The sequence below is a fragment of the Juglans microcarpa x Juglans regia genome, chromosome 2S (genome assembly GCF_004785595.1).
Source record: "Juglans microcarpa x Juglans regia isolate MS1-56 chromosome 2S, Jm3101_v1.0, whole genome shotgun sequence".
NCBI classification, from domain to species: Eukaryota; Viridiplantae; Streptophyta; class Magnoliopsida; order Fagales; family Juglandaceae; genus Juglans; species Juglans microcarpa x Juglans regia.
In genome coordinates, this window is record NC_054597.1 from 34,066,425 (window position 1) to 34,178,850 (window position 112,426).

General features: G+C 36.3%; 12 protein-coding genes and 6 pseudogenes across 15 annotated transcripts; 8 read left to right on the top strand and 10 right to left on the bottom strand.

The window, feature by feature from the left end:
- Positions 1-11,845: 11,845 nt before the first annotated feature.
- Positions 11,846-13,810, bottom strand: LOC121251722 (fasciclin-like arabinogalactan protein 7). 3 transcript variants are annotated; one of them, XM_041151058.1, is made up of 2 exons: positions 13,659-13,810; positions 11,846-12,902 (listed from the first exon to the last, which is right to left on the bottom strand). In XM_041151058.1, exons 1-2 carry the CDS (start codon positions 13,778-13,780, stop codon positions 12,068-12,070), a joined length of 957 nt encoding a protein of 318 aa, XP_041006992.1. In that variant the 5' UTR covers positions 13,781-13,810; the 3' UTR covers positions 11,846-12,067. The 3 variants fall into 3 exon arrangements, with proteins under 3 accessions (XP_041006992.1, XP_041006993.1, XP_041006994.1); XM_041151059.1 differs by lacking the exon at positions 13,659-13,810 and adding an exon at positions 13,369-13,602; XM_041151060.1 differs by lacking the exon at positions 13,659-13,810 and adding an exon at positions 13,116-13,355.
- Positions 13,811-16,551: 2,741 nt separating this feature from the next.
- On the bottom strand, positions 16,552-19,088 carry LOC121253594 (annotated as a pseudogene).
- Positions 19,089-26,441: 7,353 nt separating this feature from the next.
- On the top strand, positions 26,442-27,952 carry LOC121251723 (major latex allergen Hev b 5-like). The gene is made up of 2 exons (XM_041151061.1): positions 26,442-26,592; positions 27,177-27,952. The coding sequence occupies exons 1-2, from the start codon at positions 26,578-26,580 to the stop codon at positions 27,675-27,677; spliced, it is 516 nt and encodes a 171-aa protein (XP_041006995.1). The 5' UTR covers positions 26,442-26,577; the 3' UTR covers positions 27,678-27,952.
- An 842-nt stretch (positions 27,953-28,794) lies between these two features.
- Positions 28,795-39,449, top strand: LOC121251729. Its single transcript, XM_041151066.1, has 6 exons — positions 28,795-28,944; positions 31,404-31,410; positions 31,894-31,975; positions 32,232-32,390; positions 32,640-32,809; positions 38,535-39,449. The coding sequence occupies exons 1-5, from the start codon at positions 28,859-28,861 to the stop codon at positions 32,711-32,713; spliced, it is 408 nt and encodes a 135-aa protein (XP_041007000.1). The 5' UTR covers positions 28,795-28,858; the 3' UTR covers positions 32,714-32,809; positions 38,535-39,449.
- LOC121253595 (F-box protein At3g07870-like) lies at positions 34,693-36,422 on the bottom strand. The gene is made up of 3 exons (XM_041153588.1): positions 35,945-36,422; positions 35,243-35,402; positions 34,693-34,921 (listed from the first exon to the last, which is right to left on the bottom strand). Exons 1-3 carry the CDS (start codon positions 36,420-36,422, stop codon positions 34,693-34,695), a joined length of 867 nt encoding a protein of 288 aa, XP_041009522.1.
- Positions 38,235-40,204, bottom strand: LOC121251725 (exopolygalacturonase-like). Its single transcript, XM_041151062.1, has 4 exons — positions 39,977-40,204; positions 39,565-39,873; positions 38,901-39,416; positions 38,235-38,772 (listed from the first exon to the last, which is right to left on the bottom strand). Exons 1-4 carry the CDS (start codon positions 40,085-40,087, stop codon positions 38,539-38,541), a joined length of 1,170 nt encoding a protein of 389 aa, XP_041006996.1. The 5' UTR covers positions 40,088-40,204; the 3' UTR covers positions 38,235-38,538.
- Positions 40,205-45,068: 4,864 nt separating this feature from the next.
- On the top strand, positions 45,069-46,856 carry LOC121251728 (major latex allergen Hev b 5-like). Its single transcript, XM_041151065.1, has 2 exons — positions 45,069-45,186; positions 46,449-46,856. The coding sequence occupies exons 1-2, from the start codon at positions 45,172-45,174 to the stop codon at positions 46,845-46,847; spliced, it is 414 nt and encodes a 137-aa protein (XP_041006999.1). The 5' UTR covers positions 45,069-45,171; the 3' UTR covers positions 46,848-46,856.
- A 4,425-nt stretch (positions 46,857-51,281) lies between these two features.
- LOC121251727 lies at positions 51,282-52,920 on the top strand (annotated as a pseudogene).
- A 1,550-nt stretch (positions 52,921-54,470) lies between these two features.
- LOC121251726 (exopolygalacturonase-like) lies at positions 54,471-56,222 on the bottom strand. The gene is made up of 4 exons (XM_041151063.1): positions 55,973-56,222; positions 55,559-55,867; positions 54,895-55,410; positions 54,471-54,766 (listed from the first exon to the last, which is right to left on the bottom strand). Exons 1-4 carry the CDS (start codon positions 56,081-56,083, stop codon positions 54,533-54,535), a joined length of 1,170 nt encoding a protein of 389 aa, XP_041006997.1. The 5' UTR covers positions 56,084-56,222; the 3' UTR covers positions 54,471-54,532.
- Positions 56,223-63,854: 7,632 nt separating this feature from the next.
- Positions 63,855-65,427, bottom strand: LOC121253596 (annotated as a pseudogene).
- Positions 65,428-71,930: 6,503 nt separating this feature from the next.
- Positions 71,931-73,427, top strand: LOC121253598 (annotated as a pseudogene).
- Positions 73,428-78,821: 5,394 nt separating this feature from the next.
- Positions 78,822-81,465, top strand: LOC121253599 (annotated as a pseudogene).
- Positions 81,466-82,441: 976 nt separating this feature from the next.
- LOC121251730 (cytochrome b561 and DOMON domain-containing protein At2g04850-like) lies at positions 82,442-83,910 on the top strand. The gene has a single exon (XM_041151067.1). It carries the CDS (start codon positions 82,570-82,572, stop codon positions 83,773-83,775), a length of 1,206 nt encoding a protein of 401 aa, XP_041007001.1. The 5' UTR covers positions 82,442-82,569; the 3' UTR covers positions 83,776-83,910.
- Positions 83,911-87,112: 3,202 nt separating this feature from the next.
- Positions 87,113-91,438, bottom strand: LOC121253600 (annotated as a pseudogene).
- Positions 91,439-91,607: 169 nt separating this feature from the next.
- LOC121251735 (probable serine/threonine-protein kinase WNK11) lies at positions 91,608-94,313 on the bottom strand. Its single transcript, XM_041151072.1, has 3 exons — positions 94,149-94,313; positions 92,759-93,262; positions 91,608-92,190 (listed from the first exon to the last, which is right to left on the bottom strand). Exons 2-3 carry the CDS (start codon positions 93,260-93,262, stop codon positions 91,804-91,806), a joined length of 891 nt encoding a protein of 296 aa, XP_041007006.1. The 5' UTR covers positions 94,149-94,313; the 3' UTR covers positions 91,608-91,803.
- A 2,484-nt stretch (positions 94,314-96,797) lies between these two features.
- LOC121251732 (splicing factor ESS-2 homolog) lies at positions 96,798-98,561 on the bottom strand. The gene is given in 2 exon segments (XM_041151070.1): positions 96,798-97,646; positions 97,649-98,561. Coding segments are annotated over 2 exon segments (1,536 nt in total). The 5' UTR covers positions 98,412-98,561; the 3' UTR covers positions 96,798-96,873.
- Positions 98,562-98,954: 393 nt separating this feature from the next.
- Positions 98,955-102,661, top strand: LOC121251733 (WRKY transcription factor 1). The gene is made up of 5 exons (XM_041151071.1): positions 98,955-99,196; positions 100,175-100,815; positions 100,898-101,033; positions 101,124-101,282; positions 101,911-102,661. Exons 2-5 carry the CDS (start codon positions 100,188-100,190, stop codon positions 102,431-102,433), a joined length of 1,446 nt encoding a protein of 481 aa, XP_041007005.1. The 5' UTR covers positions 98,955-99,196; positions 100,175-100,187; the 3' UTR covers positions 102,434-102,661.
- Positions 102,662-102,954: 293 nt separating this feature from the next.
- Positions 102,955-106,630, bottom strand: LOC121251731 (scarecrow-like transcription factor PAT1). 2 transcript variants are annotated; one of them, XM_041151068.1, is made up of 2 exons: positions 106,501-106,630; positions 102,955-105,009 (listed from the first exon to the last, which is right to left on the bottom strand). In XM_041151068.1, exon 2 carries the CDS (start codon positions 104,812-104,814, stop codon positions 103,171-103,173), a length of 1,644 nt encoding a protein of 547 aa, XP_041007002.1. In that variant the 5' UTR covers positions 104,815-105,009; positions 106,501-106,630; the 3' UTR covers positions 102,955-103,170. The 2 variants fall into 2 exon arrangements, with proteins under 2 accessions (XP_041007002.1, XP_041007003.1); XM_041151069.1 differs by lacking the exon at positions 106,501-106,630 and adding an exon at positions 105,243-105,913.
- Positions 106,631-112,426: the final 5,796 nt, after the last annotated feature.

A 112,426-nucleotide genomic window follows, 5' to 3' on the forward strand; every position in this document is an offset into this window, starting at 1 on the left:
ACACCAAGTAAATAAACAATAAATAAAATGCCCAAAGGTCTAAGCCAAATATCTCAAAAATGCATCATAAATTTTAAACTAAAATTAAATAAATAGTAGAGAGTGAAAAAAGCAAGCCAAATGGATGGAGATGAATGTGATAGCAATGGAGGAGGCTGGCTGGGCTGCAGCAGTTGGACCTCTGGAGGAGCTCTTCAAATGCGTGGCGCTATGTGCGTTGTTTCTTCTGAAAAAATTATATTCCGTCTTCCTAAAAAAACAAAAGTGAATAGGCCATCTTCGCTTCCTTAGGTTTTCCCTATTTACGAAAAAACCCTTCATTTTTCTTTCTTTTTTTTTTTTTCCGGTGCAGCTTACGTATGTTTCTTTTTCTTTTTTTTTTTTTTTTTTCCATGTTTGTGTTGCCTAGCATGCAAAACTCAAAGTTGCTTCCGTCTAAATTCCCAACACCAAGATGTTGGTGCCTTTTTTTACTTTTCTTTGCATTTTTTTGCCTATAAAAAAAATAAAATTAGAAAAGAAATAAAAAGAAAGAATAGAATATAAAAAATATGGTTTGCATGTGAAGGAACATTATCCAATTAAATCATAAGTTATAAAATTAAGTATAAACCATGCAATAAGTAAATTTAAATCACAACTCAGATTTTTGCATTTTAACCATTTTTCCATCTAAAACCAGTAATAATGTATTGAAATAATTCAAATATATAGGTTCTAAATGTATAAAATATGCAATAATTCAGCTCAATCAACTGGTCGTGAATGGGATAAAATATTCCAGGCTCAGATAAACCAAGCCTAGCCAATCAAATGGACCCCACTAGAGAACAACAGAAGGAGAAAGGAAGAAGAGATAAGGAGGGAACAAAGAAAAAATAGATATAAGAGGGAAAAGAATGAACAAATAGAAAAAAAAAAAAGGAGAAATAAGGAAAAGCAAATCAGACAAACAAGCGATGAGTGAAATAGATTCGATATGCCAGACATCCTTATCGTGGATGGTAAGGATAATCCACGTTAACATAGTATATTCGATATGCCAATAACTCAACTTTCAAATAGATTTTCTCCAAAAAAAAAAAATAAATAGTTCATAAAGTTTGTTTGTCGAATGTATGTTTAAACTTCTTATGCATCTATCAGAGAAGACTTTTTTATGAGAGCCGTGGTGTATTACAACTGCAAACAAGAAATCATTTATTGCATTGCCAACATCAAACTACATGAATAGTACATGCCAAACCAGTCAGACTGGTAGACGACATACTTCTCGAGAGTGATTGATCTTAAAGGGGATAAAATATCTCAGGTTAAGATAAAAAAAAGTCAAACCCATCAAATGTACTCCACTAGAAAACAATAGAAGGAAGGAGGAAGAAGAGACAAAGAGGGAACAAAGAGAAAAAAGATGTCAGAGGAAAAATAATGAAGTAATGGGAAAAGGAGAAAAATGAGAAAGGGAGAAAGCAAATCAGGTATACAATCGAGGAGTGGAATAAATTCGATATGCCAAGCATCCTTATCATAGATGGTAAGGATGATCCATGCCAGTAAAATATATTCGATATGCCAATAACTCACCTTAGAAATATATTTTCTAGAAAGAAAAATAAATAATTCATTAAACTTTTTGCCCAATATATGTTTAAACTTTTTGATGCATATATTAGAGAAGACTTTTTTATGGGAGCTGGGTCTATCGCAATTGCAAATAAGAAATCATCGATTGCAATGCAAACGCCAAAGTACATGGATAGTACATAACAAACCATTCAGAATAGTGGACAACATACTTCTTGAGTGTGACTGATCGAGAAGGGGATAAAATATCTCAGGCTCAAAAAAACCAAGTTCAGCCCATCAAATGAACCCCACTAGAGAACAACAGAAGGAGAGAGAAAGAAGAGAAACTGAGGGAACAAGGAAAAAGAAAATCTAAGAGAGAAAAGAAGGAACGGATGGAAAAAAAATGAGAAAGGGGGAAAAGCAAGTCAGGCAAATAGGCGAGGAGTAAAATAGATTCGATATATCAAACATCCTTATCATGAATAGTAAGTATAATCCACGTAAGTATAGTATATTCGATATGCCAATAACTCAACTTACAAATAGATTTTCTCTAAAGAAAAAAAAATAGTTCAATAAGTTTCTTTGCCGAATGTATGTTTGCACTTCTTGATACATCTATTAGAGAATATTTTTTTATGTGAGCTGGGTGTATTACAATTGCAAACAATAAATCATCCATTGCACTGCCAACATCAAACTACATGGACAGAACATATCAAACCATTCAAAGTGGCAGACAACATACTTCTTGAGGGTGACTGATCGTGAAGGGGATAAAATATCCCAAGCTCAGATAAACTAAGCCCAGCCCATCAAATGGACCCCACTAGAGAACCACAAAAGGAGAGAGGAAGAAGAGACAAGGAGGGAACAAGAAAAAAGAAGATGTAAGAGGGAAAAGAAGGAATGAATAAAAAAAAAAAGAAAAATGAGAAAGGGGGTAAAAAAATTCTGGCAAACAAGCGAGGAATGAAATAGATTCGATATGTCAGTCATCCTTATCATGGATGGTAAGGATGATCCACGTTAGTATAGTATATTCGATATGCCAATAACTCAACTTACAAATAGATTTTCTTTAAAGAAAAATAAATAATTCATTAAATTTTTTTGCCGAATGTATGTTTAAACTTCTTGATGCATCTATCAGAGAATATTTTTTTATGGGAGCTGGGTGTATCACAATTGCAAACAAGAAATCATCCATTGCAATGCTAACACTACATTACATGGATAGAACATACCGAACCATGCAGTGTGGTGGACAACATACTTCTTGAGGGTTACTGGTGACTCACTCAAAAATGAGTAGCACAAAGGCTATCCCAAGTGCAAGAGGGTTTCGTGTAATAATTAGGAATAAATTCCTAGATCGTCTCCTTAGGGAAAGTTACTTAAAATCAGACTCATTTAAAATGGAAAAAATATTCACTAAGAGAAAATAAAAGTTGTGGTATGTGCAATGAATGGAAGAGTGCAACGAGAATGAAAAGGGCACTAGTCCTGGACTAAATTCATATTTTTGGATTTTTGAGTGTCGAAATGAAATGTAAAAGACTAACAAATTGAAATTAACAGTCAAGGAATCAACTAAACTAAACAATCTTAATTAAAATCGAAATATGGACTGAAAATTGAAAAATCCCAAAATTAAAAGTCTAGGGTTCATCCTTGCATTTAAATCATAAATTCTCAAAATCAATCCATAACAATTGTAATGTATGTTTAATGGAAGCTTAAAGAAGCGAGAAGAATAAATAACACAAAGTAAATAAACAACAAATAAAATGCCCAAAGGTCTAAGCCAAATATCTCAAAAATGCATCATAAACTTTAAACTAAAATTAAATAAATAGTAGAGAGTGAAAAGAACAAGCCAAATGGATAGAGATGAATGTGATAGCAATGGAGGAGGCTGGCTGGGCTGCCGCTGTTGGACCCCTGGAGGAGCTCTTCAAATGCACGGCGTTGTGTGCGTTGTTTCTTCCAAAACAATTCCATCCCGTCTTCCAAAAAAATAAAAGCGAAAATGTCTTCTTTGTTTTCTTAAGTTTTCTCTCCTTACAAAAAAGCCCTTCCAATTTTTTTTTTTCGGTGCGGCTTGCGTGCGTGTGTTTCTTTCTTTTTTTTCTTTTCCATGTGTGTATTGCCCAACGTGCAAAACCCAAAGCGGCTTCCGTCCAAATTCCCAACACCAAGATATTGGTGCCTGTTTTAACATTTCTTTGTATTTTTTTGCCTATAAAAAAATAAAATTAGAAAAGAAAGAAAATAAAATAAAATAAAAGGGAAGAATAGAATATAAAAAATATGTTGTGCATGTGAAGGAACATTATCCAATTAAATCACAAGTTATAAAATTATGTATAAACTATGCAATAAAAAAATTTCAATCACAACTCAGATTTATGCATTTTAACTATTTTTTAATTTAAAACCAATAATAATCTAATGAAATAATTCAAATATATAGGTTTTAGATGTATAAAATATACAATAATTCAGCTCAATCAACTGGTCGTGAAGGGGATAAAATATCCTAGACTCAGATAAACCAAACCTAGACAATCAAATGGACCTCACTAAAGAACAATAGAAGGAGAGAGGAAGAAGGGATAAGGAGGGAACAAAGAAAAATAGATATAAGAGGAAAAAGAAGGAACAGATAAAAAAAAAAAAGAAATAAGGAAAGGCAAATCAGACAAACAAGCGAGGAGTGAAATAGATTCGATATGCCAGACATCCTTATCATGGATGGTAAGGATAATCCACGTTAGCATAATATATTCGATATGCCAACAACTCAACTTTCAAATAAATTTTCTCCAAAGAAAAATAAAAGTTCATAAAGTCTCTTTGCCGAATTTATGTTTAAACTTCTTATGCATCTATCAGAGAAGATTTTTTTATGGGAGTCGTAATTGCAAACAAGAAATCATCTATTGGATTGCCAACACCAAACTACATGGATAGTACATGCCAAACCAGTCAGATTGGTGGACGAGATATTTCTCGAGAGTGATTGATCCTAAAGGGGATAAAATATCCCAAGCTGAGATAAAAACAGTCTAGCCCATTAAATGGACTCCACTAGAAAACAACAAAAGGAGATGGAAAGGAGAGACAAAGAGGGACCAAGGAAAAAAAGATGTAAGAGGAAAAAGAATGAATAAATGAAAAATGAGAAATTGAAGAATGCAAGTCAGGAATACAAGCAAGGAGTGGAATAAATTCGATATGCCAAGCATCCTTATCATGGTAAGGATGATCCATGTCAGTAAAGTATATTCGATATTCCAATAACTCAACTTAGAAATAGATTTTCTCGAAAAAAAAATAATTCATTAAACTTTTTTGCCCAATGTAGGTATAAACTTCTTGATGTATCTATCAGAGAAGACTTTTTTTATGGGAGCTGGGTGAATTGCAATTGCAAATAAGAAATCATCCATTGCAATGCAAACGTCAAAGTACATGGACAGTACATAACAAACCATTCAGAATAGTAGATAATATACTTCTTGAGGGTGATAGATCGTGAATGAGATAAAATATCACAGGCTCAGATAAACCAAGCTCAGCCTATCAAATGGACCCCACTAGAGAACAACAGAAGGAGAGTGAAAGAAGAGACAACGATGGAACAAGAAAAAAGAAGATCTAAGAGGGAAAAAAAGGAACGGATGGAAAAAAAGAGAAAAATGAGAAAATGGGGAAAAGCAAGTCAGACAAACAAGCGAGGAGTAAAATAGATTCGATATGTCAGACATCCTTATCATAGATGGTAAGGATAATTCACGTCAGTATAGTATATTCGATATGCCAATAACTTAACTTACAAATAGATTTTCTCTAAAGAAAAAAAAAATTAATTCATTAAGTTTCATTGGCGAATGTATGTTTAATCTTCTTGATGCATCTATCAGAGAATATTTTTTTATGCGAATCGGGTGTATCAAAATTGCAAACAAAAAATTATCCATTACAATGCCAACATCAAACTACATGGACAGAACATACGAAACCACTCAAAGTGGTGGACAACATACTTCTTAAGGGTGACTGATTGTGAAAGGGATAAAATATCTCAGGCTCAGATAAATCAAGTCCAGCCCATCAAATGGACCCCACTAGAGAACAACAAAAAGAGAGAGAAAGAAGAGACAATGAGGGAACAAGGAAAACTAAAATATAAGAGGGAAAATAAGGAACAGATGGAAAAAAAAATGAGAAAGGAGGAAAAGCAAAGTCTGGCAAACACGCGAGAAGTGAAATTGATTTGATATGCTAGACATCATTATCATGGATGGTAAGGATAATCCACGTCAGCATACTATATTCGATATGCCAATAACTCAACTTACAAATAGATTTTCTCCAAAGAAAAATAAATAATTCATTAAGTTTCTTTGCTCAATGTATGTTTAAACTTCTTGATACATCTATCATATAATACTTTTTTTTATGCAAAACGTGATGTATCACAACTGCAAACAAGAAATCATCCATTGCATTACCAATACCAAACTACATGGACAGTACATACCAAACCACTCAGAGTGGTGGACGACATACTTTTTAAGGGTGACTGATCCTGAAGGAGATAAAATATCTCAAGCTCAGATAAACCAAGCTCAGCCTATCAAATGAACCCCACTAGAGAATAACAGAATTAGTGGGGAAGAAGAGACAAGGAGGGAATAAGAAAAAAAAAAAAGATGTACAAGGGAAAAGAAGGAAGGGATGGAAAAAAAAAAGGAGAAAAATGAGAAAGGGAGAAAGCAAGTATGGCATACAAGCGATGAGTGTAATTGATTCGATATGCCAGACATCCTTATCATGGATGGTAAGGATAATCTACGTCAGCATAGTATATTCGATATACCAATAACTCAACTTACAAATAGATTTTCTCCAAAGAAAAATAAATAGTTCATTATGTTTCATTGCCCAATGTATGTTTAAACTCTTTGATGCATCTATTAGAGAAGACTTTTTTTATAGGAGCCGTGGTGTATCGCAACTGCAAACAAGAAACCATCCATTGCATTGTCAACACCAAACTACATAGATAGCACATACCAGACCACTTAGAGTGGTAGACGACATACTTCTTAAGGGTGATTGTTCCTGAAGGGGATAAAATTTGTAAGACTCAGATAAACCAAGTTCAGCCCATCAAAGGGACCCCACTAGAGAACAAAAGAAGGAGAGAGAAAAAAATGACAAGGAGGGAACAAGGAAAAAGAAGATCCAAGAGGAAAAAGATGGAATGAATGGGAAAAAAGAGAAAAATGAGAAAGGGTGAAAAGCAAGTCAGACATAGAAGCGAAGAGTGGAATAGATTTGATATGCCAAACATCCTTATTATGTATAGTAAGGATGATCCACATCTGCATAGCATATTTGATATGTCAATAATTTAACTTGCAAATAGATTTTCTCCAAAAAAAAGTAAATAGTTCACTAAGTTTCTTTACCCAATGTATGTTTAAATTTCTTGATCCATTTATCAGAGAAGATTTTTTTATGGGAGCCATGGTGTATCGCAACTACAAACAAGAAATTGTTCATTGCATTGCCAATACCAAACTACATGGGTACTACATACCAAACCACTCAGAGTGGTGGACGACATATTTCTTGAGAGTGACAGATCCTGAAGGAGATAAAATATCTCAGGCTCAGATAAACCAAGCTCAACCCATCAAAGAGACTCCATTAGGGAACAATAGAAGGAAAGAGGAAGAAGAAACAATGAGAGAATAAGGAAAAAGAAGATGTAAGAGGGAAAATAATGGAATGATGGAAAAAAAACAGAGAAATTGTAGAAAGCAAGTCAGGCATATAAGAGAGAAGTGTAATAGATTTCATATGTCAGACATCATTATCATGGATGATAAGGATGAACCAAGTCAGCATAGTATATTCGATATGCCAATAACATAACTTATAAATAAATTTTCTCAAAAGATAAATAAATAGTTCATTAAGTTTTTTTGCCCAATATATGTTTAAACTTCTTGATGCATCTATCATAAAATACTTTTTTATGTGAGCCATGGAGTATCGCAACTGTAAGAAAGAAATCATCCATTGCATTGCCAATACAAAACTACATGGACCGTACATACCAAACCACTCAGAGTGTTGGGTCACATACTTCTTGAAGGTGACTGATCCTAAAGGAGATAAAAAAATCTCAGGCTCGGAGAAACCAAGCTCAGCACATCAAAGAAACCCCACTAGAGAACAACAGAATGAGAGAGGAAGAAGAGACAATGAGAGAATAAGTAAAAAAAAAAGATGTAAGAGTAAAAAGAAGGAAGTGATGGAAAAAAAAAAAGAAAAATGAGAAAGGGGAGAAAGCAAGTCAGGCACACAAGCGAGGAGTGAAATATATTCGATATGTCAGTCATCTTTATCATGGATGGTAAGCATCATCCACGTGAGCATAGTATATTCGATATTACAATAATTCAACTTGCAAATTGATTTTCTCCAAAGAAAAGTAAATAGTTCATTAAGTTTTTTTGCCGAATGTATATTTCAACTTATTGTTGCATCTATCATAGAAAACTTTTTTATAGGAGTCGTGGTGCATCGTAATTGTAAAAAAAGAAATCATCTATTGCATTGCAAATACCAAACATCATGGAATATACATACCAAAACACTCAGAGTGGAGAACGACATAGTTCTTGAGGGTGACTAATCCTGATGAGGATAAAATATCTAAGACTCAGTTAAACAAAGCCCATCCCATCAAATGGACCCCACTAGAGAACAACAGAAAGTGAGAGGAAGAAGAGACAAGGAGGGAACAAGAAAAAAGAAGAAGTAAAAGGGAAAAGAAAGAAGTGATGGAGAAAAAGAGAAAAATGAGAAAGGGTGAAAGCAAAACAAGGATACAAGCGATGAGTGCAATAGATTTGATACGTCAGACATCCTTATCATGGATAGAAATGATGATTCATGTTAGCACAGTATATTCGATTTTCTTTGCTGAATGTATGTTTAAACTTCTTGATGCATCTATCAGAGAATATTTTTTTATGCGAGCAAGAAATCATCCATTACAATGCCAACATCAAACTACATGGACAGAACATATAAAATCACTCAAAGTGGTGGACAACATACTTCTTGAGAGTGACTGATCGTGAAGGGGATAAAATATTCCAGACTCAGATAACCAAGTTCAGCCCATCAAATGGACTCCACTAGAGAACAACAAAAGGAGAGAGGAAGAAGAGACAAAGAAGGAATACGGAAAAAGAAGATGTAAGAGGGAAAAGAAGGAACATATGAAAAAAAAAATGAGAAAGGGGGAAACAAGTCTGGCAAACAAACGATGAGTGAAATAGATTCGATATGTCAGTCATCCTTATCATGAATGGTAAGGATGATCCACGTTAGCATAGTATATTCGATATGCCAATAACTCAACTTACAAATAGATTTTCTCCAAAGAAAAATATATAGTTCATTAAATTTTTTTGCTGAATGTATGTTTAAACTTCTTGATGCATCTATCAGAGAATATTTTTTTATGGGAGCTGGGTGTATCACAATTGCAAATAAGAAATCATCCATTGCAATGCCAACACTACACTACATGGATAGAACATATCGAACCACTCAGAGTGGTGGACAACATACTTCTTGAGGGTGAATGATCCTGAAGAGAATAAAATACCTCAAGATCAGAGAAACCAAGCTCAGTGCATCAAAAAAATCCCACTAGAGAACAAAAGAAGGAGAGATGAAGAAGAGACAATGAAGGAATAAGGAAAAAGAAGATGTAATAGTGAAAAGAAGGAAGAGATGGAAAAAAAAAAGTAGAAAAATAAGAAATGAGTGAAAGCAAGTCAAGCAAATGGAGAGAGGAAGAAGAGACAATGAGAGAATAAGAAGAAAGAAGATGTAAGAGGGAAACGAAGGAAGTGATGGGAAAAAAAAAAAAGAGAAAGGGTGGAAAACAAGTCAGGCATATAAGCGATGAGTGTAATAGATTCGATATGCCAGTCATGGATGATAAGGATGATCCACGTCAGCATAGTATATTCGTTATGCCAATAACTCAATTTACAAATAGATTTTCTTCAAAGAAAAATAAATAGTTCATTAAGTTTTTTTGCCCAATGTATATTTAAACTTATTGATTCATCTATTAGAGAAGTTTTTTTATGGGTGACGTGGTGTATCGCAACTGTAAACAAGAAATCATCCATTGCATTGTCAATACCAAAGTACATGGACAGTTCATACCAAACCACGTAAAATGGTGGACAACATACTTCTTGAAGGTGACTGATCCTGAAGGGGATAAAATATTTAAGGCTCAAATAAACCAAGCTCAGCCCATCAAAGGGACCCCACTACAGAACAATAGAATGAGAGAGGAAGAAAGAGATAATGAGGGAACAAGGAAAAAGAATATGTAAGAGGGAAAAGAAGGAAAAGAATGAAGGGTTGGAAAAAAAATGAGAAAGGAGGAAAAACAAGTCAGGCATACAAGTGAGTAGAGTAATAAAATTGTCATCCCTCACCACTTTCAATTTCAAGAATAAAAAAAGATCAGGCCGGATGAGAAATGAGGCTTCTTTGATTTCATCAGCTTCTTCAATCTTTCGACGAGCTCTAGAGAGAATATCTTCTCCAAAAAATAGATCTCCGACTTCCATTTTACAACAAGGATGAGAGACTACGAGAGACTTTAAAACAATCTTATTATATTGGATTTGCCCTCTAAACAACCCGTGAACGTAGGCATTATGCCGAATCACATAAATCTGTGTATTCCTCTCTCTTTTATTTTTCTTGCATTTATTTTTCATTCATTGCCATAGATGTATGTAGGGATGTTGTACAAACACACCGGATTGCCGCCAAGGGCTCCAAACCACACCGATCAAGGCCCGAAACACCACCATGGGTTGAGAATGATTCCTTTTCCTATTCCGACATGTTGTGCAATTTTTTGAAATCCCTTAATGTTCTAAGTGCTCTTATGACTACTTCCCCATAAATGAATCCCCACTTTTTTTTCTTGGTGCATTTGTACAATTGTTGAAGACAGAAAAGCTACAATTTCAACCTTAAGAGGATTATCAAATCCTCGAAAATTCATCGTGGCACCAACTTGTGCGCACATAATCTCGCCTATTAAACCACCTGTTACCATTGATCTGTCTCCCTTTTTGAAATTGTAAAAGCCACATCTCAAATTAGTTCTCAATAACTGTCATGGTAACTATTTTCAGAGGCTAAAAATGGCAACGGGCCTGCTGTCTATCGTTCTATCAAGAGGTTAAAAGCAGAATAATTTGTAAGTGTCTTCTAATATGTAACGATCGATCGAGGTGCTTTTATATATTGTTTATCTGCCAAATTCATAGTCATTAATTGCCTATTAGTTGGACCAACAGCTGGGGAAATGCATTGGCTTTTTCTTTGCCCAATACTTTTAATAATTTAATTGCCTATTGTCGTAACGCTTGAGTTGTCCACACGTTTTGGCGTTTACCATTTTTTCTTCCTTTTTTGTGGTATATAATGGGCATCTCTTCTACTTTACATTTCTCACAGCTGTTGCCTGTTGGGAATGAACCTCAACATCCCAACCACGCAACTTCAACTCTTCCATCTTCATGATCTACTTTGAGAATGCAATAATAGAAGTAGTAATTACACATTAGTAGCATATCCCCTACAGTACTACTTCCACTTTATTCCTTCCAATTATCCCAATCAAGTTGTTTGAGGTAGGGGTGTGCGGGTGAATACGAACAGCCTTAAAATTTAGCACAACCACATGATTGGCCAGAATGTTCATATTTGAAACTCAAAAAGCTTCTCACAAACAACTTGATTAACCTTGAAACCTCAGAAAAAGGGTGGAAAGTGGCATGCTTAACTTAAAATTAACTGAGTTTTGCTGCTTTCCGGCCCCCTCTTTTTCTAGTTGGACATGTCACTTTTAGAGGAAGATTGTCCTAGTCTCCTAGAGTCTTGTTGAAGTAACAACATGTTTTACAGAAGTTTGGAAAGGCCCCCAGTCAAGAAAAGAACTTCTATAGGAAATAAAAAACCGAGCACTCAGTAGGTAATTATGCGCCATCTTACAGTCATGCCCTTCAAATCTTTTTGGTAATATAGTAATACAAACAGTCAAACACCTTCCTTTTCTCAGTTTGCTTGGGATTCCTTTAAAGAAAAGGGGACAATGTATGTATTGAGATTATGCAGTACAAACTACAAAGCTCAAGCATTATGCCAAACGTATTATAACTCAAAACTCAATTCTGAGAGAATTGTGTACAACTACTGTAATATTTGAACAAACATGAGGCAATTTGAAGCATGGAACTCGCATCCTCGTACATGAATTCGATAACATATATGTTCAAAAAATGGTTTTCAATTGGGAAAAATGAAACAAATCCGGAAATATACGGTGCATATAAATGAAAAAGATTCAACAAATCCTCCCTCACAAGAAGAAGACCAGCACACCTGAAAGTGCCAAAACCAAGTGACTCCAAATTCCCCAGTTGATCATCCTGTACGAATTAGATTTCCCGGGTGCAGATGTTGGAGATGACCCCTCTCCATTTGTTCCTTCAGATGGAGTATCTGCAGCAGGGGAAATATCTGAAGATGGTGCCGGAGCCGGGGTTGGAGGTATATCGGTGCCAAAGATTGCCTCAGGAAGAAGGACCTTATCGACTTGGTAGACGGCAACAGGATCAGTGGAATGCACACTGCTGCTCACCTTGGTGTTTGTCCATCCGGAACCAATGTTCACTGTCCCAGATACATCGGAGAAATTCAAAGTGTACTGCCCACCGGCAAAGGTAGGTACAGGGCCTGATTCGCTTAGGTTCTTGAATTCAGCTAGGCTGTAGTAATGTGGCAAGCCATGGAAGAGAATGAGTGACTTGAGCTGGACTTTAGTGAGATTGGAAAGAGAAGGCTTCTTAAGAGATGAAAAGGCACCATCTTTTGGTACAAAGATTGTGATGCCTTCCTCAGTGTTGTTGGCTTGGTTTTGGAAGGTGTCTATGACTTTGGTGGACTCAAGGTAGCTGAGGAAGGTGTGGAATGGACCAGCAACAGTGAGCAAATCCGTGAGGTTTACATATTCTGGTGCTGGTGCTGGTGCTGGTGATGGAGTTGGGCTTATTGAGGGAGATTTAGCAGTTTGAGCATATGCTGATGAAGAACACAGAAGAAGCAGTGTACAAGAAACCATAAAAATCATGGGTACTTCCATGTTTTTCATTAATCTTGAGTTGATTCCTAATGAGACCGGACTCTCCAAATTCCTGCAAGAAGTAACGTAAAGGCAATCAATCAGTAAGAAAATACATCTCAGCATCTTTAGCAATTAGCTCAGACCAGGGGACCATCCATTTAAAGAACAATGTGAGTTGAAAGTTTTTCGAATCTACCCCGAGACCAGAACCTGTTTCCAAACACGCCCATTTTTACAACCCAAAACAATAAACCTCTACAAGCACCAGAAGAACACAACAAACCTCTGTAAGAACCAGAAGAACTCGGATGCATGCTTAACATCACAACTAAGCAAATTTAGATCTTGACCAACTTATCAAGAAACGTAACAGGAGAAAAGGGGTGAAGTTTAAGTAGATATGATGAACCAGACAGAAGTGATGCAACAACAGATGGCACTGAAATATGCAGAATGTGGACACATGACTTGCACGCAAACTTGATTTGTGATCCGTTTTCTCGTATGGAAACACTTCTGCAAGTGCAGTACATTACATGTTTTTTTCCTCTTTGTTTCTGAAATGTGGTTCTTTACCATATCCTTCATACACACCAAAAAAGAGTCAACAAATTTTCTGTAAAGAAGAAGAAGCCAAGCCACACAATTTACACCACCAACAACAAAGAAACAGATCTGAATCTGCTAAAAATAGAAGCCATTTAACACAAATCTATACCCTTTGATGAGAAAAGAGAAACCAAAAAGAACAATGCGTAGCCAAATCATAAAACAGTAACTTAAGAAAGGGTACACGAAACCTATAGCGAGACTACAGGACACTGACCTCACGAAGAGGAACTCAGAGAGAGAGAAAGAGAGAGAGAGAGAGAGAGAGAGGTGGGGAATGAAAATGGAATGGAGATGGCAATGCCAATGTCTTTTGAGTTTATATAAAGAAGGATTCATTATAAAGAAAAAAAAAACAGTGGTGGTGGTCCTAATAGATGTAAAGTACTAAAGGTAAAGAGTAGGTACAAGTTACGAGGGGTTGCTGTTTCTAAACCAGGTAAAAGAAGAGTAATGATTATAATATTTTATATAATATATTATATAATAATATGTTAAATAAAGAGTATTTTTATAAAATATCTTATAAAAAAATATAATTTTATAAAAATATTTTTTATTTAATATATTATTATATAATATGTTATATAAAGTGTTGTGAGTAAAACATTTTTCGTAAAAGAATACGGGCAAGTCCTTCTCAACGGAAGAGGCTATGTCGGGTGGGCTTTCAAAATCAACTCGTTTTTTAATACTTGAGAGAGTTGAATCACCAACCCTGCAATCCACCCCATAGTTTTAAAAACGATTTAGTAGGTAATGTGCACATGCTGGGTTTTGTTTATCATCTATTATAATCTACTCTGGTATGAAAAATGGATTTGTGATTGAGCACCTTTAACATGTCTTTTCTTTTATAATCTTTTCAAGTTTATGTAATGTAAAGCTTCACGTGCATATATATATATATATATATATATTTCATACAAAAAAAAAACTGTATATATGGCAGTGAGCGGGCAATACAAAAATGGATGAACACCCCTAGATGACTGGGGCGGGCAACTGAGACAATGATGACTATAAACATGTAAAATATATGCCACAATCATCAGTGTATCTACTTTCTGTACATTCTGGACCTGGCTATCCTAAACCCCACCATTCAAAGCTCATTTCAATGTCCAATCTCCCTGTTGCTGGACCCTCCCCCGTTAAATGTTTCAAAACAATCTGATTAATGAATTACTCCAATAATCACTTTCACAGCTTGTTTCTCTTTTATTTAATAACACAAGGATTTTTCGTATAAAAAAGAAAGTATTTTGACTTAGGCTAACTCAATAATAGTCACAAAGCCAAATGGACTTTGTTTTACTCTCCATTTTTCAACAAAAATGAAGATTCAGAGTTACTGTAGAAATGGACCTTAAAACTTCAAAACATGTGTGTAATTTTCCCATTTTTCACCTAAAACACCTTTTTAAAGGTATATAATCTATTTAACATTACACTAAAATAATAGGTAAGGTTTCCTGATGGGCCCACCACGAGATTTGGGCCAATTAGCATTGGCTGTCGGGTCGTGGCCCACCACTATGATACCCGATGCCAACTGTACACAATGATTCGGCCTACATGCGCACCCACCGACAAAACAATACAAATGATACGGCGTCGCTTCCCCACGCACTAGTTCATGCTACATGCTACCAAACGACGCCGTTTTTCCCATGTGTGACCCTTGGACAGTCGGACCTGCCGACAAACCAACCATTCGGGTTCAGAAGCCAGCCCACAATATTTTCAAAAGATTCGTAATAATCTTGTTATTATTATTGTTATTATTATGGATTAATTCCAAATTAATATAATAAGTTGCTTGTTTTCACACCATCAATGAGCTAAACAAAAAATAATAATAAACATTAATGGTGTGGGAGGAGATGCGTGCCGTGTGAGGTTTCATTGGAATTTGCGGTCAAATGAAGTTAAGTCTTTTAACTCATCATTTAATTTAATTAACCTTGACTTTTACAACAATATTCAAGATAATTATTAATCTTAATATGAGCTTGCATCGATCCATGCAAGCAAGTCGTTTCATTAACTTGATTAACATGAAAGTTGTTGTTACTTTCTTACAATCATGTCACTGGATCTTGTTTGGTAGTCAAGAAAGGTTAATCTGTGACATGCCACTGTACATCAAGCTTGAAACTATGAGTTAGTAAAAAGAGGTGAGAAGATGGGATGTTGTTTTCAGCTGTGGATGGCTGGTACCATTGCCCTGTCAAGCTGATTCTATACCCATTTTAATTTGGTGGGTATTATGTTGACTCATCTACCTCGTCTGTTCTATGGCTTTCTTGGGCCATATATCTATCATCTTCATTCTCCAAATTGGAGGTTGCTCTGTTAGAAAGGGAGAGCATCTTGCTTTTGCAAATGGCAAAAATCTTAAGACATGATGGAAGCAGCTTTCAATTTTAAACAATCACAAAAGACTTTGGAGTCATATCAGTTGCACCAGAATGGCAGCATTAACTTATCTTAGAAACTTGGTTACACACCATGGTGCCATTCCATGCTTATTTTAAAATCAACCACGAAATGCATCTACATCTCTTCTGTGACATACATAACTACACTTATTCTTCAACACTCCAATTCAATTTGTTTCTATGTCATAAAAGAAATAAACTTTGGCCGTACTTCAGACTGTCGACCGGCGTCATCACAGTAACACTGCTAATAACACTTTACCTATAACAGAGTGATTGGGGTGCTAGATGCTAGTTAGAAGTGTGATAGTCAGAGTTGGACCCATGTTGTCTTGAGCGACTCACTCAAGTACTCCTGTCCATGACTTTTGGTCAAGAACAGCTTGTTTTGTTCTTGATCATTCAGGCAAATGATGGGATGCCATACAGATTCCGATTTTGGAGCTCTTAATATCTCCTTTGGGGTAAATTCCAAGCCTATTCTAACCAGGCCACACTAATTCCTGTTAATGGTTTAGCATTGAACACAAATACTATTCTCATTGGTGCATCTGAGCGAGCATAGTTAAGTGATAATTTTCTCGGGTTAATTCTAATATGCCTTGAGAGGAATAGCTTCACCCACCAGCAGCAGCAGCAGAAGAAAATAAAAGCAACCAGAAAGCATAATAGAAAAGTTTTAATTCAACAGTTAAAGATTAATGGTATGCTGCTGCTCATTTTAGCAGTGGCAGCTAAAGAACTTAAGAGAAGAGAAAAAGAACTATTTTATATTTTATAAAAAAAACTAAAGCCCCAGCTCTGCTTTAAACATCTTAAATGCCCTCTATCTGGCGCTTTACAAACCTTTGTTTCTTTTCTTTTCCTTATTATCTTATATTGCTGAGGCCAATGCTTTACAAACAATAACAGATAGACAGGACCCCATTGTGCTTTTGAAGAAATGACTGACTACATCCCTGATCTAGACTTTGCAGATAATGTTAGTACAAGAAGAATATATAAAATGACAGTCTACATTCTCTATTTGTTAAAGGCAATCACCAAAGAATTCATCTCTCTCTCTCAATTGCTACAGGTAGGAACTTTTTAGTAATTAAGACTAAACTATATAAGTGATACTTTGATATATTCAGAGGGAATAATCTAAAACCAATTATAAATTCATTAAAATCAACGGAAAAATGGGATAGTTGATAAGTTCTCTGGTTAAGTAGCAGCCCATTCTTTTCGGATGTTGAATTTATAGTTGATCTCCAGGTAGCACTTGTCATCATCATCAAGAAACTGCAGAGGTGAAAAATATATGAGACTACATGGTATTTAATAATTCATAACAAAAAACGTGTTAAAAATAATTATTGCAATCTTAAGTCTAAGTTGGGCATGTGGTACTAAGGCTTGGACTAAACTTCCTCGTAGATTTTCAAGTACAATTCACATCCAATACCCAAAACATTTAAAGCAGATATATATCAGGTCCACGTCAAGAAATAAGTAAGCAAGTCAGAATGGTCAATAAAATGTTGCAAAATTGGCCTGAAAACAGTCAATTTAGTGTGAATAAACGGGTCATGTGTAACAGATATTATGATGAATTAGAGACAATGCACATAGTTCTTAGTAAGCAGGTAGGCAGGACAAATTTGATGTGTTTCCACATCATCCTTTTCTAGTAAATAGGACAAACCAGAACCTTGTATAGATACCTGATGAAAATGAAAATCCTAGTGAGCTCAATGAAACTAGGAGTTTGATGATTTGATTCGAGTGATTATCTTGCTACGGGTGGAGGAGAAACAGTAAACACAAGTCCTGCCATGGAATTGGAAGCTATATCACTTGTTCTTAGAGGAATACACTAGAGTATTCAAGAATGAACGACGAGTAAAAAATGTTAGCATTTAAGAATGATTTGAATTAAACGGTAATTATAAACATGGTTACAAGTAATTCATGAACATATATCTAAACAGGACATAATCAGATTAATGAAGATGCTGCATGTTAGGACTCATATATTCGGATTTTGTTTCTATCATATATAGCAGCTTCAACTGTCAAGTCAGATTATGAAGATTCCTCGTAATATCTCAAGAGCTGATGACTCGACCACATTCAAGATGCAGTTGATTTATCTAGCAGATGAGTAATTGAGTACATGTTTTTTTGCTGAGGGTAAAAAACAGAGCGAGTATATATTGTTTTATTTCAAGAGCACTCGTGGTTTAACTTACCTTTGATCTAGCAGAATATGATCCTTTTGCAAGAATGCCAGAAGGGGTGATCTTTTTGGCATCACATGTGCATAAGGCTCTGACTTAGGACTGAATTGTTGAGGAATACTCTCACATTGCTTGTGGATAAGGTCTTGGACATGTTTATAAGGAATGAACAATTCTTTCTTGTAGAATTGATTTTATGAGATTAGTTAGGCCCATGAATTTTTTCATGGAGCAGAGTCTGTCACAGGACAAATAGGGTCCACACTACTTATCCCGTGACAAGGATCAGGAAAAATACTAGTCTGCACGTGAGGGAGGGTGTTGAGCAATAATCTCACATTGCTTGTGGAAAAGGTTTGAGCATGTTTATAAGGAATGAGTAATCATTTCTTGTAGAACCTATTTTATGAGATGAGGTAAACTAATGAATTTTTTCGTGAATGACCTGACCATCTCCTTTGAGCTTTCCACTTGAGAGAAAACTCATCGTGAGGGAAAAAGTTCTGTTCAAGTTTGAACTTCTGGCAATTCTAAGAACACTGATAACATACCCTTGATACCAGATTTCCAAACAGTGTTGGTGTACTTAAGGCTAGATACTATGTTATTGCTCACTTGGAAGGAGAATTTCAAGCGGTATTTACTGCCTTCTTTCAATGTAAACCACAAGCCCTTTGGATTTCCATCTTCAGGTATAGGAAGAACAATGTCAGGTCTGCTAGTTGAGACGATTGACAGACTAGTGATCTTCACATCTGGGTGAAGGCTTTCTGTAATATAAGAAACATACAACAATCTTACTGTATGCAGAAGAGAAGAAGAAGATCTTTTTATCTCTCCTATAAAAGACAAGGGACAAGGACTTTTTTGGTTGATACAAAATGTACGAGTCTGTATATATGAACTATCAGTATTGTTAAGATCAATACTTCCAAGAAGCTGTTCCTTCCACCTCCTCAGGCTCTCATCATCCTGAATTCAACTCGAAAACTAAAAGCAACAACCAAACAGCATTTTATAACAATATAGTTTCTTTTTTGTTTCCTTTTGTTTTGTAACATGTAATTTCAACTAGCAGACACAAACCTTATCCTTCTCGAGCTGTTCTTTGGGAGTATACAGAGGGCCCAACTCTAATTTGCTTCCCTCATCATCTTGACTTTCCACTGTTTCTCTTTTACTGTCTTAATTCATTAGGACAACGACCCGACCCATGACCGCAAAATATTGCAACCTTTGATACAAGTAAAAACTAGATCAGTCGATGAAGATCAGAATGAAGTCACAAAATAACCATGTGGCCGTCAGTCGTAATATTATAGACGGTACGTACTAAGCCTGGGAGTCCAATTAGAATATTTGGGCTAGAGGAGTAAAGCCCAAGTGACGGACCCAGACTTAGCCACATAGTAGCAGACTTGCCATTACAATTACGTGCATTCGGTTGCATAAATCACAACTTGACCGTTAGTGTCGTTGACATGATCAAACCAAGCATATATATATATATATATATATAAAATAATTTTTTCATTTTCAAGTTAGTGTTGTTGAGATTGTGAAGCCCCGACTCCCACGTACAAAAATACGGGAATTGTGACATCAGGATGATGACAACATGGGTCACACATCCCAACGAAATGTACTCAAATGTGTGCAATATGAAAGTCGCAGCGGATCATATAAATAGGTCAACTAAGTACCAGAATTTTAAATACAAATATTCAAAACAAAGCATCTTTTAAAAAAAGTTATACAGTCATCCCAAATAAAATATATACAAGTCTCAAAACATAAACGAGTGATCCCGGACGGAGCCGAATCCTCAGGCTCACCCTCATCCTCCTCCGCATCAAAATTTGTGTTACCATAGAACGATATCGCAGGTAAGTATACCCAAATAACCACGAGATAAAAACATATTGATGCAACTAACATACATGCATATGATGAAATATGCGTCAGATCCAAAAATATCATTTTCCTAAAAAATGGATATTTCTCAACATACGCCAAAATCCCATTTTGGCCCAAAAATAATAGTCCGTCATTTTCTCAGAAAATGAATCACATAAAATCCTCTTATTCAACACATGCTATTTTCCCAGAAAACAGTTCATTAATCCATTAACCATATGCACCATGATCTCCCCTAGGGATCATCCGCACGTCCTGACTTCGTAGCGATGCCCAGTCCTGCGCCCAGCGCGTTCGTGGCCAAGCACCCACTACGCAACGAGTGATGCCTAGTTCCGCGCCCAGTGCGTTCGTGGCCAAGCATCCTCTAGCCCCCGCCAGCAGAGGGGCCACGGAGCCGACACGAGACCATCTTGTCCGATCCCGTTGTCGCCCAGCGACAACCCAGGGGACGTCACTCAGTATATTCCACTCCCGAGTAACCAGAGGAGCTCCACTGAGATAATACCCCATCTCGGCTTGGGGTCGTGATACACACGCACCCAAAATCCTTTAACACATGAAAACTCAGTTTTCATGAAACACATGAATATGAATGCATGTACATGAAAACTCAATTTCTTTTACAAACATGATTATGCATGCAATATGCCATATACATGAACAACACCATACCAACAACCAACATTTCACAATACCAACCAAACACACAACTCCGTCCACAATCCATCCGACCCCCGAACTCCTTGGACTCAGTTCGACATGTCCAACCAGATCACAATAATATAGATTAGTGCAAAAATATATTTAAATCACGATAGTTATTTGAAAAAATATTTACAGTGCTATATAATAATTTCTGAAGGATCACGGAGCTACAAGAAGTGGCAACACAACTGCAGAACAGTGCAAAATGCACTGTGGCTGTGGGTCTCAAAAACTCACTTTTGAACGGAGACAAATCAAGACCCGAAATTGATAGGGTAGGGCTTAGGGATGTCGGTGAAGCTAGTGGTGGTGGTGGTGGTTGGCCGTGGGTGGCGGCGCAAAGGGTGGTTGAAAACTAAAAATACCCAAATCGGAAATGGGGTTGGTTATACTTCACCGGTGACGGATCAGAGCTGGGGTTGGGTGGGTTAGGTTGCTAGGAGGTCGAGGATGAAGTGGTGAAGATGTGGTGGCCGGAGGTGGTGCGACGGCGGCGCTGGAGCTCATGGTGCGCCACGGCTTGCAGGGGCTCGTGGGGGCAAACGACGGCGAGAGGGAGGCTGCAACTGGAAGGAGGTGGTCGCCAGAGGGAGGGGAAGTGAACGGCAGGGGCGGTGCGGCACACGGCGGTGGCTGGGTGGAGAAGGAGAAATCGCACGGGGAAGAGGGAAGGGAGTGCGTCGCGCGGGAAGCAGAGGGGAGAAGGAAGAAAAAGAAGAAAAGGAAAGAAAAGAAGAAATAAAGAGAAGAAAGAGAAAATGAAGGAAAAGAAATGAGGTCCAGTCCTCACATCTTGGGTCACAAAAATGATCAAACGGAAACGATTTCAAAACAACAAGTACAATAAAATAATTCTAACGTATCAATTAAAATGAAAATAAATAATTAAACCCAACAATAAGCTAATTTAGAATAAAGAGAAATTTAAATGCATAACAATAAATAATATTAAGAAAACACTTCAAAATAATTTTCACAAAATTAAAAATCATAAAAATAAACTAACTAAAAATCCAACAATTTTAAAATAAGAGAATAAATTTTTGAATTAATAATAATAAATCTTTCAATAAAAATACACTAAAATACGAGGTGTCACAGAAATGATCAGCAAATTTATACTTGGAGTACTACTGGAAGATGAGGTTGTGAGTAATTCCTGTACAATTTTTTTTTTATGTATGAACTAATGAGAAAGTAAGAGATTAGAAGGGGATCATGGAAACCTTGCCATTGTCTTAGGCCAAGTGCTATTGGATCCTCCACCAAAAATAATCATCCATGGCGTTGACAAAGTGACCGTTAATTCCAAAACAAAATGGCAAAGGCCTTCGAGGTCACATTTCACAATTAACACACCCCCTACCACATATTTCCTTGTGTTATAAGATTTAACCAATGAGTCTTAAAAGTGCCAGAATTTTTCTCTTAGAGAGAGAAACTCCAACTTCTCTTTAAAAAATTTTTCCAATCCAAAACTAGCTTGAGGAAGAGGGGGAGGGGGGGGGGGGGGGTGGGGGTGGGGAAGGACTTCTCTCCTGCCCATATTTTCAGTCTTTGTTTTGTTTTGTTTTTGTGTCTTTATTTTCAGGTCTAATAAAGGAGAACACTTTCCGGTGATCCCAGTCTTAGCATAGTCTCTTCTACACTTTCCGGATGACCCCTCATTTCATCCTCTCTCTTTGACCTGAAACGTGAGGTAGTTTGGGGTAAGAGCTGGGCGAGAGGGGTGGTGGAGATGGCTGTGGTCGGTGGTTGTGCGTAGGTTTGGGAGAATGGGTTGGCCGCCTGCGTAGTGGAAGTTGGTGTTTGTGCGAGATCTGGGTGCTCGTGAAGCCGATGCTCATGGCGGTGCTTGTGGTGGGTGGCGATCGCAGAGAGGGAGCACATGCAAAGGAGAAAGCAACAGAGGGGGGGTAACAAAGGCATAGAAGGAATGCAGTAGAAGAAGAAAGAAAAAGAATAAAGAATAAAAGAAAAAAGAAGGGGGTTGGACAAAGAAAAGATGAAGCCCTAAGATCCAACTAGCAGTTTTTTATGTGTTATGTATTTTTTATGCGTTTCTTTTTGTTTTTATGTTTTTGCAGTTTTAGTTTATTTGTAGTAAATAATAAAAAGTGATAGGTTATTGGAATGATGTCTATAGCAGTAGAGTCTCATTCCCCTTATGAGAGGTCAGCTATGCGACAGTACTCCTCCTCCTTGGGAGGACAGAGGGTGCTAGTACTTCTCTTCTTTGAAAGAGAGGTTGTTTAGTTCTGTTTTTATAGAACGTTTTATTAAAGTTAAGACAATGTCTGTCACAAAAGAATTTGTGTATGAAGATACTCTAGAATAGATGCGTAATTTAGTTTATAGTCTAAAATTTTTTTATATTAATAAATTACAGTTGTAATTTCAATTTTATTAAATAAAATCAAATTTATTCTCATTAAATTAAAAAGTAAAATAAAAAAAATTCACAACCCCCACCACAGTAACCAACCCATTCATTCTCCGATCCATGATCCCTAGCTAGCCACTCTCATTAGCTCCATTATTTCCCATCATATATGAAACAACGAGATCCACTCACATCCAACAGATCAGACACTATTGCTGAGACATGCGTCCACCAGATCTATCTGCCACGTGTCATCATACTATTGGAAAATGAGACTACCAGGGACTAGGAAGATGTGAATCTCATGTGGGCTCTACTTGGGATACTAGTGGACCCTCCACCGCCCAAACCAACCCCAAAAAGCCATGTCTGCCAACTTTACAAATTAACAGAGGTGAGGTGAGGGACAGAGGGATCGAAGTGACATAACTTTTTGGGGAGGTAGCTTGTTATTTTGATTTTTGCCCCCAGTTGGGAACTAGGGCACGTGTAGATAGCACATCAATCAGGAATCCCCTAGGCTATTCCGATTATCAGGTGCCTGCCATTGTACCCAGTTTTCAACCTTTTGTATAAGTTTCTCTGTATGTTCATTGGGATCTACAATAACATTAGATTAGTGTACCTCATAAAGAGAAGAATCATGTGGTGGGAGTCCGACTCCCACCCTTCCTCGTCATCCCCTACTTGGATATGATATGTATATATATGGCATAACACAAATTAAAAAGAAAATATATATAATTTAAATGAGTGAGTGAAGTATATTCTCTTAAAAAAATAGAAACTTATATATTCGTATAACTCTAAAATTGGGCAAGCTTATTATCGAAGAAGGGTAAGGATTTAAGGTTTGTGTGTTTTTATAGATGAGATGAGATGAGTTAAGATTAAAGTTAAAAAGTTGAATAAAATATTGTTAGAATATATTTTTTATTTTAAAATTTGAAAAAGTTAAATTATTTATTTTATTTTATATTAAAAATTAAAAAAATTATAATAATTAAATAAGATAAAATAAAATATTTTATGAAAACAAATAGGCTAGAGGCATCCATGACAGTTCAACATCTTTCCACTGCCACTTTCCTAGTCATGGAATATTGCTCAATCATTCTTCGAATTAAAGACATCCATAATTTCCTAATAATACACTGTTTTTTTTCAATCTTTTTTGCTTATTTGCCAAATTCACATGATTGTGGGTTTTGTTAAGCACAACTTAATTAAACGGATTACATCTGGTTTTATGAGTGGAATTAAGTTTCGCTACAAGAAAATTTTTTATTAATGGTAAATTATTTTCTGTAAAAATAATTATTTTTTATTAAAATAAATCTATTTTTATTATAAATAATCATTTTTATTATAAATAATTTTTTATAAATATTTATCTTTCTTATAATGCATTCTCATTGCACATGTACCAGCTGCCTCCCGACCTCTTTAATTAACCCGAATGGAGTGGTAGTACTACTCAAGCGTGATGATGTTGACTTTAAGTTTAAAGCTAATTGTTAGAAATATATATTCTACAATGAAACGATAAGATCAGGTAGCTAGCTTGCTAGGCATAGATGTTAATCACACCAACTCATCATGAAGTACTTGTTCTGATTAATTTATAAGCCCAACAGATCATGAGCGTCAAAATCTGCGCGCCCTATATGTGATCCGGCCATGCATGCATGCCATCGCCACCGGCTAGCTTTATTAATGATCAGATCAAGAAAGTAAGTTCCCGGCCAGCTTACATATAAGGAGCTGGCACAATCATGTCATGATGGACCAATATATATAGAACGAACGTCGTACTGCATGCCGGCTCACTTGATAAGTTTTCTATTCGTTTCCTTAGTTTAATTAATACTCATTAATCTAGATGATTAGATCAATCATGCGTCACACATATATGCATGTTTTGACAAATTAACTCGATAATTGCTCTTATATATTATTTTTGGATTTTAATAATTTATCACTAGCTAGGTTTGATTTTTCTTTCCCAACTAATTTGCCTGATCATTTTACGTCGAAGTACTACATAATTCCGAAACTCACTTGGAGAATATATAGTGATAAAGTGAATACTTGTATGAATGGAAATGTTTTACTATATATCGTAAGGTAATTTATACTCTACACACACGATGTTTATACAATATATATATATAATACATAAAACAAGCGTCCATGATCAGAACTAGTATTGATAATAATTTCAATAACTAATTAGAACATATGATTCGTGAAAAAAAAGATAATTTCGGTATAGATCATGGGAAATTAAAAAATATGAATGATTTTTTTTAAGGCTAATAAGAAGTACCTTGTTATTGTTGGGTTTGTGAAGCCCGATTTGTCAGCTGAAAAAATACCAAATAAAAAGTTCGCTCGATAATAAGATGATAAGTTGCTCGAGCGAAACTTAAGTAGAAATTCACTCGAGCGAATGTTGAACAGAGAATAATTCTTTTGAGTGAATAATCTAAAATCTATTTTTTTAGAATTTTTACCGCATGCCTATCATGTATATGTAATTATACATGTTTTGAATGGGTCATGCATGTTGAGCAATATGAAATAGAGAGAAAAAAAGTGACTGAGAGTACAACTCTTGTGAGTGAGAGAGATATTGCTTTGCAGTGTTCCTATTTTTTTCTAACTAAATCTTCTGCAGTTCTGTAAAGGAACCGCATAAACCTTGTCATGTCATGTGATTGTGTGGTTATTTATTTTTCTTGTTGCCTGTTACTTGCTGTGGTATCATGGTCATGTGAACTTGATGGGGGTTTTTAGCAACAACAGTAAAGTTTATAAAATTTCCAAGCGTATATAATTACAGCAAACAGTGAGAGTAGAATGGCTGGTGTCACAGTTGAAGATTTTTCTTTTTTTTTTTTTTTGATAGGAACGTCACAGTTGAAGTTGATGGGGGGTAAAAGTACTAAAAAAATAAAAACGAGAGGTAATTTTTAAACTTGATTAACATGAGTGAATGATGGTCAGGTCATGATCAGGTCCCCTACATACCTAACTGCACAAAGCACAGAAGCGCACAACCAAAGGAAGATGATGACTTGCATGGAAAATGGTCTCCATTTTTGGCCCTATATACGTTCCAACCAAAAGTTTAGAAACAGGTCGATAAATTTTTTAAAAAAGAAAAAATTAGTACAACCTCATTGCCAGCCCTAACTTTTGCATTATTACCAAACATGCTAACATATTTAATTCAGTGAAATGGGGTGTCAAATCCCAAGATTCCCTGATCTCTTAATTTCTCTCTCTTATCAACTCGATCGAGTCCTCTGTCCGCCTATATAAAGCACTGTCATTGAACACCTCTCATCTCCAAGTGTTCTGATCTCTACTTCTTACACTAAACTCATCTTGCTTCTATTTATCTCTTTAATTAGTACGTACGTAGTTCAGTTTAGACTTCCCTTTGGTGTTCAAATGGCTACTGTTGTGGTAATTATTCATTTGATCAAGTTGTAGCTAAACTTTTGTTTATGAACTGATTATGGAGTCCACTATCTATGACGATAGGATCATCTCTGCAGTCATGGCGCCCTCTGCCACTAGACTAGTTCTTTTAACATTATTTGTAAAACTTTAGTTCTGTACGTTGTCATGTATGCTTTAAGCCATCTCTTTAAGGAAAATCAGTTTTGTTTTCCATGAAAAGCCATCTGAAGCTTGAGAAAAAGTGAGTATACATAGCAATCGAGACTTACAAGGCTCGTTTAGTTTTATTTACGTGAGTTCCGATCTGTTTCAACTTTCAAGGTTGATGTATAAAAAACACCCTTTTGTGGAGTACTAGTTGAGGAGCTATCTAACTTAAACTGCAACGCTAGTAGAAAGTATATGTACAAAAATCTACCTTCTTATGCTCTTTGCGATATAGGAAACTCTAATTAACAAATTTTTTATCAATCACCTTGATATTTTATTTACTACGTACTCATGTTTGCTTCAAGACTGATCAGAAGTAGCCTTGTTAATTATCAATTCCGTTTCATTAATAACTCAAATGATCGTTGGCTCCTCAGGTTGTATCAGCAAAGACAGCCCTCCCAGAGGACACGGCTCACGAGGAATCGCTACTCAAGGCTCAGGAGATCACTACCAGTGTCAAAGAAGAGGTGGTGACTGCACCACCTGCACCTGAGTCCACCCCAGAGGAGCCGAAGGGAGCAGAAGAGACTGTGGCCGTATCTGAGCCAACCGAGGCAGTTTCTGAGGCAGTCGCGGCTCCAGAACCTGAAGCCCCAGCCAACAGTGAGACAAAGGAGGTTGCAGAAGAGACCAAGGTTGTGATTGAGAAGCCAACAGTTGGGAAGACCGAAGAGGAGACCCCGAAGGAAACACAAGAGCCTGTTCCTGAGGAGACCAAAGAAGCAAGTGATTCTGGTGAGGCTCCAGCACCGGAACCAAAACCAGAAACAGAGGCTGAAGTTCCAAAGGAGGAGGTTGTTAAGGAAGAAGAGAAGCCAGTTGAAGGTGAGGAGAAAGTTGGCACAGAAGAAGCACCAGTGGAGAAGGCTGAGTAATATAATTAGGTCCAGGAACTGTGCTTTGGTTGAGATTTGTGTTATTTGTTATCTCTAGTTTGCATGTCAAAGTACTTAAGGGGGTCGGGGGTGCTGTTGGGGTTCTAGTTTAGTAGTGTTTAATAACGATGATCATGGAGAAAGCTGGAATCAGGGTATGGGACCTAAATTTATATGGAAATTATGGCGCACAAGATCCAACAAATCTCCACTTACCATATGGCAGTGGAGATTTGTGAACCATTATTATTATAATATTAGTACTTCGTTCGTATGATAATTTCTCCACAATATGACTGCTCATGTGGCATTTGCTCCAAGCACGAAATCTACAGTACTGATTGGAATATCTGCCTGGCCGGGGAGAGTATTTCGCCGACTCGAATTTATAACATCTGACTGTGATATCATTTGTCAAACTGTCAACTATCAATTCACTTAAAATCAATGTTAAGAAAATGAAATCAAGTCTTTTATGATATTCGGCGATACATCTCTTGTTACTTTTTTAAGAATGAGCAAGCATAATTGTGAAGTGTATAAATATAGTAATATCGTTTTAAAAAATAATAATGTTTAGTATTAAAAAATTAATTTTTTTATATAAATTATTTATTTATTTATTTATTTTTAAATAATTACACGATACTTACACACCTACAATTATAACTATAAATTCTTTTTAAAAATAACTCTAAAGAGTCATATTTTAGGCATAACTTAGAGGCTCATTAGTCGCTTGTATAATCTGTAAGGCCCGGCCCGGCCCGGCCCAGCCAGTTCAATCCTGAGTGTGACACCGAAATTCTTAATTCAAGACAAATGCAGCCCACATCAATACGCCAGAGTGATATCAGATATGACGCCTTTATTCCTATATATGAATCAATGCAAATTGCAAACCACTGAACCAGTGAGTTAAATGTGGCTAAAATTTCTCTTCATTTTTTCTTTTAAATCAATATTTTATTTTTTATATTTGACATTTTTATAGTTTCATTTTTTTCCTCTTTCTTCAACTGTGATTGCAACCATTCCAACTGCTTCAACGTTTCATTTTTCTGGCAAAACCAAAATGGCCTCAGTAATGTTCGCACAATCATCAATAACAAAGAGGCAGAGATGAAGTATATGTAGTAGCTGTTCCTCTAAGGGCCACAAATGGACCAGCCCAGTTGCTTATGTCTGCTGCCTACTCTCTCAATCTCTGGGATTTACAGCATTTTATGGTTCTCATCAAACCCTCCTCCCACTTCCTTCTTCTCAGGTTCTTTCCTCTCCAATTTCCACCCTGGTTTTATTCACTTCTTCTTGATGCGGTGCTGAAAGTGAGAAAAAAAAAAAATCTTCCCTTGGCTATCTTAGCATTTCATTACTCGGGACTTTGTTTGATGGATATGTTATTGTCTAAGTTCAAATTTCCTTTTGAGAAATAGGAATTGAGTCGCTCTGAGTCTCTCCTATTCAATCCTGGTATGAGTTTCGGATATATTTTCTGTTTTGGTTTGTTTTTGTAGATTTTGCTTGTGATGGCACTCCCTTTGTGTGGGAGTGCATAATTTGAAATAATACTCATACTCAATATTGCAAAGATTGATTCTTTAGTTTCTTTATACTTTTCCAGCATTAAGGAATTTTCCTTTTCTTTTCTTTTTCCATGGTATGATCATATCCATGTTCTCATATGTCGTGGAAATTATTATAAAGAGCTTATACTAAGACGCATCACTCATTTATTTTAAGCACTCCTATCCTTAATATACCTTGGAAAAAGCTTGCTCCGTGCTGTATGTGGTGCCCCCAATCCCCCTTATATAAATACACAGGGATTGAGACACCAGGATGGTGACAACACGGTCACACATCCCAACGAAGTACCAGTGTGTGTACATGCAACAGTGTACAAATAAAATAACGCAGCGGATAGTCATCTAAGTATCAGAATTTATTTACAATCAAACATCAGTAAAAATTTAAATAGCAGTTATACAGTCATCCATAAAATATATTACAATAGTTTTCAAATAAACAAACGAGTGATCCCAGATCACTCCTCAGGCGGAGCCGTCTCCTCAAGCTCGCCCTCCTCCTCCTCATCTGCATCAAAATCTGCATTACCACAAAATGATATCGCAGGTAAGTATGACCCCAAATAACAACGTAATATAAAATGCATTAAATGCAACTAACATGCGTGCACATGAAAAATATGCATTTTACTCAACTCATTATTTTCCCCGAAAATAATTATTTCAACACACGCCAAAATCTCATTTTGGCCCAAAATATCCGTAAAACATTTTCTGAGAAAATGATTTACCCAAAAATCCAACTCGCACTATTTTCTCAGAAAATAGTGCATTAATTCCATATGCACCATGCATTAATTCCATATGCACCATGGCCTCCCCTATGGACCATCCGCACGTCCTGACTTCGTAGCGGTGCTCAGTTCCATGCCCGGCGCGTACATGACCAAGCACCCACACTACGCAACGAGCGATGCCCAGTTCTGTGCCTAGCGCGTACGTGGCCAGGCATCCTCTAGTCCCCGCCAGCAGAAGGACCACGGAGTCGGCACGAGACCATCTCGTCCGATCCCATTGTCGCCCGGCAACAATCCAGGGGACGTTACTCAGTATATTCCGCTCCCGAGTAACCAGAGGAGCTCCACCGAGATAATACCCCATCTCAGCTTGGGGTCGTGTTACACACGCACCCAAAATCCATTCTCACATGAAAACCCAGTTTTCATAAACACATGAACATGAATGCAATACACGAAACCCAGTTTTCTTTACAAACATGATCATGCATGAAATAATGATATGAACATGCACCAACACTGATCCAACATCCATCCAGAACCAATCCCAACAAATCCAATCAAGACAACTCATCAACAACCAAACCAAATAAACCAAACCAACCAAACAACTCCAATCATAAATCCATCCGACCCCCGAACTCCTCGGACTCAGTCCGGCATGCCAAAAATACAGTGAAATGGGTTAGTGCAAAAATACATTTAAATTACGAAAGTTCTTTGGAGAAATACTTACAGCGCTATATAGCAATTTTCGAAGGATCACGAAGCTGCAAGAAGTGACGTCTGAGCAACGCAACAGTGCAAAATGCACTGTGGCCGTGGGTCTCAAATACCCACTTTTCAATGGGTGCAAACGAAGACCCGAGATTGATAGGGTAGGACCTAGGGAGGTCGGTGAAGCTAGTGGTGGTGAAGGTTGGCCGTGGGTGGCGGCGCAATGGGCGGTAGAAGACCAAAATACCCAAATTGGAAATGTAGATGGTGGAGCTTCACCGGTGGCGGATCGGAGCTGGGGTTGGGTCCAATGGGTTGCCAAGAGGTCGAGGATGATGTGGTGAGAAGATGGTGGCCAATGGTGGTGCAACGGCGGCGCAGCGGCGGAAAGAGTGCCGCGGCTTCAATGGGCTCATGGTGGCTAACGGTGGCGCGAATGGAGGTGAGGTTGGTGGGGTAAGGTCGCCGGCGGCTGGGGAAGCTAGGGGGCTGGGCGGTGTCGACCACCACCGATGCACGGCGGCGCTGGGTGGTGAAGAAGGAACGGACGGAAGAGAGAGGGAGAGAGTGTCGCGCGCGGAAGATGGCCAGGAGTGGAAGAAAAAAAGAAAAAGAAAAGAAAGAAAAAGGAGAAAAGAAAAAGGAGAAAAGAAAAAAGAGAAAAGGAAAAAAATGTAGCGAAGAAATGAGGTCCAATCCTCATAACTTGGGTCACGAAAATGATCCAATGGAAACGATTTCAAAATCACAAGTTAAATAAAATAATTTAAACGTAATGGTAAAGTGAAATTAAAATAATTAAATCTCACAGTAATTAATTAAATATGAAAATAAATTTAAATGCATAACAATAAATAAATATTAAGAAAGCACATAAAAAATAATTTTCATCAAATTAAAATCATAGAAATAAACTCATTAAAAATCCAACCAATTTTAAAATAAGAGAATAAATTTTTAAAATAAATAAAAATAATCCTTTAGTAAAAATACACTAAAATGCGGGGTGTTACACTGTATAAGTTGGATGTTTAGAGGCATGAACTGAGACGTTAACTTCATTCTGTGTTAGGAATTCATATAGCGACCTATAGAAAGTGTGACTTCGCTGTGTTAAATCTTTTTGCATTATAGCATTGAAAAAGTTCTAATCCGATTGATTCTCTTTTCCAGGCCTTGGTTTTTGACTTCCAACCTCAAGACCCTGAAAATATATACGTGGCTCTTGATGTTATATCCGGTAGAGCAGTACCAGGTTAGGCCAAAATCATACCATAACTTTCATGCCTGAATAGTTCTGCTTGCCGTGCTGATGTATGAATATTGAATCTCATTAGAATGTCGAGTTTCCGTAACATTCATGATGCAAATTGCAATATCTAAAATGGTGTAGAACACTTAGACCTGTCTAATACGTGTGGCTAGAAGCCAGTAACAACTGTTTGATCCAACAATTTGACATAGGTTTTTCATAAACTGAATGCTAGACTTAATATGTCCTTTTCTGTTAGGAATTATTCTTATGAGAAAGTTGAAAAATCTACCAACAAGGAAATGCTGGTATGTTGGATCTTTGCCAATGGATGCGGTAGATATAGCATGTAATTTCAACAAAAGCTGGGAAACTGATTTGAGGGTCGGTCAACATGACTGTCGAGATTATACCAATGGTAATAGCATATCTGTTGTCCTACTTTTGTGTGTGTTTGTGTGTGCGTACTCTTATGCAAAGGGCAATCAAGAAGAATTTAGTGTCTGCAAAAGTGTCAGCCATGCTTTTTTTATTTGTTGTTATTTGTTCTTTTGCATAGTAGAATGCCATTAACGTTTTGGTGGAGTTTAGATGATTCATCCAGATCTTACCTCTCAATATTTTTCAATTCTACCATTCCTTTAATTACTTTTTGTCAACTTGGAAGGATTGGTCGAGTACCTCACTGGCCAAAAAGATGTCTTGGAGTGCTTGAGAAGCAGCACTAGTGGTCTGGGGTAACCAATCAACTCGCGAGGCTATTTTACAACAAACAATGTTCTATCATTTTCTTCAAGGGTGTATACCGATCAATGATATACCATGTTCTTTCACAAGGTATATTCAGTCTCTCATTTCTAACTACTATTTGTGTGCACGTGTGTGTTGCTTTGGGGAGTGACCACCATATGATGCCATACAATGGGTATATGTAGACTACAATTGATGCCTTAAAATGGATGTGTTAAAAAGCAGGATACTTAAGACACAGCAATGACTATTTTATAATCCGCTGAGGGGAAAAATGTTATATTTGAGGAAAAAAGGGACCCTCCCAAACTAGGGGAGACTGTATTTGACTAGAATGTATGGGAGATGGTAGATACTAAAATGAAATCTTGGGAGAGAAGACTGAAGATGTTGGCGTGGATGAACATGAGCAAAGGTCGTTGAAGGCTAATGCATCCAAAACTATATATTATAATAAATAATTTGGATTTCAAATCTACGACTTAACTCTTCATGGGGCATCAAATGCCACATTCAGATGTTCATAATCACATACATTATAGGTATTGGTGATAGATATTGCAAATAAACAGAGAAAAAAAAATCCTGCACATTGCAGTAAGAAAGCAAACTCGCAGGGGAAGAAGCATCTACTTTGCCTTTTTAGAATTTCAAGCATCAATGGAGGTGTCAATCCAGTTAAGGTTACCCACATGTACAACTGCTTGAAACCGCTTGGTATTTTCTGAAACATAATGTCTTTATTTTCCACTTTTTTTTTTTTTTTAAATTTTCCTCCTCCTGTAAATAGAGCTTCATTACCTGAAAACAGAGTACAACATAGTTCATCCTAAGTACATGACATATTACAGCCGAGATGAATTGACATTAGAGACTGGTGGGTCTTTGCCACTATGAAAGTCTAGGAGGCAAGGGGAATAGAAATGAGGGGTATGCATCCATAAAGGTTATTGGAAGCTGCCCATTGCGCAATAGAATGCACTCATCGATTCATATCTCGATAGATTTTCCTAGCTTGCCAGCTTTGAAACTTGCTCAGGAGTTGCCTTATATCCTTTATTAGGGGCTGAAAAGTCCAGATTGCTGTAGTTTTGGGATCATTCACTGCTTGTATAGTGATTAATAAGTCCCCTGCAATTACAACCTTTCCAATGCTTCTTTCCGTTGCTTCCTTGACTCCTATAAGCAGTGCTGTGGCTTCTCCTTGATTAAGGTCTTGAAAGTTTTGATAGTGCCATTAACAAAACTGCTAACACAAGGTTGGGTGTCTTCATGGACCATCTTGTTTCTAAGAAACCATATGCTATCCATGGCTATGATAGCAAAGATTTGGAAATGATGCTCATCACTAGTGGAGATATTTAGACTCCTAGAATGGGTGATTATACATTATAGCCAGTCTTTTATGTCCTTACTTGCAAAGTTAGTGATATCAATTGGCTAAGGGGATTGTCTCCAAAGAATTCTTGAGAAGGGGCAGATGAAGAAAAGATGGCTTTGAGATTCTTCCTCAATTTTGCATATAGGGAATTTAATGTCCTCTTCACTCAACGGGATAAACCTTTTCAGGTTATTCTTGGTGGAAATGATGTTGTGACTTACTTTTCCAATAGAAGAATTTGAGTCTATCCTGGATTCGAATTTTGCAAAGTTTTTTCCAGTTAGTGAAATGGTCACTGGAGTTGGTGTGGACTTGGTTCATGGAGAGGGTTGCATATGCTGATTTGACTGAAAAGTTCCCTGAATTATTGTGCGTCCATCTGATTCTTATCTTTTTGGTGATGGTAGTCAAATTGGGCAAGAGATATTTTCCTGATCTTATTCACAGTGTCTTGATGAAAGAGGGCTTGGAGTAGGATTGTATTCCATCTTCTTGGTTCCTCCATTGTAAGTTCAAAAACAGTAAGGTCAAGGTCCTAGTGAATGGAAGTTGATTTTGGACTGGGTTGGTAGTATGGGAGAGTAGGGATCTAGGGGTCAGTCCAAACTTTAATACTCACTCCATTGTTGACCTGAAAATAGACACTGGTTTTCAGGAAATCCTTTTGCTTAAGGATCCCTTTCCAAATCCAAGAATAAGAGGGTTTATGACTGATATTTAAGAAGGAAGAATTATTCAAGTATTTCTCAGTGAGCATTCTCTTCCAAGTGTTGTCACTCTCATTGACCATCTGCCAACCTAGCTTGCTAATAAGAGCGCTGTTAAAGTCAAAAAGTCAGAAATGTTTCTAAGTCCAAGGCCACCGATTGATTTAGGTCTGTAGATGGACTTCCAATATTTAGGAGTGAAATTGTGAGTTTTTTGAGAAGATCCCCACCAGAATTTCATAAAAGAACTGTCGATGAAATGGACGACAACTTTTGGAATTGAGAGGGTGGCCATTTGGTAGGAAGGAATGGAACTTGATACTGATCTTATTAAGGTGGTCCTACCAACTTGCATCATATGAGATCAGAGCTCTGCTTTTGCACTCCATCAAGATCTTGTCGATCTTCAAGAGGCATAAAACTCGAACAAACCTTCTTTTCGAAATGTTCTTCAAAATCTCAAAATATTGGTCCTCATCCTTTTCAAGTCCCATAGGCACATAGTTTCCTATACGGAATTTCTTGTTCCAAGACTCACCCGCACCATACTTTTTCATCACCCATATCTCTAGTATCTTGTAGTTGCAATAAACTGCAGCAGAAAGACAACCTCTTAAAACCATCAAATGATATCTATGCATGTTTAAAGCAATACAATCAAGTGTTGGGATCGACCTCATGAAATTGCTCGTCTAAGTCAAACGAGATGATGCTGTACCTTGGGCTCTATCTACGTGGTTGAGTGACCCAATGAAGTCTTCCATTAATTAAGACTTGTGATGGCCGGTGAGGAAGGTGGTAGTCTACCTTTCCCTTACTTCTCCAAGTTGAGCCACCAAGAGCGTAGATTTGAACCTCTGAATTCATATTAGTGAGTCTAAGGTTGCATTTGAGTAGTGAGCTGATCTCAGATATTCTGTGAATAACAGTGAAAAAGTAATGATAAAATATTGAATAGTAGTGAATAGTAGTAAAAAGTAGTGAAAAATAGGTAAAAAATAATGATAAAATAATGAATAATTGTTATGGTGATATTGCACCCTAGAATTCTGTAACAATAGTAGGGGAGTGTTCTCACTACCCAAACGGAGCCTAAACCCACGTTGGTAGTCTCTATCTGCATTCTTATAATACACTTAATCACCTTGTATTCCTTGGTTGTGGGATGAAACCCAAATCCAAAATCCAGCTCTTGATTCAAATACTGTATGGATTTAGGGAGCACTTGGTAATTCCTGGAGAATGGATTATGTATGTAGAGTGCATCACTAAACAATGGATCAGATAAGCAGAGCAAACCGTTACATGAGCCTACAACATCAAACTCAGGCATCGTAGTAGAGAAAGGCACATGTAGGTTTTTCACCTTTTCCTTCTTGTTGATGCAAGCAGGGAGCTTGACAAAGTAAAGCTGGTTTCTGATTAGATAATTACAGCGGAAGATGAGGCATGGATTGCTCTCACCTATGCGTGTGCTGTGCATATTAACAAGATCAGGATCTTGTGCTAACATGCGCCAATCTTTGCATACAGACTTGAATTGTACTAAAAATGATACAGAAAGCCGTGAAACTATATTCAGGATCATGAGTTCGCATGGGAGACTTTCCATTCCGACTGTTGGTGGTCCTCCTTCTAGCTTGCTTCTCTTTCTTTCAAGGTCTCTTTTCCAAGTCCGAGTCCATGACAATGGTAAGACAGCCTGCAAAAAAGTCTGCAGTAAAATGGCCTTTGATAAGAGTTAATATACGAAGAAAAGGAAACCACAAGGGAAGTATGTAAGAGCCAAAGCTGAATAATTTTATTGGAAAAAGGTTAGTTTTTCCTATTCTTCGTGAAAAGGAAACAAAGTTCTTTGTCAATGAATTGGTGGCCTTGTTGTCAATGACCCGCCCGTAATCTCAAAAGTCAAAAGTGGCGTTTGTACTATTGAAAAAAGTATTACCTCATATTCCCACTTTAGGGGTTTTTAGTCAGTTTCGTATTTTGGTATATATCACTGAGAATGTTATTGTCATTAAACTTGAGGCTGGCTCTAGGATCATTTTTCTCCCAAGTTTTTTAATAGGCATTCTCTCAATAGAAACCTGAATGTCTCTTGGACCCGCTTGGGATCACTGAGAATCTGAGATCAATCGACCCTGAAAGGCTGACGACATACCTAAGATTGCTTAAAAAGTTATCCTGCACACAAGGTTGCAGCTCTGCTTGAAGGGAGTCTTTCCTAAACAAAAGGGTCTAGTGGTTCATAAGAACCTAGCATCGGGGGTTAACACGTTGGTTCTGAGACGTAGGGCACGATGGACGTTTCAATTTCCCGAAGGATAAAAATCTCTTCAACAAAAGTGTGCCCTTTTGATAAAAGGTGCAAGGAGCGAAACGACGTTCATCATGCTCCATGGAGTTGCAAAGTTGCCTTGTACCTCATGTATTACTTGAACCATTCACTTAATTGGGTACGTATAAAGAAGTTGATGATTTGTTTAAAGATTGTCATAAATTGAATGTCTGAATATTCTCAAGCCAAAACAGCAGGAGCATTGTTAGGTGGATCAAAGAAATTCATGAAGTGCGTTTACAAAGGAAAATTAAGGCATTTTTGTTTATGACTGACTAATGTGTACGTAACTTTCATTAGTTCTGTTGCATCTTCTGTTTATTTCATGTTTACGTCCTTTTTTTTTCTTCTTTTTTCTTTTTGTGTTGAACGTGAGTGAGTCACTCTTCCCGCTATCTCTGTCTCCTAATCCACAAGCCTCTCTCTTTTGTGTCAATCCACGTCTTGTCTCAGCTCCCCACTCCCCACTCCCTTCCCCCTGTTTCCCCTGTCTGGTCCTTGTGTGCTTATCATTTCACAAACATTTTAGTCTTTTTGTATAGATCTCTTGATAAACTCCACGTGTCTCTATAACTACTCATGCCTTTTAAACTAGGGAACAAATAAAATAACGACGATTACAGAGAGAAATCATTATTGAGACATGTTATGTTGGACGCTTTTTGTTAATAGAATTTTGTCGCTTCTGACATGCACTAAGTTACTTGATAGTCAATTTTCAACATACAACAAAGTTAGTTTCCTTTAATCTTCTAATCAGTATTATTAAAATAGCATCAACCCAAGAAATTCATGAAGTGCGTCTACAAAAGTTTAATCTTCTAATCTTCATTCCCATCTTTTTTTTACCTTCCCACTTTAATCCGATGCGAAGTAATTGGTAATTAGGTAGAAAAAGAAAATCATTGTTTGTGTTCCTAAGGAATTTGCATGCTGCATGTTTGACTACCTTGGAATAATATCAGTATTGAGAATTAGCTAGGTGCGTTCGATCTTGATGAAGCTTAGCGTTGATGAAGCAAGCATGTTAATTTGTTATTAAGTCCATAAGCTATGGGTTAGTGCTGTCGATCCGTTTGGTTTTAGTACTTCTTATAGTAGTTGGACATTTATTTTATATATATATATATATATATATATATGCATTTTGGTCTTCAAGGTCGGGGCTGTTGCAATATATCAGAAGTTATAACATCTTGCATGTCTCTTTACATCAACACTATCAGCTTCATCACTTCCATAACCACAATTGATCATGTATTTTACGACAAACAAACTGCATGCATGCATGCAAGATTATATATATATATATATTAACGTAGTACACAAGAAGTTTAATTAAATTATATTGTAATAATCTTATTGTGATTTATTCGGTAACTTTTGGAATTTATTTAACCGAACAAGGAGGAGGATTTTGTTTCCCACCGAGGGTTGGTTTGACATTAGTACATTGGAAAGTAGCAGGACCGTCTTTTCCTTGGTATCGGATGTCTATGTCAGTGACCTTCACATCCTGACATGGTACTGCCTTGCTGCAGATAAGCTTCACTGCCCCCCTGGTAGTAGCTGTACCTTTTATGTTCTTGAAACTGACGTTGCTAATCTTGATCTTGGAGGGGATCTAGTAGATCAAACATACACCATCAAATTAAAGTATTAGTAATATTCATAAAGTTTGAACATTAAGAAGTCAACAATTGATCAAAACGTAACTAGCTAGTAGTTTGATATAATATTGTAAGTACGTACTTGTGCTTTGCACTGGCTCCATGGGCAGTATGATTGATCTATGATGATAGGATTGTCGACATTTTTCATGAGGAGATTCTCGAAATGTAGATCAGAGGCAGTGCCAGAATATGAATTAGGCCATGTCTTGATTCTCACGCCATTTTGTGTGTTTATCATTGTGCAATCAAAAACTTTGACTCCAACCACAGGTTCTTCATTCGTGTACTTGCCAAGACTTCCGATGCTGATTCCATGGCCAGGTCCGCAAGTTACCCTTTGGACAAGTATATCCCGACTGCCATCACCAATGGAGATACAATCATCACCAGTTGCAATCTTTGTATCGAGTATTCTGATTCCAGATGATCGCCCAATATGAATTCCATCAGTGTTGGGACTATTTCCAGGTGCTATGATATTTACGCGTTGGAAGGTAACATTTTTGCAACCCAACAAATTAATGTGGAATTGTTTGCTATCCAAAGATGTTATGCCTTGAATCAGTCCGTTGCTGATGAAATCAAACCTGATATTCTGTACATGATGATCAAAGTAGATTATCATGAATAAGCGTGCGCGTACATTCTAAATTTACAGGTATATAAAAAGAAGAAAATACGTAAGGAAAAATATATTAATTGATGTTATTGAAAATGAAGTAGTACTACGTAGTAGTACTTACGATGGGAAGGTCACCGCAGTATTTAATACCGGAACACGATCGCGTTCCCCATACGCTTTTGCCTTTACCATCAAAAGTTCCACCGCCAGACAAAGTGAAGCCGTCAATGCGTAAAAAATTGACCCAACTTCCCGACTTGAAGTAACTGCGATCGCCTGGGGCTTGTACAGTTCCTTGAATCTGAAACTCGATCCTACCCTTACACGGTCCACTAAATGTTACAGCCCCCATTCTGTATATCCCTTTTGGAATCACTACTTTGCTCCTTCCCGCTGTTTGGCAGGCTCCTTGCCAAGCTTTTGTCACAGCCTAATTAATTAATTAAACACCCACAAAATTACTTATAATAATAATGAAAGTGAGATTAATGCATGCATGGAAGCAAATATATACGTAAGTACTACGTACGTACCTGGGTGATATCTCCATTCGACTTGCCACCGTACTTGCTAATATCAAAAACACCAGGTTGGGCATTGGCAACATATGCTAACAACAACAGCAGTGCTATAGTTCTTCCCATATTGATTTTCAAACCAATGATATATATTATTATTATTATTATAATTATTATATTGGTTTGAAAACACCTTTGGGAGAAAAAGATGATCGATCCTGAGTTGTTTGACGAGTACTACTTTGGTTTCAATATTTATAGGGCAACACAGAAGCTCATCACCACTAAAATCTCAAACCACCTGCTACCTAATTTTAATCTTGTTTACAAGGTCCGCATGGTTTTCCGCAATATTTACCGGCATTTTTGGGCATTTGCAAAAAGTTTTCCCAATGATTTAATTAAGCAGTTGGAATAGATTGCAGCATTTGTGGCGATTTATTTTATTTTTCGCGACGACTATAATTCACCGTAATTGATGAATTACTAGCGATGTTATGATCGCTGCAACTGAGTTTACAAAACCAATAACTCAGTTGCAGCGATTTAAAACAAATGTTGGAGAAGTATATTTCTGGCAATTTTTCCTCTTTTAGCAACAGTATTAAATCGTTGGAATTAATCTTTTCCAACGATTAACAATTGAATTGTATCTTGCAATTGCGGCTATAAAAGGTACTATTTGCGGCAAATAAAAATTGCTGACAAAGAAAATTTTTCCTGACTATTTTTGGCTTTCGTTGGAGTGGATCAAAAGTGGAGTTTTAATACCAGCAAACATCCAACGATTTATAAATCGCTGAAAAAGGTTATAGGCGGCGATTTTATTGATTTTCCCAGCAAAAATGAATCGTCGGGAAAGTTGATTCCCCTTGTAGTGCGTCAAACTACATAATTCCGAAACTCACTTGGAGAATATATAGTGATCAAGTGACTACTTATATGAATGGAAATGTTTTCCTATATATCGTAAGGTAATTTATACTACACGCACACACACATGATGTTTATACAATATATATATATATATATATATATATAATACATAAAACAAGAGTCGATGATTAGAACTAGTATTGATAATAATTTCAATAACTAATTAGAACATGTGATTTGTGCAAAAAAGATAATTTCGGTATAGATCATGGGAATTAGAAAATACGAATGATTTTTTTTAAGGCTAATAAGAAGTACCTTGTTATTGTTGGGTTTGTGGAGCCGAATTTGTGAGCTGAGAAAATGCCAGACAGAAAGTTCGCTCGATTATAGGACGATGAGTTGGTCGAGCGAAACTTAGACAAAAATTCACTCGAGCGAATGTTGAACAGAGAATAATTCGTTCGAGCGAATAATCCAAAATCTATTTTTTTAGGATTTTTGCCGCATGCCTATGTATTATATGTAATTATATATGTTTTGAATGAGTCATGCATGTTGAGCAATATGAAATAGAGAGAAAAAGTGAGTGAGAGTACAACTCCTGTGAGTGAGAGAGATATTGTATTTGTAACACCCCGCTTCCCAAAAAGGCATTTTAAAATTTTCGGGGAGTCAGTGTGCTACTACTAAACTTAAACTTAAAAGTTTTTCTTTTTAACAAAATGCTAAATGTGAAAGATTTTCATAAATAAACAAACTTCATTAAATACTGAAAATCCAAAATAAAGTCTGCGGAAGCACTTATTTTAAAAAAAATACGAAAGTCTCATATGCGTATCAAAATAATTTATTTAAACCTTAAACCATAAAACTAATCACATCATAATTTGTCTAGGCCTCTTCCTCGCCTTCCGGGGTCAAGTCCTGCCCTGCAATCTCATCATCATAAATGTCATCACCTGGGTGGTTTAAAAATATAAAAATATCCAAAAATAAGTCGAATACTCAATAAACAACACATCATGCAGTAAACATAATAAACATAAAGTTTTTTGGAAAACGTATATACTCACAAATACGTATGTAATTAACATGAACATGAATATGAACTTATCTTTCATATCATAGGCCGTTACCCACTGTTGACCCCCGTGAGTTAGGGTTAGCGAATCTAAGTAGATGTCGATTTCACCCGTGGCCGCGGATTATAGAATCCATACATAAGGAAGACATACTGGGTGCACTACCAGCATGCATGACCTGTCAATGCAATATGCCCATAATATAGGTACCGTCTTCATATCATAACATATGTTGTTACATATTTTATTATAATCATACTTGCATACTTGTCAATTCATAGATTTCAAAAGAAATCACATACATACTTGTCATATCGTATCATAGATTTCAAATGAAATCGCATTCTTTCATAAATATCGTGATACATGTTTCCTCGTATAAATTCATGACTTTTCATAGATAATTTTATGCATAACTCTCACATAAAATCATGACTTTTCATAAATAATTTTATACATAACTCTCACATAAAATCATGCATTTCATAATAATTTTATGAAATAATCTCTCACATAAAATCATGCATTTCATAAATAATTTTATGAAATAACTTTCACATAAAATCATATATTTCATAAATAATTTTATGGAATAATCTCTCAGATAAAATCATGTATGACTTTCCATAATTATTTTAATGCATAAATTGTCACATAAGATCATCAATATTCATAAACTCTCACATAAAATTATGATTTAGGTACGTAAAAATGGGATTCCAATGAAGGGCATACATACGTGTAAGGGTATGATCATGCTACTTATCTTGCAGTGCTAATCTACTATTTTCGGCACGTAATCAGTTGCCTAAAAAAATAGACACATAATTTGCATAAATTTCTAATTAAACATGTCATTTTATTTATAATCTAAAATACTGAAATAGGCTATATTTCCTAAACCTATATTCTTTCTAATACTAAAATATTCTCACCTGTTAATTCTAAATAGGCATGGGTATTTTTTGAAAAAACAACCTACTGGACATGGTCATTTTGGGAAAACAATATAAAGGGGCATTTTTGTAATCTCATCAATATCTGCCCATTCTAAACTAAAACCTAAAAGCAACTTATATGTGTTTTGCAGAGAAACAAAAGGCTCGAGAGAGAGAGAGAGAGAGAGACATGCGATACTCACCGAGAGGAAGCGGCACGATACAATGGTTAGTGGCTGCGCGCGGTGGCAACTCCGGCGAGTGGGCGACTACGCAACTGAGAGAGAGAGAGTTATGAGAGAGAGAGAGAGACGAAGAGTGAGAGAGAGTTTACGGAAGAACCAGAAAATGCTGAGAGGCTATGCATGGAGTGGGTTGGCGTGAACTTACAGAGCAAGGGTGGCAGCTTGTGGTGGCGAGAGGTGCCGGGTGCACTCTCTGCGCAGTGTGGTGAAGACTTGTAGGGAGTTGGTGCCGTGGAGTGGCTGGGTTGTGGCTCATGGTGGGGAGAAAAATCCCCTGTTTTTGATGGTGAAAATAGAGCACCCTTTCTATACCTTTCGGTGGTTGGCGCCGTTTACGTGGGCTGTCGAAAAAAACTCTATTTGCCGTGTGATAGTTGCTGCGTGTGAGAAAATTGGTGGTTCTTGGTACATTGACTTGTGTGTGGTTGTGTGTTGGCCTCGTGTTTGCTCTATGGTGAGCGTTCGTTGTGTGTTTGAAGGTGGATAAAATTGAGACTCTCTTGGTGATGGACTTGTGGGTTGTGTGGTTTCTCTGATGCTGAGGTGAAAGGCAGCAGGAGGAACGACTTGGAGGAAGAGGCTCACGGTGGATGGAGGCTGTATGCTCATGGTTGCCTTGGCCGTGCAAGTGGTATGGTTTATGTGGTAGTTCAAGGCAAGGGCAACGGTTGCTTTTTCCTGGATGTAGCCTGGAGGCTGTGCATGAAGTGGAGGGCAGCTTGCAAGGGCTTAAGGAGTTCGGCTTGCAGTTTGGGTTGGCGTGGAGGGATCAGAGTGCGACGTGGGGAAGAAGGCGTGGGTTGTTGGGTTTGGTTTCAGCTTGAGGAAGAGGCTGGTTGTTCACACCGAAAATATTGGCTTGGACTGGATGTAATAAGCCTATATATATAGACCAATGAAAACCCTAGTGAAGAAGAAGAAGAAGAGACGTACGTGTATGAGATGATTAGATTTCATGCGTGTTTGAAATTTATAGAATAAAATCTGGTAGATAGGAGTTTTATTATGAAAAAGAAATAAGAATGGTAATAGTGTTTGGACTCTAACACTCACGTGCTTGGAGTTAAAAAATAAAAAATAAAAACTAGAAAAATAAAATAATAATAATGGAGCCTTAACTCTAGGTTAAAAAAAAAAAGAAAAATTATCTGATAATTTTCATATAGGCTTTAACTCATTTATTGAGCTTAAAAAATTATCTGTTATTTATTTCTAAAAAAATAAAAAAAATAAGATCGGATTGTTACAGTATTGATCTACAGTATTCATATTTTATTTTAACTAAAATCTTCTGTATCTCTGTAAAGGAACCGCATAAACCTTGTCATGTCTTGTGATTGTGTGATTATTTATTTTTCTTGTTGCCTGTTACTTGCTGTGGCATCATGGTCATGTGAACTTGATGGGTGTTTTTAGCAACAACAGTAAAGTTTATAAAATTTCCAAGCATATATAATTACAGCAAACAGTGAGAGCAGCAAACAGTGACAGTGAATTTTTTTTTTTTTTATAGGAACGTCACAGTTGAAGTTGATGGGGGGTAAAAGTACTAAAAAAATGAAAACGAGAGGCAATTTTTAAACTTGCTTAACATGAGTGAATGATGGTCAGGTCATGATCAAGTCCCCTACATACCTAACTGCACAAAGCACAGAAGCGCACAATTATGAAAGGAAGATGATGACTTGCATGGAAAATGGTCTCCATTTTTGGCCCTTTATACGTTCCAATCAAAAGCTTTGAAACAGGTCGATAAATTTTTTAAAAAAGAAAAAAATAGTACAACCTCATTGCCAGCCCTACCTTCTGCATTATTACCAAACATGCTAACATCCTTTAATTCAGTGAAATGGGGTGTCAAATCCCAAGATTCCCTGATCTCTTAATTTCTCTCTTATCAACTCGATCGAGTCCTCTGTACGCCTATATAAAGCACTGTCATTATTGAACACCTCTCATCTCCCAGTGTTCTGATCTCTACTTCTTACACTAAACTCATCTTGCTTCTATTTATCTCTTTAATTAGTACGTACGTAGTTCAGTTTATACTTCCCTTGGGTGTTCAAATGGCTACTGTTGGGGTATTTCATTTGATGAAGTACTTGTAGCTAAACTTTTGCTTATGAACTGATTATGGAGTCCACTATCTATGACGATAGGATCATCTCTGCAGTCATGCCCTCTGCCACTAGACTAGTTCTTTTAACATTATTTGTAAAACTTTAGTTCTGTACGTTGTCATGTATGCTTTAAGCCATCTCTTTAAGGAAAATCAGCATTGTTTTCCATGAAAAGCCAACTGAAGCTTGAGAAAAAGTGAGTATACATAGTGTTATGAGGTGGCTTGAATTCTGATTGAACAGTGCAAATGTCGTAGGTTCGCTCGAGCGGAGGTTCACTCAGCTCGAGCGAAGTCAGACAGAGAGCTTCGCTCGACATTCGCTTGACATTTAGCTCGAGCGAATTCAGACAGAGAGCTTCGCTCAAGTATCGCTCGACATTCAGCTCGAGCAATATCCAAGTCAGAGAGCTTCGCTCGACACCCAGCTCGAGCGAGTTCAGGCAGAGAGCTTCGCTCGACTCTCGTACAACTGTTGGCTTGAGCGAAGTGCAGAATATCTACGTTCGCTCGACACTCGCTCGACGTTCGCTCGAGCCAATGTTCACAAAAGTGAATTCTCACTTTTCCTATAAATATCAAACGGCGCCCATTTCTCTCGATACTTCTTCAGAATTCATTTGGCTTGTTTTTGAGTGTTTTCTTGAGAGAGAAGTCTAGAGTGAGTTTGAGAGATAACTTCCTTGTGAAGTTTTGTTGTATTGATTTGTACTCCATCTCTGTTGATAGTGAAATCTTCGATACCGACCCTACCAGTGGACGTAGGCTCATTTTGAGTCGATCCACTTAATTCTTGGTGTTCTTTCTGTGTGATTGTCATCAATTTTTTTCGTTTAGTTCCGCTACTATACTTCGTGTTTGTCTTAGCTACACTTATTCCCAACACATAGCAATCGAGACTTACAAGGCTCGTTTAGTTTTATTTACGTGAGTTCCGATCCGTTTCAACTTTCAAGGTTGATGTAGAAAAAAATACCCTTTTGTGGAGTACTAGTTGAGGAGCTATCTAACTTAAACTACAACGCTAGCAGAAAGTATATGTACAAAAATCTACCTTCTTATGCTCTTTGCGACATAGGAAACTCTAATTAACAAATTTTTTATCAATCACCTTGCATATTTTATTTACTACGAACTCATGTTTGCTTCAAGACTGATCAGAAGTAGCCTTGTTAATTATCAATTCCGTTTCATTAATAACTCAAATGATCGTTGGCTCTTCAGGTTGTATCAGCAAAGACAGCCCTCCCAGAGGACACGGCTCACGAGGAATCGCTACTCAAGGCTCAGGAGATCACTACCAGTGTCAAAGAAGATGTGGTGACTGCACCACTTGCACCTGAGTCCACCCCAAAGGAGCCGAAGGGAGCAGAAGAGACCGTGGCCGTATCTGAACCAACCGAGGCAGTATCTGAGGCAGTCGTGGCTCCAGAACCTGAAGCCCCAGCCGACAGTGAGACAAAGGAGGTTGCAGAAGAGACCAAGGTTGTGATTGAGAAGCCAACAGTTGCGAAGACCGAAGAGGAGACCCCAAAGGAAACACCAGAGTCTGTTGCTGAGGAGAACAAAGAAGCAAGTGATTCTGGTGAGGCTCTAGCACCGGGACCAAAACCAGAAACATAAGCTGAAGTTCCAAAGGAGGTTGTTAAGGAAGAAGAGAAGCCAGTTGAAGGTGAGGAGAAAGTTGGCACAGAAGAAGCACCAGTGGAGAAGGCTGAGTAATATAATTAGGTCCAGGAACTGTGCTTTGGTTGAGATTTGTGTTATTTGTTATCTCTAGTTTGCATGTCAAAGTACTTAAGGGGGGTCGGGGGTGCTGTTGGGGTTCTAGTTTAGTAGTGTTTAATAACGATGATCATGGAGAAAGCTGGAATAAGGGTATGGGATAGGGGTGTGCATCCGGACCGGTTTTTTTTTGGGGTCCAGTCCGTAACCCAGAAACCCAAGTGCATTCGGGTGGTTATCCGCCCGGATTACACTCGGGCGGTTAGGAATATTCTGGATTCGGTTATGTGACCCGGTTATCCGTAACCGGGTCCTTTAAAAGAAAAAAATCGCACTTTGTACCTTTTATTCTCTTCTCGCATTGCTAGGGTTTGCACTTAGCAGTTTTATCGTCTCAACGTATTCTCAAATCCGCCTTCTCTCTCGGTCTCGAAGTCCTTTGCAAACTTGCAGCTTTCTCATCTTCATGAATCCCTTCTGGCCTTCTCTCTCAAGTCTCTGTTCTCTCTTAACTCTTTTGACCTCACCGAAACACGAAAACAGAAATTTCGAAGTACTTTGCGCATCTGGGTGAGACACGCAGAGGCTACCATTGATATTCTCTCTCTTTAAGATTTTAAGATATCTTTCTTTCTACGTAGGGATTTTTCTCAAATGTTTCTTAGAAGAACCTCAGATTTGTTTGATTTATATTATTTTTCCTTTGCTCTATAAGCTTATTTCGATACCTTATTAGTGGATCTTTTCCTTTGCTCTGTTTTTCACATGGGATTTAGTTTTCTTGCTATTACAATGGCTTTATGGCATTATGCATTTTATTTCCATCTGCTTTTGAGGGAGACTTTGAATGACCTACTTTATTCTTTTCTCATGTTTGTCAAAAGGAACTCTTTGTACTTATAGTGCCCTTATGGCCTTACCTGGTTGAGGATTGTGGTGGAGGGTTGGTATAAAAATAAAATGCATCAATATTGCACAGGAAAAAATTAGAGTATACTTGTTTAAAAAATTGAAGGATTGTGGTGGAGGATTGTGGTGGAGTGCCCTTATAGCAAGTTGTTTTTCACGATTTAAGAGAAAGTAAAAATATTTTGAAATAGACGCAAAGGAACGTATGTATAGGTTAAATTTCATGTATTTTTGTCACTGTTAAAAACATTTTTTTAGAAAATTGGGGCCCTAGAAAACTACTTTTATGTTTGAGTGTTGAAAGTAGAGCTGATGAAGACACTGAAATGAATAAACATTGTTGCTATTCTTTTTTATACGAGCGTTAATTAATAAATATCTACACCAACTTACAGCCATAATTTGACTTATCTACACCATATTTGATTTCAATCACATAGCTATGGAATGGCATGGTGCTTGCAACCATTAAAGCCCTTTTATCACTCTTTTCCCACTTTATTCTTTTATTTTGTAAGATGAAATCCAGATTATCAGTTTTGGAGCTTCACACCCTAACCCAAAGTTTAAGTTACCTTTTTGTTTTTTTATTTTTTGGTTTTTTTTTATTTTTGTGTTGCAAGCAAAATATCTTCCATGCACAACAATTTTTTTGGCTATCACATTAACTGTTGGTTTGTTTGGTAAATACTTTTATTTGTTAAGTTTGATTTTTTATTATTAATTTATTCATTTAACTTAACCTCTAGTTTTTTTTTCCTGCTCAAGGTAACCCCCTTCCTTCAACTTCAGCAACTTAAATAATTTCAACTTCAACTTAACCCTCTTCTTAAGGTTTTCTTTATTTTTGTAATAATTCATTGGAATTGATATTGATATTGTGCTTAAGAATTTTTACATATATGAAACTGCTTTGTGCATTTAATATTTGTAGCATGAGCCAGTCATGGAACATGAATCTAAGAGTGTACTAGGAGAAAGAGGAGACTTTTTCTTGGTGATATAGAGTCTATGGTGAGACAGTCCAGTATAAAGCTGCAAGACTTTTTTTTTATAGATTTATTGTTTCTAATCACTATAGTTTTTATTTTTCTATTGTAATTGATGTTGTTGGCAGCTTACGGAGAGATAGTCCAGTAGAAAATTTCTCCCCAATTTCAGATTCAAGATGTGAAGACTAATGCATTTTTATGTTTTCATTTAAATGTGTGACTCAGATTGAGATTAAATCTTCAATCTCCTTATATAACGTTGTGGTAGAAGTTTGGTGACTCGAATTTTCTATTGAGTTAATTCCTTTGTCAATCTTGTGCTAGTCATGTTATCATTTCCTTGCATGTATCAACAGAGTGACTATGTATAGGGTGACCTTGTCTCAAGTAGTAACTAATTAAATTTGATAAATCACTCAATTAGGTTCTTCTGTAGGTGCAGAGTGTTTTGAGAAACCTTTTCATTTTTGGTATCCAATTATTCCAAATAGGAACTAGAGTTGAAGTAGGCAAGGAATAAACCCCACATTTTCACGTTTTATTTGGTATGCTTTTCAATCAGTGCATGAGGGAATCTATATGTCCTTTTGCCTCTTGTTGTTGGAAAAGACTGTTTGACCTTTTTTTTTTAATTTAATTTACATAAAAAAGACTTTGTTTGACTTGTTGCCACTGAGAGAATAGAAAGAAACCTTCATATTTCATGCAGAATTTTCTATTATCTTTATTGATTATCTCCTCAAATAACTGTAAAAGAATCAGTCATCTTTTTTGCTTGGTTGCGTTTGACTGCTGTTATAGACCCAAGAACTAAAGTTGTAAGACAGTAATTATGGTAGTGTCTTTGTGAGATTTTGTTTCAAGTTTTATTCTCTTGTTCTTTTTGACTTGTTTTTAATCATTATAGTTTTCATTTTTCTGTTGTAATGGATGCTGTTGGCAGCTTATGGACACTCAGTCCAGCAGAAAATTTTCCAAAATGGTCATCACCAGATCAAGGTGAAAGAAATCAATTTTTTTTCCCCCAATTCCAGATTCAAGATGTGAAGACTAATGCATAATATAGAATCGACCAGAATGATCCATAAAATATTGAACAATGTTATTTATTTTGCATTGTTATGTATTAGTTTAATTAGTTATGATGTATTATTATTTATTTTATTTTTTGTAAATTTATGTTTTGCATTGTGATGTAACAACAATATTATCTATTTTGTATTTTTATTTATTTTGTTATTTAATTTATTTTTTTTATAAATTAATTTTAGAAAGTGTTTAAATTAGTTTTTTAAAAAATCTGGACAATTTAACCAGGATATCAGAATTTTTTTAAAAAAAGCCTTGCTATAAATTTGTTTTAGAAGTTTTAGAGTCTCCAAAAAAAAAAAAAAATTTAAAAACCAGATTAAATCTGGTTATAATCCGGATTAAATCTGGTTATAATCCAGATATCCAAGTTTTTCGATTATAACCGAAAATTTGGATTTAATCCGGTTATTCGTCCGGATTAATCTGGATGGATAACTGTCCAGTTTTTTAAATCCGAATCCGGTTATGACCGATATTTGGATCTGGATCAGATGAACATCCCTAATATGGGACCTAAATTTATATAGAAATTATGGCTCACAAGATTCAACAAATCTCCACTTACCATATGGCAGTGGGGATTTGTGAACCATTATTATTATAATATTAGTACTTCATTAATTCGTATGATAATTTGATCTCCACAATATGACTGCTCATGTGGCATTTGCTCAAAATACGAAATCTATAGTACTCATTGGAATATCTGCCTGGCTGGGGAGAGTATTTGCGGACTCAAAATATTGGCAAGCGAGAATATCTCAAATGCTCTTATTATTATTTTTTATTATTTATTACTTTTTACCTACTTTTTACTACTATTTAATATTTTATTATTATTTTTTCATTACTTTTTCACTACTATTCACAAACATTCTCAAGACTTCTCAACACTTTTCAATTTAAGAGTGAGTTATACTATAAGTATGTAATGGTTGTGCAATCGTTTTGAAAAAAAATGAGATTCATTATTAAAAAGTTAATTTTTTTATATGAATCTCGTATTTATTTATTTTTTTAAATGATTGTGTAACGTTTACACACTCATAATCATTTCCCTTTAAGAATAATCACAAAGAACTATATTTTAGGCACAACTCAAGAGGCTTGGTCGCCTATATAATCTCTAAGGCCTGGCCGGGCCGGGCCCAGCCCAGCCTGCCCGTTCAATTCTGAGTGTGACACCTAAATTCTTAATTCAAGAGGAATGCAGCCCAAGTCAATAAGCCAGAGTGATATCAGATATGACTTTATTCCTATATATGAATCAATGCAAACCACTGAACCAGTGAGTTAAATGTGGCTAAAATTTCTCTTCATTTTTTTTTTTAAAATCAATATATATATATTTTATTTTTTATATTTGACATTTTTATCGTTTAATTTTTTTCCTCTTTCTTCAACTGTGACTGCAACCATTCCAACTGCTTCAATGTTTCATTTTTCCGGCAAAACCAAAATGGCCTCAGTAATGTTCGCACAATCAGCAATAACAAGAGGCAGAGATGAAGTATATGTAGTAGCTATTCCTCTAAGGGCCACAAAAGGACCAGCCCAGTTGCTTATGTTTGCTGCCTACTCTCTCAATCTCTGGATTTACAGCATTTTATGGTTCTCGTCAAACCCTCCTCCCCACTTCCTTCTTCTCATGTTCTTTCCCCTCCAATTTCCACCCTGATTTTTTTCATTTCTTCTTGATGCGGTGGTGAAAGTGATAAAAAAAAAAAAAAATCTTCCCTTGGCTATCTTAGCATTTCATTACTCGGGACTTTGTTTGATGGATATGTTATTGTCTAAGTTCAAATTTCCTTTTGGGAAATAGGAATTGAGTCGATCTGAGTCTCTCCTATTCAATCTTGGTATGGGTTTCTGATATATTTTCTGTTTTGGTTTGTTTTTTTGGATTTTGCTTGTGATGGCGCTCCCTTTGTGTGGGAGTGCATAATTTGAAATAATACTCATACTCAATATTGCAAAGATTGATTCTTTAGTTTCTTTATACTTTTCCAACATTAAGGAATTTTCTTTTTCTTTTCTTTTTCCATGGTATGATCATATCCATGTTCTCATATGTCGTGGAAATTATTATAAAGAGCTTATACTAAGACGCGTCACTCATTTATTTTAAGCACTCCCATCCTTAATATACCTTGGAAAAAGCTTGCTCCGTGCTATATAAGTTGGATGTTTAGAGGCATGGACTGAGACGTTAACTTCATTCTATGTTAGGAATTCATATAGCAACCTATAGAAAGTGTGACTTCGCTGTGTTAAATCTTTTTGCATTATAGCATTGAAAAAGTTCTAATCCGATTGATTCTCTTTTCCAGGCCTTGGTTTTTGACTTCCAACCTCAAGATCCTGAAAATATATACGTGGCTCTTGATGTTATATCCGGTAGAGCAGTACCAGGTTAGGCCTAAATCATACCATAACTTTCATGCCTGAATAGTTCTGCTTGCCGTGCTGATGTATGAATATTGAATCTCATTAGAATGTCGAGTTTCCGTAACATTCATGATGCAAATTGCAATATCTAAAATGGTGTAGAACACTTGGACCTGTCTAATACATGTGGCTAGAAGCCACTAACAACTGTTTGATCCAACAATTTGACATAGGTTTTTCATAAACTGAATGCTAGACTTAACATGTCCTTTTTTGTTAGGAGTTATTCTTATGAGATAGTTGAAAAATCTACCAACAAGGAAATGCTGGTATGTTGGATCTTTGCCAATGGATGCAGTAGATATAGCATGTAATTTCAACAAAAGCTGGGAAACTGATTTGAGGGTTAGTCAACATGACTGTCGAGATTATACCAATGGTAATAGCATATCTGTTGTCCTACTTTTGTGTGTGTGTTTGTGTGTGCGTACTCTTATGCAAAGGGCAATCAAGAAGAATTTAGTGTCTGCAAAAGTGTCAGCCATGCTTTTTTTACTTGTTTTTATTTGTTCTTTTGCATAGTAGAATGCCATTAACATTTTGGTGGAGTTTAGATGATTCATCCAGATCGTACCTCTCAATATTTTTCAATTCTGCCCTTCCTTTAATTACTTTTTGTCAACTTGGAAGGATTGGTCGAGTACCTCACTAACCAAAAAGATGTCTTGGAGTGCTTGAGAAGCTGCACTGGTGGTCTGGGTTAACCAATCAACTCGCGAGGCTATTTTACAGTAGACACTGTTCTATCATTTTCTTCACGGGTGTATTCCGATCAAATGATATACCATGTTCTTTCACAAGGTATATTCAGTCTCTCATTTCTAACTACTATTTATGTGCACGTGTGTGTTGCTTTTGGGAGTGACCACCATATGATGCCATACAATGGGTATATGTAGACTACAATTGATGCCTTAAAATGGATGTGTTAAAAAGCAGGATACTTAAGACACACCAATGACTATTTTATAATCCACTGAGGGGAAAAAGGTTATATTTGAGGAAAAAAGGGACCCTCCCAGACTAGGGAAGACTGTATTTGACTAGAATGTATGGGAGATGGTAGATACTAAAATGAAATCTTGGGAGAGAAGACTGAATATGTTGGCATGGATGAACATGAGCAAAGGTCCTTGAAGGCTAATGCATCCAAAACTATATATTGCAATAAATAATTTGGATTTTAAATTTACGACTTAAATCTTCATGGGACATCAAATGCCACATTCAGATGTTCATAATCACATACATTATAGGTATTGGTGATAGATATTGCAAATAAACAGAGAAAAAGAAATCCTGCTCATTGCAGTAAGAAATCAAACTCACAGGAAGAAGCATGTACTTCACCTTTTTAGAATTTCAAGCATCAATGGAGGTGTCAATCCAGTTAAGGTTACCCACATGTACAACTGCTTGAAACCACTTTGGTATTTTCTGAAACATAATGTCTTTATTTTCCACTTATTGCATCATATGAGATCAGAGCTATGCTTTTGGACTCCAACAAGATCTCGCCGGTCTTCAAGAGGCATAAAAAGAAAATCATAAAAAGAAACTCCGGTCTGCTTTTCCACTTATTCCATCTTTTTTTTTTACCTTCCCACTTTATTTCAATGTGAAGTAATTGGTAATTAGGTAGAAAAAGAAAATCATTGTTTGTGTTCTTAAGGAATTTGCATGCTGCATGTTTGGCTAGCTTGGAATAATATCAATATTGAGAATGAGCTAGGTGCGTTTGATCTTGATGAAGCTTAGCGCTGATGAAGCAAGCATGTTAATTTATTATTAAGTCCATAAGCTATGGGTTAGTGTTGTCGATCGGTTAGGTTTTAGTACTTCTTATAGTAGTTGGATATTTATTTTATATATATATATATATATATATATATGCATTTTGGTCTTCAAGGTCGGGGCTGTTGCAATATATCAGAAGTTATAACATCTTGCATGTCTCTTTACATCAACACTATCAGCTTCATCACTTCCATAACCACAATTGATCATGTATTTTACGACAAACAAACTGCATGCATGCATGCAAGATTATATATATATATATATATTAACGTAGTGCACGAGAAGTTTAATTAAATTATATTGTAATAATCTTATTGTGATTTATTCGGTAACTTTTGGAATTTATTTAACCGAACAAGGAGGAGGATTTTGTTTCCCACCGAGGGTTGGTTTGACATTAGTACATTGGAAAGTAGCAGGACCGTCTTTTCCTTGGTATCGGATGTCTATGTCAGTGACCTTCACATCCTGACATGGTACTGCCTTGCTGCAGATAAGCTTCACTGCCCCCCTGGTAGTAGCTGTACCTTTTATGTTCTTGAAACTGACGTTGCTGATCTTGATCTTGGAGGGGATCTAGTAGATCAAACATACACCATCAAATTAAAGTATTAGTAATATTCATAAAGTTTGAACATTAAGAAGTCAACAATTGATCAAAACGTAACTAGCTAGTAGTTTGATATAATATTGTAAGTACGTACTTGTGCTTTGCACTGGCTCCATGGGCAGTATGATTGATCTATGATGATAGGATTGTCGACATTTTTCATGAGGAGATTCTCGAAATGTAGATCAGAGGCAGTGCCAGAATATGAATTAGGCCATGTCTTGATTCTCACGCCATTTTGTGTGTTTATCATTGTGCAATCAAAAACTTTGACTCCAACCACAGGTTCTTCATTCGTGTACTTGCCAAGACTTCCGATGCTGATTCCATGGCCAGGTCCGCAAGTTACCCTTTGGACAAGTATATCCCGACTGCCATCACCAATGGAGATACAATCATCACCAGTTGCAATCTTTGTATCGAGTATTCTGATTCCAGATGATCGCCCAATATGAATTCCATCAGTGTTGGGACTATTTCCAGGTGCTATGATATTTACGCGTTGGAAGGTAACATTTTTGCAACCCAACAAATTAATGTGGAATTGTTTGCTATCCAAAGATGTTATGCCTTGAATCAGTCCGTTGCTGATGAAATCAAACCTGATATTCTGTACATGATGATCAAAGTAGATTATCATGAATAAGCGTGCGCGTACATTCTAAATTTACAGGTATATAAAAAGAAGAAAATACGTAAGGAAAAATATATTAATTGATGTTATTGAAAATGAAGTTGTACTACGTAGTAGTACTTACGATGGGAAGGTCACCGCAGTATTTAATACCGGAACACGATCGCGTTCCCCATACGCTTTTGCCTTTACCATCAAAAGTTCCACCGCCAGACAAAGTGAAGCCGTCAATGCGTAAAAAATTGACCCAACTTCCCGACTTGAAGTAACTGCGATCGCCTGGGGCTTGTACAGTTCCTTGAATCTGAAACTCGATCCTACCCTTACACGGTCCACTAAATGTTACAGCCCCCATTCTGTATATCCCTTTTGGAATCACTACTTTGCTCCTTCCCGCTGTTTGGCAGGCTCCTTGCCAAGCTTTTGTCACAGCCTAATTAATTAATTAAACACCCACAAAATTACTTATAATAATAATGAAAGTGAGATTAATGCATGCATGCAAGCAAATATATATACATATGTACTACGTACGTACCTGGGTGATATCTCCATTTGACTTGCCACCGTACTTGCTGATATCAAAAACACCAGGTTGGGCATTGGCAGCATATGCTAACAATAACAGCAGTGCTATAGTTCTTCCCATACTGACTTTCAAACCAATGATAGATATTATTATTATTATTATAATTATTATATTGGTTTGAAAACACGTTTGGGAGAAAAAGATGATCGATCCTGAGTTGTCTGACCAGTACTACTTTGGTTTCAATATTTATAGGGCAACACAGAAGCTCATCACCACTAAAATCTCAAACCGCTTGCTACCTAATTTTAATCTTGTTTACAAGGTCTGCATGGTTTTCCGCAATTATGTGTACCTTTTTTAGCCTTCTCGATCGTTTCTTCTTCCTATATTATCTCAATACTGGCCGCGTGCCAACCATGCACATGATTAATTATACCATGCAAAGCAAACCTCATGATCAGTCGGCGAATTCGCTCTTTGAAACAAATGGATAGCTAGCTTTCACTAATTTAATTCCTTCATGAAAGTTTTTAAAAAATCAAAATATATACTAAATTTTATTTATAATTCTATGAATATAAAAATCCCCCCCCCCCCTCCCAAAAAAAATTACAATCCATTTGCGTTCTCTAAAAACTATATTAATCTTTTTAATATGGAATTTAACGTCATGAGAGTACAAGAAAAACTATTTTATAAAAGATAGTTAAGAGGTCTTATCCTCTAGAGTTCATTGAGCAATAAAAGAATTTATTTAAGGTCTCAATTATACCATTATATGCTTAATGTGATACAAAAATATCTAAATTTTGTATGAAACTTGATAAACTAGCTTACATACTAGAATGAAAGATGACATTCTAAAAGACCACTTGATAGTTTCTATGAATAAAATAAATTCTAAATATGTCATTACAAAAATAATAATAGATTAAATATTATTCCACGAAACATTATTGTTAAAAATTTGAAACATATATTAAGTTGTATTTTTAAAATTTTTATTTCCATGTGTATGTAACAAATTATTGATATCTAACTTTATATATAGTTATGTTTTTACGATTTTTTTAATTTTTTTATTTTATCTAAACGTGTCACTGTAGAAAAGTTGGGCCCCCTCAAAAAAGATTTATGGTTCCACCACCGTGTATAATTGGAGATGATAAGATTTAAGATAAATATCAAAACTTTTGAAAGAAAAAAAAAAAAGATCGGTTAATAAAACTGGCTGTTGAAATTTCATTCGGCTAGCTGTTATATATATAGTTGCGGCAAGCACACCAAGTATTTGATCATAATTGATAGCCATATATATAACTTGCCCAAATTAATAATTAATTCCATATATGCCAAATTTATAGTAATAAAACTAGAGTCGCAACTTTTTCATTTGAGTTTACTTTCGAGGGAACAAAAGAATTCCTTTAGATTTGCTAATTATATAGGTCCTTTTATATATATATATATAGATACAATGTGTAGTTATGATGCAGGGGGATTCGAATCTGGTGATACTAAGTTGATTGATTTTATGTTTACAGCAATGTACTAACTTGAGAAGGCAGATCATCATAAATATGGTAGAAAAAGGTGAAGGCTGCTTGGATTGAGCCAATATTATGCATGTGAAGAATTTTGACCATAACTTTGGCTACATGTATTAGAAATTCAGAATTGCACATATGACCACAATTCAAAAATATTTTCAGCACACAAGACATGAACAACAGGCTACATTTGGTAGTCCCCGTTTCGACCTCGAAATCAAAAATTCTTTCCCTCTAAACCGAAGTTATTTGCTCCTTTTATGATAATTTTCGTTGTTACTTTTTTGAGATGATTCTTATTTTGATTTGGGCTAGATTTTTGGAGAGATATTATTTTATTGCATTTTTTTTTTTTATACAATAATTGAGATTTTTCCTTTTTGGAAAATATTATTAGAATCTCCGATTTCCTTACCTATTGAGTCCAACTTGTGGTTTCAGAACCAGCTTTCGAATTTTATAAACAAACCATATTTTCAGAGTTTTATCAATGTGTTGCATATTTTCTCAGTCTCAATCCTTAGTCTCTGTTGCCGTCAAAATAATTTCTATTCTACATAGCATTAGGTTCCTTACTAAATTCTAGTTGTTACAACTTTCAAATTGGACTATATATAGTACTATTAAGGGATTTTTTATATAAAATTGACTTATAGCATATATGAATCCGTTACCATGATATGTGATAAATGTTGAATTGTTAAATGGCTAGGGCACACATGAGGTTGCAAAATTCAAACATTTTAATTTCTATATATCAATGGTTGGGATTTTTTAGGGGTGTAAAAAAAAAAATTGAAAAATTGGTTGTATAGGACCGCACCAGCGGTTCGGTTTGTTATTGGGGTAGTGCGGTACCGGTTCTTAAGAATCGAAACGGGTCATAAACCAGTGAGGTATTGATTTTCATATTTTGAAAACTGGTATAAACCGAACTAGACAAGTATATATAATTTTATTTTTTTATATTATATTATATGCTAAATTGCTAATTAACATAACATTAAATTCTAATATTTATATTATTCAAGTCTATAATCTTCTAACATAAAATTAATATAACATTTTATGTAAGTTAGATACTACTTATACTATTACAATTAGACACTAATTATACTATTTTAATATTATTATTCAAGTTTATTAATCTCACTAATAAGTTAGATATTACTTATACTATACTAATATAATTGAACATTAATGAATTAGTAATTGTTAATGATAAGCACTAAATTCTAACAAATAAGTTTAGTATTGAAAAATTATAATACTAACCTTATATAGTGTCACACGTGTAAACGAGAAACTAGAAAACCGAACCAAACCGGATTGAAATCGAAAAAATCAAAAGTTCTTATTTCGGTGATGAATACATCCGTATCAGTTCTTAAATTTTCAAAACCAGTGTATATCGGTTCAGTTAAAAAATTTATCCAAAATGGGGCCGAATCATTCCGGTTACACCCCTAGGATTGTTTTATAATCCAATGATGATATAAACTTAGAAAAAAAAGTACGAGTTATAATAAAAGGTCAAAAATAAAATGAGGGTACTTTCCATTTATGGAACCAAAGTGAGAAAAGTGATCGCGATAGATTTAGAGTTCTTCCAATGAAATTATTACTTGTTACAAAAGTTTACGTTAATAAATAAAGATACATTATTAAATTTATAATATGGAAACTTCATAAATTATTCCACCATCCTACTATTATCCAAATATGTAGATTTGAGGGGTTATGGTCACACACAAAATGGTGTACCTTTCGGATTTACATCCTCTCTATAGTGATGGTTCCTATGGGTGTGTTGGTTGAGAAAGTGTCAAGTGGGCAATGGCTGTGCATCTGCCAGCAAGTGCCTTGTGGTCTATAAATACAGATCATTTGTGCACAATTTGAGTGCTTGCAATTCTTATATCCGTTGTCAATCTATGGGACAAGTACCCTAATGAGACTGTCACCATTTTGCAAAAACACTAACAACTATTTTCGTTCTTCATTTTCTAACATTGGTATCAGAGACACTTTAAGAGGCATCAGAGAAGTCCAAATCATAGTGGAAGAGACTGCTCGAAATAAGGAAATTCAAAAATTCTTCAAAAAATTTTCTAGCCAGTTGCCAGATTTCCTTGCCGCAGAGAGGGTAGAGTGTTGGGGACACTTTAGATGTTACACCATTGCTGTCCCTCATGCCGAAAGAGGGTGAAAGTTGGAGTTTTTTTGCAATTGGCCTCCAGTGTGTGCAAGGAAGAAGACAACATTGTTGGTTGAAATGACGTCGTTTTGATCAACAATCATCACAATTGAAATAATTATGTACTAAACAACATTGTTGCTTAGTCGACTAAAGAGAAAAATGACCAAAGCATCTTTTTTTGTTGTACATTTGTGGATTCTACTCCATCAACAAATGGTGTCATTGCAAACAAAATTGAACACGATGTCATTCCAAGAATCTAGTTGACCCGCGTATTGAACCCGCATGTCGAGCTGTGAACGGAGACAAGTACAGAGCCACTGATTGGTCTACTGTGCCTAAGTGTGGTCTGAGCTCTTTGAATCTATTTTTTGAACCGATTCAGACCAATTTTGGTGTTTTGGCCACTTTGAGTCATTTTAAGCCCGATTTGATTCGTTAAAAAGCCATTATGCTTCATGTTCTATGCCAAATATTTTTAGAAATTTTTATTGCTAAAAATCACAAGAAACTCCTTGAAAGAGGATAAACTTCAAGAAAAGTTTATGGGAACACTCGACCAAGGCAATACTTACATTATTCTACTTATGTGAAAACACATCTATTATTGTTGTATTTTTATTGTTAATATTAAGGTTTTTTATTAATGGAACGGAAGGAAAGTATTGATCTCTTGAGGATTGACAAATTAAATGGAAGGAAATTTCGGGTCTAGAAGAGGCGTATAACTTTTTTTCTAACCAACAAAAGACATTTTATACATTAACAACATTAAAGCTATATGAGAATATGAAAAATGACTTTGCAATTAGTGATCTAGGTACCAAAAATATAAAATTGTGCTTTAGAATCAGTAATTTAGAATTAATCTGCTATAATGATGCTGCTTTTGTAAATGATGTAGATGATAGAAAATCTGCAAGTAGACATATATTTCTATTTAATGGAACAATAGTTTCTTGGTTGAGTAAGAACTTTGTTTGTGTTGCTAAGTCCACAATGGAAGCAAAGTATATTGCTTGCAGTAATGCAGTGAGTAATGCGGTGTGGATGAAACACTTTATTGAAATGTTAAGTTTGGGTATATCCACAGAACTAGTCAATGTGTTTTGTTTTGTGATATTAGTCTACTATCTCGTTAATAAAAAGTGGAATATAGAGTTCCAAAGGAAAATATATTAATGTGCATTATTACTATATTTTCTATATAATAGAAAGCTGGAAGTCAAAGGTTAATTTTGATTCATTAGTACCATTATTGTGTGTTCAAGTGGGAGATGTAAGTTTAAGATGATAGTGTAAATTCAAAGGGTACATACCAAACGATGTACCCTTGAATTTACACCCTCTCTATGGTGATGGTTCCCATGGGGTTGTTGGTTGAAGAAGTGTCAAGTGACAAAACTGTTTGACCCTTTCTTTTCTTTTTTTTTCTTTTTTTTGATGGAAATATACTCGTTTCATTAATGAACCGAAGTTACAAATGTGACTTATCAATACAAGAAAAATCCAATACATGGAAAATCTAGTCTATAAGTCAAACTACGCATCAGTACTGGGGTTTCCCCACACCCAAATTCATTTGTGGCGGACATTGTCTTAACTTCTAAACAAACTCTCTCATAACAGGGAAAGCGCTCTGTAAAACAGAACTTAAATACCCTCTCTATCCTCCCAAGGAAGATGAATACAGGACACTGCTATGGACATCAAATCCAATAGCCTATTTCTATATTATTAAAAACTAAACTAACAAACAACTATAAATAAACACATTAACAACTTCAAGACCACAAGCACTGGTGAGGCCCTGGACGTCACGCCTATCGCAAGCATCGTCATCTCGAGCCCTGGTGGAACAAGCACCCAGCTCACGCACGGACCACAACAACCTGGCCGTACGACCACCGGCTGTAGCATTGCCCACCACTCACGAAAGACTCTTGCCCCGGATTACGTCCGATCCAACGGCCCAAACCTCACTCGAGTCAACAAAAACAACAACAAAACAGAAAGACAAACAACTACAAAACACTGAAACGGAAACATGAAAGAAACAGAGAAAATAAAAATGGATGAATAGTGCACAATGGGTAGGCAGTGGCTCGTGCAAAAACTGTTCACTCTGGGAGGAAAGCCGGCGGTCAGACCTGGAAGTCTCGGAGTCAGAGGTTCCATAGAAACCGAGCGTGGCGTTGGGAGAGGGCTCCTCAGTGGCCCGTGAAGGCCACGCGCCAACGATATCCGGAACTTCGTCCCGCGCGTGCGGGCTACGCTCCACTCCGATGGAAGCTAGATTTGGAGGTCTTGAAGATCGGCGGTTGGGCGTCATGCTGGTGGGCGCGTGTAGAAATGTGACGGCTGGAAAGACTCGAACGGCGATCCTCCCTTATTTGGCCTGCAAAACACAAAAAAAAAAAAAAAAAAAAAAAAAAAAAAAAAAAAAAACACTACATAGAGATAAAATGGATAGAGAAGAAAAGGAAGAGGGCCGGAAGGGGAGGGGGGGGAGGAGCCGAAGCTCCCACCCCCTTTCGATGGATTTGGAGTTTTGGGACTTTAGAGAGAAGGGAAAGGGTTTTCTAGAGAGAGCCCCTCATATGTTTGATTATTTTAGCAAGATCTAGACTTAACTCAATGAAGCAAGGTCAAGGAAAAAATGGTTTGACCCTTTCTTGATAAGTGATGGGAAGAGGTAAATTAATATTATATTTATATTATATCTTAACAACGCTGCCCTAGCTAGAGGTATATATGTAGCTGTCCGTTTTGTCAGATCATGCGCACTTAATTAGTTTGGATTATGCAATATATGCAATATTTGAAGTAATCCAACGATCTGGATGAATTTTGACGATGGATTTAATTAGGTGTATATATGATATATGATATGGTCATGAATAGCTCAAAGTAAATGAGGTACTTGCAGGGTGATGAGCTTTGGATTGCTAGACTTTTATACGGAGTTTTAATTTAGAGTTTCCTTAAAAAATGACATTGCTGATCATCATGAGATTCAGTTCATGATCATGGGATTCAGACGTACGTTGTAGCAACGGCAGAGATTTCAGAAACTGATCTAAAGGATAATGATCCATTCACGTACATGAAAAGAATAAGTTAATTAGGCTGACTACTTGTTTTGATTTGAATTGTTAATCTCTGATTGATGATCATATAATAGCGGCGCTCATGATTTCATGAACTGCATGGGTACGTAGGCTCCTAATTAATTACGTATCGATCAATTCCGGAATTTGGATGTTTATTTACTTGTTAATTTACTAGGACTCATGCGCGCATTCATGAGTACTAGTCCTTAAATAATTAATACTTGTATATATATCTTTTCTCGTAAAATAATATTCCTACGGCCTACGTATGTACCTTATCCATGCTCTGCATATGTGCAGGCCGTCTAAGCTAGCTAGTAGCATGCATCCTAATATATATATTAGATGATGATCTACTAATAATTCTGTCCTTCACGTGACGTACGTATATTATAATATGCATGCACGCACCCACTGATCGATCCGAGGCCGATATAAAATACGATCGATGAATTAATTAACATGATCAACACGTACGTACGTAACGTATAATATTGTATACGATGAAGAATAAAACGTACGTACGTACGTACTCATGATCAGCTAGCTCGATCTCCATGCACGAAGATATATTGGTGATCATGATCATGAGTAAATACTGCAATTCGAAAACTATTAGCATGCATGCATCATGCATATATGCATGCAGTTCCTTCCCTGGAATTCGAAAACTAATTTCTTAATTATTTATATATATATATGCCGTACTTGACCGGCCAATTATAATTACCAGCTAGCTATTTTGAAAGGCTTATAAACTAACGCCAAGTTTTGATAATTTTATCCTCTTATTATTATTATTGTTGTTATTATTATTAATTTTTAATAGACGTTACTTGTGCACTAATTAGAAACTACGTACTTACGACAAAGATTAATTTTGTTGAATTTGGAAACTCAGATCGATCCACGTACACCCAATTTTTCATTTCAAAGAAATCACAAGTGTAGATTACATCGAGCTAGCGTTGTAAAGAAATTAACGACAACGCGAAAGAAAAAATGAAAAAAAAAAAGAAGCTTAATTAGTGATAACAAGGAGGAGGCCACTGTCTGCCACTGGTCATGGGTTTGATATTAGCACATTGGAAAGTAGCCGGCCCGTCTCTTCCAATGTATCTGATGTCTATGTCACTGACCTTCACATTCTGACATGGAAGCGCCTTGCTACAAAATAGTTTGATCGCCCCCTTTGTACTAGCTGTTCCTCGTATGTTCTTGAAGCTAACGTTGCTGATCTTAACCTTTGAAGGAACCTGGTATATATACCGGCCAACGACCAGGACCAGATCAATAAAAGTACTATTAGTTATATGCATTAACTTGGAATATTAATATGAAGTCAATCACAACACGATCGATATACTAATGTATGTACCTGTGATTTGCATTGATTCCATGGGCAGTATGATTGATCTATGAGGACAGGGTTGTCGACATTGTTCATGATGATATTCTCAAAATGCATATTAGAAGCAGTCCCAGAAAAGGAGTTAGGCCATGTCTTGATTCTCACGCCATTTTGTGTCTTTATCATTGTGCAGTTAATAACGTTAACTCCAACCACAGGCTCTTCATTTTTGTACTTACCAAGACTTCCTATGCTGATTCCATGGCCAGGCCCGCAAGTTACTCCCTTGATAAGTATATTCGTACTTCCATCACCAAGAGAGATACAATCATCACCGGTTGCAATCTTTGTATCAATAATCGTGATTCCAGTTGACCGCCCAATATGGATTCCATCTGTGTTGGGACTATTTTCGGGTGCTATGACATTTACGTTTTGGAAGGTAACGTTTTTGCAACCCAACAAATTAATGTGGAACTGTTTGCTATTCAATGATTTTATGTTCTTGATCAATCCATTAGTGATGAAATCGAACCTTATGCTCTGCTCATGATCATAATAGAAAGGATAATTAATTAGCGCCATCGACAAACTTATTAATTAGGATGAAATGTTGGAAATTAGAGATGATCGACGTTAGATAGAAGTGATCAAAACTCACGATGGGAAGGTCACCACAGTATCTAATACCGTTACAAGATCTTCTTCCCAGACGCTTTTGCCTTTGCCATCAAAAGTTCCACCGCCAGACAAAGTGAAGCCATCGATCCTCTGAAAATTGACCCAACTACCAGACTTGAAGTAACTTCGGTCCCCTGGGGCTTCTAAGGTGCCTCTAACCTGAAGCTCGATATGACCCTTGCATGGACCCATAAACTGCACTGCTCCCAACCTGTATATCCCTTTTGGGATCACCACTGTGTTCTTACCCGGTTTTTGACATGCATCTTTCCATGCTTTTGTCAAAGCCTAAATATAATATATTAAAGACCACGCAAAAGTTTTTTAATTAATTAGCAATGCCAGCAAATATATATAATAATCATCATGCGTAGTACTATATATATATATATATATATATATATATATAATAGGTATGAGCTTGTACGTACCTGGGTGATATCTGCATTAACCTTGGCTCCGTACTTTCTGACATTAAAGCCACCGGGTAATTTAGCACTAGCAGCGGATGCTGCAGCTAACAACAAGAACAAAGCAATCGTGGCGAGATTCATTTTCAAACCCATTTTTAATAATTAATGGTTTATGATCGATGGGTTTGAAAAGAAAAACAGAAAAAAAGAAAGCTAGTACTAGTACGTCTGAATTGGCTTGGCCTGCTTGTTTGAATATTTATAGTGCAAAGCAGAAGCTCTTCACCACTAATATTATTCCAAACAAGTACTGCCAGCTAGCTAATTATCACTAACTAATTTCATTTTGTACACACGCACGCAAGATCAGGTCTGCATGCATGGTTTTACGCAATATTTATGGTTAATTTTACGGCCAACCACATCTTATATATACCAAGTATATATAATTAGCCTTTAATTAATTAGCGAATTAATTGGGCGCTCTAATTAATTTGAATTAGGAATTAATTCATGAATTGCGCGCTAGCTTTCACTATATATATATATATATATATATTTGCTAATTTACATATATAGGCGTGTGTCAGTGTGTGTGCGCGCATGTGTGACGTACGTAGATCATCGACTTTCCTAGCTAATTGAATTCTAGTCATTAGTTTCAAATTAATCAGATTGTAATTTGATATATATAGTGCATTAGATTTAGCTTACAGTAAAAATAATTTTATTATCAAATATTGTAAATCAAAATCGACGTACATGAGTTTGTAGGATAGTTTTTCAAAACTGATCTTTGTGTTGAACGAGCTGCATTTTCTTCATTTTAATTAAGTGGAGCACACATAATCAGGTTTTAACGTTTTAATATTTTATAGAAAAATAATTTGTGTACCTGATTCGGGTTTGTCTTTGTATATATAAAGATTTTGTGGCGCCCCAACCCTCACGTACGGAAACTCGGGAATCGAGACGTCTGGATGATGACAATACGGTCATGCATCCCAAAGATAAGTGCTAAGTGTGTGTATATACAACAGTGTACAACAAAAATAAAGCAACAGATAATTTAAATACGTCAACTAAGTACCAGAATTGTTTAATACAAATTCACTTAAAACAAAACGTTTTAAAGAGTAATACAGTTATTCCATAAAAACATAATTATTCCAAAATACATAATTCAACAAGCGGGAAACAAATCTCAAACATGAGCGAGTGATCCCAAATCACTCCTCCGACGGAGCCAAATCCTCAGGCTCAACATTAGCATTATCTGCATCAAAATCTGTGAAACAATAAAAGGGTACCGCAGGTAAGTAATAATCCAAACAACCCACGAGATAAAAATGCATTAATGCAACCAACAATTATGCATGCATATGATGAAATATGCATTAGACCCAAAACATCATTTTTTTCGAAAATGAATATTTCTCAACGCAATCCCATTTTGGCCCAAAACATTCCATTAAAACAATTTTCTCTGAAAATGGCCGAAAATAATAATCCATCATTTTCTCAGAAAATGATTCACATAAAATCCTTTTATCCAACACAAGCCATTTTCCCAGAAAATAGCCAATTACTCCATTTTTTATCGTATGCACCATGGTCTCCCCTAGGGACCATCTACACATCCTGGCTCCCTTCGTCACACCACGAGTAACAACCTTGCGAGTGACTTTGTAACGAGCGATGCCCAATTCCGCGCCCAGTGCGTTCGTGGCCAAGCATCCTCTAGCCCCCGCCAGCAAGAAGAGCCACAGAGTCGGCATGAGAGCCTTACCATCCCGTCCGATCCCGTTGTCGCCAGCCGACAACCTAAGGGACGTCACTCAGTATATTCCGCTCCCTAGTGACCAGAGGAGCTTCACCGAGATAATGCCCCATCTCGGCTTGGGGTCGTGATACATACGCACCCGAAAACTATTTTTCACATGAAAATTTAATTTTTAAATATACACATGAACATGTATGCAATTATGCGAAAACCCGATTTTTATTTACAAACATGAACATGCGTGCAAATATGCAGTGTACATGATACAACACAAATATCCAACAACCAACAAATCCCTGCATAACCTAATCACACAACAACTCCACCCTCTGATCCAAGCAACCCCCTTACTCCTCGGACTCAGTCCGGCACAACCAACTAGTTCACAGTAAATACGAGTTAGTGCAAAAATACATTTAAATCTCAAAATTTCTTTAAAAAAATACTTACTGCTCTATAATATACTTTTCAAAGGATTATGGAGATGCTAGAAGTGGTAGCACAACAATGAAACAGTATATTTTGGACTATGGCCGTGGGTCTCAAAGACTCAATTTCAAATGGGGACAAACTAAGACTTGGGATGATTAGGGAATGACTTAGAGGTGTTGGTGAAACTAATGGTGGTGATAGGTGGCCATGGGAGGCGGCGTGGGTGACAGTTGGAGACCAAAAAACTCAAATCGAAAAATGAGCTAGAGGGGCTTCAACGGTGGTAGATTGGGGCTGAGGTTGGGTGGTTTAGATAGTTGGAGGGTCGATGGTGCTGTGGTGGAAAGATGGTGGTCAATGGTGGCGCAACGGTGGCGTGGGAGCTCAAGGGTGTTGTGGATTGGAGCTGCACGTGTGAGCTGACGACAGTGAGGGAGGTGTTGAAAATGGAGGGGTGAGATCGCGGGCCGGAGGGGAAGAGAATGGGAGGGGCCGTGACAGACATGGATGGCGCACAACGGCGCTAGGGAGGACAAAACAAACGGACGGGAGAGAAGGAGGGTTCTCGTGCACGCGGGAGGAAGAAAGTTGCAGTGGAAAGAAGGAAGGAAAGGAAAATAAGGAAAAATAGAAGAGGAGAAAGAAAATGGAGAAAAAGAAAAAGTGAGAGAAAGAAATGAGGTACAATCCTCACAACTTGGGACACAAAATTGATCCAACGAAAATTATTTCAAAATAATAAGTTGGATAAAATAATTTAAATGCAGTAATTAGTTAAAATAAAATAATAATAAAAATCCAACAATACAATAATTTTAAAGTCCAACATTAAACTGATTTAAAGTAAAGAACAATTTAAATACAAAACGATAATTAATATTAAGAAAGGATACCAAAATAAATTTCATAACTTAAAAAATCATAAAAATAAACTAACAAAAGATCCGGTAAATTTAAAATAAGAGAACCAACATTTTAATTAATTAAAATACATTAAAATACGGAATATCACATATTTTCTCTCTTAACAAAAGTAAGACAAATGACAACTTCTCCTTTTTCTTTTCATGAACCTGATCTCTAGCAACATCATACGGTGGCACTAAGAGGACAAATTAAAAGGTTAATGATGGAACAGAATTAGGTGAAACTGTGCATTCTTTGGAGAGATTACGTAACCATTATCAAGTAATTAATTGGGATCAAGTTATATTGGTGTTGAGCTCGCGGTATATATATATATATCAAACCGAACCGAACCAAAATGTCGTACGAAATACTCAATTACACCGATATATATCCTATACAACCTCAGTTGACGAAACAAAAATTTTGAATCCAAATATGTAAATTAATTAGCTGATCAAAGTGAATATGGGTTTGAAATTGAATATTGCAACCCTATCATTACTTCTTGTTTCCCTAACGTCGGCCGCCAATGCCAAACAGATCGACTATCTTTAATATTGTGAAGAAGTATGGAGGAAGGTTAACGAGGATATATATCACCCTGCTAGCACTCATGCATGTTAAAATATTGGTTTTGATGGTCAACTATCCTTGTAATTATCTTTTGATTATTTCCTATTCTAGAGACAACATAGCTGTTCAGTAGGTGTAATTATACGTGTAGCTTGATTGTAGGAATAATCACAAGACCACGATGAATGGAGACCCTGAAAAATCTAAAACTTCAGTCATGGTGGCTTGAAACTGGTCTACCTCATTTAATTAAATATTCTATATATTGGCTCACTCATTGAGGGGGAGTCTGGCCAAAATGTGGTGAGAGAGAGTCATTTTTTTTTTAAATGGAAATAGACTTCATTTTATTCAATGAAACCGAAGTTACAGCTGTGACTTAACAATACAGGGAAAAACTCAGATTATAAGCCAAACTACGCAACTTGTTTGGAACTCCCCCGTACATAAATTTTTTTGTGACAGACATTGTCTTAACTTCTATAAACTCTCTTAACAAACCTTTTGGATTGTCTGAGAGAAGAGCGTTATGTAAAAACAGAACTAAACGACTCCTCTTCCAAAGGAAGATAGGTACTGTCACCCTCTGTCCTCTCGAAGGAGGAACGGGACTCTGTATATGGACACCAAGTCTAATAGCCTATTTCTTTTTATTTTAACCTAAAACAAAACAATAGAAAGCTACAAATATATAGAAAAAACTGAAAAACAGATCTACAAAATAAAAAGGAAAACTAGGACTAAAAAAAACACTGGGAAGGGGTTGTAGTGGCATGTGAGGTACATGCGCCACTCTAGGAGAAAGCCCGCCTGCCGATCTTGAAAAAGCTGGACTTGATGGCCCCAGGAAAGCCACGCGTGGTTTTGGCAATAGACTTTGTGTAGTGGCACGTGCCCAGCTTCAACCTGCGTGTGCGTACTACGCACCGCTCCTCTTGGCATCGTGTTCAGTGGTTTGGACAATCGGCAGTTGGGGAACACCATGGTGGGGCGCATGAAGGCTTTTGGTCGCCGGAAAATTCCATATCGGTGTTTCTCCCTTATTTGTCCTAAAAAAACATACAAAAGAAAACAAAACACAGAAAAATAAAAACTAGGCAGAAGTGAAGGGAGGGAGGGAGGGGGAGGAGCCGAAGCTCCCACCCCATAGCTGGTTTTGATTATGGGAGAAGTTTTAGAGAGAGGGGAGACGTTCTCTCTCTAAAGAAACGCTAGGGCCCCCACACAGACTTGTTATACACCGAGGGCTGTTTTGTTTCTCTCGAGGGAGAGTCATGTTAAGATTATAATATAAATAATAAAATCTACTAATTCCCATTAACTTAAATTTTTGAAATAAGTGGTGTTTCATATACTTAAATTCACTTTCCATAGATGACACAACTACGATCAAAGAACTAGGCATATATATATATATATATATATACACACACACACACACACACATCGATCGCACTATATATGCACACCATGCTAGTATTTTATAATAGAATTGAAATAATACAGTGGTTTTCAGAAAATAATTATGTTAATATATATAAACATGTACAATTTGATGATAAGTTCAGAAGATTCAAGAATTAACAAAAAAGAAAATTAAAAAAGAAAAAGAAAAAATTTGACTACCGCAAGAAGAAAAAAGAAAAAAAAAAAAAAATCACCTTCCTGATCATCATCATAAATACAACATGCATGCATGCATGCTACGATCGAGTCGATAGTAGGATATTATATATATGACGACTAGTATATACGTCTTGAAGATCGAAGGTATTAATATAAAAAACGACTAATTAGGTAGCGTACTAATTATTAATTAATGATAAATCTTAGAAATATTAAATGAAAGTAATATACAATAATGGATGACACATGAATGACGAAACTGTTGAGAATTGAGTAACTAGAAAGATTGAGTGAAGCTAGGAAAGTAAGAAGAAGAAGAAGAAGATATATGGGAGAAAATATTTTCTCATTCATGAAAGTATTGTAAGCCTTTTATATGGCTCTAGTACAATGTTGCTTTATATACAACTCATTGCAGCTACTATATATGGCTGGAAAGAATAAATTATAAATTATATATCTATAATCTAACTTGATCAATTCGATCATGATCACATGATATATAATAAGATCAGTGGATGATGATCATGTGGCTAAATAGGAGCAAAACTTCCCAATTAAGAGAATTGAAGAAGGGTCTTGAACTTTAATTTAGAATGGGTAAAGATGATCAAGAGAACATGATCATGACCTCATGTTTAATTTGGGATTGGAAAAATTAAAAGCTAATTAATGGTCTATATATTATATTATATTAATAAAACGAAATAAGAAAAAAAATGATTCATGATCTAGAGACCTCTATTTTTATATTTTAAAATTGTTAATTTCAAGTTTAAACGAAAACATTTATGAGGAGAATAGATGACATGATCGATCTAAATAAATAAAACTTAACTTTTTACTTAAATTAAAATTACATGATATACGTACGTACATTTATATATATGATCTAGATCATTGATCATGACGTACGGAAATTAATTAATGTACAAGCAGTACGGAAATTAATTAATTAATGTACAAGCTGTACTCAGAATTAATGACGGAAACTATTGGGCTATATATAGAAACAACAGTAATAATTCCTCTTAATTATAAGAAACATGAACGTACGCGTACCACAAGTACTGGTACTGTAGCTATATATATATATATATAATTGATGGATCAACGAACTTGAATTAGGTGAAACCGTACGTGCACGGCTTGGAATCATAGATTGCATAACAATTAGCAAGTAATTGGTTTCAAGTTTTAAAGGTGCTTAGCCTCTCTACTCCACTATATATATCCCCATGCAACCAAATCAAATTTAAAATCATATACGAATTACTCATCAATACTGATCTCCCATATATACAACCAACTCGGACGAAATAAAAATCTCAACATGAGTTTGAAATTGAATATTGCAACCCTGCCAATTCTATTTCTCCTAGCATCGGTTGCCAATGCCAAACCGGCCGTCTTTAATATTGTGAAGAAGTATGGAGGAAAGGTTAATGAGGATATCACCCTGGTATGCACTCATGCGCGCATTCCCAACCGACTTATATATAATTGCTTCATGTGCTAATTAAACTCTATTTCATGATTAATAATTTTGCATGTAGCCTTTGTCAAATGCTTGGAAGGATGCGTGTGCAATGCTAGGTCAGAGTAAAGTTGTGGTACCAGCTGGGACATACAGGTTGGGCCCAGTGCAGTTAAATGGTCCATGCAAAGGTCCTATTGAGCTTAAAGTTAGAGGCACCTTAGAGGCTCCAGGAGACCTTAGTTTTTTCAAATGGGGAAGTTGGGTCAGTTTTGAACGTGTCGACCAGTTAACTTTATCAGGTAATGGAACTTTTGATGGCCAAGGAAAATCTGTTTGGGGTAAATACAATGGTGCCTTTCCAATTGTAAGTTCGCGACTTCTATCTTTAATTAATCTTTGCCTAAATTTACCATTCCAATCTTATAAGTCTTATCCTTTAAAGTAATGCTTATGCTTTGACCATGTGGAGCTTAATAATGTTTAAAAAATTAACAGAATATAAGGTTTGACTTTATCACCAATTCGATGATTCGGGGCATAACGTCGTTGGATAGCAAACAGTTCCATTTGCATGTTTTTGCTTGCAAAAACGTTACTCTATTCCACTTAAATATCAGAGCACCTGAAGATAGCCTCAACACAGATGGAATCCACATGGGGCGATCAACTGGAATCAATATAATTGATTCGAAGATCGGAACCGGTGATGATTGTATCTCTCTTGGTGATGGCAATTGAGATATACTTATCCAGAAAGTAGCCTGTGGACCTGGCCATGGAATCAGCATAGGAAGTCTTGGTAAGTATGAGAATGAAAAACCTGTAGTCGGGGTCAAAGTTCTTGATTGCAACCTAAGAAATACGATGAATGGCGTAAGAATCAAAACATGGCCGGCTTCCTTTCCTGGCAGTGCCTCTAATATGCATTTTGAGAACATCTACATGAGAAATGTCAGCAATCCGGTCATCATAGATCAGGTGTACTGCCCATGGAATCAATGCAAAGCACAGGTGATTACATCATAAAGAACCAGTTTCATGTTATTATCTTCATATTCAAAATTTAAGAAATATTATCCATATCATAAGTATTTTTATTGTGTTTCTTGGTTCTAGATTCCCTCGAAGATTAAGATCAGTGAGGTTAGCTTCAAAAAGATACGAGGCACATCTCAAACTAAGGAGGCCGTGAAACTTTTATGCAGTAATGAAGTACCATGTGAGAATGTGGAGATTAGTGACATAGACCTCGCATACCAAGGAAGCGATGGCCCTGCAACATCCCAATGTACTAATGTCAATCCCACCATTTCAGGCAAACAGAATCCTCCTACCTGTAGTCTGAAATAATTTGTTAGCTAAGTGTGACAAGAGTTGAATATATGTATTAATTTGTAATATAAGCGAATTGCATGTCTGTGTTTGTATGGACACTGTAAGTGGAGGGAAATCTGTTTTCGATTGATGATCAATACGTACCAAAAGAGTGATATTAATTGTATTAATTAGTTTTACATACACTAATATATACATTTGAGGGGGAGTTTATCATACAGCTTATCTACATATATAGCACCAGATTATAATCACAATGATCAATTAACAGTTTCAATATATGTAATTCTATCTTAAACGTAGTTGTACTTAGTCATGGAAGGAATTAAAGCTGATGTAGAAAAGAGACATGCAACTGTAAATCATGTGTGTTATCTACACATGCATGTCAATCATGTGTGTGCGCCAAGCTGATTGAAGAAAAGATGTTCTAAGGGATAATTGTGGAAATTAGATTAACGGGGCCAATCTGATCACGGGGCGCATGAATTAATGCCGCTTTCCATATATATAGCATGCAAGTAGTTCTCTAAAAGATCATGAGTCGATCACAGAAGTAGCTAGCTAGGCGCATGAGATATATCGAAAGAGTTTTGCTACATAGCCTCCACCACACTCCACAGTCTACATTTTTTTAAAATTTTTAAATTTTTGATTTTTTTTTAAATTTTTGATTGGATCATATGTCATGAGCACATTATATTCATTAAAAGAAATGAATTAAGTGAAGCAGCCATATATATTAAAGATTATATATATAATACAGTATTTGAAAATTTAAATAATGTAATTAATTCAACAGTACTACTACCGACAAAATTAGTTTCCGCTCGACATGTACGTACAATTAATTTGATGTAAGATATATATCCAGATCAAGATTCAAAAAATAACAAAAAAAATCTGAACAAATTAGATATTAATTATCTTCTGATCTCTCGATAATCAGTGATCTCATCATGATTATTTGTTTCAATATTAGTGCTGATCGATGCAAAAACAATAAAATTAAACTTTCCTTGTGGAAAGAAAGCCGACCACGTAGGGCTGAGCAAAAATTCGACAATCCGACTCCGAATCCAACTCCGCTCCGGCTCCGCTCCGAGTCCGCTCTGACTCCGAGGAGTCGGACTTTTTTCCCTATTGGAAGTCGGAGTCGGAGTCGGAGTCGGAGTCATTGAAGAACCGACTCCGACTCCGCTCCGATCCGCCTCCGACAATCCACCTCCGCCTCCGACTTGGTCCTCCGACTCCGCCTCCGATTTTATACATATTTTATAAAAAATATATGTGTTTTTCTATATATTAATCATTTAACTTTTATACAACTATATCTTATATAGTTCGTTAAACTCAATAATATACTAGTTAAATAATATATTTATACTATAATATATAGACTAAATTGACTAATAAATAATAATAGTTTAGTATATGACTATATGTAAATATCATACTATTACAAATTTATAATATTACTACCATGTTACATGTAAGTTGTAACACTAAATTACTAATGTATAAATATAATAACATGTAATACTAATGTATATATAATATACTATAAACACTAAGATGCATAATAACATCAACATGTAATACTAATGGATAAACACTAATCTATAAATTTAGAATAACATATAATACTAATGAATAATAACTAAAGTATTATTCATATAAATTTTATATAACAATATCTTGTATTAATTATATTTTTTGACTTAATAAATTCTCAACATATTCCTTTTGATAAATATATTAGTAATACTAATATACATTAGTATATTAATTAGATTTATGGTCTAATACTAATACTATTAGTAATCCACTTTAACTAATACTAATATTTATACTAATACTATTATAGACTATAGTTATAACTTATAGTATTATACCTACACTAAATCACTGATTCACTATAACTTATACTAATATAGTTATGTTAAATCACTATAACTAAAACTAATGTAGTTATACTAATCATTATAACTATATATAGTATTAATATCACTATTAGTATAATATATAGTATTAATAATAACTAATACTAATATAACTATTAGTATAACTAATGTCACTACTAGTATAACTAATACTAATATTAATATACTAATACTATTAGTGTATTACTAATATTTATATATATTAATATATATATTAATATATATATCAAGTATAAGAGATTAGAGATTTAATATATATAATATTAAATCACTAACATACTAATAGTATGATACTATAGTATTAGTAATTATACTATAAGATATAGTAATAGACTAATAGTATAATATATTAATACTATATTATATATAAAATAGTAATACTATATTTTGAATCTTCATTTCATATACGGTGCCTTTTTTTTTTTAATATTCATATATAATAATATATATCATATATATAATATAATTAAAAATAGATTCATAGTAATTATAATAGTATACTATAGTAACTATACGGTGCTTTTTTTTTAATCTTCATTTCGTATACGGTGCCTTTGTTTATTGTAGTGATTAGTTGGATGTGGATATGGAATCATGGACGATGGGAGTACATGTAAAAATATGACTTTCTTTTTATTTTTTGAATGTATGTTAGTATGTTACTTGTTTTATTTAGTTGTATTTTTTATTATAATAAAAAGTTTAATAAGTTTGGATTGTAATTTTGAGAAAATTGAAATTTGAAAGACCACAATTTTTTTTTAAAGTGGGTCAAATATGAAGTTCAAAAAAAATTTAAAAAAAAAGTCAAAAAATCCGACTCCGATCCGACTCCGATCTGACAAGTCGGAGTCGGATCGGAGTCGGATTCTCTACATGTCGGAGTCGGAGTCGGAGGTCGGATTCGACCTCCGACAAAGTCGGAGTCGGAGTCGGAGGTTGGGCCCTCCGACTCCGAAACTGTCGGTGCTCAGCCCTACGACCACGTACGTACAAGCTCTTATACATCTATATATATATAGATGTATGTGTATATAAATTAGTAATCCTGATTAACATCAAGATCATGATCACTACCAACTTATATATAGTACTCCATTTAACTTTCTCACGACTAATTATGAAACCAATTAAAAAGGTACGTACGTACTGTAAGTTGAAAAAATCAAACGACGACGCGCGCGTAAAAATTATTGAATAAGAATTACTAATGTAGTTGGATATATATATATATATATATATATATAAACGTATATTATTTTTCATTTAATTATAACTTTAGCTTTAATTCATGTGTATTATATAAGATCATGATATATCACGTCATTCAACTAGATCTATAAATTTTTTGTCTAAAATTAAAATTATTATACATTTATAGATTTAAGGAAATAATTAATTAATGTACAACAAATGCATGCCGTGCTTAATTTATTTTGATACATTGGGGGATGTGGGTCGAACCCATGATCTTCATTTTGAAAATGTGGATCTTGTGCCATCAGGCCGCATGCTTAATTAATTTCCAAGTACTTCGGTTCTTACCAGTAGTACATGATGTACTCATGTGCTAGCTAGCTAGAATAATTCTCCAATCAAAAGCCACATTAATTTAGGCTGTAACGTGTATTTGCAATATATATACAAGCTATAAATCATCATGTGGACACAACATATATACAAGCTAGCAGTACGTACGTACTAATTAAGAAATATATAATCACGAAAACTATTGCATGGCTATTGTATATAGAAACAAACAGTTCTAATAATTGCTCTTAATTTGTTGTTAATTTCTTTTGGGGCAGCAAGTAATGACCTGGCCTCATCGCATATTCAAGAACAACGAGTTTTAATGGTGCTAATTAGCTTCTCTACTCCACTATATGTACGTATCCCCAACCAGCCCACACTTAAAATCATGTCATACCAATTACTGATCATCAATCTTGCATACAACCTTAGACAATTCAAAAATTTCAATATGGCCGGTTTGAAATTGAATATTGCAACCCTATCAGTACTTCCGTTTTTCCTAATATCGGCTGCCAATGCCAAACCGGCCATCTTTAATATTGTGGTCAAGAGTCAAGAAGTATGGAGGAAAGGTCAATGAGGATATCACCTTCGTATGCACTCATGCATTATTCCAACCAACTTATATAATACTTTGAGATTAAAAAAAAAAATTTATATGTTTTCTGCTAATTGCTTCCTGTGCTAATTAAACTCAGTTTCATGATTAATCATTTTGCATGTAGCCTTTGACAAATGCTTGGAAGGATGCATGTGCAACACCAAGTCAGAGTAGGTTGGGCCCAAAGATTCTATACCTTGCAAGAAAGAAGTTAAGGAGGGAAGATGTAGAGAGATGAGCTATCTTTACCAAAAAATAAACTGGATGTAGCTATCGGGAAGAGCCCAGGAGTAGTGGAGAAGAGCCTAGTAAATCTTAAGTATGCAAAAGCCCAATGAGAAGGAATCCCAAAAGTGGAAATGTTTGTCCCACTTCAGCAAACCAGCCTTGACTCAGGAAGCAGATTTTTTTGAGAAAATAATGGTCAAAAAAAGAAAAGAAGTTTGCGAGTTAGAGGAAGAAGAGGGCAGAGCTGCGAAGAAGAACTAGTTACATAGGAAGGTTGATGAGGATCAAAGGGAGGAACAAGAAAGGATATCGGTTGTGATTGACCTTCAGCCCCACCGAGAGCCATGAAGCTCCTCAGCTGGAATGCCTAGGGGCTTGGGAACTCACAAGACATTTGATCTCTTCGAGACCTAGTCACGAAGGAAGGGCCCGATGTTGTTTTTTTACAAGAAACCAGACTACAAGCTCGTGATATTGAGAAATGTAAGTTTAAACTTGGCTTTGTTAATTGCTTAGCTATTGATTGTGAAGAGAGAATGGAGGTATTGTTTTATTGTGGAGAAAGTAGATTAATCTTACTATTCTGAGTTATTCAAAGAATCATATTGATGCCTATATTAAAACTAAGGGGTCTAGTAGAAATGGAGATGGATGTTGGTTTATCACAGGTGTCTATGGGCATCCTGATACTAATTATATACATGTGGTTTGGGCTTTGATTAAATCCTTATACAGGAGAGAAAGGAGCCATGGGTAGTTTTTGGTGATTTTAATGAAGTAGTTGGTCCTAATGAAAAATGGGGAGGTAGGAGAAGGCTTGAAAAACATATGGGGGAGTTTAGAGATATGATTAATGAATGTGCATTAAGAGATTTGGGTTATAGAGGACCACCATTTACTTGGTGTAATGGGAGAGAGGGGGAGAAGTGTATCAGTGAAAAGTTAGATTGCTTCCTGGCTAACTCTCATTGGAGTGATTGTTTCCCACATGCTAATGTCACTCATGGCTCTGTGGCCTACTCTGATCATCTCTCAATTTGGTAAGAGTTAGAAGGGGGAGCATTACCAAGACCAAGACATAAATTGTTTCAATTTGAAGCCATGTGGATTGGGGAGAAAGATTGTGAGAGAATTATTGAAAACTCACGGAAGAATGATGCTGAAAGGAATGAGATGGCAGAGGTGATCGCTATGAAATCATATTGCAGCCAGAAACTGGAAGTGTGGAATCGTGTGTCCTTTGGAAGGGTCCACTACCAGTTAAGAAAGGCCAAGCAGAAACTTCAATACTCACAAGAGTCTGATTCTACCCATGGTGATAAAGAGTCACACCTATTAGCAAGAGCAGAGGTTCATGGCTGGAGAGAGAGAGAGAGGAGACCATGTGGAGGCAACGTTCAAAAGCATTATGGTTAAAAGAAGGGGATCATAATTCTAGATATTTTCATACAAAAGCTTCCCATAGAAGAAGGAGAAATGGAATTAAGAGATTAAAAGATGCAAGTGGTGTATCGCAGGAAGGTGAGAAAAAAGACAGGATCATTTTGGAGCATTTTCAAGACTTGTTCTCAGCTGCTAAGGAGAGGGGTCAAACAAATTTCTTGGATAGTTTAGTTGGAAGGGTGACCTCCTCAATGAATGAAGAATTGACAAGATCTTATACTGAAAAGGAGGTTGTTGATGCACTGAAAGAGATGAACCCCTCAAAGGCCCCTGGCCCAAATGGAATGGCCCCAATTTTCTTCCAGAAATACTGGCATTTAGTTGGTAGAGTTGTGATAATAGTAGTCTTAAAAGCTCTACAAACTGGTGAGTTTCCCTCTGCATTGAATGACACCTTCATTACTTTGATTCCAAAGAAGAGAGTCAATGAAAAGATTGTTGATTTCAAACCCATCAGCTTATGTAATGTGGTTTATAAGTTGATTTTAAAGGTTATTGCTAATAGATTGAAGAGTATGTTTCCAGCAGTCATTTTTTATTCTTAGAGTGCTTTTGTGCTGGGGCGACTTATTATTGACAATGCTCTTGTAGCCTATGAATTGATCCATTATTTGAAACATAAAACAGCTAGTAAGCAAGGGCATATGTCACTTAAACTATATATGAGTAAAGCCTACAATCGTGTTGAATGGAAGTTCTTAGAAACTATTATGTCTGCTTTGGGTTTTGAAAAGAAGTTTATAGATCTGGTTATGAAGTGTGTCACTACTATAAGCTTTTCTGTGTTGATCAATGGAGAGCCAAAATGACTAATTGTCTTTAGTAGAGGGCTGAGGCAAGGAGATCTCATTTCTCCTTACTTATTTTTATTATGCACTAAAGGGTTGATTGCTTTACTACAGAAGGCTGAGAGTAGGACTATAAATGTCAGTTTATTCGATACGCATTGTCAGAAGTCTTCAGATATGTGCTAATATGGGGATCCAAAAGATTATTGTTGAAAGTGACTGTTTGTTATTGATTCAGAATCTTCAAAATGAAGCTAGCTTGTCATCTATGCATGGTATTCTGATTATAGAAACTAGGAAATTGTTATCCTTGTTTATTGAATATAAATTCCTGCATGATGGTAGGTTAGGAAATAAGGTTGCTCATAGATTAGCTAGATATGCTTGGAATATTGAATCACTAGTTTTTTTCAAATGGGGAAGTTGGGTCAGTTTTGAACGTGTTGACCAGTTAATTTTGTCAGGCAATGGAACTTTTGATGGCCAAGTAAAATCTATTTGGGGTAAATATGGTGGTGCCCTCCCAATTGTAAGTTCATGACTTCTATCTTTAATTAATCTTTGCCTAACTTTTCCATTCCATTCTTATAAGTCTTACCCTTAAAGCAATGTCTACACTTTGACCTTGTGGAGCTTAATAATGTTTTAAAAATGAACAAAACATAAGGTTCGACTTTATCACTAAATCAATGATTCGGGGCATAACATCGTTGAATAGAAAACAGTTCCACTTGCACGTCTTTGCATGCAAAAACGTTACCCTATTCCACTTAAATATCAGAGCACCTGGAGATAGCCCCAACACAGAAGGAATCCACATGGGGCAATCAACTGGAATCAATATAATTGATTCGAAGATTGGAACCAGTGATGATTGTATCTCTCTTGGTGATGGCAATCGAGATATACTTATTCAGAAAGTAGCTTGTGGACCTGGCCATGGAATCCCCATAGGAAGTCTTGGTAAGTACGAGAATGAAGAACCTGTGGTCGGGGTCAAAGTTCTTGATTGCATCCTAAGATATACGATGAATGGAGTAAGAATCAAAACATGGCCTACTTCCCTTCCTGGCATTGCCTCTAATATGCATTTTGAGAACATCTACATGAGAAATGTCAGTAATCCCGTCATCATAGATCAGGTGTACTGCCCATGGAATCAATGCAAAGCACAGGTGATTACATCATAAAGAACCAGTTTCATGTTATTATCTTCATATTCAAAATTTAAGAAATATTACCCATATCATAAGTATTTTCGTTGTGTTTCTTGGTTCTAGATTCCCTCAAAAATTAAGATCAGTGAGGTTAACTTCAAAAATATACAAGGCACGTCTCAAACTAAGGAGGCCATCAAACTTTTATGCAGTAATGAAGTACCATGTGAGAATGTGGAGATTAGTGACATAGACCTCGCATACCAAGGAAGTGATGGCCCTGCAACATCCCAATGTACTAATGTCAATCCCACCATTTCAGGCAAACAGAATCCTCCTACCTGTAGTCTGAAATAATTTGTTAGCTAAGTGTGCCAAGAGTTGAATATTTGTATTTCTAATATAAGTGAATTGATTTTTTTGTATGGACACGATAAGTACTCTTTGGAAAAATAATGTTTTGGATTCATCAACAGCAAAACAGTGATATTGTATTAACTTTTATATACATGAATATACAGTTGTTGCGGTGTTTATCTACATACATACAAGATTATAATTACGATCCTATTAACAGTACGTACATTATATATATATATATATATATATATATATATATATAATCTTATCCGAGAATTAGTTGAAGAAAGTGTTTGGGTTATAATGTGACTAGTGAAATTGAGAATTATGATCCCAAAACCAACCCCACAAACGGGAAATCACCAAAGGGTACGTAGTAGATCGAGGACAATGAAAAAAGTCAGCATGATCTTCTCAATTAATGGCAGAAAATAGGGCCTGTGCATGCCCGTTCTAATTTTGATCATGTACTTAATTATAACATATAAGTCATAAAATAATAATTTAGAGTCTAGGTGATGAGGCCAAAATTAGCTTTTGAAATGGAGCAGTAGATTACCATATAAAAAACTATATATATATATATATATATATATATATATACATGCATCTAATTAATAAATAATGGTAGCTGAATTGATGCAAATGCATGTCGTTATTGATCACTATTTCACTCACCGAAGATCGCTTGGCTTCAAAGCAAAGCTCAATCATCCACTTCTCGAAAAGAAAAAAAGAAAGAAGACAAACTAATTAAAAAAAAAAAAAAAAGGTTACATCTCTTTGCTAAGCATGCAGGAGGTGCAAAGGGCAAACTCTGATCTACTAATTAAAAAGCTTTACAAAACAAAACACTCAATTCTCTAATTCCACCCAACAAACACTTGAGTCGTCTTGCCTTACATTTGAAGCTATCAGACTACTCTTATTTTCCTAAGATGCTCATTAATGGCCATAATGACCGATTGACCATAAAGCTCCATCCCCCTCTAAAAAATGTATTACTACCATACAAATAAATCTCAACAAAAGCTAGCCTCCTTATCCCCATTCAAGCCACTTGATCTACTCCTGATCATCACTGTCTAGCTACCCACCACCATGCTCCTCTTCATCTTTCTCTTCCTCCTCCTCTCTTCCAATATACATACTGCACTTTCTGCCCATTGTACCACAGTCACCGCCACCAAAACGTTTCAAAAATGTATGACACTCCCTACCCAACAAGCCTCCATAGCATGGACCTTCCATTCCCACAATGCTACTTTAGACCTCGTTTTCTTTGGTACCTTCATTAATTCACCCTCCGGCTGGGTTGGATGGGGCATCAATCCTGCTTCCTCAGAAATGACTGGAACTCGTGCCTTAATCGCCTTTAAGGACCCAAACTCCGGCCAAATTGTCCTATTACCATACATCCTAGACCCAACTGTAAAGCTCCAAAAGAATCCTCTCCTTTCTCGCCCCCTTGATATCAGCCTCCTATCCACGTCTGCCACCTTCTACGGTGGCAAAACTGCCACAGTTCACAATGGTGCTACAATCCAAATATATGCCACATTGATGCTTCCACCAAACAAGACAAAGATCAACCACGTGTGGAACCGTGGCCTTTATGTCCAAGGCTACTCACCAACCATCCATCCAACTACCTCTAACGACCTTTCCTCCCATGCCACCATTGATGTCCAGTCGGGCTTAGCTATGGCTCAACACGACAACATCAAAACTCTGAAAATCGTGCATGGGATCATAAACGCCATCTCGTGGGGGCTTATACTGCCTATAGGAGCCGTGACGGCACGCTATCTAAGGCACATACAAGCACTAGGGCCCGCATGGTTTTATGCTCATGCAGGCATGCAACTTTTTGCACTTTTCCTTGGAACCGTTGGGTTTGCGATAGGAATTCGACTTGGGGAGCAGTCACCGGGCGTGGAATATGGACTTCACAGGAAGCTTGGGTTTGCGGCATTTTGTTTAGGAGGGTTGCAGACACTTGCACTATTGTTTAGGCCTAGAACTACAAACAAGTTTAGAAAGTATTGGAAATCTTACCACCATTTTGTTGGGTATTCTTGTGTGGTGCTTGGGGTTGTGAATGTTTTTCAAGGTTTTGAGATAATGGGAGCGAGCAGGTCTTTTGCTAAGTTGGGTTATTGTTTGGGGCTCTCTACCTTGATTGGTGTAAGCATAGCTCTGGAGGTAAATTCATGGGTTATTTTTTTTAGAAAAGCAAATGAAGAGAGGCTGAGAAGAGAACGACTAACTGATAAATATGATAAAGGGAGTGGAAGCCACAGTTGATAAAATGACCCAGATCAATTTTTGTGCCATTTAAAAACTTCTTAATGCTTACCTTCTGCTAGTTGCTCTGATGTAACTTAATTGTGTGAATCATCTTCGTATTCAATACATGAGGATTTTGTTTTTAAATTTCTAATGCTGCTGCTATAAGATTTGAAATATGAAGAGATCTAGTAGTACTGTTAGACAAATGATTCCGTTGATAACCACATGAATGAAAACTTTTGGTGGGTCGGAAGCCAACAGAGAAGCTATGTTCGGAAAAAGAAAGAGTTGTGCCTCAGGAACCATTGAAATCTACTTTTTCAAGAATGGCTACTAACATCTGACCAGATATTAACTAAAAGAATCTACACTATTTGGTTGAAGGAAAGCAAATAAAATTCCAATCACGTCCCATATCTCAAGGTATTAAGGCGATATCGTTTATACGAATCCAAGGTAGTGAATTGGAAATGCAGATGAATAACCAATTCGACTATGAATCTAATACTTCATTTCCATGTTTATTAGAAGCCCACCAACTCTATATCCAACACTAAAATCAACTAAACCCAATACCCACGATATCGCAATAAGAATCCAAGCCAGTGAACTGAAATGCAGATGAATAACCAATCAGACTATGAATCCAATACCATATTCCTATGTTTATTACAAGCCGACCAACTCAATCTCCAACACAAAAATCATTATCTTCGATTCAATTAAAAAACATCGGATCGTTCATCGATCAAGAAACCGACCCACAAGTAAGCAAACCTGAAAAAGACAAACCCGTATACAATTTCAATCAGGAAGTCAGAGAGATCCAAAACCCACAGCAAATTGACAAAAAGATCCGAACTTTGAATCGAAATTCTTTGAAAACCCACCGGTTGAAGCAAAACCCAGATGCCAAATCTTGCAGAAAACTAAGATCTGAGGGGAGGCACGCTAAGAAGAATAAGAACAGAGGGCAGACTATGCCTCCCCACAACCTTTTGTTTGTTCTTTTTATTTTGTTTGATTGGATTAGCAAATACAAATTCAGTTACCAAATAGATTGGAACAAATATACGTCTAACATATGTTGAAGAGAGAGAAAAAGAGGTTCTAGAGAGAGAAAGAGAAGGTTTGAGATGTCTGGCATGAGAGGAATATATATGGGCTCTGTAAATTGGAGATAAAGATTTTCTATTTCTTTCTTTTTTTTTTTTTTTTTTTTTTTTTTTGGGGGGGTTCTCTGTTCTTAGTTTTTGTTAATGGGTCTTTAAATCGAAAACAAAAAAGATTTGGAAAAGGTGAATTTAGAAAAAAAGAAAGAATGATAATTGAAATGGAAAGGGATTTGGTTCTTGCTGGTCCTCCCATTCATTCCTTTTATACTTAATGGGAGAAAGAACGCTGTATGTTTGTGGTACACGTTTTGATGTGCCTGCATGCATGCCCAGGCTTGTGGCTTCACCTACTCTACTCATTTTTATATAAATAAATACATAATAAAAAGGCCCCTAAAAGATTGTTTTTATAATTTTGCCACCATATTATATATTTCCTACTTCCGGTCTTCGTTCACCTTTAGGCTTTTCTTTTTCATTTTTTTTAAAATTGAAAAATTAGATCTCGAATTATAAAACGTACAACTTTAAGTACTACCTATTAATCATTCTAACTATTGAAAAAACTAAATTATTTATTATATTTTACGTAAAAATTTAAAAAAATTATATAATAATTAAATGAGATATTTGTGTAACAAAACGAATAAGAAAACTCGAAAGAGATCATTAATGTATCGAAGTAGCACTTACTCTTACTTGACCAGACATTTGTCTATGTTGCAGTAGCAGTCAAAACTTCTAACGATTTTCAAACTATTACCTTTCCTCTTGGAATTCCAGTGACTGAATCACAATTACTCAATCTCCAACATGGAGCACGATCATACTTTTTGAGAGAAACAATATGAAAATTCTCCAAAGAATTTTCTCACCAAAATATGCATTGGAAAGTGTGTTAAAAAATTTCCAAAACTGAATCTCTGCAAATCATAACAGTAGTATCCCTTAAATAAACAATCTAATAGGAATTTGATCTACAGTAGGACTCTCCTGACTAAATAAGTCTGGTAGGAATTTGAGGCATAAGAATTTGAGGCATAATATGAATCTATTGACGGGAGGACACTGCTTGGAATAAGTCTGCTGATGCATCTGATGACACATGGCGCTAAGTCTCCTCAACAGATGTTTTACTACTGGATAACTCCTAATTTTTTAAACATCAGAACACACCCTCTTGACTTATCGACTCATTATCTAATAACCACTTAATTTAAATTAAATGTTCATAGATAAAGATAAAAATATTTACATTCATCCAACTCAACAATATAACAACTTAAACAAATCTCTGTCATCCTAGCCAACCACTTTTACATTTACCGATTTACAAATATGATATATTCGTCCTAACCATCAGAATTCATTATTTTAGTTGGGTTATTATTATTATTTTGAAGTCCACCATTAACCTTAATTCCTATATCTCTTAGAGATCTTATGCAAATAAAGTATTACATTAGTTGTCTAGCTACTTTATATAGCCATTTGATTATATAATTAAGCTCACGTAGGTGTTGTAAACCCACATAATTCATTTAAGCTGTCAAGTGCAACATACAACTCAATCTCTATTCAGTTAAATATTTGGCAGATCATGGAAAGAAATATAGAGATGTAGTACTATAATTAGGGGCCAAATACAATATACAACTTGTATAGAATAACATGTACATGAAAGAAGACGAAATGTTAGAGATGAAAAGAGTTTTCAACTTTTAACTCGATCATGAATGAATAAAATGGTTTAGCAACTGCAGTTGGCTCAGTTAAACCTATCGTTATTTGCTTTGCTTGCATTGTTTCTCAATCAGTTCCTTTTTATCTGCACAACATGGTGAGTTTGAGCATTTCCATTTAATGCCTCTTTGAGTGCAGTGTCTTCCAAGAAATCCGTTTATTGGTGGAAGTTTCATCCAGGAAGCTATCCTATTTAAATTTATTCATTTTTTCCATGTTGTTCTAATGAGTTGATCAAAGAGATCAGGTCCCTATTGTCCAATCTACTCGGTTTAATCTTTTTGTTAAGAATGTGCATTGCTGTGTGGTTATATGTATAGACTCCTGGCTGCATTAATATCCACATGCATTCTCATATTACAGGTCTGTTGTAGGAAAATATAAATCTTTTTTATCATATAGCTAGTCAACCAGAAATGATTTGGCCCTTTTTCATAACCTGGTTTTGCGTTTCTGGTTTTGATTTTGGTACATTTACGCTGCTAGTTATTCTGCTACGTTTGCTTCGGCCATTGTCCATGAGCACTTGAGTTTCTCTTTGGTTTCTTACTTCCAATCAACGTTATCCGGCAAAAGACCTTCAATAGTCGACTGACATACTTTCTTTGTGAAGCAAAATTTACAGAACCAATGCAACCTGTCACCTGTCCTAGAGGGTTCTTGTTTTTGCTTACAGATCTTATCTCCATACCATATGGTTTCATGCACTGCGTTTTGGAAGAAATTGGTTCTGTTGTCATTGAAACGTTTAGCCATTGAAGGCTTCTCTTCAAGGACGTGAGCTCTTGTTCAAGATTTTGAATTCTCAAGCTTGTGGATTCATATTCCTTTCTAGAAAACTCAGGCCTCTGCATTGCAAGATCTTTTGGAACAAGAGGCTCAAAGGTCTACTGCCTGTCTCTGTTCCATCTATGCATGGACTCTCTCCTAAATTCTGGCTTTTGGAGTTTGGGCACCTAGCGCTTGAGAGGCTTCCGGAGAAATCTTCACAATGCGTATGCCTAAAGGAGTCTGAGCATTCTTTGAAAGCTTGGTGTGTATTGAGTTGCTGAACAAAAGCGCCTGGACAATCAAACGGAGTGGCATCAACTCATTTTGAACGGCTTCAATGCATGCCTCTTGTGATAGTTTTTGGCAGTTGAGATACTTGCAGACTGCCCCCTTCTCTTCCTGTGATATATTTGGGTGTGCCTGAAGAAAAGACATGAATATGTGTGTTTTAATATCTTAACCGAAAAGCTATGGAAAAAGGTTTTCTCAATTGCTTGTTTAATTATGAAAATGTATTGGTCTACAGTTCCAGGGTCATCATCAAAGCAAGCATAACCAACATCGTCTGATGTGTTTGATCTGTAATTGATCCAACTTGATTAAGTTGCATCTATGAGAAACTTACGCCAGAGTTTGTGAAAGCTTACCAGGAGGAAGGTGTTCATTGCTCTGTAGAGTTAATCGTGGCTGTGTCTGCAAGATATTGGTACTCTTTCAATGAGCTCGATGAATCTTTCAGGTCCCATGTCTGGATCAGGAGCTATGTGGAAGAGATATGCGTCCCATAAATCTGCAACGATTGAGTTGCTTGCCGTAGGAGTATGGTTCATGTCCAAATAGCACAATACATATGTTGAAATTATGCTCTCAATTGTAGCCAACTCCATGCTTGAAGAAATTGACTCTGTTCCCATTTTTGGTAGGATAAAATCTTCCACTTGAGCAAAATGCAACATAGGCGCGATCTGTTCTTGCAACTTGACCTGAGTATCACTTCTCAAACCAACTTCAAGGGATCTAGAAAGCAATGCAAAGTAGAACCCGACAGGAAACACTCTCCCAGCTTTCCGCCCCATGGGCAGCAGATCAAGTACACCTTGAAGGATTGCTGCAAATTTGTTATTTGTACAATCATTCCCAATTTTCTCATTGGAGTTCTCCCAAAATTGGTGCGTCTTCTTGTATAGTATCCACTTGTTTGCGTAAAAAACAATGATGGGGCTTACATATTTTTCTTTCATACCTTGTCTTCTCAAGGATCCTATTATTCTTTTGAAGAATCCAAATGGTAAAGCTATCAGATCCTTGATCCAGAGGTCCTTGCTCACGATCTTCTTGAGTGTTTCGCAGCTCCAAGCTTGGCTAGCCAATGCCTCCAACGTGACTACTGGCTGGTCCCGTCGCCTCTCTGGGTCAAGGATCTCCATGCAAGCCATGAAGGCAAGAGAATCAATGCAGCGGCTCACTATTAGCAACTCCTCAGACCAGGGAAGCAATGCTTGGCACTTTTGAAATACAATCAGAGTGTCATCCCAAATTTGCAGAACCATATAGATCGAACCGGTCGCACAGGTTGCTGGAGCAGTAATCTTCTGTCATCTCAAGGAACTCTGCTGCACATCGCAGTGCCATACATTAAAAGGGTCAACTAACGTGGAGGAGCCATAGATGAATAGCGCAATCATCTCAAAGGTGTCCGGTCCCCCAGGGAAGCCTGGCGGTAGGTCAACATCGGTTGAGTCATTTAATCTCTTGTTAAAATATCCACTCTTTGAAGACAGTGGGTACTGTAACACAAAAAAGAAGAAAACTTCAAAATCGTGCTTACTAAATTCAGTCCTTTCATATATAATCTTGTGCAAAATTCTGAAGAAGTCAGGAAACCCAGCCTTGTGAGGCATCGTAAGAAAGATCCAACCAGCATCGATCAGGAATTGAGATTACTTGCAAAGCATGCTAATTAAAAAATAAATATAATTCTTATGAACCAATAATCTTACCATGAGATGATTTTGATCTTGAGCAAGGCCCCGATATTAGGTGAAGAGAAAGAACTTGAGACCACTGATCTATCATTTGGGCACACAACTTCCACTAGTAAGCTGATTTAAGAGACATAAAACTACAACAATTGATCACAGAAAGTGGAAGCACTCAAGTTATTTTCACTAAAAGTATAAAGATATGCTACTGAATCTCCCTCTCTATCAGTGGCCATAAATGCTAGAAACCCGTCTCTAGAGCTTCTAGAATTCAGAAAACCAGTGGGAATAAAATAGAATGGAAGAGGAAAAAGAGGTAGTTTGAGATGCTAGTCTACACACATTCGTGCATTTCATATTGTAGTCAAAGTCTAATGCACACGATCGAGCGAAACACGATATCCATATTTTGAGGCTTCAAAAACGTTTCTCGAGTGGTGGAAAGTTGAATTCATGAGCTAAATTGAAGACGATGGAACCAGTGTATGTGTCACAAGATCATGAGACTTTTAATGGCTAAAGAGAATCCAAAGTAGCAGAAAAAATCTTAGGAGCATGTTCTCCAACAACTCGTGCAGAGGGTGATTTTATTATAGTTTTTCCAAGTCCTAAGACGAAGGAACCAATAATATATGGCTGAAGTCTGGACTCTATTTGACGGACTCAATCTGAGTTAAATGCTAATCTTGATCTGATGGAAGAAGAAAGGAGTTTGGGAACATTGGGAAGTGGTCTAAGAAGTGGGCTCACGATGCATGAGTTTCTCCTAAAACACATTTTGCAAAAAATCAACCAAGCAGTACTGGATTTCTTGGTAAAACAAGGGAGGATGTTTTCTTTCAACAGTTTTTATTTTTCCACAAGTTTTAATTCGCATGTTGAGAATAGACAAATTATCCTTTGGCTCAAATGAGATTACTTGTGTATAGATAGTCTATAGATAGACTTTAATCATACCTTACACCTTGTACCTGTCAAAGATGCATGCTACTTTATTACAGTTTACTCTGTCATAAGTGAAATTTTTTCATCAATAAAATTCTTATTCTAAATTTCTAGCTGCACTAAGGGGTTATTTGGGAAAAACAAAAAACAAAAATCTCATTTCATTTCAAAATTTCTCATAATTTTCTTCTCAAATATCACTTAAACGCAAACACTTTTTAATTTTAAATTTTTAACCTTTGCATCTAATCATTACAATTTTTTCAAACTCTAAAACAAAATACAAAAAATAATACTAATCTTTCAACTTTCAAAATAAAAATAATATTAAAAAGTTATATTTTAATAATATTTTAACTTTATAATATTTTTATTCACGTTTTTCTTTTTCATTTCTCAAAACTCAATAAAACATTTTAATTCAAATCATTTTATTATTTTTTACAAAATTATCATCTTATCGCTTTATCTCAAACATTCCTAAGAGCATTAGTATTGAATTAGTCAAATACCTTTTCATCTTCAAATTTAACAAATATCATCTATATTTACTCCACATTGAATTAGCTAAATTATTTTCAACCAAACTATAAGCTACAATAAATCTATTCTTTTTTTCAAATATGAAAAGAACTATAACAAATCTAAAAGTATTTTTTGAGATTATTATATTATAGATATGAGATTTTTATTCACATGATATTTTATCATCTATATACATATGAGATTATTATATTATAGATTGTTAGATTGTGAAAATGAAAATGAATATGATTGTTGGATGTTATTGAAGATTATAAAAATAAAATATAAATTAATTAAAATAATATAAATAATAAAAAATAATAATAATCTATTATTATAGAGAGTGTGATGACTAATCTAATGTAGACTTTTAAGTTTTTAAATGATTAGCTAAAAGTGAAAAAATTACATATTAGTCAAAATTTAAAGAATAGAATGATCAATCCAATGCTAATACTCTTAGTCGCTAAAAAAAAAAAAAAAAAATCCGTACCATCAAATGTCCGCGGAAAAGACAGGTGCCAATAACAGAGCTCATGCATTTTTTTTTTTTTTTTTTTTTTTTTTTTTTTACAAGTGCTCATGCATCTTGTCCATTATAGATGATGGGTATATTTGGCTCATGCATATGGTCCACGTAGAGTATCCAAAACAAAAGGTAGGGACCCAAATTATTGTTGTTTCCCTTTAGGAAAATCAATTGGAGAGACATTATCTTGTTGTAGAATTTATTTTACAAAATAACCAGATCACAGAGATCAACAAATGAAGTCAACTAGACAGCACCATCATCATTACTTCATTCTAGTACTTATGTGCACAATAGGTATTAACGGCAATATGTCAAGAAGAAGAAAAAAAGAGTTGATAATTGTGGGCAGATGCTTAGCAGGAAGCCCATCAATCAGTACAAAACAAGAGCTAATGGCTAGCTCAAAGCATATCTTTCACTCAAAAAGACATCAACCAATTGGCCCACTCTCTTCATCGTCCACTTCAGAAAAGAAAGGATCCCGGAGAAGATCAGACGCTGAAGGTCTTGCCCTTGGCTGGCCTATGCACTTGTCAATGAATGCCTTCACTTCCGGATCCATTACCTTGTTCAAAGCTTGAGGATGTACTCCAGTTGTCACCTTCTTGTATATCTTGGCAATACTGTCACATTCGCTGTATGGGATCTCCATTGTCACCATCTCAAGCAGACACATTCCGAAGGAGTATATGTCAACCATCTCAGTGTAGTCTTCCTCGTACAGCTCCGGTGCCATGTACTCTGGGGTTCCTATAATCGAATGTGCTGCATGGCTCTTCCCTACAATTGCTGCAAACCCCAGATCACCGATTTTCACCTATATGGAGATATCATAATCCTTCAGGGTAACAGAATCATAAAATGCTAAACAGAAAATAACTTAGATCTTCAGGGAATATGCAACCCCATTAAATAATTCTTTTTGGGGACATAAAATTGAAGGATTGTTGCTTTTGATTGATGTTCAAGTACTCCTGAACCAAAGTATGCAGGGCGCTGTATGGATCCAGGAAAACCAGAACCGGATTGAAATTTGAGAAACCACCAACTCCTGTTTAGTACAGCTTGACGATTGGGTTTATTTATTTATTTTGTCTCAATCAAGTATGCCAAGTCATCCAATCTCCCAAAACCTTGTGGATTATTTTCAAGTATTCATAACCAGTCATCTAGTGTTTATAAGTTACTCAGTAACCAAACAATTAAAAATTAAATGCTGCCATAAAAGAAATCAAGCGACTGTAAAAACACCAAATAACAGAGAAACGGACTCAATATTCCAGATGAATATACGACATTCACATTGATTATAATGACAAAAACAAAGAAATAGGATAACCCAATTTAGTGCACATTAATTGAAAAAGGAAAAAAGGACTTATTACCTGGCCTATGTTTCCATTGATGAAGATGTTACTACAATTGAGATCTCTGTGAATAATGCATGGCTCATGGGTATGCAGAAACTCCAATCCCTCAAGCACCTGCTTTGACCACTTCTTCAAGGCCTTAATGGAAACATGGCGATGCTTCTTCCTGTAATCCCTCAAGTTTCCGGATGTGCACACCTCAGTAATGAAATTCAAAGTGTTACGCTCATCATCCTTCCATACACTGTAGCAAGCAATGATATATTTGTTTTTCAATGCTCGTAACAGCTTAACCTCTGAGTGAAGCCGATTGATGAGTACCGGATCCTCACTGAAAGTCCTCAACCTAACCTGATTCCAGGCCACCTCTATACCTTCCTCTTGATCAAAAGACCGGTAAACTTTCTTCACAGCACCAGCACCAAGCAGATCATCGTACCTCCCAAACCGTCCAGTCGGATCAACCTCAACAAATGGTTCAGTATCACGATCAGATGTGTTCGGACTCTCAGCAGGCATCTTCAAAGATAAACATATAGAACCAGTTAAAGTTAGGAAAAACAATGACCTTTCCAAAATTTTGAGGGTAACTCAAACTAATTTCTTTTGCAACCATTAAACTTTAAATCCAGTCCTCGATTCAATCATATGAATATCGAACCAAAGGAAATTGCTGAACGCTAAATGGGTTTAGAGGGAAAAAAAAGGAAAAGAAAAGAAAAGGTTTAGCTATCGACCATAGGTATCAGATACAGCCTAGGGTCTCGACTTCGAAACTCCCAATCATATCCGTGACCACGCACTATCAGGGTACAAAGACTCACAATCATAACTTGTAAATTCTAATGATAACACCAGAACATTGCGCAAAGCAATAAAATTCCATTTTACTAATAAAGCTACAATCTACCTGAATTACTTAATAAAAGTCCACAACCAATATATTATAAAAAACAATAGTAGCAATGATGAAGAGCACTTTTTAGTTATTACATTTGCTATTTTGATAATTAAAATGAAAAATTCAAATCCTTTTAACCTTTATTTAGTAGGTACACATGCAAAAACAAATCCACAAGAAGAAAATTATGCATAAAGAAGCACAATTATAACAATACGAAACAAGATTAACGATGTCAAAGCTTCAAAATATGAGATATGAATATCCGTTTGAAAACGAAAAAAAAAATTATAATAGGAACGGAAGGAGGAAACACACACACACACACACACACACACACACAACAGAGCGGAACTAAGAATCGGGTATGAGAGAAGATATGAAGCTAGGGTTTCAGCATTCGAATATTCGTCGGGAGATACCTGATACGTACCCGTAAATGCGTATAGGTGAAAATAGTCACACACTCAGAGAGAGAGAGAGAGAGAGAGAGAGAGAGAGTACCTTGGGAGAGTCTGTTAAACGCTAAGCCCGGGGAATCGCTCGAGAGCAATTCGGATATATAACTGTATGGTAGACTGTAGAGAGAGTTTTTTTCGACAGTGGGAGCAAGCCGGAGAGACTGCGTGAAGGAACGAAACGCTGGAGCCAGCGCTGGAAAGGAAGGTAGACGGGGAGCGGCGGCTATATTTATAGCAGACGCGCATTTCATACGACGTCGTTAAAGACGTTCGGATGAAATGAGAATTTTGTAAAAAATAATAAGTTACTATCTTATTATTATTCATTTACTATTTATATGTATTTGAAACTTTTTTATTTTTTATCGTTGTCTTTTAAGTATTTTTTTAATATTTTTAATTATTAAAAAAAAATAAAAAATATATATAATTTTATTAATAGTTATTTTCTTAACCATTAAATAAAATAAAAAAATTTAAAAATATAAAATATAAAAAAAAAAGTAAATGGATAGTATGATAATACTAACTCTATCATTTTTCTTTTGTAAATAGTAGAAATATAATTTATAAATAGTAGTGAGATAATTTGAATTGAATAGTTTTTGAATTTTGGAAAATGAGAGAAAATTGAAATAAAAAATATTATAAAGTTAAAATATTATTATAATATAGTTTTATAAGATTATTTTTGTTTGAAAATTTGAAAAAATTGATTTTTCTTTTTTTTGAGAGTTTGGAAAAGTTGTAATGATTAATTTAAAAATTTTGTATTTGAATTATGTTTGGATAAGAGATTGGATGAGATGAGAATTTTAGAATGAGATCTATTTCCAAACAAATCCAAAAGTAATTATTATTGTTATTATTAATATAAATAAAAACTATTTGTAAATTATAATTACTACTAAATAATAAAGCTACCATGAGGGTTGCGATTTTGAAAAACTTGGAACACAGATTATCTAATCAATTAAAGAGAATAAAGCCACTGATTATAAACGACTATTTTTGTAAGGTGGTATTCATTTTTCTTTTTAGTTTTCAAACTCTTCTTCCTCTTAAGAGTTTCTTTTTCATTGACAGATAAAGTGATAAATCATAGCCCTCCCATAAATTTATTTTTTTTCTCCTTTTCATATAATTGGGAAATATTTTTCAAGAAACATCTCCTGCGAAAAAAATTAAAGATCACCAATAGCAAAATAACCGTTCAAGTAACATCTCTCTCTCTCTCTCTCTCTCTCTCTCTCTCTCTCCTGGTGTAATCGCCCGTAGACGTGAAGAAAATAAATAAAACCCTCTACTAGTCTCATGAACAAATCTATTCGTTGATGTCATCTTTCCTTAAAGAGAGGGAACAAAAAAAGAAGAAATTGAAAAAGATGTCATGGAACTGGATCTGGATTGTACAGAAAAACACTGCCATCCATTCAGGTGAAGCTCGTGATGGAAACATAGGATCATTAGTTCTACCGGGTTCTCGAAAATCTTTAGAATAAAAAAGCAATAAAATAGCTGCCCATCATCATAAAGTCAGGAGGTGAGGTGTAAGAAGAGAAGGTGGCTGGGACGGTTGAGAGGGATGAGATCACTGGTCATTCTTAAATGAACCCCACATCTCTTCTTAGTTCTTACAGAAGTTGATGTAAAATTTTGCAATACCCGTGCCAAAATCTCAGCATGCCCTTCCTTGCTGTTTCAAACTCTCCACATACAAACACTCCACAAATAAATAAAACAATAGCGTTCTTAGCACATTTCTAACAACCAATAACAATGTATTCGTGTGGAATTACCTAAAGCATAATTGACAGCAAGGTTTTGGAGCAATTGATAATTGAGATCAACTTAATCAGTTCAGGTACAGCAAGCAAGTGTTGAAATCGGTGGGTTTCGTCCTGGATGGCAATCTGCTTTAAAGAGCCATGCCAATCCAGATTCTGAGTATAAACTAGAAAAAATGAAGAGTTCTTCTACATTCCATTTGAACAACAAAACCTATTACGAATCAAGATGAGCAGAAAAGTTGTTTAAGGGACAACACTGACCAGAAAAGCTTACTTGCGGAAAGGTCGAAAGATGCAGCCATAGAAAGAAAACCGTATCACAAGCAAACACTAGATGCTATTTCCCAGCCTTATGTCACCATGGCATGGCACGGTAATTGAGTTTTGTAGCAGGGAGTTCCATCCACTAGGTATTGTGCCGTTGTGGACACGCCCACACGCAGCTTGTGCATTGACAGATGTAAGGAAGCATTGGTCCAGACCTAGAAAGAAGGGAAGGATTAGTAGAGAAGTCTTAAATCGAAGGTCTTCTCCCGTAGTCAATCTTATTAGTAGTCATCTCCACAGACAACACCAGCTGAAGGGCAAGGCAAGACTTCAACTAAGAACAGCAAGTAGCAACTAGATCATCCTGTATGGAGGCCAAGGGCAGGGAAGCGAGGAAGTCTAAAGACAGAAGCTTTAAGAGACCGGAGGAACCCAACTTTCTATACACAAAAACAACTGAAAGGAGGGAGAAAAAAGAAAATAATGGTCTTCTAGTTAAACCTTGCAGAATAAAACAAACAGGACTTTGGCCATCCATGGCATATTTGTTTCATTCATCATGCTCAGCAAACTAACCAAGATAGCAAAAAGAAATTCAAATCGCCATATTAAAGCCATAAAACATGCAATTAAGCTACAGTCAACAAAGCATTTTATTACTTCAAGGTATTGAACGATTATACATAACATAACAAAGAAAAATTAAGAACATCACCAAGGAGGATTTGAACCCTCCCTTATAGAAGGTGACCTGGAACCCGTACTCCCATCTCTACCAAACCTTGAAACGCTCCTTCCACTTTTAGGAGTAGCCAAACCAGGGCTCGCACCTCGGTAACTAGCACGGAGAGTTTCATCAACAGTAGATGATGACTTGGCAATTGCATTCCTGACAAACTTCTGAGCAGCACGAGAAAGTGTCCGCACACTTGGACTAGCACTTCCTCCTCTAACAGGAGATGGCAGAGGAGGCTTCTGAAACATCTTTGACCTCTCTCTCAATTTGCGTGCAGCCACCCTCGACAGGGAATGAGCCTTCTCATCCCTTGCAGCTGCTCGTGGAATATTATACTGAGGCCCCTCACCACTACCCCCAATATCAAGGGGGTTGTCCTCCAGATCCAACCTCAACGGTGTACCTTCAATTACACCCCACGTAATAAATGGTGACTCATCAACCCCTGGTGCTGGTGACGGAGTCTTAACAAAACTATACCCGTCTGTCGCTTTTTTGCCAGATTCGACATAAAACGGATTTGGGGTCTTCCTCAAATCATCCAAATCATACTTCTTCGACTTATCCCCATCTCTATCAAACACCGGAACTGGAGTTGCCCCTGCCACTGGTGTATAAAGCACTTCAACCTTCCCATCATCTTTCGGCCTAGAATCCATCAGTTTACCATGAAATCTCGTATTGGCACGACTGATTTCCTTCGTTAGACCCTTCATCCTAACTGCCCGTTCCTCCTCTGTCAATGGGCCTCGCCCCTATCAGTAGGATGATACATCAATAAATTCTTCGCCGTATAATTCCACCCTTCCAGAGTACTCACTGGTTGGTCTGAAGTACCATATCCATCAGTAGTAATTCTCTCCCTCTTCACACCCTCGATTGCGTTAACATCTTCTTCCTTTTGGCCTTCTAACAAATATCCGAATCTCTCTTTCCTTTTCCTATTCACTTTCTCTACAATTTTGGAGAAACTATGATTGTCCTCGCTCGTATACCGCCTAAAGAATTGATCTAGACTCAACGACACGTCGATCTCACCGCTATAATCCACAGAATCACCACCACCGGATAATTCCCCATTGGAAGCACTCAAATTCCTCGTGCTTTTCGGGGTTTTAGAATTGAATTCATCGAACGGAGTAAAATTTCGTGAGAATGTGGAACCGGGAGTTAGGGTTTTTCCATCAGGGTTGGGATTTTTTACCTTTCCGCCGCGGCGTTCCATGATCTTCAACTGGGCATCGCGGACTTGCACCGGGTCTCCCGTCTTGATCGCCTCGAGCCAGTCGAGCCGGTCCCGGAGCTTCGAGATGTCCGGGAAGAAGTCCCGCTCAATGATCTTCTCGATCGCCGCGACATAGGTGTCTTCGTCGAGCACCTTCGGGTGGTTCCTATGGTTTTTGGGGGCGGTTGAAGAATTGGAATTTCCATTGGTAATTAGGGTATCATCCGAAATTGCGGAAGGGGAAGGGGAAGAGAGGTGGCGCGGAGAGTGACCCGGGGAGAGAAGCATGCTGAAGAATATGTGTTATACTTCTGATAGGAAAAAACAGAGAGATTGAAATGGAATTAGGGTTAGGGTTTGGATTTTGGCCTTTGGGGACTGATCGATCGAAGCGCGTTGTGAAGCCGGTGGTGTGCCGTGTGCGTACGTACGAGCGTATGATTCGTGTTCGCAAATCGTGCAGCACATATATCCTTAAAAAAAAAAAAAAAAATTAATTGACGTTGACGGTAAAAATTAAAGAAAAATAATATTTACCTTTTGAGCTATAACTGGTTTGGCGCATTAAACTGTGTATTGATACTTACATTTTGTTCTTACACCGACATTGTTTTATTCGTATTATTTTATTAAATAGAGTATAATGTACGATTTAATGTGCAAATTCACTTCAATTTTCCTTAACAGTATAAACTTGCTCACCTACTAAAGTTACTCAAAATTAAATTTGGGTTACGACAGTGCCCGAGCCCAAGCCAAGCCCAAGCCCAAGCCCAAGCCCAAGCTAAGCCCGACTATTATGGTCCTGGACACAGAACTCCTCTTCCTCCGGCCCCCGCTCTTCTTCTTCCCCACCTCGGATTAAGCTCCGAAACCTCGGAGCTTCAACTCCCCTCTCTCTCTCTCTCTCTCTCTCTGGACCCCACAACTCTCACTTTTCGGCTGCGCCAGTTCCAATCCCCAAACCCATATTAAAAATTTAGAATCTTAAGTGCAAATCGCCGACGTGAGGTTCGAGCGTACAATTACTGATTTCTGGGGAGTTGTGGTGGTTTGGAACTTCGAGATTGGAGGTTTGTTTTTCCTATTTGATAATTTTGAATATTTCACTTTGTTAATGGTAACCGGGAGCTTACGTCCGCCGAGAAAGATAATATAATTGTGACTTTCACTTTCTGCTTTTAATTTTTTGATGTCCCGATTAATCTTACAGGCTTCTACTTGACTGGGAGCCTTGTTAGTAGCATTGCTTGTGTCGATATACAACAAAGTCGGATAACTTATCATTTTACTTTCTCTCTGTATCTTTTCACCCTTTGTTTCCTCGTCTGCAAAATACGGGATTGATGGGGTTTTTTCCCCTCTTAGTAGGTAATCGTTAGGTTCTTTTTTTTTTTTTTTTTTTTTTTTTTTTTTTTTTTTTTTTTTTTTTGAATTTTATGGAATCTGAAAAAAAAAAAAAAAAATTGAATACGGGGAATTTTTTTTGCGGATTTATTGTGGAAATGAATAAATTTTAAAAATTATCAACTCTTGATGGTATGGTAATTGTGTGAATTTCTGGCTTTAAATCGAAATGATTTAATGGGGAAGTTGGTGTGTTTACTAGTCTAAATCTCAAAATTGTTATCTTTTTCGAAACCCTCAGACGCCTGACCTCAAACCTTAGTTGCTGCAACCGCACTTGGTAGTTGCAGCCTCACTTCATCTACTAATCATAAGTATAGTTTGATGGTTAAAGGCTTAAAAGTGGAATATTGAAAGTCTGCCGCAAGAGTTTTGGGGGAAAATTTTCTTGTTTCTCTTTGGCAAGCCATCTTATTCTAATAATGGCCAAATGTTATCTCCTTTTCTCACTGAACTGCTAAATTCTGCATGTCTTCCGCCATTGTGAACTCCTGAGTATGTCATTGTTTGCTTGATTTGGTTTTCTGATGAGTTGTCAGGTATGAATAACTAGTAGTAATGTAGGATGTGGGGTTTTATCAAGTCAAAGGTAGTCAAATAGTAAATGACACCCTGAGTTAAAACTGAAGTCTTTCTGCTACCAGTTCTCAGGTTCACATGATTTCTTCGGGGGAACGTGCACCAGATGCAGTTGTTTCTGATGAATTGCAGCAGAGACAGAGTTCTGGTGGTGGAGTTCCATCACAGCCGATACCTGATGGCAGATTCCATTCTTCCAAACAGAAATGTGATGATGAAATTCATGCGAAACAAACAGAGCAAGAAGCAGCAACTCCCTCTTTGATTCCTGAGAAAGCTTCAGAGTTACCTGATGCTGCAGTCCCAACAATGCAATCAGATCATGAAAGAAGTAATTCCTCTATCATTTCTGAAAAAGCGTTGCAGGCCCCTGGCACTAGTATTCTTGTCTCACAAGCTGGTCAGGAAGGAACCACACCCTCTACAATACGTGAGAAAGTGACAGAAGATGGATATAATTGGCGAAAATACGGACAGAAGCTTGTTAAAGGGAATGAATTTATACGGAGTTATTACAAATGTACAAATCCAACCTGCCAGGTGAAAAAGCAACTGGAACGGTCACATGATGGACACATTAGAGATACCACATACTTTGGTCAGCACGATCATCCTAGACCTCAACTTAATGTCCCTGTACCTGTTGGTTTTGCTGTGTCCATATCAGATGAAAGACCAAGTGAGCCCTCTTTAATTGGTGCAAGAGGTGAGAATGGAACTTACCTTGTTATAAAGTTTTTTTCCCGTAAATGGCAAATTGCTTATTTTTTATGACTTTATGTTTGAAGACCAACCATTTATTGAGCATAGCCAGACATCTCATCATATGGAACCAGTAGATGCCCCTCTACCTTCACAACCAAATAGGATGAGAGATGGGGTCGATAATGATGATCATGATCATGATACAGGCTCAAAAAGACAGTATGTTAATGCACTAGCTACTTATTTTTTCTGTACTGGGTGATATGTGAGCTAACCCTTTTTAAAAATTAAATCAAAATTACTAAACAGGAAAAAAGAAAAGTGTTATGTCGATGCTGTTCCAGTTGATAAGCCAGCTAGCGAACCACGTCTTGTTGTTCAGACGTTGAGTGCGGTTGATTTTGTAAATGATGGGTACCGCTGGCGCAAATATGGGCAGAAATTTGTGAAAGGCAATCCCAACCCAAGGTAAGTAACAATTTCAATGTTGATAAACAGTTACAGACTCTTCAGATTTCGGTCCATACCTGCATCGCATCTCTGCCCATTGCTGACTGGAAGTATACTTTGTCAGTTGTCTGTCTAGTTTGACTAATTATAAATCCGATGTTTCTGTATTTTTCCTTACACTGGGAAAGGGAAAAAGAAAATTAGCCAGTTTGCTTATGTCAACTACTTGGCGTTATCAAAATCTTATTGAGTTTCCATCACCAAGTCATCCTGAGATATCATCAGAAATATCTGTCAAGCCCGTGCTAGAATCAAGTGCCCTAATTTGTCTTGGGAACATGTGGTGGTGGTGCAACGTGAGATCTCTGTAATAATTTAATCAGAAAGCTGGTAGCCCTCAGTTAGTCATTTTCTTATTTGGTTTCATTTTTAGATGGGTATTCAGACAACTGTTTTTCTTATGCTACAAGCCAATCTCAATAACCTGTTACCTTAGTCTCATGCAATTTTTTCGGAATAAGTAATTTAGCTTGCCATTATCGACAAATTGAAATAATGAGATTCTAGTGTGGATATGGATAGATTAGTGATGTTACTTTGCACTCAAGTTTTGATCTTACTCTAGTTTTGCACTTATGCTTTGTAGGAGTTACTATAGATGCTCAAGTCCTGGATGCCCGGTTAAGAAACACGTTGAGAGGGCGTCTCATGATCCAAAAGTGGTTATAGCCACATATGAAGGACAACATGACCATGATATGCCTCCTACGAGGACGGTTACCCACAACACAGTTGGGCCAAATGTTTTTTCAGTGGCCGATAATTTTGAGGCAGGCACTAAGTCAGAGGAAAACAATGCTGTCTGCCTTGATATGGTCATTCATACCAGTTCAGGTCCCAACTTTAAATCGAATGAGCTACTGAATGGAGAATCGAGGACTGAACCAGTAGTAAGTAGCCTTGTTGGTGTCCATATGGTTGTCCATTCTAGTGTGGCTGGTGAAGGTAAATCAAATGACCAATTGAACGGGAAGCAGATTGTTGAGTCAAGTACCAAATCAGTAGAAATTGACACTGTCTGCCATGATATGGTCGCTCATGATACTCCGGAGCTTGAGGCTAATATAAACGAGCAACAAACACCTACTGGAGAACCTGTCCAAAGCTGACTACTAAAACTCTTGTTGCAGAAAAGTCACCGTTGCCCTTGTTATGGTATCTCTAGACATGGCACGGCTTGTGGCTAGTACTAGTAGCGGGTTTTCCTCCTTATTTACCCCTTTTCTTTTTCTTGGGGTTTTGGGGGGTGAGCATGTAGATGATTTATCTGGGTCAAAAAATAACACGTAGATTTCTCCAAGTACTGAATATATGAATATGATTGCTCCTTTTACTAATATCTTGTTAACAGCATTAGCACTTTCTCATTTATCCCGGAAAAAAATAGGTCTTAATGAATGACACACAGCAACAAAGTGTAATGCAGGAGGGGGACGAATAAATCCGTGATGCTGTTACGAGATTTTATGCAAATGCCTATAAGTGTGGGCAAACTAGTATTTTGCTTGTATAAGACAAATTGACTTGACGTCTAGGTCATATACCTAATCCACCCTGAGGACTATGCAGCTTTGTGTGTGTGGGCAGGCGGGAGGGAGGGCGGGCGGGCATGGCCGAGAACGGTATACTATCACCAATATTTCAACTTTTCTTGGAAAATGACGTTTATGTCAAATTACTCAAAATACATCCGTGTTGAGGCCTGCAAATCTCACTAGAAATCAGTTTCCCTCATCCCGCAAACAAGAAAATTTCGGGGGTTGATTGATATTAAAAGATACACACCTGAAAGCACCTTTTTAACATGCTGTCAGCGGCTTACAAAATAAAAATGGGTGCCCAGTTTTCACTTCCAAGCACAAGAAGCAACCAAATCTCTGTTCATCCACCCAAGATATAGAGCCCCATCCCTTTCTTCAAGCCTATAGCTGCTACAGTAGTTCTCCAACAGAGTTTTAATGGTGGCATTCACGAAGGAGCTTAAAGGATATGGAGTAAATCCAGCCATTATGAACCGCGACCTCCACTTACCAAGGAGCTCATGCCGTTCCACCCTCTCAGGCCCCTCGCAGGCTATTATGTTAACCATCGCCCTTGCCAAGCAGTGCTGCTCAACATTGATCCGCTCCTTGTGCTCCCTCGGAAGTGTCACATCAATTGACTCAAACATCGCTGTGTAGTAGTTTAGTGTTTCAAGGACTCGCGGAAAGAATGCAGCGGTGTTTGTGTTAGATTCTTGCTCAACAAGGGTCACCACTTTTGGAGACAGGCTCTTGACCAGCCTCAGTAGCCTGTCCCGATGATTTTGAGTGCTCACACTCTCGTCTGGCATGTGGTGTAACATGAAAGCAAAGTTCACCGCAAGAGCTTCCCCAGGTCGAACCTCAAGATTCTCTAGCTGAACCTCACAGCCAGACATGGCAGCATAATGGAATTCAAATGGCACCTTAAAGGTCTCCGCAAGCTTAGATAGCCTCTTTCCCACAATATTTGGGCCTCCTCCGCGAGCATAAGCTGACATAGAATCATCTATACCTGTTACACGGATGTGGGGTGGCCCACCAGGCCTAGCTGCAAAAGCTGGGATTAAAGTCAACCATTGACTCCCCTGAGCAATTTGGAAATCGATAATGTGAATTCTATTTTCATCCTTCATGGCTTCTGCAATGGCTCCATTTGCAGCCATATAGCCAAATTTAAAGTAAGGGCGAACCTCATCAAGAATGTGCATGTAGGAGAGGAGTTCGGCACTTGCTGGTTCTTTACATTTCAATGCTTTGCAAATGTTACTTCCCGACGAGGCGAGCCGTGCAACAAGCCCCTCCAACACGTATGCTCCCAACCTTTGAATTGGTTCGCCAGTAACCGACACCATCTGACGTAATTCATCCATCAACCATTGTGCCTCTAATAGTTCATTATCTGATATTGCTCTTGCACAGAAGATGAGGATATGTTTTAAATCCCTCTTAGAAATTGCCTCCATTATTTGTCTCCAGCTGTCCATTGCCAGGGAGGTATTGTTTGTGCTATTCTGGAAGGTATAGTCATAGCTATCAAGAAAATTGGAATCAGGGCCTAGCATTACAGTTTCCAGTTCTTTCAGCTTGTGCTTGAAGTCATTTACTTCATTGATTACATAGGATCCACTTATTGGAGAGCCATAGGTATTGTCAGGGGAATAATGCTGGTAACCGGTGTATGACTGAGAATCTTGCTGTGACATTGGGCTTCCATTGGGTGACAAACTGGTAGTTGATGGGGAAGTATAAACAGCATAGCTACCATTTGCTGAGGAGGACTCCAAGGTGCAATAGCGTTCATTAGAATTCTGAGTCAAAAAGTTGGTCCCTTGGCTCCTATCATTGTAGTGTAGCTGATGGCCAAATGTTTGGAACTGAGGCAAGCAATAGGCCCCAACTTCTTTAGTTGAATGATAGTACAATCCATTGGACATGCCTGACCTTCTTTGCTGCTGTGATGCATGCATTTAAGAATAATCTACAGCATGGTCTGCCACGTCCCTCTCTAAAGATCTGACTGAAGAGTCTTTTCAGGGCAGGACTGTTTCTGGAACAAAAATGACCACTTACTACAACTGTTGAAGGTGGATGCGCTCTACTGGCTCCATTAGGTGGCTGTTGTAGCTGTTATTTGGTTTTCATGGGAGCAAATTTATCAGAACCTCCATACATATTCAGATGTCTAAATATTCAGATGAATTCTAAGGAAAATACATACTAACAGATTTGAGGTAATCGGAATAGAGTAACAGGATCATGCCAGTCATAAACTAAAATAAGAATGCATAAATCTCATATTCATGGAATTCTGTGGCAGCATACGAGAACATAGGGAAGTCCTTGATTTGGGATGGGAGTTAAGATTTCCTTGTAGAGAGAAAGGAAGATGACTTACTGACTAATTTGAAATATCACTATGAGAATGTGGAAGGGGTGTGTTGTGGTCTTAGAATATCAAACATGCACATTCTACAAGTTTTGATCACTTGTAGAACCTCAGATAATTGGTAAGTTGCAAGCTCTCACAAACCATTGGAAAAGAAAAAGAAAGGAAAGCAATTAATTGGTTGAGATCTCAAAGAAAAATATCAGAAAATGAAAACAATCTCAATATTATGATTATGATAGATAGGAGTCATAAGTCAAGCATACATCATAAGATGTCTCTAAAACTGGTCGAGAAGTAAAAACTGGTAAGGCCAGGCATTCTTAAACTCTTCTTAACACATTACCATGGTATGCTGCTTCATTCTCACTCTGCATTAGAGGTTGCCAGATATTTGGTTAACCCGAAATATTCATCGAATTGGTTTCAAAATCATAGCAGCCACATATAATGTATAAAGAACACATCAAAATGCATCACAAAAGTGAAATACAAAGCAATTAGCACTTTGAGAGGTCATAACATTAGAAAAAGTACTGATAAAGTTCAGGATAATCTTTCGCACATAGATTCTATTCTACAAGATGAAATAGATAATTAACAGCGTTCTTAAGCCACGAAATAAACAACCATCCCAACCTCATTACAAATTAAATTGGAATTAATTTCATTCACCTCGACCACGAACCCACCCCCTCCCCTCCCAAACATATAATGAATTAGAAAAACCCACATGCCAGCAGCCAACAATAACCTTCATAAACACGCGAATCCAACTTCGCAAATGGAGAAAAGTACACTCAACAAATAAGTCCAGTAATAAGAATCACATTCCTTGAATTAGTCTTCAAATCCCTCCTCACACCCCCCCCCCCCCCCCCCCTCACCCCCTCTTCTTTCAGGAACACGCAGAGAAGAAAAAGGTTCAGCCTTCAGTCTTACATCATGAAAAGAGATTCAAGAGAAAGAACAAAAATCCAGAGGAAAAAAGTGCAGAATATCTTTTAAGGATACATCACCGACGCATTTTCTATTGTTTTTTTTTTTTTTTTTGGTAAGTTCCACCAATCCATTTGCAGAAATAATCAAACATTTATGAGAGAATGACTTGGAATTCAAATTTTCCCAGTAAGAAACTGATTCTGACACACCCTTTAACATGGGAGGGAAACAGAGAACTTAAAGGGAAAGCAATAATAGCAAATGAATCATGATTGGAACTGCAGTGTGGGTTTTTGAACATCAGATCAATTGTTTGCAGACGCACCTTAGTTCAGGAACCTCCACAAGTTCCACTATCAGAGTCGTCTTTCAGAGAGACGGGGAACAGAGTCCAGAGCAAGAATAGAAGCCGCCTGTGGACCTATTTTATAAAGAAAATAGTGGAGGATTTGCAAAGGCGCCGCGGTTAAAGTAAAACTACGTAACTACAACCTTTTAAGATCGTCTCGACTCTAAAGAATCGTTTATTTTTGCAACAAGAGATTGATAAAAAGTTAAAATTTAAATAAAATATTATTAAAATATTTTTTTTAATATTATTTTTATTTTAAAATTTAAAAAAATTAAATTATTTATTTTATTTTGTATTAAAATTTAAAAAAATTACAATGATTAAATGAGATGATATGAAAAATTTTATAAAAGTGAACGAGGTGCGATTATAACCCTACTCTCAAATGAAATTACAATTTCAAGTGAGATTATTTATTAATTTTTAGATTAAATTATTTATTATTTTTAAATGATAAATTTATACACTGATAAATAACATCACATTAACACAATAGAATCTAATGTTATATATGGTATTTTTCATAATTTAATTAACAGTCAAACCTAATTAGAATATTGGAGAAGAAAACAATAATCATACTAGTATAGTATTGTTAAGTCCATACCTTAGTATTTCCTCTAAAAATAGCATTGCACACAATTAATAGCTGTTGTTTTTCATTTCAAGGTAACAAAGTGATAGAAAAGGCTATTTACACGTGTCTATATATATGTGGGCCATTGGTATTAAATGACTAGGGTCAGTACTTGCTTTTTGTTGGTATGATAAAAAATGATAGGAGTAAGCTTACTATTTTATTATTATGTATTTACCACTTAAGTATATTTTAAGTTTTTTTTTATTTTTTTTTAAGTATTTTTTTAACATCTTTAATCACTAAAAAAAATTAAAAAAATATATAATTTTACTAATATTCACTTTTTTAATCATTAAATAAAATTAAAAATTAAAAAAATTAAATATAAAAAGAATAATAGATAAATAATAGTAGGTATTAACTCTATTATAATTCGTAAAAAATAGATACAGCACTAGATGTTGATGTTTATTAATTAGTGTTACTTGTCCATATTATCTACCAACTTTTAAGTTTGGTTCCAACAGCTTAATGCAGATTAGGTTCAATAAACAAGCCTGCGAAGGGTGGATATCGAAGATACCATGCAGGTCAGGCGGGACACATGACCGACGGGCCGGGGTAGAGGTCCTGTTTGTTAAGAAAGAAGATAAGTCAAGCAATCATTCAGTCATACAAAAAGAAGAAAGCACTGGTGCATGCACAGCTGAGGCACACAGCAGCAAGAAATGCACGGCAGAGCAATCAAGAATCTTCTAGAATGAAAAATACATTTCTGGTGGGACAGGTGGCAATTGATCCTACAATTGTGGGACAGGCGCAGTAGAAATATAAGAAAACAGTGGAAATAAAAATGCTGTGGTTGATTTATCTTCTTCCTTGACACCGTTGATGCCCAGTCCTTGCCGTAAGGTATGGTAAAGTAGCTTAAAAATAAAAATTTTAAGGACAGCGCATCATGTATAGAATTAATCAACGCGCTATTTGTTGCAATGTAACATTATATTCTAGTGGAAGATTTTAAAGAGTCCTGAATATGTTGATAATTTAATAAGAAAATGGTACTTGTAATCGTGAATATATAAGTACTGTATAATCATTTTAAAAAAATAAATAAATATGAGATCAACATGAAAAAAAAATAATTTTTAATAAGAGATTCTACTTTTTTTAAAAATAATTTTATAGTACTTATATACTCTATAATTATATATAATATTACTCGTCTAAAATATATGAGTTATTGGGTTAATAGGGGAAAGGCAATCCGATTTGGGAAATTTAACAGTTGTGTTGAAAATAGAGATTCTTTTTTTATTGAAAGTTGAAAGTTGAAATTGAAAGGGTGGAAGTGAGGAATATTTAAGATGGGATCCAGTCTAAAGACAGTGACCCACACGGTATGTTGATCAAGCAGAGAGAATGTCAGGGTCAAAAGGCATATATAATTAAATGACAGTTGGAATTATAAAGTGCTTAATTTACGCTTGAGCTAGCTAGCTAATTAACATATATATATATATATATAATATAAGAGGATCAATTAATAGTGCATTAACTAAGACTTCGTTTGTATTTAAAATTTATATCAATTTATCTCATCTTATCATTATAATTTTTTTAAATTGTCACACAAAATATAATAAACAATTCAATTTTTTTAAATCTCAAAATAATTTTTTTAAATTCTCATATAAAATATAATAAATAATTTAACTTTTATTCTACTATTCACAAACTATTTTAACTCATCTCTAATTCAAATCACTCCTAATTTACAAGGTTCGAATTAATATATATATATATATATATACATATATATATATATGTATGCGCTTATCCAGGCGGGCCATGATCAGCTCCCTCCAATATTAAAAGAAAGCATAAATACATGATGGGAAGTAACTCCCTCTTAATTAAGGAATAAAAAATGCACCGCATACATGCAATTAATGATAGAGCTAGCTCCACATTTTTAGGTGGATTGCTTTCTGCATGGGTAACTTGAATTATTAATTACCAACATGTTGAATCCACGCATGCAGCTAGCTGCTTGTAACTTCACAATTAATTAAGGTATATTGCCATATTGCATATGCATGCAGCTCATGCATGATTTTGTACGTCTAGACTCTACATAACATAAACCTCATCTCCAGATCATGACCCTAGCTAGCTAGCTGGCTGCTGTTTGGCAGTCTATCGTACGGTTTTATTATTATTATTATCATTATTTTTTAAAAAAATATGATTTATTGCTCAACCAAATATTACAAAATTTCTTATAAAATAATAGGTTTAACACAATCTAATACATCTTCTATGTGATTAAGAGCATCTTTAGCAAGTTGGTGTGCTGCTCCATTTGCTAGCCTTCTCGTGTGATGGATACACTATTGAGCAAATGAGTTGAGCACCAATTTGGTATCTTCCAGAATCAAACCAACTGAACTCATATCATGCATCTCAGTATATAAACACTTGACCACTTACAAAGAGTCTCCTTTTAATATAACCCTACTAATCCCCATATCCCTACAGAAATTCACTGTCACTTGCAGTGCTATTGATTCGACCATAAAAGACTCAGCAAACAGAGATCTAAAGTCACAACAACGACCTATGACTTAGCCCATGGTATTCCTTATTCTCACTCCCGTACCAACCCTGCCTCTGATTTAATCACATGATGCATCCCAACTAACTTTAAAACAGTCTGCAAGGGGCTTCAACCACACAAAGGTCGAGTAATGGAATTACCTAATGAGGGTTTCCTCTCTTGAGCCACTTGAAACATATTATAGTCCTCTTTTGTTTTATTGACCAAATAATTAGGAGGATGAAACTCCCTGCCATGAAGAAATGAGTTCATCCTCAACCAAATGAGTCTTGTGATCATAACAGCCATATCCAATTCATCTTTTTTAAGTTTTTGAACTAGCTCACTCCGAATTTCTGCAAAACTATAGCTTTGGAAAGATATTTTCTAGACTTTTTTACATCCTATACTCCATACATCTTGTGAAGCCACACAATTCCATAAGGCACGCCCCACTGTTTCTACAAAAGAATTGCAAAAAAGGCATATGTCATCTTCCATAATCTTCATTTTGCAGAGACTAGAATAGGTGGGAATGGCATTTCTACATGCTTTCCAAATAAATATTGTGACAACATTGGGGACATTCAATTTCCAAATGGATTTCCAAAAACCAAAATTACTTCTCCCTGCTGAAGCACTTGCATTAAACTTGGTGACAAGCTCCCTATGAAGATGGTAGGTACTCTTAACAATAAATAGGTCATTGTTGGAATAGAACCAAACTAGTTTACCATCTCTGCCTTCTGAACTGATGGGGATGTTAAGGATGTGATAAACTTCCTGAGGTGTGAAAGTCTGGTTCAGTAGCTGCTCATTCCACCATTTTAAATCAGGATCAATCAGTACTGCAACTTTTGCCTCCTCTCCAAGAGCTAAATTGGAAGATTTAATGCTATGGCTATAAGGGGTTGGCTGCCACCTATCTTTCTAGATCCTCGCCTTCTTGCCATTTTCAATTCTCCAGTATAAGCCATCTTCCAGTAACTTTTTCCTTGCCATGATACTTCTCCACATATAAGATGGTCTTGATTCTAGCCTTACCTTCAAGAAATCATCCAAAGAAAAATAGTTTGCTTTAAAAATTCTTGCAAGTAAGGAGTCAGGATGATTGAGAATTCTCCAGCTTTGTTCTAAAAGCATAGCTAAATTAAAACTCTTGAAGTCCCTTAAGCCTAAGCCACCATACTCTTTTGAAGCACCCAACTGGATCCAATTCATCCATTGAATCTTTGAGTGTTCATCATTATAGCCCCACCAAAATTTCTTCAGCATTCTATTCAACTTCTGCATAATGGAGTCAGGAAGTAAGAAAATTCCCATAATGTAAGTAGGAATTTCTTGGAGGACAGCTTTCATGAGAATCTATTTACCTGCTACTGACAATACTTGTTTTTCAATTTGTAATTCTGTTCCAAATCTTGTCCAAAAGAGAGTGAAATGCAGCAGCTTTTGCTCTACCAATGATAGCAGGAAGTCTCAAATATTTCTCAAAAAACCCTGAGGACTTAACACCAGTAACTTGCAAGATATTACTTTTGACATAAACTGGAGTGTTTCTACTAAAAAATAAAGAAGTTTTCTCTTTGTTAAGCATTTGTCCCAAGGTTTTTTCATAAATTTTCATCAAATGAAGAACATGACTCCATTCAAGAGAATTTGCCTCACAAAACAGTAGAATATCATCAGCAAACAATAAGTGATTGATGAAAATATTGTTGTTCCCAATTGGTACACCTGAAATGCTTCCCACAACTTCTGCATGATTTAGTAGAGAGGTCAAGGCTTTTGAGCATAGAATAAATAAGTAAGGAGAAATGGGGTCTCCTTGTTTAAGTCCTCTGGAGGGGATGGAAGAAGCATATGGTTCTCCATTGATCAGTATGGAATAAGAGACTGATTTAATGCAGCTCATCATAAGGGAGATCCATCTTTTATCAAATCCCAGTCTATGCATGACTTCTTCAAGAAAATTTCATTCCACACAATCATAAATTTTGTTCATGTCAAGCTTGAGTGCCATGAAGTCTGACTTTCCAAGCATTTTGGTGTTCATAGAGTGAAGAACTTCATAGGCTGCTAGGATGTTATTAGTGATCAGTCGCCCAAGCATAAATGTACTTTGGTTTGGTGAAATGATCTCAAGCAGGATTCTTTTAAGCCTGTTAGCAAGAACTTTGGACACAATCTTGTATAGTACATTGCGCAAACTGATGGACTTGAAATCAGTCACCTTCTTAGGCTGCTTAACCTTTGGTATCATCAGAGTGATGAAGGAGTCATTTATGTCTTGCAAAGACCAACCATGTTGCATAACTTTCTGTACAAACAGACACACCTCATCACCAATAATAGACCAGTTTTCTTGATAAAATGAGCAATAAATCCATCTGGGCAAGGTGAGCTAAAGGGCGTCATTTGAAACACTGCATTCTTAACTTCCATTGCTATAAATTCACTCAACAATACTATTTTCTGACATCAATTCTTTACTAAGTAGTGTAGATTCCCCAAAATTACTTATATGCTTCCGAGGAATATATATATATATATATATATATATATATATATAAAGTCAGACTACTCTATCACTCAAAGTACTCGTTTCAGATAGTGTATTTTAAAATTTTTTTTTTCATTTTTCTAATCATATTTTTTTAATATATTTAAATATTTTAAAAAATAAAAAAAAAATACATCAATATACTTAAAATCAATTC

Coding starts and splice junctions, on each gene's coding strand:
- LOC121251730 (XM_041151067.1), top strand. CDS start 82,570: ATGCTCCTCTTCATCTTTCTCTTCCTCCTCCTCTCTTCCAATATACAT.
- LOC121251726 (XM_041151063.1), bottom strand. CDS start 56,083: ATGGGAAGAACTATAGCACTGCTGTTATTGTTAGCATATGCTGCCAAT. Junction 55,868..55,972: donor CAAATGGAGATATCACCCAG/GTACGTACGTAG, acceptor TTAATTAATTAG/GCTGTGACAAAAGCTTGGCA. Junction 54,767..54,894: donor GGAGCCAGTGCAAAGCACAA/GTACGTACTTAC, acceptor TTGATCTACTAG/ATCCCCTCCAAGATCAAGAT.
- LOC121251733 (XM_041151071.1), top strand. CDS start 100,188: ATGATTTCTTCGGGGGAACGTGCACCAGATGCAGTTGTTTCTGATGAA. Junction 101,034..101,123: donor GATACAGGCTCAAAAAGACA/GTATGTTAATGC, acceptor ATTACTAAACAG/GAAAAAAGAAAAGTGTTATG. Junction 101,283..101,910: donor AAAGGCAATCCCAACCCAAG/GTAAGTAACAAT, acceptor TATGCTTTGTAG/GAGTTACTATAGATGCTCAA.
- LOC121253595 (XM_041153588.1), bottom strand. CDS start 36,422: ATGGAAAGTCTCCCATGCGAACTCATGATCCTGAATATAGTTTCACGG. Junction 35,403..35,944: donor GGAATACAAGGTGATTAAGT/GTATTATAAGAA, acceptor TTTCTGCTGCAG/TTTATTGCAACTACAAGATA. Junction 34,922..35,242: donor AAGAACATTTCGAAAAGAAG/GTTTGTTCGAGT, acceptor TGACTTTAACAG/CGCTCTTATTAGCAAGCTAG.
- LOC121251729 (XM_041151066.1), top strand. CDS start 28,859: ATGTCTGCTGCCTACTCTCTCAATCTCTGGGATTTACAGCATTTTATG. Junction 31,976..32,231: donor ATCCGGTAGAGCAGTACCAG/GTTAGGCCAAAA, acceptor CTTTTCTGTTAG/GAATTATTCTTATGAGAAAG. Junction 32,391..32,639: donor CTGTCGAGATTATACCAATG/GTAATAGCATAT, acceptor TCAACTTGGAAG/GATTGGTCGAGTACCTCACT.
- LOC121251725 (XM_041151062.1), bottom strand. CDS start 40,087: ATGGGAAGAACTATAGCACTGCTGTTGTTGTTAGCATATGTTGCCAAT. Junction 39,874..39,976: donor CGAATGGAGATATCACCCAG/GTACGTACGTAG, acceptor TTAATTAATTAG/GCTGTGACAAAAGCTTGGCA. Junction 38,773..38,900: donor GGAGCCAGTGCAAAGCACAA/GTACGTACTTAC, acceptor TTGATCTACTAG/ATCCCCTCCAAGATCAAGAT.
- LOC121251731 (XM_041151068.1), bottom strand. CDS start 104,814: ATGCATGCATCACAGCAGCAAAGAAGGTCAGGCATGTCCAATGGATTG.
- LOC121251735 (XM_041151072.1), bottom strand. CDS start 93,262: ATGCCTGCTGAGAGTCCGAACACATCTGATCGTGATACTGAACCATTT. Junction 92,191..92,758: donor TCAATGGAAACATAGGCCAG/GTAATAAGTCCT, acceptor ATCTCCATATAG/GTGAAAATCGGTGATCTGGG.
- LOC121251722 (XM_041151058.1), bottom strand. CDS start 13,780: ATGAATCCTTCTTTATATAAACTCAAAAGACATTGGCATTGCCATCTC. Junction 12,903..13,658: donor TCTGAGTTCCTCTTCGTGAG/GTCAGTGTCCTG, acceptor TACTTCTTGCAG/GAATTTGGAGAGTCCGGTCT.